Here is a 119,244-nt window from a genome sequence, read left to right as displayed (position 1 = left end):
GTGTTCTCAGCTGGCCAGGTTTTAACAAGCAGCTTTGTAAGTAGCAAAGGGGTCTGGATATGGGGGGAACAGGTGGGCAGTGGCTCTCACTGGGGCTCTGAAAAGCTCTGAAGTTTCAGATGTGTCTCCTTTCTTGTCAGGGCAGTCATGGAGCTCTTTGTTGTGCTGCAGCAGTGTCTCAAGCCTGCTCCGCTCCTCTACAGCAATTTATTGTGATCTCTCACATCTGTTTTTTTTTTTCCCCCTCTTTTCATTAGATTCGGCACAAGACTTCACCAATGAGAAACAAACCATTCCTACACCCCGCATTTCTGTGACACCGCCCCTGGATGAATGCACTGAAGCAATGTCAATGGAAGGCCCTCCCACCAAGGCAGCAACCAGCGGGGGAGCTGGGCAGAGCCAGGAGCCGGACAGCGGGGTGAACAAGGAGAAGCCATGACCCACAGGCAGAGGCTGCTCATCGTCCACCATGACTCCTGCGTGCTCACGGACAGGGAGACCACCAGAGCCCACCCTTGAGCCTGGCCCTCCCCAGCTGGGGAGGAGCCGGGCAATAAAAGCGAGTGCTTGGAACGAGGAGGTGGTTGATGACAGAACGGCGATTCGGGGAGCGGGGGCCGCCCGGCCGAGGGCAGGCCTGCAGGCCGCGCGTTGCCTAGCAACCGTTGCTCGGGCCCAGCGTGAGCGGCAGGGCCGAACGGCGCATGCGTGAGACTGGGACTTGCCAGAGCGCATGCGTACAGTGTGCGGGAAGTGGTGTGCGCATGCGCCTCACAACTATGGCGGACGGAGACCGCGCTGAGGGAGCTCCGGCCGAGAGCGAGGTGGAACCGCTGCGGTTCCAGCGGCTGTGGGGAGAGGGCTACTTCGAGGTGCCGGCGTCTGAGCGGGTGAGGGGCCTGCGCCCGAAGGGGGGCTTCTGAGGAGCGTCGGTTGTGGGGCGGCCCTGCGGGTGGGTGGGCCCTGTGCTGAGGGGACGTGAGGAGCGCCCGCCGCTGCGCCCCGCGTTCTGAACGCGGGTGAGGGAGATGAGGGGGTTTTATAGCAATCAGAACAAAGGTGTGGAATGACTGGAGTCACTCCAGCTCCACCTCCAGAATAACAGGTACTGTAAAGATGTCTTAACAGAGAGGGAAGAGTAGGGAGGATACCATTGCAGGCAGGTCAGATACAGACCATCTCTGATTCTCTGGGCAGCCTGGTCTAGTATTAAAAGGGGAGGTTGGTGGCCCTGCATGTGGCAGGGGAGTTGGAGATTCATGATCCTTGAGGTCCTTCCCAATCCTGGCCATTCTGTGATTCCTGGGATCAGTTGATGGACTGAGCCTCTCTCCTATTCCTACCCCCATACGGATGCCTTTTGGGTAAGGCTCACACACAGAGGCTTCCCTGGGAAACTTTGTAGTCTCTGCAGAGCTTTAAAAATTAGCAGCTTTTGGCCTGGCTCTATTACTCTTAGTTCCTTGTATGTGCTTTGCACTGTTCTTGGTCAACCTCACGTGCTTTGCCTGCAGTTGTTTGTGAATCTGTAATTGTGATAGTTCACAATTGATAGTTGAACACAACCAGACTTGCAGTGCCAGATTGGGCATTGCTCAGAGTGATGCCCTTTATTTTGATTGCTGTCAAGGTTGTAGCACTGTGGGAATGTTGGTGAGAAGCTGCTGAGGGCTGCCCCTGAGAGAGAGCCTTTGGCTGTGATGTGGCTCTTTGCTTCCAGCTGGGGAAATGCCGGAGCGTGAAGGAGTTTGAGAAGCTGAATCGGATCGGAGAGGGCACCTATGGCATAGTGTGTAAGTGTGGTGTTGGCTGGAGCCCGGGTGGAAGGGTGGGCCTGTAGCACATCTGCCCACACCTGGGGGCTGCGGGACCGAGGCTGAGAGGAGTGACACTCAGCAGTGCCTGTGTCCCTTTGGCTAAAGCTTATGCTGAGCATCTGCCCTGTGCTGCTCTTCCAGACCGTGCCCGGGACACTGTGACAGATGAGACTGTGGCACTGAAGAAGGTGCGGATGGACAATGAGAAGGAAGGTACATGAGGAACGGGGACGGCTCCTCGTGGCAGGTGTCAGTGTTCCTGGCCTCCGCCTGAGGCAGTTGTGCAGTGTGGTTCTCACTGCCCTCAGGAATGCCCATCAGCAGCCTGCGGGAGATCACCCTGCTCCTGGAGCTCCAGCATCCCAACATCGTGGAGCTGAAGGAGGTGGTTGTGGGGAACCATCTGGAGAGGTGAGAGCCTCCCTGCCCTCCAGCCTTCAGAGGAGATGCTGCCTCGGTGCTCTCAGGTGCCTTTCGCAGTGCTGAGCAGTGAAACGCCTGTGTCTCCTCTCCAGTATTTTCCTGGTGATGGGCTACTGTGAGCAGGACCTTGCCAGCCTTCTCGAGAACATGCAGACACCTTTTTCAGAGGCTCAGGTAAAGCTTGGGCCAGGCTTTTAGGAATGTCATCCTCGAGAAAGGGCCACAACACTATGGCCACCAGTGTGGATTCCTTGCAGTTTGCAATCCACCTTACGCTGGTAGCTTCAGCAGGGCTGGCTGGTGCTGTTCACGTGCTGGGGGACACTCCTGTCCTCTTTCTTCAGGTGAAATGCATCATCTTGCAAGTCCTCAAGGGTCTGCAGTACCTTCATGAGAGGTACATCATCCACAGGTGAGAGCAACGGGAGAGGCTGGGTGTGTGGTGGGGAGGAGGAATTGCTGGGAGGCAGCCTGATGAGCTCCGTAACTGCGTGTCGGTTGCTCAGCTCACACAACGCTGGGAGCGAGGAGCACTGTGTGGAGAAGCTGTGGGCAGGGGCTTGCAGCAAACCCTTGGCTTTGCTGTGCAGTGTGGGAGCCGGGGTAGGGAAGACAAGGGATGGTGAGATTCACCTCTCTTAGTGATCAGTCAGCAGTGGGGCTCTTTGTCCTCCTGAGTCCCTGGGGAAGTGCATGTACAGGAGAAGCTGTGCCTGGCAGACAGTGCTGACCGCCGCTCGGTGTTCCCCGTAGGGATCTGAAGGTGTCCAACCTGCTCATGACTGACAAAGGCTGTGTGAAGATAGGTGAGCCCCTGGCTGCTGCCTTGTCTCTGGCAATTCAACTGCTGCTGCAGGTGTGCCTGCAGCTCTCCCTCTGCTCCACAAGCAGGCAAAGCATGGAGCTTGCCTCTTTCCTTACCTCGGGTCCGTTTCTTTCTTGCAGCGGATTTTGGTCTGGCACGTACATATGGGATGCCACCACAACCCATGACCCCCAAAGTCGTCACGCTGTGGTGAGTGCAGCGCAGGGTGCTGAGCTGTGCTGGCTCAGGGTGATGTGGAGCACATCTTTGCAGCGCTGCCACTGGGGGCAGGGGGCTTCCTGTGCTGCAGCTAAAGATGGTGCCTTCCCTGCACAGGTACCGAGCACCCGAGCTGCTGCTAGGAGCAATGACACAGACCACCAGCATTGACATGTGGTAAGGGCAGGGGACAGGAGAGGCTGAGGCTGGCTGGGTGGTGCCTGGGGGGTTTGTAGGAGCCAGGACATCGACAGAGGGATTTCTGCTGCCCCCACCAACTCCTGTGTGTCCTCTGCACTGCAGGGCTGTGGGCTGCATCCTTGCTGAGCTGTTGGCTCACAAGCCACTGCTGCCAGGCACCTCTGAGATCCACCAAATAGACCTCATCGTGCAGCTCCTGGGGACACCCAATGAAAACATCTGGCCGGTGAGAGTTATCCCACAGCCCCGCCAGCCCTTCTGGCCCTCCTGCCCAGCCTGATGCCCCCCCTACCCCTTCCCTCAGGGCTTCTCCAAGTTGCCCCTGGTGAGTCAGTACACACTGCGGAAACAGCCTTACAACAACCTCAAGCACAAGTTCCCCTGGCTCTCAGAGGCTGGGCTGCGTCTGCTCAACTTCCTCTTCATGTACGATCCCAAGAAGCGGTAAGAGCCACTGTGTGGGCAGGGCTCGGGGCAGGCCCCTGCCTGCTGATGGGGCTGCCCTCGTGGCAGGGTCAGCTCAGTGCTGTGGGCAGGTGCTGGAGGGGAACTGGGACCATGGAGGAGCGCGGGCAGGATGGGGAGTGGGAGAGCCGGCAGGCTGTGAGGGTGAGGGAAGGTGGCAGCACGTTTGGGCTGGGAGCAGAGCTTGCCACATCTTGTCCTCACAGGGCAACGGCAAAAGACAGCCTGGATAGTTCATACTTCAAGGAAAAGCCCCTGCGTAAGTACATTCCCCACCAGCCAGGGCCGCAGTGCTTGGCCTCTGCTGACCTGTCTCTGTGCCTCCCCAGCCTGTGAGCCAGAGCTCATGCCCACCTTCCCCCACCATCGCAACAAGCGGGCAGCCAGCGCCAGCACAGGGACTGAGAGCCAGGCAAAGCGTGCCAAGCCCTGAGCCCCGTCCAGAAGGAGGAGGTGCAGGGAACTCAAGCAGGGATTGCCGTTGCCAGGGCTGGGCACTGGCTCCTGCCCCGCTGCTGGCCAGGCACACAGCTCTCCATGGCGATGCAGTGCTGGGTGCTGTCACCTCATGGGATGGCTCCTGGCCACGTTGCCCCAGTCCCTCAGCAGTTGCATTTAGGGGCACTGCCTTGGTTACCAATGCCTGTGCTCAGCCCCGTGCAGAGCTTCTCATGCTGGGAACATCCACAGCCTTCCAGCCCAGCAGAGCCCAAGCATTGTATAGTGCTGGCTTCCTTCTGCCCTGGAGTGAGGGGGCAACAGCCTGGAGCTGTGAGCACAGCACGGGGTGGGTTTCAGCCTCCTCCCCTGGGGGTGGGATGGAGGCAGGGACTGAAAGGGGGGGAGATGGGGGTTTGGTACAGAGATGCTGGACGTCTGGCAGGACCAGCTCTGGCCTGTACTGGCTGCGTGGTGCAACCCTGACTCGCTGTCAATAAAAACAGCTGCAAAGGGCAGTGGTGGTGAAAAATTCCCTAGGCCATAGAATCACAGAACGGCTTGGGTTGGAAGGGACCTCAAGTTCCAACCCCCCGCCACAGGAAGGGCCACCAACCTCTACAGCTGTTACCAGACCAGGCTGCCCAGGACCCCATCCAATGTGGTGATGAACAGTGCCAGGGATGGGGCATCCACAGCCTCTCTGGGCAGCTGTTCCAACACCTCTCCACTCTGTAAAGACCTTCCCTGACATCCAACCTAAACCTTCCTTCCTTGACCTTAAAACCATTCCCCCTTGTCCTGTCATTGTCTACCTGGGTAAAAAGTCAATTCCCTTCCTTTTTATAATCCCCTTTTAAATATTGGAAGGCTGCAATAAGGTCTCCTCACATCCTGCTCTTCACGAGGCTGAAGCCCAGCTCCCTCAGCCTGTCTTTGTAGGGGAGGTGGCCCAGCCCTCTGTTCATCTTAGTGGCCTTCCTCTGGACCCTTTTCAACAGCTCCACATCTTTCCTGTACTGGGGGCTCCAGACCTGGACACAGTGCTGCAGATGGGGCCTCACCATGGCAGTGTAGAGAGGGACAATCCCCTCCCTGTCCCTGCTGCCTCTCCTCTTCTGATGGAGCTCAGGAGACCCTCAACCTTCTAAGCTGCATGAGCACCCAGCTGGTTCACGTTCAGTTTTTCATCCACCAGATCCCCCAGGGCCTCCTTCCTCCCTGCCAGGACAAAACCACCGAGTCACAAGGCAGCCACACTTTACTGGGATGCAGCGAGCCACTTACAGCAGGAACCAGAACGGGGCTCAGTCCTCCCAGCTCTCACCTCCCTGGCACTGCCCTGCAGGGCTCGGTAGGAGCACGGGGCTGAGTTCAGTGTTTCTCAGGCAGAGGGACAAGCAGCAGCAGCGTCCCCTCAAGCTGAAGTGCCATGCTAGGGCCGGGTGCTGGTGCCGTCAGCCAGCAGCATGTCCACCTCTGTGCGCTGCAGCCAGAGGCGCTGCTGCCGCTCGCAGCACAGCTCCTGCCCACGGTGCCGGCTGCGGCAAGCCAGCCCGGCCGCGCAGGTACCGGCATGCAGCTGCTGGCAGGTGGTGCAGCAGTAGGCAGGCAGCGTGCCCTGCCGCAGGCACGAGTGCAGCTGGTAGGAGGGAAGCTCGGGGAGTTGCTGCGGGGCAGCAGGGGGCTGAGCCCTGGTGTGGCTGCTTGGTGGGGGCTCCCCGGGAGGCAGCCGTGCAGGGCAGAGCAACGGGGGGCTGCTGCCCACCTCCCTCCGCTCCTGCTGCAGGAAGAAGCGAGAGGAGGAAGGGTCTGGCTTGGGGAGGCCTGGGGAGGAGAGCAGCTCCTGCCTGAGCTCACTGCGTTCATAGGCGTCCCAATTCCTCCCGAGCACGTCCTGTGCGCCCTGCAGCTTGGAGCTCAGCAGCAGGAGATTCGTGTCTCCCTCTCCACCATCCTCAGGACTGTCTGGCCTCTCGAAATACAGATCCTCAGGGCTGTCCGGCACGTCCCCGTAGAACTCCCTGCCATCCTCGCAGCCAGGAGGATGCATCTTTTCCCGCAGCATCTCCACGCAGGCCTCCACATCCCCGGCGACTCGGCGCGCATCCAGCAGCTCCTCGGCACGCGGCAGGCGTGGCTGCAGCCGCAGCAGCACCTCGGCCAGGATCTCGCACTCCAGCCGGCAGGCAAAGAAGCCGCACGCGGCAGCGGTCAGCTCGGTGCCCGGAGGCGGCCGGGACACAGCGAGGCGGCGCTCATCCAACCGCACGTAGCCCAGCCGCCCCAAGCTCCGCAGCAGCTCGGCGTCGGGCAGCGCAGCCCGCAGCACGTGTACGTAGGCTCCTGAGAAGGTCTGGAAGAAGAAGGAAAGCGGGGCTCACTCGAGGCACCTGCGAAGCACCGGCACGCAGCCCCGGCCCGGCACCCACCTGTATGGTGCGGAACTCCTTGCGCCAGGGGAAGAGGTAGAGGTTGAGGGCCGCCCGCTCCAGCAGCTCGAAGGCGGCGGCCAGACCCCGCAGCGACGAGCCCGGCTCGCGGCGGCCCCGCAGCCCCTGGGCCAGGAGAGCGCCGGCGTCGTCCTGCAGGGCCGGCAGCAGCCCCGCCTCGTTCCGCAGCCGCTGCCGCAGCCGTTCCCCGAACGAGGGATCGGGACCGGGACGGGCGCGGCCCCGCTCCAGCCCCCGCCGGTACTCCTGCCGCAGCGCCGGGCCCGCGCACATCCTGCGGTTGCGGCGGGTGAGCGCCCCGGTTCCGGCTCCGGCCCCGCTCCTCCCGCGCCGTCCCCAGGCCTCGTTTCCCGCCCGCTCCCCGCCTGCCGCCGAGCCCCGCGCCGCACACGCGCCTTCTTCCGCTTCCCGCGCCCCGCCCACCACGTGATTCCGCCCGCTCGGAGTCGCGGATCGTTTGGCGCCCCCTGGCGGCCGGGAGGAGCGCAGCACTTGCCGGCAGCTCAGGGCAGGCTCTGCAGGAAGGCCAGCGCGCTCTGCAGCGACGTCAGGCAGTATCCCTCCTCGCCCAGCAGGCACCTGCGGCACGCCGACACACGCGGTGGGCGCGGGGCAGCAGGCGGCCGGCACGCCCCGCTCCCGGCACCTACCCCTCGTGGATGAACTCCTCCAGCGCGGCGCACTCCGACTGCAGCTGGGGCAGCGCGCTGCGCAGCACCGCGTAGGACAGGAGAGGCAGCAGCTCATCCGCCCCGCTGCCACGTGCATCGTCAGGGGTCCCGGCACCGTGGCAACGGGAACATCGGGCACGTCACCGTTTGGCGACGGGGCCAATGGCCCCCATCGCTTTGGCTAAAGGACCGCGGGCCCGCTGCCGTGGTGATGGGGCAATCGGGCTCATCACCTCCATGGTAATGGAACGCTCAGACCCCAGCACCACGGCACTGGGACCAGCGCCCCAACAGCCCGCAGTGAAACCATCAGCCCTGACACCGCGGCAAAAGGGCAATCAAAGGGCAATCAAAGGGCAATCAAACTGCTATGGCACTGGGCACCATTGGCTCCCCCAGCACGGCAACAGAACCATCAGTTCCCCAAAATGGGAACAGCAAACCCTGTGGGGCACCGTTAACGACCACAACAAGGACTGTCAGAGTGCTGCAGCAGGAGCCATCAGCCCCAGCACAACCAGCATCGCTGTCCACCCACAACAGGAACCATCAGGCTGACAGACACCCCCCTGAGAGCCTGTCCAGTGCGAACCAGCAGCACCAGAGCACAGGGACCCACCAGCCCACCTCCCCAGCCCCCTGGCAGCAGGGCTGTCCTCCTCACCCCATACTCACATGGTGCCAGCAGTGGGAGCGCGGCTGTCGCGGGTGCTGCAGTACTCCTCGGCACACTCACAGATGCTGCGCAGGGCTCGCACTGCGGCACAGAGCAGAGCACTCAGGGCCATCCCATGGCACCGCAGCACCCAGCCCATGCCCGCCCCGGCCCCGCACCGATGCAGTCCAGCTTCCTGCGGGGACAAGTCTCCAGGGGGATGAGGCACAACTCGTCGATGGCAGCACCATAGGCCAGGCGGCCGGGCGCAGTGGGGAAGAGCCGAGGGGACAGCCCCAGGTCGGCGGGGCTGGCGTGGCGGTGCCGTTCCATGCTGCGAGCCAGGGCTTCCTCTTGGGGCCGGTGCACGTTCCTATGGGCAAAAGGGTGGTGGGGGCTGGCCATAACAGCAGCTCGCAGCTCAGCAATGGGGCCACGGTACCTGTAGAGGGCCAGCAGCGGGGCCCACAGTGGAGGGAAGAAAGCATCCTCGATACAGGCCAGGCACTGGTCCTTGCCAGCAGCAGTGCTCAACCCCTCAAAGGCCAGCAGGGTCAGGGACAGCAGCCTGTCTGGGAAGGGAGGAGTTACGCAGCTCACCTGGCTGGGCACGGAGAGACCCTGGCCTGCCACATCACCCCTCCTCCCTCCCAGAGCCATGGCCGCCCCTCACCAATGGCATTGTGGATGTCCCGCACGATGCCCTTCAGCTGCTCCTGCAGCGATGCCGCAGGCCTGGGCTTGGCCATGGGCTCTGCTGGGGGCCAATCCTCAGGCGATGCCAGGAACCGCTCCAGGTCCTCAAAGGAGCTCTCCCGGGGAGACCGGGGGTCCCCTTCTGCCCTGGAGGCGTCAGGGCTGCCATCAGCCAGGGTTGCTCCGGAGATGCTGTGCCGCAGCGTGGCTGGGCCGTGCTCAGGCACTGAGAACATGCAGTGCAGGCTGCGGGAGGCTCGGAGCCGCCGGCCTCCTGGCTCTGCAGGCAGCAGCCCTCCTGCATCCAGTGAGAGGAAAGCAAGGCCGGTGGAGGCTGCAGGAGTGGCCTCAGGGTTGCTCTGGCTGACGGCTGGGTACAGCCGAGTGTACACCGCACACTGCAGCTTGCGCAGGAGCTGAGCTATGGGGTGCTCTGGGAAGCTGGAAGCAGAGGGACAGGGGTGAGCAGGGGACAATGGCAAGTGGCTGCGACCCTGCCAGCCCTGCAGTACCTGAGGAGGCAGGAGAAGAGCCCTGTCACCAGTGACAGGTCTGACGGGCTCCTCTTCAGCCTGGCCTTCCACTGCCGTGGCCAGTCCTGGGGGAGTGCTTGCAGCAGGTTAGTGGGGATGTGGGAATAGCCCTTCCTCTCCCTGACTCCCAGCACAGCCCTCTGCATTCATAGCACCCACAGCAGCAGCCTCCAGCACATACTCACGTGGTCCTGTTCATACTCGAGGATGGCAGCATAGAGCTCTCTCTGCTCCTGCTCCTCAGGGGTTAGGGCCACACTGCTGGAGAACCTCCTGCAAGTGCCACAGAGCCAGGTGAGGGGTGTGCAAGGAGCTCGCAGCCTCGCAGTCCCCACTGGGACACCCTGATCCCCTCACCTGTTGGCTGCCTCCTGCAGCCGCAGCCGCCGCTCCTCCATTTTCCTCTGCAGCTGGGCCAGGGCACAGTTAAGGCACTGGAAGAGCCGCAGCAGTGAGCCAGCATCTCACCCAGCACAGCCCTGGGGTGGCTGACGAAGTAACAGCTACAAGCACTGACAGGGTACATGGGGAAGCACAGCTCCCGGGGACCCCCAGAGCAAGGGACACATGGGCAGCTTGGACAGAGCTGGACAAGCAGCATCCAGCCTGTCCACGTGGCTTCAATCTGTACCCCCACATCAGCCAGGAACAGGGCAGGACTCAAAACCAAGTGCGTGTGCTGGATTGGTGCATCCTGGGGCAAGGAACAGGGGCCTGCAGCAGGAAGCCAGGCGCAGCTCTCTTAGTGGAAAGGATACGGTCTCCTCTCGTGCCCTGGCGATCACCAGATTCTCCATCATCTGCCGTTGTAGAGACAGCGTCTGCCAAGCAATGAACGTGGGTGACACCTGCTCAAAGTCCCAGCATACGACCCACCGTACCCAGCTCCCCACTCACCAGCGAGGTTTTCTGCAGGGCCTGGCTGGGGTTGAGCCGTGCCACCCGTGCCTCATAGGCAGCTTTCAGCTTCTGGTTCTGCAGCGATGCCTCCTCCAATGGTGTCAGCTCCCTGCAGGGAATGAGGTGAACACTGCTGTGGCCTTGCATGTGAGCCAGGGATCCTGGCCAGCTGGGACCCTTCCAGGTTGAAGAAGACCTCTGTGATCCCCAAGCCCACCCCAACCCCACCATGCCCATAACCACATCCCTCCGTGCCACATCTCTGCAATTCTGGGACACCCCCAGGGATGGTGACCCAACCACTCCCTGGGCAGCCTGTGCTGATGTATCACCACTCCATTTGAGAAGAAATTTTACCAGATATCCAACCTTAACCTTCTCTGCTGTAAATTAGCATCATAATCTCTTGTCCTTTGGAGGACATCAAGACCAACCATTAACACAGCACTGCCAACTCTATCTATAAGCCACACCCCTAAGCACCACAATTACCTGCTTGTTGCTTGGGAGACGAGCCCAGCCCTGCTCTGCTTTCAGGTCACCGAGGGGAGCACTTAGGTCCCCCCGACCCTCCTTTTCCCACTCCCCATAAGATTTGTGCTCTGGTCCCTTTGCAATTGCTGTCCTTCAGCCCCACTTACTTGCGTGCACTCTGTGCCTCAGCAATCTGCAGCTTCTGGAAGATCTCTGGCGGCAGGAAGGGTGACAGCTTGCCTCCCTCATCAGAGAAAACCCTGCGGTGCCTGGAGATGGGTGCAGGCCCCCCTGGCACGCTTGGTTTTGCCTTGTTTGTTTTTTGCCCTATGGAGGTTGACACGGGTCCATCAGTCCCTGTTAAGGGCTTCAGTCCACCTGGGGGTGGCATTACTCACCCAGTGTGGCTGCCAAGGACTTGACTCTCTCCAGGCACTGCTCTGCCAGCTTCAGCATTTTGGGGGTGTTGGAGCCGAGCCCTTCGCTGTCTTCTGCGATACGAGAGTGTCATGTTGCCCTCCCATGTGTGGGGCAGGGGGGAGGGACCGCGAGGGGGAGGTTACCTGTCAGCGCTGCCTCGTCTTGCAGGGCCTGTGAGATGAGGGTGATGCTCTTCAGGTACTCTACATAGGCTTCCTGCGGCGAAATTAAATAGGAATGAGGCAGGGATGGCCACAAGACCCGGGGGCGGGGGGGTGGGCGGGAGGTGCGGCAAGAGAGCGGGCCCACCCCACAGGGCTGTGATGCTCACCCGCGTCCTCCCCGCGCTGTCCATCTCCAAAGCCCCGCTCGCCGCCCTCATCGCGGTCTGTAGGGCTCGGCCCGGCCCGGCCCCTCCATCCCCAACGCCGCCCGCCGCGGCCATGGCGGCCGGAACGCAGATCTCAGTGGCCGCGCGTTCCCAGGGGGAACTTAAAAAGCGAGGGGATGAAACCGGAAGTGCAGACGGAGAGTGTTTCCGGAGGGACTTTAAAACGGATGGCATGCACCGGAAGTGCAGCTCCGGGTCTTCCGGCCCACAAGGGGGCGCCATAAGAGGCGAGGCGGGGCGCGGCGCGCCGGGCCCGCGGTGAGCGGCGATGAAGCGCGATCGGCGCGGGCGGTTCCTGGCGGCCGCGGGCGGCTCCGCTGCGGCCTCCCCCGAGTCCCGCAGGCGGCCCGCGGCCAGGGGGTCCGCAGAGGGGGAGGCCGGGCCCGAACCGACCGCGGGGTGGGCCCCGGTGGCGGCGGAGGACTCCGCTTGGGCACGGCCCGGGGGGGCGGCGGAGGCAGGTGAGAGCTGGGCGGGCCTCGGCCTTCGGGTGGGGCCAAGGGGCGGTGGGGGCACGGGGACATGAAGGAGGCTGCGAGGCCTCGAGTGGCGCGAGGCACCGATTGCTGCCGTACGTGGGGCCGTAGGGAGCAGAGCTGCAGGCCTTAGCCTCGCTCCGGCCGTGGGGCTCGGAGGGGGGGGGGGGGCGCAGTGGGGAGCAGCGCCCTGAGCGGCCCCATCCCAGGGCGCTGAGCTGCAGGCCGCGGCCTTGATCTGGCTGCCGTCAGTGGCTTAAAGTGAGGGCAGGGATGTAGATGGGGAAGAAAATGTTGGAAACGCGGCAAGAAAAGGCCCTGGGGGTCCCCGCACAGCGCCTGCCATGGGGGAAGCGCACGGTCAGTGCCCTTAGAGCAGAGCTGTGGCGTCGTTCTTTGCTCTGGGGCAGTGGCTGCTCCGTCCCTGGGAGCCTCCTTGGTTCCCTGTGCGTGGCTGTGGGACCGTTAGGGTGTTAGGAACAGTGTGCCGGGCAGGGTGGGATCTGTGAGGCTCCGGCTCACTGAGGGCTGTGGCTGCTGGCTGTTAATACTTTGGAGATAAGCACTAGAGAAGAAAAAGAAGCATTTCAGCTGGAGGACAGTGTTGTGTTGGTGGAAGCTTGTATGTGTGAGAGCCTTGAGAAGACCGGAGTCAGGTCTGGAACAGCCGCCCAGGGGTGCGGGGCAGGGATGTCGTAGGTTTGTGGGTGGTGGTGTGGAGCCCCTGCTCTGCTCTGACTCACAGAGGTCTCGCTCCTCCCAGTTGTCCTGTGTGATGCTGAAGCCAGGACTTTGAAGTCAGCCTTGGCTCAAATCGAGGGATGGGGATGTTGTCTTCCTGTGTGCCGATGCCCTCGGGCCGCAGCTGCCTGCGTGCTCCTGCAGCAGGCACCGTGCAGCTCAATCCGGTCCTTGTCTCGCAGGAATCGGCAGAGCCCTGAGCACCGGATACTGTCGCCTCTGCCACGGGAAGTTCTCCTCCAGGAGCCTGCGCAACGCTTTTGGGAAGGTTCCTGTGATGGGGGAGAATTCGGAGAAGCAGCGCCGCGTGGATCAGGTCTTCTTCACGGACTTCCAGCGGCTGGTCGGGGTGGCGGTGCGCCAGGACCCCGCGCTGCCCCAGTTCGTCTGCAAGAAATGCCACGCTCAGTTCTACAAGTGCCGCAGCGTCCTCAGGACGTTTATTCAGAGGGTGAACGCGTCTCCCACAGGCCACATCAAGTCGAAAGGAAAGTACGTGCAGCTCTGTGCTCCCAGTAATTACTGGGAGCGATGGATGGCTGCGTGTTCAGCACGGCCCCTCTAATGCTACCAGTGCTGTTCTGGCTTTTGCAGGAGCGGTGCGGCCCCGGCCCAGCCTGGCGTGGAAGGAGGTGCCTCCTGTCTGGGTGAGTAGCTGCTCACAGAGCTGCCTCCTCCAGCGGGGAAGGGTCGATTTTCAGGGGTGTTGAGGGCAGGGCGGTTCTGGCGTACAGCGGGAAGCAAAGAGCAGCCTGTAGGGTGCCTCCCTGCCCTGCTGCCACACGCCTCGGTCCGGGCGTGCAGAAGGAATGGGTCTGCAAGCACTGACCCCACGCCTGCTGCTTCTCCCCTTTCAACAGTTGACCTGATCACCTCCAGCCCCCAGTGCCTGCACAGCCTGGTGACGTGGGCACATGCGCACGCAGGGGGCTGCCAGTCGGTGCCGAGCCTGCAGAGCGTGCTGTCCTCTGAGTACTGTGGGATCATCCGTGCCGTCTGGGGCTGCGGGGATGGGCACGACTACATCATGGACACGGATTCTGACTGTAGCACGGTGCTTGTTGACAACGCCTTGGCTGTCAAACGGGAGTGGAACAAGAACGTGGCGCAGCGCTTGACGGACAACGGGGCAGACAATGCCGAGGCTGTTTCTGCTCCCAAAGCCCAGCATGCTCCAGTAAGGACAACTCCTTGTCAGCAGCCCGCGAACAAAGGGACCACATCAGTGCCACTGAAGTTGGAGAACGAGCCAGCGCAGGACAGGGATTCGTCTCATTCTCAGCTGGACAGCACAGCCTTGTTACAGGAGAAAGCCCTGCCCCAGCCCGTGTCACCACTGAGCAGTGCCACAGGTAAGGGATTTCCCTTCTGATCGCCCCCCCAGGACTCTGGGTAAGGCAGAGATCTGCTCAAGGAGCACTGCTGGGCCTGGGTGGCCTGCCGTGGGGACTGGTAGGGTCCTTGAACTGCAGCTCTGAAGTGCTAGTTGTGCAGGGAATCAGCTCTGCTCTTGCAGAGGGAAGGAGGATGTGAAGCTTTGGCTGGCCCAGCTGCCCTGCAGCCAAGCTGGTCTCCTCGCCTCTGTGCATCGTTTTCCTCTCGATGAGGGGGTGAGATGTGGCTGTCCAGCTGGCTGTGTGTACCTGCCAGGACCACGTGGCCCTGCTCTCACCAGTCAAGTGGTGCAGTGGTCCCTGTCTGTTTGCCAGGTGGTTGTTTGGGGTCAATCCCAACCCTGTCTGTGTGTCAGTGTGGGGGGTCTTCCCATCCCACTGCGACTGCAGGGCAGTGTGAGCAGCGTGAGGCGCTTCTGTCTGTGCAGGCAGCCTTGCTCTTGGGCTGCCTTAATACAGGTTTGCTGCTGTATTCTTCTCTCTCTTAAAATTTGGGGCTTACCGCTGACTTTGAGTTACAGAAGTTGGGATCTGTTGAGCTCTGGCAGTCACACAATATGTCTGCTGCTGGAAAGAGAAAAGGTGGTTGTAACTCACTGGGGAATGAGTCTTTTGGTTGCAGAGCAGTAGTGACTGGGAAACCAAAAGGTGCTTGTGGGACCTGCAGGGGCTCCTTGCCTGGGGTGCAGGGAGAATGCTCCCAGAGCTCATGAGGCACTGACTTTGATTTTAAACGATCATTAACTCGTCTTGGAGCGCATCTTTTTTGCAGTATGGGCCACCATGAGTTAAGTCAGTGCCTTCTCACCAGCTGCCTCCGGCTTCTTTTCACTGCTTTCCCTAGTAACGTACCTTGTTCTCTTTCATTCCCTAGGACAGTTGAGTGGGAAGCAGGTTCTGTCTGCAACGTCGGATGAGCGGGTAAAAGACGAGTTCAGTGACCTTTCTGAGGGGTGAGAGAAGAGTGGGTTTAAAACAGCCTTAATGTCTTCTTTGCGAGTATGAAATGAGCGCGGAGAGCTTCTCCGGTCCTCTGAAGGCCCTGGGAGGTGGCACTGAGGGCAGGGAGGCTCCCTCCCACGTGCTGCAGGCGCAGCGTGCGCTGTCTGTGGGCACGGCTGGCTGTGCTGTGCTCTGCCCCGTGCTCTGGGACAGCAGGGCTGTGGCAGGGCAGCGTGGGGCCGTGTGGCTCTGCGTGCTGGTCGTGCCGGTGCTGGTCCCCCTCCGCAGCTGTGAGCGGTCATTGTGGGCTCACAGGCAGGAGCTGCTGCTCTGAGATCGCCCTGTTTTGTGAGCAGGGAGAATAAGGAAGCCCGAGTTGGGATGCAGGCTGCTTAGTGGTTGTTGTGAGCCAAGATTTGGCCGAGCCTTCCAAATCCAGGGACTGCAACTGAGGTGTGTGAACAGCTGCTGGTTAGGTGGAGGTTCAGAGGGGCCAAGTGCAACCTTACTTTGGTGTGTCAGCTGAATCTGTCAGCTGTCATGTTAAAAGCACCACGGGAACCTACTGCTTGTTTCCTGGCTTCAGAATGAATTGCTTCTTGTGTAGCTTGGGATTTAAAAACAAACAGAAAGATGTGGCTGCTCCACATGAGGAAATACTGAACGACCTGTAGCTCAATTAACCTGTGCCAGACATTTATATTACATTCTTGCTCTACAAAATGACTTTTCTTAGTATAGGAAGCTGTTACAACATCAGGCCCTCTCAGAAACAGCCATTTTTGTTCTCCTAAAAGTGGTTCAGTGATTCTTACAGAGATTAGTCCTAAAAGGAACCAGTTCTGCTATTTGCTGTGCTTGGGGGCTGTATCTGTTTTGGGAGATGGTGGGGGAGGAGAACACATGGAGCCTCAGATGCCTCAGTGCTGTTCTACGGGGAAGGTAAATGCTGGGAACGAAGAACATGCTGCTGTGCTGAAGTGTCAGCCGAGTCCTGTTTTGGTAAAGGACATTTTCTCTCTTTCTCAGAGACTTCTTGAGCGATGACGAAATGGAGAAGAGAAACATGCAATCTTCAGACGACTCCTTCGAGCCTTACCCTGAGAAAAAGTGAGGGGCTTTCCCTGCTGTGCAGCACGGTGTGGGCAGCTGGGTGGCTGAGCAGGAGGGCTGGTGCTGCCTCTGCTTCCTGGGGACGGGGTGGGCTCAGCTGGGCAGGCTTTTTCCTGCATGGCCCTGCACTGAATACATCAATGTGGCCTGCTTGCATTTGACAGCACGCTCCTGGTGTTGCCAGGCTCAGCCCCCCGGCCCGGTGTAACATTCAAGGGCAATTAGGTGGGAGATCTGGAATCGACATCAATTATTAAACAAATGTCCTTCTTCCTTCCTGGAGGGTTTCTAGCAAGAAAAGTGACGGCAAAGAAGCGAAGAAGGCAGAAGAGCCCAAAGTAAGGAAGAAGCCAGGGCCAAAACCGGGCTGGAAAAAAAAAATCAAATGTGAAAGGTAATAAGGAGCAGTGTGTGGCTAAGCTGCAGTCCCAGCTCGAGGCCCTCGGCTGACAGCGAGCCTCTGCTTTGCAGGGAGGAGCTGCCCACCATTTACAAGTGTCCTTACCAGGGCTGCACAGCTGTCTACAGGGGGGCAGATGGCATGAAGGTAAGCTCAGGCTTTGTTCCTTCCTCAAAGCTGCCAGCCAGCGGCTCAGCAGCAGTTCTCAGAATGAGTTCTGCTGTGTCCTGTGAAATCCCCTCTGCCGCGCTTGCGCCCAAATCCATCCCTGCTTTTTCACATGAAGCAGTGCTGGTGCACGAGGCTGCCAGGATGGGTGTCCTGCTTATTGTGGGATCCCAATTCTTTTCTCTGGAGGAAACACAGCCCCGCTCTGTGCCCGTCGACCAGCAGTTGGAAGCTCTGTCCTTTCTTTTCAGAAACACATCAAAGAGCATCATGAAGAAGTTCGGGAGAGGCCCTGTCCTCATCCAGGCTGCAACAAGGTGTTCATGATCGACCGGTACCTGCAGCGCCACGTGAAGCTCATTCATACAGGTGCGTCTCCACAGCCTCTCATCACAGAGTTCAGGTGCTACCAGCATGGGGTAATTCCTTCGTACGAGGCTTGTAGGTGCCATAGCAAGGCTGTGGGGGCTGTAGAACTGTCTTCCTGATGTGTAAGTCTGCAGCAAGCCTTCATCTAGGGGACTTGAGGCGGGAGGAGGAATTCAGGCTCCCCTAGGAGCCACGGACAGCTGCTTGTGTGTTTCGTGTGCTAAGAAATGAGCACAGTGGGTGAGTCTTTCCTCATTTCCATTGCAGAGGTACGCAACTATATCTGTGATGAATGTGGGCAGACCTTTAAGCAACGCAAACACCTCTCAGTCCATCAGATGCGGCACTCGGGAGCAAAGCCCCTCCAGTAAGTGTACCTCATCATGCCTTCGTAGCCAAGAAAATGGACAGGAGGAGTCAGGAAGTTGTGCTGAGCTCTTACTGTCCTCAGTGCCGTGTAATTCAGTGACACTTTAAATATTCATCCACTTCCCCACTGTGTGTCTGAGCTCCAGAGCTTCCCTTTGCTGAGCAAGTCTTGCCCCTCCTATGCCTGTTCTTCAGTGCTCAACTGATGAATGCTCAGCTACAAGCAATGAGCCACAGACCTGAGAATGATGATGCTCCTTGGCTTGGGTGGTTCTAGAAGATGCTTTAAGCCAGCTGTTGAAGGCTGCAGTATTCTTCTCTTGCAGCTCCTTCCTCCTATTCAGTGCAGGAAAACATGGGCTTAGTCACTGTGACAAACAGCTCGGGCTCGGGCTGTGGCTCTGAGCTGGGTGCTGAGCCCATGCTTTGCCTTGCAGGTGTGAAATCTGTGGCTTCCAGTGCAGGCAGCGAGCATCACTCAAGTACCACATGACCAAACACAAAGCGGAGACGGAGCTGGAGTTTGCCTGTGACCAGTGTGGGAAACGTTTTGAGAAGGCCCATAACCTTAATGTCCACATGTCTATGGTGCATCCTCTGACCCAGACTCAGGACAAAACCAAGCCCCTGGAGTCAGAGCCCATTCTCCTCTTAAATACATCAGGGACTTCAGAAAGCCAGGCAGTAAAGCCAGAAGTGACTGCACAGCAAGAGCCCACCTGAGGGGGACGGGGAAGCTTTCCCAGTCTGACCCCATAGAAACTATATGGCAGAGTGGAGATTTTTAATCTACGTTTTAGTCTCCAAGGAACTCGATGGAATTAGCTTCAGCTTGCTCAGAAAAAGCTTGTTATGCTGTGATTCTCCATGCTCACGTCTGATTCAGCAGTGTTGTACTAAGTCTGTCTAATCCAAGGGGAGTGGATGTTTGGCAGCACCCCTTTGTTGTCCCCCTTCTCCCTACGCACACAGTTGTAGAAACAAAGTTGGTCCACAGCTGTTCCCAACCTGCACAAGCTGCTGCCTGCTCAGAATTGCCCCCGGGTGGCTGTAAGGGTACGTATGACAGTGGAGCAACTTAAAGCAGGCGTTTTGTTTTGGAAAGAAAAAAAAAATCCTAAAGCAAGTCTAAACTGAAGTTTGTAACCTACTTTTTATTGTAATGAGAGCTTCATGGTTATGCTTGTAATAAATTATTTACAAAGTAATTGGAAAGAAACAGTGCTAGTGGGAAAGGTAGGGTGGTGTCTTTCCCTTCACCTGCAGGCAGCGCATTCTGCTCAGCCTGCTCCCTGCAGCAGTGTCACTGTCACTCAGAACAGGAGCAGCTCTTCATCCACCTCCATGGATGCAGCAGGCCGGGAGAAGTGCTGGAGGGTGGCTCCCACCTCTGGGTCAAGCTTTTCACATGCCTCCAGTAACTGGGGAGAGAGTAAATGGCAACAGCCCTGCTCCTGCTTCCTCCAAGCAAGTTGCAGCTGCACCAGATCGTTTTGCTGCTTCTCAGCAACGTGCAGAAGTAGAAGGGAGAGAGAGGTGCTGTCGCTGACTCAGGCAGAAATAACGGGCTTTGCCAGACAGCACGGTGGAGGGCTGGAATTTCAACACCTGTCACTTAACTATGCTTGCTATTTTACTTAAGACTGAGCATTAAGCAAGCGGTGAGCGCAAGGCTGCATGAAAGAATCATGGTTAATGTTGCTGAGAAAGATGAAGCCTGCAGCTGGGGAGGAGGAGGGCTGAGGCTGTAGCACTGGTTGAACAGCAGGTGTCCTCCACTGCTCCAGTGTTACAGAAAGGTACTGCAGAGCGTGTGATAAGCAGGCAGCACCAGTGCAGTTCGAGTTGGCATGAAAGATACACAGTGAGCAGACAGTCATCTCAGAGTGATAGAAGAGGAAACACTCACTCACCAGGCCTATGTTTCCAAAGCTTTTGGCAGGGCAGCGTGGAATTGCACCAAGGAGGAACTGACGGGCTGTAGAGATCACTTCTAAGGGATCTGCCTGAGGAACTCAGAAGAGACAAGGTAGATCAAAGCCCAGAGCAGTGTCTCTCTCAAGTCTCAGTCCCTACCTCCTGAACTGGAAAAAGAACCATTATGCTGTACCCATGGTCTAGCTACAGGTTGGGCAGGTACCTCCATCACTGCCTACGTTCATCCTAAGGTCCCGTACAAGACAGCAGTGAGGCATCTTAGGTTTCAGGCACCAGCAGGACAGCAACACCTGCAGGGTTCTCTCCACCTCAAGCTGCATGCCTGCAAATGCAGCTCCACAGCATGCCACCACTTTGTACAGGGAAGTGAGAACAAGGATGCTGCAAGCGGCGTTGGGAATGGATCACAGATAGGATTCAGAGTTAGAAGAAATAAAGAGACTGAGCTTCGCCCGTGTGTTCTGCAGGGCCTGGGCCTCTTCCTACCTGCTCAGGCTGGGGCAGGTCTTTCCCTTCCACAAAGAGCTGAAGCAGCTGGATGTAGAGATTGAGCGCCACGTAAAGGAAGAAGTGCTGTCTGGTGAGCAGCTCGTGGTGGAAGCCGGGGGTAAGGCTGTGGGAAATCATGCGTGCACCACCTAGTCAGTGCTGGTTCAGAGGGAAACACACGGGGCAAATACAGCTAGAGCTCCTGCTACCACTCAGAGCTCTCCACTGTGTGCAGGGAAACTTCTAGCAATATATACAGGGATTCTTCAGCAGCAGTCCTGCTGTGATGCACTGTTCTCTCGTGCACGGCTAACAGAAGAGCTCGGCTCATCCCCAGGCCAGCTGCAGTGCCTGTCAGTCACCACCCACATCCTCCCCACAGGCATTCCTTCTGAAACCAGGACATTACCTGTAGAAGGCAACAGGCAAGAGCCGGCTGTGGCGGTCTGAGGCTGCGCAGCGCAGGACAGAGTATTTCCTAGAGCCTGCAACAGGCACAGAAAATCATTAGGCACCTTCATTGGTCCTCTGCTACCTCATGCAGGGCCTGCACAGCTTCTTCCCAGCACACAGTAAACCCTAATGGTGGGTGCAGTGACCCTGGCAGAAGGAAGCTGTTCCTTTTAGGCTTTTCCTACGAGATGAAACAATAATTGAGTTTCGGTCGCTCCTAATTAGCAGCCAAGTCACCATACTGCAGAGTAGAAGCAGCTTTTAATGAAACTCTCTTTTTCTGTGCAGTCCACAAAAGCACCAGAATTCCTCCTTACAAACACGCTCATTAATCAAGGAGATAAAGCATTACTGTCCAGCACCAAACCTCACCCTCTCACCCCTTGCAGGAAGACTCACTCACCTCCTTCTTCTGACAGGAAGAGCAGTGGCCAGGATATGCCCCTCTCTTCCAGGCACTGCAAGATCTCCAGGGCCCATTCCAGAGACGTCTGAAAATCCACACCTTCCTGGGTGTCAGAAAGGACAGTTTGTCTTAGGTTTTAACTGTACCAAAGCAGAAAAGTTTCAGTCAGAGATCGTGCACGTGAAATGCTTTAACAGAGGACATCTGTGAATTTAGCCCAAGCCTTTCTCCTCACCCGGGGGCTGAGTTCCTCCCTGGGCAGTCAGGCACTCTGCAGTGCAGGAGGCTGCATCACCAAACCAAGTCACAGCACTGCTCACTTGAGCATCATTTGCAAAGGCAGAGGAAGCAGCACTGATGAGCAGCCAGCTCGTCACCAGCATGCTTCCCAGCTTTGCTCCACAGAGATACTCAAGTTCTGCATCTACCCCCCCCCGCTCCCCACAGCCAACTTCCCCCCTCTGACCTCTCCAGTGTCAGTTAAGAGGATTTTTGCATCACTCATTTTACTCAGAACAACCTTCCCAATCTGTTTGCTGCAGATATTTCTTTTCTCAGTCACTCTCCTGACTCCCCCAGAGAAAGGCTGGGATCAAATGACTATTTTAAACTTGAATCTGCTCCCTGATCCGACCTGTTAGCTGATTACACAAACGACTGCACTTCAAAATGGAGAAGATGACAAAGGGACAGAAACACACATTGGTAGGCAGGATGTTGCTTAGGGCAGAGAGCTGCTGAAAGAACCTTCTTGTCTTTGCTCTTCTGTTTTACAGCATTAAATCATTTGGAAATCTGTGTTCCTCCTTGCTGCAGAGCCCATCTCCTGTGAAATGCCGTGTGTTTCCAGACTGGGGAAAGGTGTCTTAGAACAAAAGTGAAATGCACAGAAGCCAAGATAGGAGATTCCAGCATGGGAATCATGGGAAGCGTGAAGTATGAACAGGAAACTGAAAGCTGTGAGACTCTCAGGACGAGAAATAAAAGCTACTGTAGTGAAAGGGAAGATAATATCAGACAGGAAAATACATTTTCAATCTGATCTGAACAGAAGGGCTTTCAGCAGGCTGTCTGGGATGTTGCAGATCCTTTCCTTCTGGCAGAGCAAGCTACCAGCTTTTAGAGTACTTGTGCAAAGCATTTTTAGGCAGCAAACCAAGCTGATCAGATCTATTTGGTGTCATGAGAATCCCCCGAGGGCTGAATTTACCTTTGGTGCTATTTTTGCTGAGATTAGATCCATGAGTGAGAAGAACAGCAGAGAAACAAGAAACTGCAAAGAAAAGAGAGTGCAGTTAGTTGTATCTGCGGTGGTGACTCAGAACTTACACTTTCCAGTCAGGAAATAACATTTCATCAAGTGAAACTCAGCATTCCCAGGCTGGACTCAGATGAACTACAAGCACTGCTGCTGTTTTCAGGTGAAGGCAGTTTCAAGAAGACAGTCTGGGACCTGACTTGGTTCATTGCTTCTCGAGGGAAATCCCATAAAAAGTTCAAAGCAAGTAAATCAGACCAAAAAAAAGACAAGTTATTCCAAATACAGGGAAAACTAAGCAAGCTACCACAGATGTAAACCTGGGAGAGAGCTGGTCTGAGTTAACAGCCTGCATGCCACAAGGAGATGCTGTGCAGCTTCCCATCTCAGCAAGTGCGCTGTAATCCTGTCCTGCCACACGTCTCTGCTGCCCTGGATCCCAACCACTCCAATCAAAGTGGTTTTATAACCCAGGGAAGTTAAAGTAATGCTTTTATTTGTGTCACCCCTTGAGTTGTACAACAAAACCTTTTCTGTTACTGTTGCCCTCTGAGAAGGAAGAGAGCAGAGCCAGACAGCAAGCTATGCACACAGCAGGACTGCATGCACACACAGCAGTAAGGCAGGGAAAAGAGCAGAGAAGCATCACTTCAGGTCTTCCCAGTGTCCTCCTCCAATCTTAAGGCAGATTTTTAAGGTCAAAGTTGTCATCGTTTCACCTGTACCAAATGCACGTATCACCTTGGTGAGATCAGCTTCTGATTAATAGTTTTTGGCTCTAGAGCAGTATAAACAATGGTGGATTGGATCCCACAGCAAGAAGAGCTGCTACCACAACTCCTGCCCCAGGGATTAAAACTTCAGAGTAAGTCATAAGGCACAGGCTCTGCATAAACAAGATTTACCTGTGAATTTCTCAATACAGAGACACTCCCCACTCTGAGCTTTGGTCTCTGCAATCTCCTCTAGATAAACACACACCGCTGCCAGGACAGCAGCCCCACTTCCTTCTCAGCAGAAGGCTTCAGGGAATTCCATTTCTGTATCTCTTTACCCCCTCTGCCAAGTTTCCAGAATGAAGATCAACAAGGATTTCTCCTTTGCCAGTGGGAGAAGTGATCCTGGAGAGCTGAACTCCCCTCCTCTGCAGCACTCTCTCTGTTTTTCAGAGCAGCTGTTCAAATAATCTTCAGTGACTTCACAGAGAAGTCAGTATCTGAGTTAGAAGTTTAAACACCTTTACCTGCAGGATAAATATTTAGTTACTGGTAATTTACACTGCGTTCTACCAAAAGCCATCAGCAAGATTTCACAACAGGGTCTAACTGAGAAATGGTGTTCCAGGAAAAGGCATTCTGCTTTCACTTTTGAAGCGTGGAGAACAGCAGACATTTAAAAGGATTCCAGTCTTGCCTGCTCTGTGTCAGTTCCCAGTCTCCTCAGTGCATTTCTCTCTCTTCCACGTGGTGAGTGCTGTTGAACAGTGCAATGCAGGAAGGCAGCAGAAATCCAAGGAGGGCCAGAGAGAGGGAAAACCTGTCCTGAAGAAAGGAAGCTAGGAAACAAAACCAGCATGTCATGGTTTGAGAGAAAGAATCGTAGCTGTAAATGAGGAGGGGATTCAAGGGCTTCAGCAAAGTGCTTCAGTTTGTGATTGGGCCAAAGAAAAAGCATTTTTTCTCCCCAGCTTTCTCCCTGCTGTTGAACACAGTGTGGAGATTGTTCAGAGAAATTAAAAACAAACAGTGAAGCAACAGCCAGTAGCCTCCCAAAATCTCCCTTACCACAGGTTGGGCAGCTAATTAATTACCTCTGTACAATGCTACAGAATCACGTGCTTATTGCCTGCAATAGGGCATCAGAAGATTCTTACATGGGATGTCCAACTCTAGGGAAAAAGCTGCAGGATGCTGAACAGCCAGCAGATTTACCACGGGGGAATGACATGGAGAGGGAAGGAAACAGCTGAGAAGCAATCAGCAATTTCAAGAGATCTGAAATTCACCACATCCAGGAATGAAGGGTGTGACTGATTAACCAAATGACTCAACAGTGTGCTAAGGCCATTCCCAGTTTGTCTAACAAGGATTCTGCCTTCCAGTCTCCTCTAAAAAGATTCCTTTTCCTTATGGTGAAACACTCTGACCCACATTACGCAGAAGGCCAGACTACATGATTATAGTGACCTACTCTGAGTTTGAACTCTACAAAGGAATCTGTTTACAGCTGTCCTACAAGCCTCAACCCACGTTAGCATTTCTTTCTTTCTGCATGCTGAAATCCAGCCTGTCTCAGAGATCAGGCGTCCAGGAAGCCTGTCCATCAGAGCAGGTCTCCTGCCTGCACATCAGTGTTCAGGTCCTCATACACACCCCACTGCTGAGGACTGGCATTCCCTCAGTCTCTCCAGTTCTTCTGGAAGCGGAGCACCAAAGAGTCTCTTCCACTGGGAGCAAAGTACTGGCTCCAACTGTGGCCACCAGAGCTAGGAAGAAAGCCAGAAACCAGCAGTGTTAGCAGCAGCATGCCTAGCAGATGTTTGTAGTAGTGCATGCAAGCTTTCTCAGTCAGGTAGTGAGAGGCAGGTTTTTTCCTCCCCTTAATGTAGAAGCCCACACACATAATACACACACACATAATAAACACAAAGAAGTTTCAATCCTGGAAATGCCAGGTGGGTCATCCATGATGGTTTGTACCATGGGGCCCTGAAGTTTCGCTTGCAGGACCTGAAGGAGCTCAAAATTCAGCTGTTCCACAAACGGGATGGATGTACTTAGAAGATGCAACAAAAGCAACTACCTCCAAGTGCATGAAGGGTAACATGGAGAGGAAAACAAAAAGTGCTTTACAGAATTTGGGGTTGGCATGTACCCTTCTGTCTTCTGTCTTAAACTCTGTTCCTCCATTCCACTTCTGCATGTCCAGAGCTGGGATCAGAGGGTATGCTAAAACACTCTGCATTTTTCCAAAGGCACTAACAATCATCCCTTACTTCACAGTTTACCTTAAATGAAGTCTAAAAGATGCACTTTAAATAGACAAGGAATATACATCTAATGTTAAAAATAAGGACAAAACATGAAGGGTTACCACTGCAGAGAACAGCACAATGGGACACTTGGTTTGGCACGCTGTTAGAACATCGTTGACCCCTTCTGCTGATTCTTCACAGTCCAAGCTGGCATTCAGCAGGCCCTGGGTGAGGACAGATCACAGGATGTCTTTGCTGCTTCGAAGCACCTCCCAAACCCATCTGTTAACTAATCAAAGATAACTGTAGGGGTCAGCGTGGCCCTGCAAAAGAAACACACACCCAACAGCTTCTCTTTGTTCCACCTCCTTTGCTGCACTGTATTAAAATTAGTCTCCACCATTAATTCCTGTTAATTCACTTCACTTCCCTGGACTTCTTTTTGCAGTTCGCACCAGTGATTCTCAACAGAACCGTGCAAGTGGCACATCTCAGTGTTAAGAACAGCATACAGTAAGGAAACTGTTCTGGCTGGCAGGGACAATAGAGCAGAATACCAAAGGCAGCTCTTACCCTGAAGAAGTGTGCAGTGATGCCATAGGAGAGCGCGTACCCCCTGGAACAGATGTTCTTCTGCAGCACAATGAGGAAAGAAAAAGTTTCATTCCTTCCTTTCTGAAACACCATTTTCCTCAAGCAGATTCCAGTAGCACAGAATCACCCTGTGAGACCCCAGCTGTCAGCTCAGGTTACAGAAATCTTTTCTCTCTTAAGCAACATCACTCACTAGATTGAGCTTTGCAGTCCCAGCACATCAGTGGCCCTGCTTGCTGTGCACAGCAGCAGTTTGACTAATGGTCTCAGAATGAGTAGCAGTATCTGGCTGTGCCTCAGGGCTTGAAAATGCTGTCCATCAGGGTGAATAAATAGAAATGCTAGCTATCCTGAGCACGAACAATGCTCTGCAAGACCTCAGAAAGCTACAGAGATGTTTTTGAAGCTGAAATTCCCCCCATTCTGATATACATTAAATTGGCTGCATCTTAACTTCTGTCCTAAGCGCGAGCTGAAGGTCTCTAGCTAGAGCATTGACCAACAAGAAACAATCATCTGGCTAATCACACGTACCAGCTCTGAGTTTACATAATGAAAAAAGTCTTCACAGTCCAGCAGAGTTTTCTTCCCTTTTCGACAAGTCGCGATCAGCGTGGATGCAGGGAGCCCCACCAGAATCCTTGGGCAGGGAAGAGAAAAAACAGAATCAAAGTTGTCACCAAGATCTGAGTCCGTGCTCTCAGAGCACAACTTCCATACCTGGGGCAGTTTGTGAGCATGTCAAACACAACAACCCCAAACATCTGGACAGAACCCATACAAGGAATTTTTACAGTCGCCCGGAGAAGAACCTGCACCTCAGTGAGATCCACAGACCACTTTCAAAGGTGCTATCAAGGCTCAAAAATGGAAATGCATGCTTATCTTGGAGCAGCAATATAGGATGATTAATGCAGGTGGTGGCACTAGGGGTGTTGTTGGCTATAAAGAGAGTCCACAAATATGTGCTGGCCATGGAAATCCAGTCCATCTAAAGGGATAACTTGAGGCCCAAGATGGCACACAGAAGCATTTCAACCATGTGGGTGCTTGGAAATGAGCATCTCTTGCACATTTGCTACCAGGATGCATAGTGTCATTTATTTTCTTGTGCTCTGTGCTCTGAAGGGAGGCTACCCAGCTGCACGAGTACACAACAAAATACACAACACATTTGTTTAAGGCATTCCCAGCCATTCAGGTCTGCATTTACCTTCTGTGCAGCAGCAGCTCCTGCTGCCTCCACAGCTGCTCACCCAGAGCAGAACCATGGTGTCTGTCTTTCAGCCTTCCCTGGAGAATCTCAAACAAGAAGTGTCTCTTGGCATCCAAGCAGCCTGAAAGTGGCCTTCGCCTACATCCCAGCTCGAGTACCATCTCCTAAATAAGGCAGGGCAAGGGGGAAAACAGCGTTTGTCAGGGCTGCACATTAGTTTGCACTCAAACCCTCTATGATTCTCCAAAGTAACACACAGAAATAAATCAGTATCTCTATTTCCATGCCATTGCTCACATCTGAGAACTGAACGTCAGTCTTCTGTACGCTGACATAATAGAAAAATACTAGGCCAAATTCAAGGACACTGATGCCCTTCGAAATCTGAACTCACCTGCAACTTGCAAAGAATATCAGGACTGACTGACCTCAACTGGCCACAGCTACCCAGGTCCAACCTGAAATGAAGAGACACCAGGTAACCGCCCCAGTTCACCCAAAGGAGAACATAATTCAAGTCGTATCAAATGGCTTCACACAAGCGCACAGCTCTGACATTAATGTTCTTTAAGTAAGCTGTAGATGAGACAGCAACTCTCCTCTAACCCTCCTTCCTTATTTTCTAGCTTCAGCTCCTTCCCAAGGGCACTGACGCTTGTCTGGCCAAACAAATACGAATACAAACTCAACTTAAAAGAGACACACAGACTACGGACTCTATCTGTGATTTCAGATCCAGACCTCTGTCACCTAAAGCAAGATTCCTATGCAAAGACCAGTGAGTCACAGAGCCACCTCCCAGCCTTCATTTGCAGCCAGACCTGTAAGAAGGGAATTGCTTCCACCATGGGGAAAATATGCCCCCATGAAGACACAAGCTGACAGCTCCTAGCTTGCCTGGTCATTAGCAGAACCATTGCTCCTGTAGAAATGCAAGTCACGATACAGAATACCTTTGTGAGAAATCCAGAATGCAGTTGATAATGATGCCACATGCCTTTTCCAGGTCTCCATCACAGCCACCAGAAGCAGAAGGTGCTGGAAGATACCACTGATAGATAGCCCAGTAATGGAAGTCCTGCCTGCAGTATTGAAAAGAAGGTAATGAAACTAAATGCTGTAACAGATTGGTTTGGTTTTCCTAACCTTAATGTAAAAGGAAGCTCAGCCACCAAGTTAAGTGCTATACCAGAACACTGCATGACCAGATGTGAACTCTCTCTTGCTGCTGGGAAATTACTTGGAAGGACTGTATATGCAGGCTAAGGGATGTATTGGTGAGCTTCTCAAGTTAAAACACATCTCACCCCAGCGTTGCTTGAGCTTTGTAATTCATTGCTTTAGCCTGCAGTAAACAACAGGCATTTGTGTCCCACAGAATCTTATTTACTTTGTTGTTAATCTCCTAACATTAAATGCTTTCTCCTAATTTGAGTGGGGAAGGATCTTGAAGCAGCCCCCCTTCAAGAGAGCACCTCTGTGGTTACCTTTCTGAAGCAGAAAGAACATCCTTTTCAGGGTGCACCTCTAGCTCCAACAGCAACCACTCTCCGAAAGATAACTGGGGGAAAAAAGCGATTTAGAGATCACAGCCAGACACAATCCAGTACGGATTGAGAGATATTGAACTGGAGGCACGAAGCCAAGGAAGTTCCAGAACAATTTCCTCTGTAGAAAAATCTAAATCGAAGACCTACTAAAACCTACAAAATTGGTTACTTGAAAGCAAGTCTGTAGAGCATCTCAGTGACACACAAGCACAGCCCTCTGAAGTTCAGAATCAGATCACTTTGTAGACAGTACACAGTGGGAAGGGAAGGCTTTTTCTCTACTGTTCCTGATAATTTTCTTATTGATACTGTATACTGCATCAAACCCTGTGGTTTTGCCAGTAAACAACACACAGAATCTTCACTTCCAGTTTTCTATTTCTGCCTTATCATCAGCATCAAAACCTACAAACAGCACTGAGCGCGTGGCCGACCACAAACAACGTCACCCAGCCGTCATCCAGCTCCTCGGGTGCCACGCTGGGATATGCAGCTTTTATCAGCAATAAAGGAACTGCAAAGGGCAGAGCTGAAAAATGAGAATCCCAGTGTGAACTTAAGCCGTGGGACAGATTTATACCTGGAATGCTTTTTCCTTCACAAGCTCTTGAAACCGCGCTTGCTTCCATAAACAGAGGCTGGCTCTTCTGTAGTTTAGAGATGGGCTCATCAGGGAACTCCAGCCAAGATCAGCCTTACCCTCCTTGCTTGTGATTCCCCGAGCTTCCAAGCTTAGCCGTGGCACAACGTGCTGCAACTGAAACAGGCAGAAAAACAACGTGTGTTTCCAAAAGGGCCCCTTTTTGTGTGAAGCTTTTGTGTGAAGCTGCCAAACAAGCAAATGCACAAAATGGCAAGGCGGCGTGCTACCAAGGTGTACTTCCATAGTTTTCTGTGTAAAGTTACAGCTCCACGGGAGTCTGCAGTGAGAAACTGAACTGAAACTGATTTTTCTCGTAAGCAATGTGTTTCTTTTTTCTTTTTACCTTTTTAACAAGACTAGGAGGCACCAAGGCACATAAATCGTCACAAGAAAAGGATGAAAACTTGCACAATAGATAAGATACTGCTGCTGTGCAGAACCTGATTGAGAAAGAGAAAGAATTTGGCTATCAGGTTGGTTCAATCGTATCTTTTCCCAATCACGAAAGTCCAAAGTCAAAGCAAAGACTGAGCGTTAAAAATGGTTTTAACCAACATGTTCAAAACCTGCTTACTTTTGAGACCATTTCTGTTTGTGTGCATCCAAATGCAAATGCAGCCCCAATTTTAGAACCAGCAACTAAGTCGAAGCTTCTGACAGCATCCACTCAGGCCTTTCTTTGGCAAGCATCAGTCAGCACGATGCCACGTCCTGTGGGGCCACCATCAGCCTGTCTGGGCAGCACCTCCATGCAGTGCATACACCCACATATGCTCAGGAAATCCTCCACAGAGAAACAGGAGCTTGGCCAGCATCCTTCCTGTGCCAAACCTAAGCCACTGTGCTGGGAGTGAGGAACACGGGGCAGGTATCAGCTCACCTTGTGCAGAAGGAAAGCGACTCCTCCGTCCTGCACACCAGCAAGCAGCTCCAGAACTCAGAAATGGAAAGGACCTTTTCAGCAACGGGCTGAGAAATCCCAAAGTCTGCTTCTATTTCAGGAATTAAAGATCTGGATTCACATAAGTGGATCATAAGAGCAGCTAGTCCTAAAATATGAGCATCGTTCAGGGAAGGACCCTGCAAGACAAATGGAAATAATGAACTGGAGAAATAGAATCACCATAGAATCACCAAGGTTGGAAATAGATGTGTTCCATTTGTAACAGAACAGCTATCTGCAGAAAAATCTCAATGAATCAAGTAGGGCAACACTGCAAATATCCACTGACCAATTTGCTGCAATTATAACAATTGAGCAGCTGAGAGGCACCAGTTAAAGTAAACATGTTCATATCTCGGAATGAATTACCATACCACAGCAGCACTTCTGCTGGAATACATTCCACTTGCATTCCTGAGAGCAAGCCCAGGCTATTTTTCTGAAATGAGAATCTTTGGATGCCTGAAAGCCAGTGAGGATCCTTCACTGTGCAGTCCAGACAGGTAGATGCCCTGGAAATGGAGCCAGGATACCTTTAGCACTCTATAACCATAGGATTTTGGTCTGGAAAACTAACCTGGTGATAAATAAGCTGGCAGAGCCTCCCCAGGAGGGCAGGTATGAGACTCCTATGTCCACACATCATCTTCACAAACAAGGAGAGACACGGCCCCTGCCTGCAGAAGGTAAAAACCATATCAACATGTTGCTGTTTGTCTTTTTATCCCCAGTAGAGGAAGTGTTTGGTTAGGGGTTCTCTAATGGTTAAGCCCAATGAACGTGAGCTGTACTTGCCCATAAATACAGGATAATTACCATTATTTTTAAAGGCTCAAGGGAAGTGTCATTTCTAGAGCATCTGAACTGAAGACCCCTACAAAGGCACGATCTCAACCAGTACCCTGCCTCAAATAATTGACCATAGGTAATCAAAGAAGGGTTCTGAAACAACATCAAGGAGAGGAGGAAGCTCCCTGGGGCACAGCTGCCTTTTTCAGACAGCTAGAATAAGAGGAGCAGAGGCAGAGCAATGAACAGGAACATAACACAAAAGGAGAGTAAAAGAGAAGTAATATGATTAAGTCCTTTTTAAAAAACAAAGGAAGGGAGGGGCTTCCCTATGGGGCATTCCTGCTTAGCTGATAGCAAACAAACCAACTTCAGAGGATATTGGATGGGAGGATAGGTTTAGAAAAAAAATTCTGGAAAGCTCTTGTTCATCACAGCTCCTTTTCATATAGGCTTTCAAACAGGTTTGCCTGCTCCTGTGTCACCACGGCGAAACAGCATAGAAGAGAGGTAAAGATGCACTGGTTGCCAAAGCATGCTGTGCTGCACAGAAGCAGCCACCCAGCGCAGCACTGGCAGCAGTGGGGATCCCAGGCATTCTGTCAGGACATTCTGTCAGTACACTGGAATTCTCCAGAGCGTTTTTCCACTGAGGTGTTGATTGTAACATTGATAGTCTTCCATCCCATCATGAAGGAGATGGCATTAACAGAGTCCTTCCAAAGCAGGGCAGCAGTGCAGGATGCGTGCCACCCCTCCTCCCTCACATAGGGCACAATCAAACTCAGTCAGTTCCAGGGGGAAGAAGAATTAAGGCAGAGAGAAGGTGTATCATGCTGCTCTTTCTTTGTCCATAGCTCCAATGTCTCATACATTTCATACTAGATATGGCATTAGAGACAAAGGCTGAGGTGCCTGGATCTGCAAGATACTGGATGTGCCAAAAATACACCCCCAAGCACCCTGTCAGCAGACAAGTATTCTTCTCCTGATCTTTAGTGTCAGCCAGCAAGTAATTCCTGGACAGAAGGAAAAAGAATGTGCTTTGTACCTCAGCTTTGAGCTGACAGCACCAACCTCAGCACACAGAATTTGGAGTGTTTGAATGCACCGTGGTGGAGCTGAAGCAGAGGCAAATGCCACTTTTCTGAAGAGATCAGTAACAACCGAGGAGAAACACATTTTATTTACTCTTACACATCAAAGCTCGTTAGTTCTTAGTTCACAGCAACTCAGAATAAAGCAGCTTGCAATTGCCAGGCTAGCACTGTGATATGAACACACAGAAGCCCCTCCTGGCCTCTGGACAAACGCTGGAATTTCACTGTATTAATCAATTTCCATTTTCCTACTTGCATCTTACCTGTCAGGAGGGTTAAAATAGGAAGCAGCAATCAGGTTTTGGCAGAAAGATGTCAGCAGAAGATCAACGACCTGGAATAAGAGACACTGCTATTTCCTCTTTGCCGAGCTGGATAATTAGATCTAATTGTGCTCTGTATGTATTATGTTTCCCCAAGTTTCATAGATCCACTGGCACTAATAGGAGATGGAAAGTTAAGCCCACCACAGCCCAGGAATGATCCCAACATACAGCAAGTATCTAGGCAAGTCTGGTGAAGAAAACCTAGCTCATCACAGGCTTGGTCTAACAGAACATATCTCTGGATCTCTCCACCAGACATCCAATGACTTCCAGGAGGTGAAAACATAGGCACTGTCTTTACAGGGCACTACGAAGCAGACAAAAGGAGAAGTGTATTTCCTGTTTGCTGCAGATAAAGCAGCCTTGCACAAATAGCATCCAGACGTTGTATGCAGGTGTGCACCTACCCAATGTGCCATTTTGCATCTCAGAAGGATGGTACTCACGCTCTGATGACAGGGTTCCAGACTGGGGTCAGAAACATTAACTTGGATTCTGGAATTCAGAGCGGCAGCTTCATTCTCATCACTGTTGTGACCCAATGCACTGGAGAGTCTGTCAGAAATGACTGCAATCTGTGCTGGCACATCTGTGAGAGAGTAACAGGACAAGAGAGGAGGCAGGACAGAGGGCATGAAAGATTTATAACTCTACATGAAACAGAACAAGTGAGACACATATTCTAATTGATCAGAACCCAAAGGATGCTATGAAAAGCTGCAACGAGCAAAAAATATTAGCTTGAACACAGCAATCATCTTCGTTTTAGAAGACAACATTATTTTTTTCCACAGTACTGTTACAAACACACAAAAAAAGGAAAACAGCCTTCAGAAGGGGGGGTTGAGTCAAGGCAAGCTCCAGGAACAGAGCTGCATCACGGCAAAGATGTGTGCAGAGGTGAGCAATCACAAAGATGCAGACCTGAAGTTCCCAACTCAAACATGAAAAATACATATTCATAGCTGGATTACACTGATCTGAAAGACAACGTCTTCAAGCACCAGTGGGAAGTAACCATTGCTGTTGCTTTGGCTATTAGCCATGTTTTACGAATACAGCAGTCAGTTGGGGGTAATTACAACTTGCCTTCTTCCGTACCTTCGTGTTTAGCCTGGTCCACAATCAGCACCCTCAGTGCAGCCAGCTCAGCCTTCAGGTGCTCTGCAGGCTCTTTGGAATGGCTGGATTCCACTTTGGATTCCTCTGAAGAAACAAGAGGGAAGGGCAACTCATCACTCTTATGTTTTTACAGTTCTTACATTATTCTGAGTGCACTGAAATGGTTTATGAAGTGTGTTCAGCAGTCCTGCATGCCTTTTCTGCAAAAGTCATTATTTATGTTTTCCTATAAATTGTAACAGATCCCCCCCCAAAATACTGTCAGCCTGCCACACACGCAGCCTTGTTTTCACATTCAAAGTATGCTACTTGATTAATCATTTAGGAGCTTACGCCTAACTTCAGAACAGAACTCATTTGATAAAGAGAAAAACAACAAAAGATGTCTCCTTTCAGTTTCCATTCCGTTTTCTTTAGCTCTCTGCCCCACATGGAAACATTTGCTGTCCTCTAAAGCCTGGAAGCAGAGTTTCAGAACACAGAAGGAAACGCTGCGATGCAAACATATCACATCATCAGCTTCTCCTTCCCCAGCCCCAACACCACGTCACATCTTCAGGTGTCACACACAACCACGGCGCTTTTCTTTTGTTTAAAAGAAGACAGTGAAAGAAATTCCTTTTCCCACTAGAAACAGAGCCACAACCAACCACCCGATGCAGCCGCTCAGACGGGAGCACGGGGCAGGGATCGCTGAACCAGCATCGTTACAACCTCAGCTGCAAAACGAGGTGCGAGCAGCGCCGTCAGCCCCGTGAGCAAGGATGAGCGGCGGCGAACGGGGCGGCTTTACAGCTGGCTAAGAATGCTCAACGCTGGGTCCGCGCGGGAGCCCCGCAGGCAGACGGGGACGCGGGGGGCAGCAGGGGCAGCAGGGCCGGCAGTGCGGGACGCGGGGCACGGAGCGGGCCGTACCGCTAGGGGTCACTGGCAATACGGCGACCCGCAGCCCGGCGGGATGCTGCCGGTGCCGCACGAAGCGATTCCTCAGCTCTGCCGTTTCCAAGACAACCCCCGCAGGCAGCCCGCCGTACGTCTGCGGTTGAACAGGACTGCTCGGTCACGTCTCAGAGCTACGGCATCTCCAGGAGGCTTCAGACAGCCGAGCACGCAGGGCAGCAGCCCGTCACACAGAACAGCAGCACCGCTAAGCTCCAGGGAGGATCTGGCGTAAGCCTGTGCTGGAGGTGCTGCCCGTTATAAGATGCAAGGGATTGAAAAAGGCGCTTGCTGAATGATAGGGCTGTTCATGAAACACCTGCTGTGCCAGTAATTGGGCTGCAGGGATGGGAGCTGAGATGAGATGGCTCCCACCCGTACGCTGTCACATACAGCCATCCAGGGGGACAACGGTGAGATCGGGCAGCAGCAGTGCCACTGAGGGATGGGCACAGCAGAGAAGCCTGCAAGCTGCAAACATAGCAGTGTGCTGGAATTGGAATCAAATCAGCCAGCTCAGTCCTCATCTGCAGCCTCAGCACCGCGCAGAGCTGCGGACAGACTGCAGAAATCCCACTTGGGCAGGACAGGCAGGGGAATCCACTCAGGCAGCAGCCATTGCGTGCCTCAGTGACAGAGAGCACACACACATTTACACAGAAAGACATAACCAGCAGCCACGTGTTGAACATTTTCCCTTGTGTGAGAGCATCAGCACAAATATTAACAGTTCTGCAAAGCGATTGTAAGGACATTTTTTGCTGTTTTACCTTGTAACATTTTCTCCTTCCTAGCACGACAGGCTTGTATGTATGTGGAGTACAAGTTGGAGGGTATTTTGTCAGCTCTAAAATCATAACAAAAAAAGACATTTAGTATACGACATGATCACATTCAACCTTCATCTTTATTAATTCAAGCATAAGGAACAGCTTTGCTGTGAAGCATAATTAGAGGCTCCAAAGCATCTGAAGCATTTCTTTTAATCATCTGCTGACACGAGGGCCGGAAATGCGTATCCAAGGCTTTGGCTGCATTATGCAAGTGCAACACACACTGCCCCAAAACAATGCTACAGACAGCACACACACACTGATACCTAATTCATATATTGTGGATGTCTGAGATCTGTAGGACTTAGACTCTGTAGGAGTCTAAGTTGTGTGACATGAAGTATTCACACATCTCAGATGGATGGAGATCCAAGTCCAACCTCCAACACCTGCTGGGCAGGCAGAATAACTTTGCAGCTTCTCTTATATCTTTATTTTTAATAAGATTAAACTTTTTTTCTTTTTGTCAAACTGGAATTACAAGGCAGGACTGAATGTTTCATTTGTAGGCAGCATTGTGAACATTCTCCCTCCATGTTAGGTTACAGAGGAATTACTGAGTGTAAAATAAAGCTCTTTCTGCAAGGCAGAAAAGTGCTTTTAAACATCCACACAGGATGGGTTTGAGTTCTGAGAGGGGCTGCCATCTCCTGAGACATGAGCCTGCTTTCTCTGAAGAACAGCTCAAGAAGCATTACCACACACTCAGCTTTCATCCTCCCCTTCTCCCATATCCCCTCCCCAAAGAAAGCAGAGCTCTCCACAGGGGGGCTCGTCTTCCTATTGAAATTTTATGTTCAGCAGCATTCTCCAAAGCTGGCATGAAAATGTGCCTGGCCTGCAGGCAAAGGGCTTGTGGGACTCCTTCCAGATCATGGTTTTAGAGCAGCCGTTGGGCTAATTACAGAACTGAAGACATTTATCCACACAGAAAAGCTATTCCTTCCACATCCTGCAAGCCACAAACAAGTCTGGCCACGCAGCTCTGCCAAAAGGGTTGGCCAACAGACAGCGTTTTGTAAACAAGGTGTAAAGCTTCCAGCCATCTGATGTTCAGAAGCTCAGGACACAACACTGGGGAGCCTCAGTACCTTTTTAAAGAATCTATGAAGGCCATACGTGCATCCGGGGTTTTAGGGAGCTGCAACAGAAAGGCAGGCAGGTTAGGTGCAAGTCACCTCTCCACAAACAGGCTGCTAAGCAGGATCCAGAGAAAGGAAAAAGTACTAACCACACGTGGCCTGAGCAGAGCAGGAAGAAACCAGGAAGTGTAATAGGGCCGCCTGAAAATACTGAGGCAGAAAACAAAATGTGAACAGCCAGAGCTGTGAATTGCCATTTCATCATGTCAAAAATGAAGCTGGTTCCCGCAGACAGAACAGCGTTCATGGTGGCATGAAAAGCCACAAACAAATCAGGTCACCAAATTATTTTTTTTGTTCATTCTAGTAATTGTGGACTTCTCTTGCGGGCGTGCGTACGCCTCTTTATCCTCTGCAGAAATTACTTCAATTTAGATGACTGCTGAGGAAATGAGTAATGTGAAAGAATTTACCAGATCTTCCATTGCTGACTTCCTCATTGTATTGTTATTTTGATTTGGATCTGGCTTTTTTTTCCCCCATTATTATTGAAGATAATTGAGTTGAGAAGCGTTATGATACCTGGCTTCTATCACTGATGTTGGGATCTTCCTTGTGTTTTCAAATATCTGAAGGGCTTTTTCAACGTCACGAAGTGCCTGGCCCTGGGGCTGGCTCACACAAGAAACAAAGGGAGACAGATACTGTGAGAAGTCAGGGATGGTGATAATCTTCCCTGCTTGTTCATTCAGAGTTACTGACAGTTGTCTGTGCTGTGAAGTGACTGAACAAACACAACTGAATAACTACCACTACTTGATAAGCAGTGTAAAACTGCAGGACAGAGAAACCCGGTCCTGGACCATCAGCTTGCCACAAGGCTGTTATATATAACAGCTCTTCTGTGTCAGCCCAGAGGTCCATGCAGCTCTGTACCCAACTCCTGCACTGACAGCAGCAGGTATTCCTGTTCAACACGTTCTTTCTTCAATACTCCTTCACAGGGGTGATACTTTTTCTGTTCCAAATTTTACTGTTCTTCTCTTCCACTCATACACCTGGAGTTAAGACTCGTATTCTTCACTTCCAGCCTCTGCTGCTAGAACTGCACTCCATGCAGGATGACTGTTGTCCCAGATTTCTTTTGTTCAAGCCATGAGACATCTTAACAACCTGTGCCAGTTTCTTACCCACCAAACTGATAAGTTGTTCTACCAGCAGAGCCAACACAGACCCAGATCCTACAGACGTGTGGCTCTGTGTCTCCCAGTCTCAATAACCTCATTTCCTCACACCATACAGCACCATTAGATTATTCTTTTTTTCCTTAAATTCCTACCAACAGAATGAGCCATTATTTTCCACATCCCACCAAACAGGATGGGCAAGGATTAGCCAGCACTTCCCTGCCTTCAAACAGCACATGCTGACTAGGTGGCTGATTTAGCTACTGCTTGGCCACTAACTAGCTGGCTAATTGCTGAGTTCCTCTGCAGTCAGTCTGTCCTCCATGCAGGTCTAATTTTCATGAAATCCAGGGTAAGTTTCCATATTTATGACCTTTAATTCCTCTGTCTTGAGATGGAAAAGATTTAGCAGCATACTCAAACTCAGTAGGAATGGCAGATTGATAACTCATACTTGTACAGAAAAGAAGAGCATAACAGGTGAGAAGATGGTTGGAAAGATCACCAGTACCTGCATGGATTCATGTGTGGAAGACAAGTCTTCGTAGAGCCCCATATCTTCTATAGCAACCTGCATGAGGTTACACAGACACGGGCATTGTCACTGCACAGCTCGTGTTTGGACAGATCTATAAGGATCTCTTTCCAAAGGGACAGTTTTTACTAACCTTGAGGTCAGCCAGTCTGGTTTTAGCCAGAGTGATGTACTCCAAGAGAACAGAGCGATGCTTTGTTGGCACAAAAGGTGGGTACATGATATGGACCTGAAATGTAAAATTCAGAACAAGATTTGCCATTTTTACAGGCAGCAACAGTAAAACTCTAGTTAACTTTTCCTCTCAATTACCTCAAACATCCCCAAAGAAGACATTACTGCTTGTTTTAAGACAGTTTCACAACAACTGACATACAATTCTCCCCCAACAACAAGTAAACTCAAGCACTCAATCTCTTAAATATAACTTCACAGAAGGGATTATCTTCTTCTTGAGGAAATAAAAGCATCTTGCTTATTTCAGGGAGAAAAGGTTTTGCATAGAGCATTGGAAATAATGCAATTGCTACTAACAACAGCAGGAATGTGCTCAAAGGCACACAGCACAGGTATGTTTATTCTGGAGCAGTTCTGTAGCCGTCTTCAGACAACCATTTCTACCAGCAGCTTCTCACCTTTAAGTATGGGGCTACTTCAAAGGGCACTAGCTCTGACAAGAACTCAAAGAGGAAGACCAGAGCTTTCTTACTGCTCCCATGGTGGCTGCTAGCATTCCCAAAGGAGGCCTGGAATAGATAAAGTGACAACAGAGCCTTTCAGTTTGGAAAGAATCAGCATCCGCTGCACTCATCCTTCATAAATCCTACATATCTCTTACAGACATCTACTTTGCATCAACAGAACCTTTCTGCAGAAAAGACTCCAAAGAAAGTTTACAGAAGTCTCTACAGAAGTTTCTTTCTCCAGTTTCCATGTCAAGCTCAAAGTTGTTCTCGTGTGCTACCATAGGAACGCTGAGAGAACTGAGACAAGGCAACACCAAAATGCAGCAAAGGACTGAAATTCATCAGGAAAACATTGTTGGAGGTTTAGTCTGGGCACTACAGGAAAAGTAAGCCAGTCAGCCTATACAAAATATTTCAGAAAGTAAACTGGTTACATCCTGAACACTTTAGAATGTGGAGATTTGCATACCCAGAATACCTATGTGTTTACAACTGAAAGCTAATTACCAATTATCTATAAGGTCAAACACACCAATTACAGCTGCATGCAAACATCCAGGAAATAGGAATGCTTCATGTGCAACAACCCACAAATTATGCAATCATAACACTGTTGGTTATCAAGATACTGAAACGTATCCAAGCTGATGATTATAACAGGATTTACATGTCTGCATTCCTGACAAATAACTAGAGAAGGCAAGATGTACTTGAGAGATGAAAGGAGGGAGGACCAGAGAAAGCCAAATGAATATATTATTTGCAGACACAAAGGGCAATAATAAATATTACATTATTCCTAATACCAATACAATCACTTGTTACTTTGTTGGGTTTTTGTTTCTGTTTGTCTTGGCTTTAAATTCCTGGTGATCGAGTCTGAAACCAGGCTTTTTATTTATTTGTGTGTGTGTGTGTGTGCAGTAAAGCATTCCTTATGCACAGGTTTCTCACATACTTAAAGATTACCAGTCAGGTCTTATTTAGTCTTACCTTAAACCACTCAGAGTAAGGCATGAACACAGCAGGGCCCTCCAGGGCAGCCTGACGGGCTATCAGGAATGCAGTGATCATATTTTCCATATCATAATTCTCAAAGGCCTTTATCAGGAGATGGCTCAGGAGATCTAGAAACATAAAACAGTAACCTCAACCTTTGCTGTATACAATTGAGCTACGGTAGACTAAATGAAGACAAACATCTAATGAAACATCTGCCCCAAAGGATCGTGCATTAGAGACCCGTTTATGTTTTTTCAGTGGTCAAACAATTGGGGATTTCAACTTGCAGGAACTACAGGGAGCCCAGCAGTGACATAATCAGTAAGGCACCCTAACAGCAAAGATAGAAGAATTCAGAAGAATTAAGTAATCACTGCACCACATAATCATAAAAGCAATTATTAAACAGTCATTCTTAGCTGTACACTAAATTAGGGAAGCACCAGGCACTGGTATTCACATCACAGCTGGCACAGAACACCTGAATGGAGAGGGTGAGTTCCTGTGGTTCTTTCCCTTACAGAAATGTCAGAGCAGAAGTTATGAACTTGCTGCTGCACTTGGATGGTTTCCTCATTCAGTACCTGAGGAGCAAGAGGCACGTGCCAGCCTGCAGGCTTGCCAGCACCCACTTACCTTTGAACAACTGCTCAGCCTCAGCCTGACAGACCACCAGTGTGGAAACACAGGACAGGACGTGCTGCCAATTCACTTCATGTGTCTCCAGGACTCGCTGCAGCTGGCAGATCGACTCTTTTGCACTGAATGCCACAAACAGCTGGGAGGGAATGAAAGCAACTCTGTCAAGACTAACATGTGGATGCTCTTGGCACAAGCTCTCTTGCGTGCACCTTTTGCATCAGCTTTGCAGGGCCAGATATTATTCTGGCTTGGAACCAGCAATGGCTAAAACACACAGGTGTCCCCCAGCTCTTTCAGAAGCAATCTCATATTCTGTAATAGCGAAAATTTACATCTTCAGTTATTATCTTTGTACTCATTTGCATTGCTGCACAAACAAAAATTCCAGTCGTACTTTCCCTTCAAGCTTCGTCCTGCTTGCAGCTCCTGGCAGCTGCTTCAGATTCTGCAATGCACTGTTTTTAAATAATCCCATTCCAGATATTTTAATGAATACAAGATCAACACAGTGATGTTCTCTCTGCAAAACCTGGAAGACCTACTTTGCAGTACAAGGTAGTGAGCAGCGAACACGTCCTTGTAAAGCTCCACTCTCTCTGCTTGTGGATGGCATCAGACACTGTACTCAAAAAAAAGGAGCACGTTAATAGTTGTCTCCTCAGCAACAGATTTAAAAAGAATGTCTACGACACAGAACTTCACTACATAAGATTTCCCTTTAGCTTTCACAGCCACAAACACTAAAAGCTAAAGCTACCTGGTGAAACCCTTTCTCTCCCATTCATCTTTGGAATACAAACTACACGAAGATGGACTCTGTCATTTTACTACAGCATTCTCATCTCAGAGCTCTTCTTGGGATCATGCATTCACCAACCAGCATAATGCATGCAGAGAGAATCAGCAAGGAAGCATCTTTTTCCTCAAAGATCTCTTTCAACTGGAAGCCAGCAAGTGACCAGCTCTTCCATACTACCTGTGAGGAGCTCTAGATTGTAGCTTGGAGTGATAATATTTCACCAGAGATTGTGCAGCCCCAAAGTAATTTCTTCCTAAAGACAACTTTACAATTAGCAGTCATGGACAGAAGCCTTCCTGCAGTCATAACTGATCTACCAAAATGAAGTGAATGACAGACACCCAGTGAGCAGAGGAAGGCTATGGTTGGTGCTTCAAGCAAGACCTACAGGGACGCAGGATTTCAGCCCCAAGCTCTCTGCAGTGCCAGCTCTCCCATCCAGTTTCTCCTTTGGCCAAAACTATTCCCAGAGGCCACAGCTCTCCCACGCCTGCTCCACAAAGGCTGTGGCAGATGTTTCTCCCAGCACTTCACGTGAGCTTTTGGCTGAAGCTCTGCCTGGAGCTGCTGATTTTCCACCTTAAAGTTTCCTCCTGAACTACAGCTCTCTGAAGCCCAGAGTCCAGATGAACCTTTCATCTCCTTTGGCACTGTGAGGGTGGGGAAGAACCAGGAGTGAGACAGCATCTCTGCGCTCTGCTCTCCAGGCTGGACTCCACTCAGCCACTGGCTGGGATAGAGCTCCTGACCCACGACAAACCCAGAGACACTTCTGCCCCCCAGTTATTCCTACCTTTCAGCAGTGGGTTGTAGGTAAGAATCTCAGTCAGGGTGTGTCTGAAAAACTGCTGCAAGGAATCCGGATGAACTGCGCTTTTATAGATGGACACATCAAATACATTCAGCCTGCAAATGACAAGAAAACATTCAGAAACGATGCACAGCACTACAGTCAGTCCTCCCTTATTCAGAGCAACAGTGTTTCTTACCAGAACCTCATCGCTTGCAATGTGGAGACATCTTCCTCCTTCTCTTTACCAACAGCATCGAGGACCCCTGGTTCCCCAAAGTAAAAACACAAAAAAGGCAGTGAGAAAAGCAGAAAGATTTGTGACACTACACTAACAGTTAAGGTGACCCCATTAGGGAAACACACCATTCCTCAGCATTAAAATCTTACCAAAATGTCTCAAAAGTAACACTGAGGCTCAAAAACTATTAACATTAACCTTGAACCACTTTAAAAGCATTCCCACGAATGTGCTAATAATTAAGCCATCTAAAAATGGACAGGTATTAATATTTAATTTCCAAACCTAATCCTCACTGTGCAGTGCACACATGAGTGCAAACACTGCAAAGCTGTGCTGGGAGAAGCCTGGAGGCAGAGATTTGCACATTTGTGCCTTGAGACAATGATCTTCACCATCCTCAGCAAACAAAGAGGGCACTGCTGTGAATGCCACACATTTGTGACTGTTTCATGTTGCCTTTCTTCAGCAGCGCTCCTTTAAAGCAAGGCCTGTCCTAGGGTGACCAGTGGAGGTCAAACAGGCAGCAGCTCACACGGCACGTGGTCCAGACTGTAAGACTGCACACCTCAAAGCCCACATGCTGAGATCCCAAACTTCACAGGATGCTGCTGCAGTAATTCTGTTTCTGGTCCCAGCCCACCTTCAAAAGCCTCCTCTTCCAACAGTAAAAACGTTTGCTTCGTTCATTAGGAATTGTTCATTAGGATCATTTCAGTGATGCACTCTGAGAAGGAAATCTACCAAATCGAGGCACCAATACTGGCATCCCTCACGTGCCTTTTGTAGGGCAGTCCACAGGGCTAGCAAGTAACACTGCCTTCCCCTGCAGAGGAATGCTTTCAGGTTAAGCAGGGGCGAATGGAGGAAAGGAGATAAGCTCTACTTATCCTTAGGCACAGGAGTTCAGTGCAGCAAGATCAGTGCTGTGAAGAACAGTGCTTCCAGGCTACTGTCAGCCTCTGCTCCCCCTGTGAGCAGCTTCATTCATCACGAATTATTTTACATAAAGCATCCTCATGTTCTTCAAAGCAGCTGATGAGTTAAGTGAAACTCCTCAAAGATGACCCGACAGCACGCACTAACAAAAGTATTTCATAGAAAACATGTCATGTATTTTCAGATAGACTGCAAGGCAACTGGTGGCAGCGCAGGCTGCAGAAATGTGAAGGTCAAATGAAGAGCAGGTTAGTGCAGACTCCACCCTCCCTGCCAGCAGCCTGCCTTGCTTCCCCCCACATCCCTCTAGTCCTGAGCTTATGAGGGTTATTTTTCAAGTGCCAGCGCTATTAAAGGGTCACCTGAGATGGAACTCATACATATTAAATAATGAAGCACTTCCCTTGCAGCTTTCCCTTTTTAGAACTGCTCGGCAAGGTCTGCAAGGCATCTGTCTACAGGCAGTGCTGTCTGCAAGACACAGGGTGAGGGATCAGGCTGGCAGTACCCACGCAGAGATGCAGGAGGGATGTTTGGGAGCAATCTTTGTGTTGCGTCCTGGCTTTTGGTCATTTTGCAACAGACAAGAAGTGCTCATCTTCGCAACAGCACTGAGCTCGTTGCTGAAGCGTGACAGCAAGGAAAGGGGCAAAGTGATGTCCGTAAAAATAACAGCAGCACACAGTCAGATCAGGCTAACACCGTGGTCTGGAGCCCACGAGGAGCTGTAAGTGAACATTTCTGCAGGCAAAGCAGTGCAGTGGAAACAGCAACCTGCCACGATATCACCAGTGACACACGACACAAAATCCTGTAGTGTGTTCAGTCTTTCTGCATCAGGATCCGCACTGCAAAGGAGGCACTGCCACCCCTGAGCTCTCAGCAGCAGCACAACAGGCACGTTGTGCACGGGACAGCTGAACACTGCCTGTTTGCAGGCTGCGCACGTACATCAGAGGTCTTTGCTCTACATAAAAAAAATGAGGTCTCACAAAACACAAGTTTGCAAATCCAAAATGTGAGACAGCAGAATGGGCTGCTGGCACATAGCTTTGTAAATTCAACGTTTAATTTAACAAGCAGGATAAGTTAACCAACCCTCTGTGCTGCTGACGGTTGGACTGCTTCCAACAGAGCTTGTTGAAAGCCAGCTCAGATATCTTTACCCAATGTTGCAGCTGGGAGGATCAAAAAGAACTAGCATGAGAAACAAGAAGTTATTTGTGGTGATAGAAGAAACTCACTTCACAAAAGTAAAGAGGAAAATGGAGACACACAATGTCAGTGACATAAATGTGTACAGAAAGCATCCCAGAAAGAGAATTTCTTAGAGATTTAGTATTGAGGAAGGAAATTAAGTTAGCAAACAGCAGCAACTGCTAAAAGTTACAAAGCACAAGAACACTTACATGTCAGCATTCTTTGTAAAACAGCATGGCAGATCTGTTCAGAAGGGACAAATTAAGACCATTTAGTGTTGAGAACAGCTGAATTTCATGCAGAAAAGGCAAACTGACCCGACGAAAAGGTTTTGTCTCACTTGATTTAAAGCTCAACATCTACCTCAGGTTCTGGTGTAGAACACATACAGAGAGGCAGAGGGGCAAGCATTTTCCATGCTTACCAGCATTCCATGCCTCATATACAAACGGAAAGGAAAGAGCAGTCAAGGTGAAAAACCAAAGAAGCTAAAAAGTCCTTGACAAGTCACCTTGGAGAAATTCTCCCTAGAAAGGTCTCTGCTCTGGTTTCAGCATCTCCTCCTCACCCACTCCTAACTGGAGCACTGCCCAAAATCTCTTTGTTGCTCTCACTCAGATTGATTTACAGCCAGAAAGGCAGCGCCATACGAGGTATCCACTTCTTTAACCAACCATTTTCATCAGTTTCCTTTTGTCCTTACATGGGGGACCTTCTTCAATTCCAGCTTTCTCCCCAGCTCTGAAGGCTGAAAGCCATTCTGAAGGAACATGATCGCAAAGTCTGCAAATCAAGAAGGAATCCGTGTTACAGCATCCCCACTCATTAAAACCACTTGCTCTTTCCCCTCCCAACGGGACTGCTGTCTGAAAAGCTTCGCTGGCTACACAGCACAGTCAGCAAGACTGCTCAGTGCTTTTCTTTTTTTCTTTCATGGAGTAAAATTACTCCTGGGCAAAAAGAGCTTAGAGCAATCAGTGCCAAGAAGCAAAGGAACTGAAAGGATTATTCAGAACAAGCACTTTGTAGGTCTGTCTCTCTTTTACCACTGCAGAACACGTGTGAGTTTCACCTGCTCAACTGACTGAGCCAAAGGTCTGACCACAGCCCTTCGAGGAAACTGTGCCGTGATTTTTTTCTAAATAAAAACAGAAAGTATGTTTCCAAATAGAAAAAAAAAAAAAAAAGATGGGGGGAAAAAAGTATCAGCTGCTAAATATTTCTCATTAGAGATATTTTGGGCACTTTGCATAAGCATCGTGTTCTTTATCTGATGCGCTGTCACTGCTGGCCCCACACATCTTGCAGCTCTACTTTCTTTTAGTACCGCATGTGAAAGAGATCCAGGAATTCAAACCAAGCATCTCTTAAGGGGAAGAACTCACTAAGAATTAAATGTAGCACCTTTTCTGAAGCAACATCAGAAAACACCCTGCGAGGCCCCATCCTTCAGCTCCCAGCTCCCACCAGCACAGCGTTGGCTGCAGCCAGACCCTCTCCTTGCCTGAGAGAATGCGCCCCACATTCTCTGTGTCCTGGGGGGGCCCCTCTGCCCGCTCACACAGGGCACAAAGGCTGCTGCACAGCCACTCCTCCGCGGCGCGGCCATCCACACTGCTGGGAACAAACAGAAGCACATTCAGTTCAATCCCTTCCACGTTTCCTTGCTTGGTTTTTCATTCTGCTGTCCCCTTGGTCTCAGGAAGGAGACGACCGTGTGAGACTCTGCCCTGTATGTCAGATTGCTGTAAGCTGGTCCAGCAAGAGCTTGAGTTGCCTCCTAAGAAGATTCCCAAACAAACACAAACAATGAAAAGCAATACATGTGAAACCGCGTGTCCGAGTTCCATCATTTTTGAGGTCTTCCAATTTAAAATCTTTTCAGATTTTTCGTTCTGATTTCTAAGTCATTTGCATAAAAATGCTTTCCAAAACATTAAAAAAATCAAACTCTCTTCGGTTTCCTTGAAGTACAGTGAGCGCTGAAAGGTTTCTTTCCTGTCCCATTAACAGACAAGTAAACCAACATCAAAGGCTGCACCAAAGATTGCAGTAATATTCTTTCAATGCCATAAAATAACGACCTGAACTTCAGGAGGAGTAACTGATCCTCCTGGTTAGCTCCATATTGGGAAAAACAAATCAACCCTTAGAATTACCATCCTCTGGAGATGACCTCTGCCACACCTCACTGACACAGTGGTTTTACAGGACAGAAGCAAGACTTCTTGCCAAGAACAGCCCCAATTCTCACTGAGTTTCCAGGCAGATCTCAAGGCACAGCCAGGTGAACCAAAGGGCTGGGTTAGGAACCATCCCCACACGGCCTGGGATTTATCCCTACACTCATCTGGGGCAGTGGAACAAAGAATCAGGTAGAACATTAACTAGAATGGTCTTTAGTGGCAGTTCCCACCCAACCATCCTGTCCCACATCACAAGTGATTCAGCAGCCCTGGAACAAGCAGTCGCCATGCCCTGAACGGTGCTAATTAACACAGAGTAACCTCTCAAACCCCGGCTAACTTCTTAAATCCTGCTAATCTGATCACCTGCAAGCATCTGACTGTATTCTTAGTCCAGAATACTCACGACTAATCCCTGATTACATTTCAATAGGCTTTAAGAGATTTAAATATGTGTGTAAACCTCCAAACCTCCACTCACCTCTCCAGCAGCTCTGCCAGCCCAGTGATGCCATTTGTGTGCAGGTGCCACACGGCCTCCAGCACTGGAAGGTCCTACCAAGAAGGTCACGATTTGGTCACAGCACATAATTCACACTTAATGTTTTGATAACAATGTACTAAAGAAATGGAACCAAATTTCGTTGGTCACCCAGCCTAGGATCTATGGATGTTTAAAAACTAACATATCAATACCAGGTGAGGAAAAGTTGTGTTTGGTTTCTCCTCCCTACAATCACTGAGGGCTAGGCGCATCGTTCTACATTTCCACGTTAAGTCATAAATATGCCAGCCTTCACCCCCTGGCTGAATCCTAATTCTGAATAGACAAAGGAGCAGTGGTATCCCAGAGAACATTTAGAGCCTTGCTCACTCAGAACCAATAACAGATTGGAGAATTACCCCCTAGTTCTCCCCTTGTTAGCTTCTGTGATTCAGTTTTGCTCTCTCAAACCCATTTCCCTAGAGGAGCCTACAGAGATGCTGCAGCTATACAAGACAGGCCTATGGGCACAGGGGAGCAGCAACCACCACCTGAGCTGCTCCTGAACACCAGGCCAGCCATTGCCACAGTCAGCACCAGGCACTGCTTTGGTGTGGATTAAACCTTTTCCACCTCCCTGTAACATCGCCTGCAGCTCCCAACAGAAGAGCATGTCCTGGAGAGCATCCTGTGCCAGCAAAGCTCCAGGTTGCACCAGGCAGGGAAAATGGTGCAGCAGCAGCTTCTGCTCCTTCCAGTCCCAGTACAGAAACTCTGACCCAGAAACAAAATGCTTTCCACTCCTTGCAGGGGAAGTTCTGGGAGCAAAGCAGGCAGCAGCAGCCCTCTGCACTGACTCACAGCTGCTTTTCAGCATGACCCCAGCCTCGCCCAGTACTTCGTTTTCAACAGCTTAATCCTTTACTCTATCAGTCTCACTTATACAGCAGCACTTGATCTCCGTGTCTACCTGGGAACAAGATCTTAATCAGCCCTTAAAACACACGGAATTCTATTTTCAGCCCATGAATGGACATTTGAGACTAGAGAGCACCTTCTTATCCAGATGGGTCAGTCTCCTCACTCTTTCCCACCACAGCAGCAAGCAACCAAATTTGTCTGCTTCACAAAAAGTATTCAGCTCTGCCCAGAGCTCCACTTATCTTCAGAGAACAAACCACCCAAATGAAATGAAGACAACACATTTGTGAAACAATCCGACTTGTTATCAGCCATCCTATTTCTCTCATGCCATTTGCTGCATGAACTCACTCTGGCTTATCACAATTCCCAGATAAATAAAGCAGGGAGCCAGAATGCCAAAAGGCCCACTGAGTGCTACTGGCAAAGCACACAAAGGGCTACTGGGACCATGGGGACCCACAGCCAGCTGGGAGATCCTGCGCTGATCTGGGAACCTGTGCCCAGATGGGCAGTTATTGACATATTTCATTGATAACAGCAGGTCAGTGAAGCTAAGCAGAAAAGAAAATACCCTCCAAAGCTTGTATTAACTGCAGCAACACCCCAGGCAAGCTTAATCCCATGCTGTATCTCCAGATCCTGTGTTTTCCGTGCCTCTCCTAGAACCAGCCATGCTCACTATGTGCAGAAAGTGTTTAAAATCTCAGGGGTGAGCAATGGAAAAAACTGCTGCAGATCACAAAAAGACACCAGAATGAGTGGAATGCAGATGGCAGCATTTCAGTAGTCCAGCTTAGAGTTCTCTCTGTCCTGCACAGGTCAAGAGGGTTAAAAGCACGCTCTCTGATCCCATAGCTGAAATCTAAATGGCAAACATTCCTTTGTGAACTCTCACCTTCATTTTCCAGATTTCCTGACAGAAGTGTGAGCGACTGAACACGTTGTTCTCCAACAAATCCTTGGCTGTTCGAAGCAAGCAAGACAACTTTTCCTGGAATCACCCCAAAAATGAAGCAGACATCATTTCCTTTATAAATAACACATTCTTACAAAAACAATTTGCTGGGTTTTTCTTTCCCCCCGTTTTGTGGTTTTAAAGACTTGAATAGCGAAGAGAATTGCTGATGAAAGGCCCAACCTTTCACCTTAAGGCTGAGTTAGAAGCTGACAGCACTGGCACCTGACAGCTCCTCAGGGGGGACGTGAGCCAGCAGCCATGGCCCAGGTTCTGGGGAGAAGGCCATCACCACTGCAATCTAAGACTGATAAAGATGGAACAACAATAACAGACACCGAGCCACACCAGGGAAGGCTGGAGCACACCAGTGGTGATTGCATCTTGTTGTGGAGAGATGCTCTGGCAACAGCAGGAAAGCTATCAAAAATGAGCAGCTTTCCATAGGGGAGAAGAGTGCCACGTATCAGTGAGCGGATCAGATACATGAATGAGTGATCAGCCTCTTGGCTCCTGCATGCCTGGATCTTTATCAGAACAGAGGGCTTATCAGTCTTTATCAGTCCAGGATTTAAAGTCAAAATCATCAATACTGTTTTCTTGATAAGCAAAATATAAGCTGCTTTGCTTACTCTCTGGTCCAAGTTCAGCAGAGGTGCTTGAGATGGGCTTGCAGAAGACTGGCAGATCTGCTCGATTTTGGTAACAGCATTTTTGGCTGCCAAAACTGCAGCAGGTACACCCAACCTTGAGGCCTGTTCCTGCAGAACAGAGACTTAAAGAAAAAGAAAAGAAAATAAACAGAAACTTGACATCGTGGGAGGAAAAAAAAAAAGATGCAAGCACATGACTGTGAAGAGAAATTCCAGATCAAAACACAGAAAAATCAGATCTTGCCAGGGACGCCATTCACTGGAGAAGTAAGAAACGAGTAGCTGAATGGCAGACCAGGAACAGTGGGAAGAATACAAAATTGGAATTGCATTTAACAGTCAGAAATCTGGTGTGTAAAGAACGATTCCATTCCACCTCATCTCCCATCAATGCTCTGTCACTCACCGATAAGTGATTCTGATGATGACTGCTGGTGCTCTATGCCACCCTCTCCAGCTGGCTTGACTGAACCTTCTACCTGGAAGCAAAACAAAAGCCTAGCAGTCTTACATGTCTTTTACACACACATGCATCGATCTGTTCCTTCTACAGCATATTTAGCAGCTCTGGCGTTCTATGCAGAAGGAGCAATTGAAATGAAATTAAACCATTACATGGCCATGGTAAACCTGAGATTTCAGGCCATCATGCAAGAGGCTGAAGTACAGTTATCTTCATTTTAAGCAGAGAAAAATTGATACAGGTCAAAGTGATTCATCCATAGCTCCCAACAGCTCAGCAGCAGCACCAGGATTCCTGTCTTTCAAGTCTCAGCAGTGCAGCCACAGTGCCACAAATACCTAAAACAACAAAATATTGTTTCCTTTTCTGGTTTGTTTGTTTTTGCTCTTTTTTTTTCTGATACAAAGAGACATTCTGTAGAGGAAAAAGCAATCCTGCTGCTGAGCCATGGGAAGTATTGGAACTGTCCATGCAAAATCAAAAACATTCTGTAGTGTGTGTGGGGAAGAGGCAGAGCACAGCCAAGACAGGATCTTGGCTGAAGTCTGTGCATAGACAAATGACACAGGCTATCCTAATGACAGCCACAGAAGTCAGAAGCGCTTGGTAATTCAGAGAACATCGAATCACCTCTCCAGATTTTGCCCCCCATCTGCACAGAAAGCCAAACCTGGTGACAACAGAGAGGCGCTGGGTTTGCCCTGTCCCAGAGCACGGCCCCAGGATGGCCCTGCCTGCTCCTACCTCCAGCAGGAGCTCGCTCAGCTTCTGGTGACGATCCAAGAGGCGCAGAGCCGCTGCCTGGAGCTCTGCAGTGCTTCCAAAGCTGCTTTTCCGTTTCCTGGCTCTCCCTGCTGAGAAGTTTGGGTTTGTTTAGGAGCCGAGGCTTTGTGCCCCGGCGCCCCCAAAGGACAGCTCTGCTGATGCCGAGGTTTGAGTCCATCGCCCAGCAGCACCGCGGAGCATCGCTGTACAGCACAGGGCCCTCAGCCCACGCCGTTGATGTTGTTGCAGGCCGGCCCTAAGACCCAAACCGACCCCAGTGCTGCATCAAGGACACAGGAGGAGCACCAGGCCTGGGAGCGGGTGCGCGAAGACGGGGCTCTGCGCCGGGGTGAGCACGGGGTGAGCATGGAGCATGGCGCAGGCCCGAGGGGAGGGGAGCTGAGGGCAGAGATGGGACATCCATCCCTCCTTCCATCTCTGCCGTGCTGCAGGGAGCACCGGGAGCACCAGGAACCCCGCACCCACCCACTCCCCGAACCCCGCACCTACCCAGCAGCTCCCGCAGCGCGCTGCCACCCGCACCCGCCATCACGGCGCGCCCGCCAAACCAACCCCCCCGCCATGCGCCGCCATTGGCTGCCGCCGGAAGAGCGCGTCTCCGCCTATTGGCTGAGAGAATAGTGGGCGTGGACCTGTCATCGCTCCGCCATCTTAGGAGTGGCGGGGGGGGGCAGGAGGCCGCCATGTTGGGAAGGGCAAAGTGAGACACGTTGGGGTGTTCCAGAAACGTGGGGATGTGGGACTGAGCGACGTGGTCAGAGGCCATGGGGGAGGTGGGTTGGGCTTAGGCTTGAGGGTCATAGAGATCTTTTCCAGCCTGAACGATTCTGTGATGCTATGGAGGTGGTAGGGGTTTCAGAGGGAGCAGCGTCTCTCAAATGCCTTCCAACAGGAATTTTGGGCTGATTCTTCCTGGGAGGCAGTTGGCACCAGCCAGGATCCAGCACCGCTACAGGCAACGCCAGGACAGCGGCGTGCTCCTGCCCTGCTCCTACCGCACCCGCTGTGCCTGTGACCGTCCCCAGGTGACACGTGCCAGGTGACACAGGGCGGCGGCAGCTCGTTACACGGGGAACAATGAACAACCGCAGGGGATTTCCCACTGGGAGGCCGTTTGCAGACGTTAGGGATGTGTCTGCCCACTGCCATGCTCCGGGACAGGGAAGTCATCCCCCACCATGTGCCAGTCTGAGCAAATCCCTCTGTTATTAACATCACCAGCAGGTTGCTGCCTTGCTGGTTTACCAGCTTGCAGAGAGCAGTGCTTGCTATATTTAATCCCTCCGTGCTCTATCTGGGAGGTATCCTGAGTTAATGCAGTCTGCTCAGGGAATTGGTGTTAATTAAAATATTAATGAAGAAGAATCTAGAAAGGAAATGGAGCTTGAACAGACACTCCACAACTCAATGAGCTGCTCTGTGGGGACTCGATGAGAGGCATTTCAGAGAGCAGCAAATTGGGCAAAGCCATCTCTGCGATGGCCATAGTGGTGAGACCCCCCAGAAGGGTTGCCAGGAGATGCTGTGGGTGTCCCCTCCCTGCAGACACCCAGGGTCCAGCCAGGGGGGCTCTGAGCACTGATGGAGCTGTGGGTGTCCCGGTTCATTGCAGGCAGTGGGGCCAGGTGGCCTTTAGAGCTCACTTCCAACTCAAAGCACTCTGTGGTTCTATGATGTTGGCTTCCTGTGGCTTTGGAATGAATTATTATTGCATAGGACAAAGGACACCTTGAAGAATGTATTACCTGCAAACAAACACTGCCTGCTGCAGGCTTCTGGGCACAGCACTGCCACGGCCCAGCCCTGCCACGCTGCTGCATCACTGCGTGGGGTGCTGGGAAGTGCAGAAATCTGATGCTCCTGCAGCACTTTGCAACCTTCTCCCAACCTGTTCTTTTTTTCTTTTCTTCCCTTCCTCCTCCCCCCCCCCCCCCCCCATTTCTTTCATTTTTAATTAAATTTCCCCTATACACATACACGCTTGGCTCTGTTTGATTTTTTTCCAAGGCAGTAACTTTTAATTATATCTTGATTACACATTAATTACAGTTGTACCCAAAGCAAAGGGCTCTGCACTTTATAATTCAAATGCCCTCCCCTGTGTCCTGCGGGCTGAATTACCACTGCCCCACTGCCCTGCACCAACCCACCGTGCCTTCCTGGCTGTGTGTTGGGCTCAGCACCACTCTGGGCAGCGTGCTCAGCTTTCCTCCCTCTGCTGTTCCAAAGTAGGCTGTAAAGCCAGCTGACAGCAGGGCAAATGTCTCATTCAAATCTCAGCAGTTTGTGTGCAGAAGGTGAGATGGAGACTTGAGCATCTGGGGAGGTTTGGATTGGATATTAGGAGCAGTCGGGCAGTGGCACAGGCTGCCCAGGGAGAGGTGGGGTCACCGGCCCTGGGGGTGTTCAAGGACTGTGGAGATGTGGCACAGAGGGATGTGGTTATGGGCATGGTGGGGTGGGATGGGGTTGGGGTTGGGGATTGTAGAGGTCTTCTCCAACCTGAATGCAATGATTCCATACTGACCTTAGCTGGTGCCTCCACGTCACGCTCCCGTAGAACTTGGGCCCTGTGAAATGCCCCATCTTGGTGCCTTCTGCTGGCCCCAATCCCATACACCAGCGGTGAGCTCCTTCGCAATGGGTGATGTGGGAATGCACAGGGCCACGTGCTGCAGGCACAGAGCCGAGGGATGAACGTGAGGAAACACCTTGCTCACAGCACTCTGTGAGTCCGCAGGGATGGCCCCCAGCCTTCCTGGCTCTGAGAGCCACCAGGGCTGTTGCGTCCTTGTGACCGTTCACCTGGCTCACGGCGCATCCTCAGGCGGGTTGGCCCCGGGAGCTGATAGATTCCTACGCCTCCGGTCAGGGGCTGAACGGTGCAGGTGACAGGAGCCACGCCACATGTCACACACCCTACACCCCGCAGCCTGCACCCCGTCGTGTCCCGCACCCTGCACGCAGCTGCGTGCCTTGCACTGAGCACCACAGCACGCACCCCGCACCCAGCCCGATGTCCCCCACGCCGTGCTCCGTGCCTTCATCCTGCCAGCCCGCGCACTCTCTTCCTAGTCGAGCCGTGCAGAGCCGCGTTGTACCGAGCCGCGCCGTGCCAAACGGAGCCTTAGAGCGCCGAATCGAACCCGCCCGCGCCGCGCCGCGCCGCTCCGTACCCACCGTGCGCCCCCGGTGGCGGTGGGAGGCGGAGCGGGCGGGGCCGGGGCGGGGCGGGCCGAGTTGTGCCGAGCCGAGCGGAGCCGGCCCTCCGCCCCTCCCGCCCCGCCCGCCCGTGCGGCGGCCGCGGCGGAGGTCGGCGGCGGCGGTGCGCGGGGATGGGGCGATGGCGCGGGCGGGCGGCGGGGGCCCGCGGGAGCTGTCCCTGGAGGAGGTGCTGAAGTGCTACGAGCAGCCGCTGAACGAGGAGCAGGCGTGGGCGCTCTGCTTTCAGGGCTGCCGTGCCGCCGCCGCCGCCGCCGCCCCCTCCGCCGCTCCGCTCCGCACCGCCGACATCCGCCTCCGCGGCGACGGCAGCGTAGCGCTTCCACCCCCGCCGCCCGGTAAGGAGCTGGGAGAAGGAGGGGCGGGGCCGGCAGCGGGGGGTACCGCCACCGGTGGGGGGGTGTACCGGCGCCGGGGGTACCGGGTTATCGGAACAGTACCGGGGTACCGGGACCTGCGGGGAGTGCTGCACCGCGCTGCCCACCGGCGCTGCCCGGGTTACCGACGCCGCAGCGGCCCTGGGATTACGGGTGGAGGACACCGGCACCGGGAAGGAAGGACGGGAACTGGAGGAGGAATAGAGAGAGTCGATACCGGAGAGAAAAAGGACGGGAGGCCGTGGGCGTCGGTGTGGGGTCGGCAATGCGGGCAGCGGCAGCGGGGGGGCGGGAAGGCGGGACTGGAAGGCGGGACTGGCAGCGGGGGGGACCGGAGGTGGTGGCAGCGATGGGACCGGCACTGCGGGACCGCGAGGATGGAGCCGGGCGGGGCTGTGCGTGGGGCTGGGGACGGCGGAGCCACGCAGGACAGGCAGGGACGGATGGACGGACGCGCAGGGACACACAGCGGCACGCAGCGGCGGCCGCAGCGCACCCGCACCCACGGGCACAGACCCCGCACCCCCCTCCCTCAGGGGGCATCGCGGGGCAGCCCCGACCCCGACCTTTGCACTCTCGGCCGTGCCTTCCGTGCGGGCGGGCGGTGCTGTCGGGCAGAGCCCGCTGTGTTTATGGTCTGTAATTAGGCACGGCCGGGTGCCAGCAGCAATGAGCAGCCTGAGCCTAATGACAGAGCTCAGCCCACGCCTCGCCCCGCGTGGGGACAGCCCCGACTGGTGCCCGCCGGCTCCTGCGTGCCCCAAAATGGCTCGGGGTGCTCGGGCCGAGCGAGGACGCTGCGGTGTCTCCGACTGCTCAGCGAGGCTGAGATTGCTGCATGTCCCCACGGCTGGCAGCGAGCAGGGTGCTGCGGCGTGCCTGTGTGTCCTTGCTGCTGGCTGTAGCGATGCTCCTGGGAGCAGGGCATAGGGATGTATCCAGGCTCTTTGCTGCTGCAGCGCTTGGGGGCTGTGGGTAGCTCCCAGCACAGCCATGGGTATAGCATGGGTCCCAGCACCAGCACATAGCTCTGCAGCGGCACAGGGCACAGGGTGAACCCACAGGGGGTGTACTCCATGTCCCCATCCCACAGCGTCTCCCACCCGGAAGGAAGCAGCCAGCAGGTGAGTGCTGCACAGCCACCAGCACCGTGGCCTCATTTGGCACCACGGCTACAGGCACTGCTGTTCCCGGTGCATCCTGTCCTGTTGCAGCCATGGCTGCTCCTCTGTCCCTGGTTTGCATCCAGGAAAAGCTTTTCTGCTTCCTCCTCTCAGCTGGATCTGCTGGCTGCTCCACCACCATACGGGATGTGATGCCGGTGCCTGCCTGCAGGGCTCAGGGACTGACATGGCTGCAGGGTCACAGGCTCCTGTAGTCAGTGGGAGGGGGCTGCAATCCTGTTCTGCCTGGCCTCATCCTGCTCAGAGGGTCCCAGATTGGGCTCCTGACTGCAGCCAGCACACAGCCTCAGCTGTCCCTGCCATGGGCTGCTGCATTGATTAGCTAAATGGGGAGATGGGCACAGCGTGTAATGGATGCACAGATGATGGTGGGGTAATGGCCTGCACTCTCCTGGGCCCAGGGCAGTGCTCTGCTCTGCAGCTGCTGCTGGGCAAAGTGGAGCAAGGGGCACCTGGGCACTTCCCTTGGGTCCCATGCGAAAGACACAGTTGCTCGTCATCGTATGGCTGCAGTGCTCCCCTAGAAGGGGCTGAGCTGCCTGAGAGCCTTTGGCCTGAGCTTGTGTGTGTGTGCAGTGCTTGTGTGTGTGTGCAGTGCTTGTGTGTATTGGCGTGGTGCCTGTGTGTGTGCATGGTGCTTGTGTGTGTGCAGTGCTCCAGCTGTGCCACCTCTGCAGTGAAAGGAGCATCAGTATCACTGTCAGCTGAGTGCTGCCCGTCTCTGCACCACATGCAGGGCTGTGCTGTTGGTCCCTGCAAACAACACGGGGCTGTGCCAGCTCAGGATGAGACCGGCTGGGGGTGGGAGTCCTGGCTCGGGTGCAGCAGTCCCAGGGTGGGAGGCACAAAGTGAGGTGAGGCTGACCTCCAGCCTTGGGGCCTCAGTGACTGTACCTTTCTCTCCCCCAGAGCTGCCTCTGCTGCTGACGCCTGCTGCTGAAGCACAGGTATGTGGGGACCCTCATCTCTGAGCTGGATGTCTGCTGGCTGCACATCACGGGGGCCCCTGGGCAGGCAGTGTCATGGCACCACGGCATGGCTATGTGTTCCCCTGTGCATCTCCTCCTGCTCCTCTTGCTGTGAGCCAATGGGGTCCTGGTGTGCTCTGGGTGGTGAGGCCCAGACTCAACGGATGGGGCTCTGCACGCAGATATGGCACGGGCAGTGCCAGGGCTTTTGATGGCACAGCGGTGCCGTTTCCTTGCAGATGGTGCAGTCCTTGGGTTTTGCCATCTACCGGGCGCTGGACTGGGGGCTGGATGAGAACGAGGAGCGGGAGCTGAGCCCACAGCTGGAGCAGCTCATCGACCTGATGACCAACAGTGACTCAGAGGACAGTGGCTGTGGCACGGCCGACGAGGGCTATGGGGGGCAGGAGGAAGAGGAGGAGAGTGGCGAGGGGCCGCTGCGAGCTGTGCGCACTTTCGGGCAGGCCATGCGGTGCTGCGCTGCACGCCTTGCCGATCCCAACGAAGCCCAGGCTCATTACCAGGCCGTGTGCCGGGCGCTCTTTGCTGAAACTGTGGAACTCAAAGCCTTCCTGGCCAAGATCCGCGATGCCAAGGAGGTGAGAAGGTTGCCCGTGTGGGGAGATCCTTGGGATCTTAAAATGCTGCAGTGACCACAGTGGGATAACAGTGTCCCCGTGTCATCACAGATGCTGCAGAAGCTGAAGGAGGATGAGGAGGCAGAGGAGAGGCCGGCAGCAGAGCTGGGCAGCCTGCGCAATACGGACTGGGTACAGCAGCACGGCGCGGCCATGCAGGGGGTTGGGGCTGTGGGAGGGCCAGCTCTGACCCCACACCCCCGGCAGGCCCGGCTGTGGGTGCAGCTGATGCGGGAGCTGCGGCACGGCGTCAAGCTGAAGAAGGTGCAGGAGAAGCAGTTCAACCCACTGCCCACCGAGTACCAGCTGACCCCCTTCGAGATGCTCATGCAGGACATCCGCGCGCGCAACTACAAGCTGCGCAAGGTCATGGTGAGCACAGACAGGTGACCCCACACTGGGATGTGCTGCCATCAACCAGCTGGTGCTGACACTGTTCTCTACCAGGTGGACGGGGACATCCCACCACGAGTGAAGAAGGATGCCCACGAGCTCATCCTGGACTTCATCCGCTCCCGGCCCCCACTCAAGCAGGTGGGTGCTGACCCTGCAGGGTCCCCATGGTCGCAGCCCCTGGGCTGGACTCACTGCGAGCCCTGAGCTGCAGCATCCCGGCTCTGTTTCCTGCAGGCGTCAGAGCGGAGGCTACGGCCACTGCCCCAGAAACAGAGGACACTGCATGAGAAGATCTTGGAGGAGATCAAGCAGGAGAGGAAGCTCCGACCCGTGGAGACATCATACCGGGGTCAGAAAGGTACTGGCATTGCCTCCTCTGCACCATGGTGTCATGGCAGGACCCAGTGCCAAACCCCATCCCCTTCCCAGGGTACAGCTCACTGCCCTGCATCCCGCACGCCTGCTCCAGCCACCTCACCTCCAGCTCCTGCATCGATCTGTCTGTGCCCGAGGCCAGCACAGTGCCAGCACGGCCACGGCCCCGCGTCCTGCTCAAGGCACCCACACTGGCAGAGATGGAGGAGATGAGCATCTCCGAGGTGAAAAAAGGGCTGTGGTGGGGATGCCAGGGGGGCACAGGATAGGGGTGTGTGGGTCACTGGGTGATGCTGTCCGTGCGGTCTTGCAGGAGGAGGACTCACCAAGCACAGAGTCTGTCTCAGGGCTGCCTATGAAGCGGGACCGCTCCTTCTCGGAGCAGGACCTAGCCCAGTTCCAGAGTGAGCTTGGTGGTGGCCACGCAGCACCCAAGGTGCTGGAGTCGCTGGATCCCGAGCCCCGGCCCCGATCAGGTACTCCTGTGCTGCCCCAAGCCCAGTCCTGCGTTGGGATCCCCATCCCCCAAACACTCAGTGTCCCTGCCTTCAGCACAGCCCACCCCATGTCCCGCACACCCTGTCCCCATGTCACCAAGGGTCACTTTGCCGTGCTCTCCAGCCAACACTTGCTGGAGGAGTTGTGTGTGGCAGTGTGTCCTCACTGTGTCCTCCTGGTGTCCCATCATGCAGGCTCTGTTCCCGCCAGCTACCACCCAGTGCCATACGGCCCTGCACCCCGCGCTGCACTGGGCTCAGTGGAGGAGAGGCCGGAGGATGGCTCCAGCACTGCGCCCAGCAGCAGCTCCAAGCACCTCTGGCTGGTGAGTGTGAGACTGGAGCTGCGGGCATGGCCCGGAGTGAGGGCTCACAGTGCAGGATTTGTGGGGTCGGGTCTTGCCACATGTGGGAGTGATGGCTCCTGTCTCCCCCAGGAGTTCAGCCACCCCGTGGAGAGCCTGGCCCTCACGGTGGAGGAGATGATCAACGTGCGTAGGGTGCTGGTCAAGGCCGAGATGGAGAAGTTCCTACAGAGCAAGGAGCTCTACAACAGCCTGAAGAAGGGCAAGGTGGGGACTCAGACTGGGGGGGCTGAGCTGCTCCCATGCCATTTGCACCTGGTGCTCACCCTGCCTGTGCCCACAGGTCTGCTGCTGCTGCCGCACCAAATTTCCCCTCTTCTCCTGGCCTGCAGCCTGTCTCTTCTGCAAGCGGTGAGCACTGTGCCATGCCACGCCATGCTGTGTCGTGCTGTGCTGCACTGTGCCATGCCATGGTGCTGGGGCTGGTGGGAGGGTGCCTCGGTGGTGGCCCTGCTCACCTGCTTCTCCTCGTATCCCCAGGTCTGTCTGCTCCTCCTGCAGCCTGAAGGTAAGGGACCTGCTCAGGTCACTGTCACCAATCCCAGTCCCAGTCCCTGTCTGACCATCTGGACTGTGCTGACCCCGCATGGACCTGGGGTGAAGGGGACGCCCCTGGGTGCTGCCCCTGATGCCCACTGCCCTGACAGATGAAGATGCCTTCCAAGAAGCTGGCTCACATCCCTGTCTACGCACTGGGCTTCGAGAGCCTCCCAGGCTCACTGCTGGCCAAAGCTCTGCCGCTGCGCAAGAGGGAAACCTTCCAGTGAGTCCAGCACCCTACAAGGGTCCCGCATCCTCAAATGTCTTCCTCCCACCCTCCTCCTCCCCACGCCGGGGCTGATGGCACGCACTGCACCCACAGCTCGCTGCCAGGTCCAGGCTGGCGCCGGGTGGAGGAGGAGTTCCCCCACATCTACGCTCAGGGCTCCGTGCTCCGCGACGTCTGCAGCGACTGCACCGGCTTCGTGGCCGACGTCATCTGCTCCAGTCGCCGCAGTGTGGCCGTCCTCAACGCCGCTCCGCGCCGCCCCGCTGCCCCGCGCTCCCTGCGCTGCAGCTCCTGGCACGAGTGAGGGCCCGGCGCCCACCCTGCCCAGATGTACATATATACATAGGATGTATACATACAGCCTCTATATTTATATACCTTACGGACATTATGGACCAGGGGATGCGGAGCTCCGCGGCTCCCAGCTCACATCCCCGTGACGCCCTCCTGTCTCTGCTGCTGATGGGGCGCTGGCACGGCCCCGGAGACAGGGAGGGGGTCTCTCTGGGGCACCCTTTGTCCCCCATCCTCTCGGTCCCATTTCTGTGCCAAGCCCTGCAGGGACTGGGACGCCTTATTGCTCCATGTTGGTGTCACGGCCCTGCAGGTGGCACGGCCCCATGCTGATGTCACGGCCCCTCGGGTGCCACAGTCACACTGTACATAATGACCCCCTGCCAATAAACCATTCTGGGCTGCCCTCCCGGGGCTGTTCCTGCGCTGGATGGAGTCGGGCACAGGGTTGCGCAGGAGGGTGCTCGGGGACAGAGGGGACACCCCAAGTGACCCCGTGGTGGGCTATCTGCCGGGCCCCGCATCACACCGCTGCAATCTTTTTGGCAGTACTGCAGGAACGGGGTGTCCCTGCGATGCTCGCCACCCCATCTCAGGCTGTGCCCCACTGGCACCGTAGGAAAACCCCTCACCAACAGTTCCCATGCCCACCCAACCGCTCAGGGCCCCCGAGCTGCCCCCGTGTCCCGCTGTGCATCCCCCACCTCCGGGTTATGTCCCGCCGTGACCCCGCGCGGGGACCGTGGGAAAACGCGCATCCCCACGCTCCCTCCCCGAGACATATTTCACGCAGCGATAGCACGGGGGCGCGAAATAGGTTCTACCCTGCGGGTACCGCGCCTGCGTCCCTGCCGGCTCAGGAAGGCGCCGTGCGAGGGGACGGGCATCGAAGTTGCGCGTGCGCGCTGGAGCCTCGTGCGCAGGCGCGGTGCGCGGATCAGACTGCGCAGGCGGGAGGGAGGCGGGCCGCGCAGGCGCAGTGCGGCGCGGGGCTCCATGTCGCGGAGGGCCCTGCGGCGGCTGCGGGGCGAGCAGCGGGGCCAGGAGGAGCCGGGCCTGGGCGAGTTGGGCCTGGCCTCCGGCCCCGAGCGAGGCGGGGAGTGGCCGCAGGCAGCTGCCAAAGCCAGGGGTCGCCCCGGTGTCAGCAACCGCTTCGAGCTGGTGAGAGGCGGCGGGGCCTGGGGAGGGTCGTGCTTTAGGGGCGGTGTCAGCGGTGGGGTTGGGGCGTGCGGTGGCAGGGAGGTCCGAAGGGAAGGATAAGTGTGGGGATGGGAGCTGGAGGGGGCTGTGGGGATGGGGAGGGAAAGCTGGTGAGGGACGGAGGCAGCAGGGTGCACGGAGAGGCGCCTGGGGCTGTGTGGCACCCGAGGGTGGCCGGGGTGTCAGTGTTGGAAGCGCAGGGCATGGCGGAGCGGGGGCTGGGTGTGTTGTCAGAGCTGGGAATCATTGCTGCTGCCTTCCCAGTGTGTGCGATCCTGGTGCTGCTGGTCTGGGATCAAATGGGTGCTGAGGGCACACGTGGGTCTCTGGAGGGACAGATCCCAGCCCCTCAGCTCTGGGCCCCTTCGCCAGCCTCAGCTGTTCCCATCTTAACCGTGAGGCTGTGAACGAGGTTGGTTGCAGAGACTCTTCCCAGGGAAGAGTGGAATCCAGATAGGGCTGTGTGATTGATTTATGCTCACTGTGTCGTAGCAGACCTGTAGTCGTGGGTCTGCAACCAGTAAGCAAATGCAAAGACACCCTGGTGCCCAGCAGGCACCGTGCTTTCAATGAGCAATCACCCCCAGCCCATGTTCTGGAGAAAGCAACTGAGAAGCCGAGCCCTTCACTGCTTCTGCAGCGCTTTATCATTTGCAGGTGTGAACAGAACAAGGTTGCACAACCCTGTCCTCGTGGCTGTAGGGAGGGCGTGATGCAGCCGTGTACCTGCTGCTGCAACTTGTTCTTTTGTTTGCACAGATCACCAGTGAAGAACTGGAGGATGACCTGTCATCCAAAGAAGGGCGAGCAGATGCCAGGCTCAAAGAGCACAATGTTGCAGAGGGAAGCAATGAGGAGCCTACACCTGAAGAGGCAGAACACAATGGGCAGAGAGATGGGAAAGGGACAAACCAGCCAGACCAAACGGTAACACAGCTGCAGCTGCCTGGTAGTGACAGCTGCTGCCGTGCAAGGCACAGAAAGTGGTTCAGAAAAAGAGGCTGCTTCTCTGCTCCATTCACTGCACAGTTAATACAGTGCTGTGCTATAGGCAGGCTGGGCTGCTGGGTCAGTGCTCAGCAAGCATTTGTTGTGGAGTGAATGGTGTAAATGCTCCCAACAATATAAGCTGAAAATTGGACTTGCTTCTTTCCTGTTTCGCTTGTATTTGTTGTTGTCATTTTCTGTTAGAGTCCCTTCTCTAATCTGTTCCAGCTCGAAAACATCTCCTTGACATGACAGTTGCAAAAGCATGTGAAGAAATGGGCTTTTTAAGTAACAGCTGGACACTGCAAATGTAGCCCATACAATATTGGTGGTGAAGGTAGGGGCAGTGAAAAGAATTATCCCCTTGGCCTCATCCAGTAGAAGGCAGTATTTGGTGTGGTGGCAGTGTGGCTGGAGGAGGAGGGGCTGCCCTCTGTGTGTGCTTGGGAGTGCTTCAGATACGCAGGGTGAGCTTTGCTCAGTCAGACCTCACGTGAGCAGTGGCTCAGATGTGGCCCTGACCCCAAATTTGCTGTTAAACACAGCAGAACGCACCTGCTGCTGCTCTGTGGATTTCCTGGGTAGAAACATGGGTGCTGTCAGCATGTGTGGAACCAGATTGGAGCTGGGTTCCTGGCTCTGAAATCTGCCTGGGAGTTGTGGAGCTGTTCTTGGGACTCTGTTACTCAGGTGTAGTGCTGTGGAGAGATGGTGATCCTGGAAAAGTGTCGTTAGTTCTGTGTGCCCTGGGGAAGCACCAACACAGACAGCAGCACGCATCTTGGGTTGGGAAATGTTTTGCAGCATGGTGAGCTGAAGCAGCTGCATCTGCAGCAAGATGAGTTTGTATCACATGGTGCTCTCAGGCAGCTGTTGGTTTCTGTTAATTGGTGTGACTGATGAAGCTGTCGTGCTCACTGGAAACACAGAAATGAAGTTTGTTCTAGGAAGTAATGCAGGGATGAAACACTTCTTCCAAACCCTGGCATGTCTGAACTGTTTCTTGCCTGATTTTATGGTCTCAAGCGTAGAAGTGAAAGTAACCTGAGATTCATCCCTCACATTTGCAAACCCTTGGTGCTTTCTTCTATTTTCTCCTTGCATCTCAAGTTTCATTTGCTGACAAGGTGAGTATTGTACAGATGAATATTGGTTTCATTCAAGGGACCTTCTGGTATGCTGATCCCTGTGGCAAATATTCTTCTCCTCGATGGAACGTTCTTTTCCAGCAGTGTCTGGGTTTGCTCTGACAGCTGTTTCATTTCTTTTTGCAGCCTGTGTTGAATAACAAGCCACGAAAGAAAAAAAAGAAAAGGAAAACAAAGAAAACTTCAGCAGGCGAGGCTCTGGTATGTGTGTGTTTGTTGTGAGGGTTGGTGGCTGTGCTGATGTCTGCCTTGGGATGGGATGACAAAGCGATGACACTGGCTTCAGAAAAGATTTTGAAGCCAAAGTGCTCCTCCTTGCACTGTGCTCATTTAAATGTATGAAGTGGCAACAACATTGTGGTCCTTGAAGCAGTGGGACTCCACAGCTCTGCTGCAGGTGGTTTAGAGCTGAAATCCTCACAGCAGCTTTTCCTTTCATCTTTGAGGCTCTGCACAGGAGGGGACTTGCAAAGGTTTTGCATTTTCATGATGCTGACTTTGCCCTACTTAGAGAGCTCTTCCAGCACTGCAGAGCTCTACAGAGCTCACACTGCTGGCAGTGATTCCTGTTACCTTTGCCTGTTTCTCTGTGCTCAGCCATGCTTCTCCTTGTTGTTTGGCATCATAGAGCTAAATGCTGACAAATGTGTGCTCATCCCAAGTGTATTATCAGACATGCATGGCTAAGCGTCCTTCCAGGAGGATGTGCTTCTGTCTCCTTGTGATGAAGGGAATGAGGGGATGGTGATTCTCATTCTCTTAATTGTCCACTCCTAAGTAAGAGTGCTTGAAGAGGAGAAAGAGCTTTATCCCACGTCTGTGTGTTGTGGATAAAACAGACACATGTTTATACTTGAATCTTTCTTTATTATCACTCTGTTATGCTGGGATGCTTTAACTGCATGAGCTAGTTTAGGAAACTGAGTTTAGAAGAGTAGTGTATATAATATAAATGCAGTTCAAGTTGTTTTGTTTTTTTTTCTAAAAGCCAAGAGCCTCAATTTGGGAGAGGTCCTTGGCAATACACAGTGGGCTGCAGCATGCTTTGGTGCTGGGAGGGCTGCCCCAGGTAGGTGTGGGCTGGCAGCCGCCTCCCTGGGAATGCATGTGGGTGCTGAGGGGTCAGTCACCAAGGGAGAAAACCCCTCAGAAAGCCTGCTTCCTCTCCTGCTCTGAGAGTGATGAGCAGAAGGGTGACATCTGCCAGCCCTGAGCTCTGGGGAGGTTTAATCCCCAGAAATAGGCAGTTTGATTTGCAAACTAGAGATAAAGCTGTCAAACTAGAGATAAAGCTGCCTTTGTTCTGTCACTGAAATGCAAAACAATATAAGCTTTTCATGTACTGCATGTATACTGCACACAGTATATTTAGCTGGAAAAGGCAACCTCAGAATGCTGTCTGAGTGTCACGAATGGAATTCCACCTTCTGCCCACGTGCATCCCGAGGAGGATATGAAGGGCCGCATGAGAAATGCGTCACTTGCTGTCTGTGGGCAAAATAGAGGGAAATTGAGGTGAAAGTGCTGTGCAGCTGTTGAATGTGTTCTGCTGGATGTGTTCTTCTGGCTGTTTGAAGAGTGGGAAGTGACCATGCAGTATGTTAAAACTGGATTACAAACGTGCTAGTGTCTAATTTTGTGTTACAACGGTCACAGCAGTAATTCAATGTTTCCGTGGAAAGCAGACAGGGAGGGTTGATTTATTTTACCATTAAAATCAGCCCCCCAACTTTTCATGGTATTTTAGGAAGTTAGGTCATCATACAAGTAAACGAGACAAAGCACAGCTTTGTAGGAGAGGGGAGACCAGAGACCAGGCATGCACATACTTGTGAGCTGTGTTGTGTGGGAAGGACCACTGTGTCCTGCTGGTTTGGGCTCAGAGCACGAGGCCAGCAGCAAGCCTGCCATGCTGGCTTTATTCAGTTGACACACTCGGGCTTGTGATAGTATGAGAAGTGTCCTGTGATGCCTTGAGGAAGGAGGGAGAGCAGCCAGCCTTCTGGGGGCAGTTGGGCAGGGATGGCAAGCACAGGAGTGGGATTCCTGAGGGAAATGCAGGGTGCTGGGTGGAAAGCGAGAAGCCTCGATACATGAGAGTATGTGGGCTCCCAGAGTGGGGCTGAAGCAGGGTGAGCAATGGGGGGGTCTGTGGGGTGAGATTGGAGCGAGCCACAGGGCCTGGAGGCAGCTGGGTGACCTGTGTGCCTCCGTGTCTCATCCTGTAATTACTGCCTTGTCTTTGCACGTGCATGTCTTAAGGAAGATGATGACCTGGAAGACATCGACAGCTTGCTGGAGAAGATTGAGGATACCAATGGACTATCACAAGAGAGCCAGAGTGGAGTAATTGCTGACAGCAAGCCTCTGCTCTACATAGAGCACAGGTAGTGCTCGCTTTCCTTCCTGGCTTTGAGTGTGACAGAAGTACTTGTATGCCAAGGAGGGGAGGTGGGAGCCTACATATGTAAGCTGGCCATAAATCCAGGACCTTATGTGAAAGGGGTTATGGTAGGTGGTTGCACACAGCCCCATCTCTAACTATTGCTCCTAAAGGTGTGCTCAGCTTTAAGCAGCAGTGAGAATTCTTTGCTGTCCCATCTGCTCTGAGTGGCTGACTGGACCAGGATGACCTCCAGAAGTGCCTTCCAGGCTAAAGCTGTTGGTGGCTCTGTGTTGAAAACTGTTGGTCGACTCTGTGCCTCAGTGAATAGAGCTTTGAAGCCAGACTAACCTGGCCAATGTGCCAATATATGCTGCCCTTCAAGGAGGGCTAAGCAGTACCAGCAACTAATTTCACCAGGAATGCCTGTTAGACTGGTCTAACCTTTCCAATGTCTGGCCATCAGCAAAGTGGACTGAGTGCTGGGCATGTCCACCAGCTGAGAAAGCTGTTAGCCTCACTAGACATCTGTAACATCACAGCCTGGATCAGCCAGCTTCTCTGTCCAGCCTGTCTCTGGGTTAGTGTGGATACTGGCAGCTCTTTTTCTTTTCTGGGAAAAAAACAAAAACATTTAAACTTGAAGGACTGAACAGTTTACCACATCAGGATTTGAAACCTCCAAACACACTGCATCAAAGCAATCTAGGCTGGTGGGCTTTTTTTGCTAGTTTAGTTAGTTTTCATTTTAGTAAAGGAAGGGATATTTGCTTGCCGAGATGTTTTAGACTTCAGTGAATTCTCTGGTCAGGTGAACGTTATTCAGAAGCCTTTGAAAAGTGGATAATGTCAGAGTGGGTGTGAGCTGGCAGTGCTGGAGCTCAACCTTCCCACTCCCTCTCTTTGAGCTTTTCTTACTGGATGGTAAAGAGGAAACCCCCCTTAAATGTGCCTCCCTTCTCTGGGCCAAATGTTAGATTAAGAAGACTGTAGGTGTTGCCATGCTTTGATGTAAGATCTTTGTATTAAAAGAATGTATTTTAAGCCTTGCCAGCCTTCATACAGTGGTTAGGGTGCTTGCCCTGGATTGCAGTCCACCACCACTAGACTTGGCAGTGGGTATCTCACGTTTTCCAGATGCAGACACCCCAGGCATGCTTCCCTGAGCTGAGGCTGTCCCTGGGAGCATGCCTGGCCCCAGCTGTCCTGGAGAGGGCAGCAAAAGTATTCCCTAGCTCGCAGTCTTTGGAGCAGAGTACAAGGAGCTGTACACCTGATTGAACAGGCATTTGGATGCCTCCTGCTCTGAGCATTAGCTGTTCTCCTTCTGGTGTGCTGTGTCACACCACTGGGGTGTGTGTGTGTGTGTGTGTGTCAGTTCAGAAGCCTGGCCAGGAATGGTTATGGTACAATACGCCTGGCTTTGTTCAAAAGGAAAAGATTGCAAGATTTTTGTCTGTTTAACTTTTCTTTCTTGTTTCAACATTCTCAGGAACTTGAATCCAGAGAATGAGTTGAAGAGATACTTCGGGGCTCGTGCTGTTCTTGGTGATCAGAGGTTAGTCCAAAATGTGATATTAAACACTTCTGAAGTTTGAGTTGCTGTGTCTGCCCTTGCCTTGGCATTGCTTACTGACTCCTTGGTGCTACACCTGTGCCAGGAGCCCATGGCACCCCAATATGTTCAAGTAGTCTTATTTAGTAGTCAGATTTTGGATCAGAAGAAAATCTTTTGGCTGTGTGTGAGGAAGGTGTAAGGTTCCTTCGGACTTTAGCTAGTAGTTCCTTTTTCTTTTGATGTTTATGTTTTTTCCCTCTCCCATCTACTGTCAAATGCCCTTATAAAATCTTCTTGTTCAGACTCATAGTCTGCTAGGTTCTTAGTCTTGTTCCAGCATTTGTTTCCTGTTAGTATTCCGAGTCTCTGTCTTAGGTGGACCCTGAGTACTTTCCAGGTAATCTCCTGAAGTTGCTCACGTATGCCCAGGTATCAACTGCTGTGTAGTGTAAGATTTCTGTGAGTTATCCACTGCTCTATGATTGATGGTATTCAGAAAATCCTGGGTTTCAGGGGCTGGTTGGTAAATGTGCACATAAGAAAGGTAGGCTCAGGATGGTGGTGGTGGAAAGGGAAGCTGTGAGAGAGTCTGTAGGTGAATTAAACTCTTTCAAGGAGAGATTAAATCAAAAAGTGGCATCTAGCACTCGAGGAAAAAGAAACATCCCTGACTAAGGAGATGTGACTTCCTTACAATTGCCTTGATTTCTGAATTCCTCTTGCTCTGAACCAGTACATCAGTTGCACTTCTGAGTACATCTTAAACCGCATCAGTCAACACTTGAAGGCCCTGCTGGGAGGATATGAGTCAGAGGGATATGGGGCTCTCTTAATTGGGCTTGGGAAGCTTTTTGAAGCAAGAGGCAGCTGAGAGCTTGGCAGGAGTAAAAACAAGGGAAAGAAGCCATTGAAATGCTTGAGACACTGACAAGCCCAAAGAGCAATGGTAAAGCAAGGAAGAGCCAGAGTGCGAAGGTGTGTTGTGTCTCAAAGGCAAGCATGTTAAAGGCAAAACTCTGGGCAAAAGCTCCATGTGGCAGGGCTGCAGCTGGGGAATAAATTGGATCCTTTTCCCTGAATCATCCTTTTTCTGGCTGGTTTTAGATCTCTGCATTCTGTTAGTGCAGGGAAAATGTAACCTGTCATGTTTATTTCCTCAGGCCGAGGCAAAGGCAGCGCCAGTATGTCCGCAGCACGTGGCTGACAGCTCCCAAGAATACCTGGCCACGCTACAGCAAAACAGGTGAGGCTTTCAGTGCTGCTTCAGAATGCCTCTGGCCGATGGTCCCACATCCATGTGGCTGCTCCTGCCAGTCGTGCTTTCCTGGAGCCTCAGTGCACAGAAACTGGAGCTGCTTCCATCAGCGGCCAGGCCCTGGCTTCTGCACTGCCTGATGTGAAAAGGGAATGGCTCCTCAGCTAATGCTGGAGAATACTTCCTTTCTCACCAAGGAGGACTCTTCACATTCTGTCTTAGCATTTGACTTTTTCCCCCCCACCACCCTTTACTGGAGGTAGCAGGTGATGTGTGCTTCCCTTCTTGCAGTAGTCTTACACAACTGTGAGAAAACATCCACAGGGAGAGCAAGCTGTCTGGGCTTCTCAAGTGGGTTTCAGAGATTGGCTTGTGGAAGGAAGTAATGAAATCTTGTGGGAGTTTCTGAAAACACATGTGGTTGTAGAGCCTGCAATGCCTACAAGCTTTCTATATTAGAAGAAAGCAGAGGAGTTTCAGCTGCTTGGGCTCACAGGCTGGCATCAGCAGTGCCCACATCTGTGTGCTCTCTAGGTATTGCCATGCAGCTGGTGGAGACCAGGAGGGGCGTGCAGTATTTCACATTCGAGCACCACCGCGAGTACCAGCAAGTGCAGTTCAAGTTTCTGGATGCTGTGGAGTCCATGGACCCCAACAACATCGTGGTACGTTGTGAAATTGCTCTCACATTCTGAGCACAAGTGGCCTGTAGCGCTGCGAGGCAGCGTTTGCCTTGTAACTGAGACAGGGGGCCAAAGTGGTGCAAATAAGGCCCCATCCCTGGTGGCCCACCCTTGTGGCACTGCTGGAGGATGCCAGGTGGTCCTCTGGCAGAGGAGCCTTCAGGAACTGGCTGTTTTGTGAAGGAATGGGAATAAAGCTCCCTTGTCTCGACTGTTCAGCTGGGAAAGTAAAAAATGTTATACAAATGCATCTTTAAATGGGACTCTAAACCAACAGTTATTCTATTTATAAATTCTTGCATGGTTGGGGGGAAAAAAAGCGTTTTCCTGGTATTGCAGCAAAACAGTCCTTTTGTTGAAAGCTCTTCATGCATGTTCAAGCTCATTAAAGTGTATGGTAACGTTTGTGGATTGCGATGATAAGCAACAGAGAAATTGCTCTGGACCCTGCTGAACCATAACTGAAGTATTTTTGCTCTGAAAACTCTGGCCACGTGAGTGTGGAAACATGCCCCAGAGACATTTCTTAAAGAGGCCACTGTCTCCTAAAGACAAAAGGCCCTTAAAGAGGCCAGAGTGTAGTTCCTTCTGATTTCCCACCCTCTGCTCTCAGCCAGTGCTCTCTAGAGCTCATCAGTTCTTCTTGCTAACTAGGCTGAGGGGTTCACCTTGGAAGTTGCAAGGAAATTCTATCCAGCCAGTTCAGATGTGTTTTCACACGCCGTGCAGAGCAGGGCAGATTTTCCACCATGCATTTTGGTCTTTATCTTTGTTGAATGGCCTGACTGCATTTAAAGACAGACCTACCGCTCTAGCCTCATTTTTCTATGGGAAAACCTAACAGTCCAGGATTTGCTGATGCTCAAAGTGCTTCAGAGCCCCAGCCAATGTACCTGTGACAGCCACAGTGTGTGTAGCCAGAGCGTCTGTCTGCCTTGCTGCTGTGGTTTCAGCATGCAAAACGTGTTTTTCTGGGAGCCCTGCTCAGTGAACGCTCTTCTGCTCTTGCCTGATGGATTAAATGAGTCTTGTTGGTCAAGTTGTGGTGGAATAAAAGCATTTTCCTTTATTGTTATGACCTCAGGTGCTCCACACCTTCCAAAATGAGGGACTGGGAAGGAACTTAAAGAGGGCAAGGAGAGGTGAAACATCATACAGAAGGCACCAAGGCAAAGGCACTGAGCTGGTCAGCCTAGAATGCAAAAGCTTTTAATGTAGTTGGGAATGTTGGCTGCCACCCTGCAGATGTACAACTTCCTGAGCCTCTGTAGCCTGTTCATAATATAAGTAGTGAATGAAGAGTTCTCTGAAGCATGATGATACTTAGGCTTGCATTCAGCAGCCTGGAAGTCCTTTCTTCCTGTCCATTCAGGAGCCAGATTCTGGGATTGTGGTAGGTGTGTGAAAATGTCCTCAGTGCCCAGAAGAAGCAAAAGCCTGATAAAATATTCAGGCTTCTTTAAAAAGGGTTAGGGAATGAAACAAAAATGCAACAGTGCCTTCTGCTATCCTGAATAGTGTGTGCAGTTCTGGGCCCTCCACCTCCAAAAGGACACAGTGGAGTTGGGCATTATTTGGAGGATGGCAGAGATGATCAGTGGCCTGGCATGGCCTTTGTGCTAGAATAGCTTTGTCTGGGATGATGCTGAGTGGGATATGCCCTCAGGTTCAGACCCAGAGGTGAGAGCAGCCCCTTCCTCTCATGTGCTGTGTCAGGGCATTTGTCTTCATGCCAGTCTCACAGAGCTCACCTTGCAGGCAGAGTGCATGAGAGATTGGTGATTGGTGCCATCTCCTGATCGAGCTCATGTTCTTGTGTAGCTGCTGCTTCAGATGAACCCGTACCACGTGGACTCCCTTCTGCAGCTCAGTGATGTCTGCCGGATGCAAGAGGATCAGGAGATGGCCCGTGACCTCGTAGGTGAGAGTGGAGGTGTGGAGTGGATGCTGGCAGAGGTTGTGAGGCTGCAGCGATTCCCTGCAGCGTAACCCACTCTGTGGGCTGGGGAGCAGCAAAGGGAACCTTCCCTCTGGGGCTAGCTGGAGTTGATGAATGCTCACTAAGGAAAACACCGGCCAGAGTACTTGGCAGCACAGCATCCTGGTGTAGGGAACCTGCTTTGGCAGGGGGGTTGGGCTCGATGATCTCTGGAGGTCCCTTCCAACCCCTGTGATTCTGTGCTGCTGGGGACAGGCTTTTGCTGCAGGTACGGCATGGAAAGGGAGAGGAAGGAAGGAAGAGGCACTGCTGTGACTTAGCTCTGTAGACACGTGCACACAGCACTGAGCAAGTCCTTCCTAGAAGTCACAGCTGAACGGTTGCTCTGAATTAGCCATCAAAGGCTTTTGGTTTTGTTTTGTTTTCCTTTCAGCAAAGGAGCAGCAAACCAGAAGGGTTTGGCTCTCTTTGTGACTCTGGCCCTGAGCACTCAGCCTCATGCTGCCTTTCAGACTTCTGACTTTTGCTGGAGGCTTTTGAGTAGAGCTGGACATGCTTGTCTGTGACAAAGCACGTTGCCTTTCACCTTTAAAAGGAATGAAAGGATTGTCTGGACATGATGGAGTGGTGTCACCTGTAGGAAGTCCTTTGCAGGAGGAGACTCAGATGCAGCTGCTACCAAATGCTGCAGTGTGAGGGATAGTCTGAGAAGCCCACCCTGCCCATGGGGAGTGTACATGACCCTCCAGGCCACAGTGACCAGCACACTGTGTGTCAGACTCAGCTTCTCCAAGCATTGCAAGCGAGTAGGAGGCATTCTGGGGGATAGCTGTCCCTCAGACTGCCGTGCTGCAGAGAGGTGAGCTGTTTGGTAACAGGAACACGTGCTTTTTAGCATGATAGGAGGGGCCAGAGATTAAGTGAGGACGGGATCTTTGGCTTCTACATGTGAAAACAGTTGTGGAGGAGGCAGCCGTAGTAGCCTCAATCCCAGATCCCCTCCAGAAGAGTTACTTTGCACAACGACAGTTGATCTAATGCCTGCAGAAAGGAGATTTGATTGCATTGCAATCTGCTGGGACCATGAAGTTGCTTTGCACTTTGCTGAGGTGTGAACAAGCTCATCTCCTCGCCTGTGGCTCATCTCACTCAGCAGTGTCTTCTTGGCCAAGCTGAGCCCCGTGTTGTCAGCGCTGGGTTAGCGTGCTATGCAGGGCTGCTGGTGTGTCCTGATGGTGTCTGTGCTGTCTGCAGAGCGGGCGCTGTACAGCCTGGAGTGCGCCTTCCACCCTGTCTTCAGTCTCACCAGTGGGAGCTGCAGGTTGGACTACCGGCGGCCGGAGAACAGGTAGGCAGCCACCTGCCTCTGTACCAGCCTGAGGGCACCCGTGGCATCATCCCCACGGCCTGCTTTGGGCACACAGACCCAGATTCACCACCCCTGCTGCGTCATCCGTGCTGTGGTGCTGGCAGCTTCAAGGGACCTCGAATGTCCCTTTCTGTCAGAATAGAATTTGCCTGTCTGCAGTCAACAGCGGCCTCCCTTGGTGAGGCAGGAGCAGGCAGTGCCTGAGAGAAGGCTGCCAGCAGCTCTTGTGCTGCCGGGTCACTTGCACTGAGACAGGCTGAGGCTTTTTCTGCCAAGCATCTTCTTTCCCAGGAGATTTCGTATTGGAGCATTAGCTGTTCCTCCCTGTCACATCCCTCATGTACAATTAGTACCCATTAGCCTGAAGCAGCACTTACTTTTGTCCTAAAACTCCTCGTGGTGTGATGAGGTCTGTGTTTGGTCACTCCTGTGCTGTCTGCTCGGCCGCTGTTCCTGGCACTTGCACTCCTCAAGGCCTGGTTGTTTATGTAACACTGATAGTTCTGCAGCTGCAGAGGAAGGTGACTTTATTCTGGGAATTTTCCAGTCAGCTGACCTAAGTAATCTCTCCCAAATTGCTCTACCTGGAGATTGCTCAGGTTTCCAGCACCCGCTGGCTGACAGACCATGCTGCCCGCGACCTCAGTGCTGTGATCTGTATCTCACCCGAGTTCAATGTTCATCTCTCCCCATGCATGTCTCATGTGCTGTGTCACCATCCCTGCGCAGTGCAGGGACAGCAGCAGAGGCATGACCGTGCAGAGCCCTAGCAGGCAGACTTCAGAGATTGCCTTGTTTCTGTTCCTTGTTTCTTGTTTCCTCAGTAGCTGGCTCTGGGGTGTGGGTGTGCGTGCACAAGGGGGTCAGATGTAGAACCAGCTATGGGTTTGTAGTCCTGATGCTTTCACGAAGATATCAAAATTTGAAGAAGGAAAAAAAAAAAAAAAAAGACTGATTTGGGTTCATTTTTAGTCCCTGTTCTTGAATGAGAAACGCTGCTTCTCTCAAATCAGGCTTCTAAAACCTGTTCTCCACACAGGGCTTTCTTCCTGGCTCTGTTCAAACACCTGATGTTCCTGGAGAAGAGGGGCTGTCCCCGGACAGCCCTGGAGTTCTGCAAGCTGATTCTGAGGTAGGTGGCCCTGCTGTGCCCCATCCCTGCAGCCAGAGCCAGGAGCTGTGGTGCTCGTGAGGAAATATGCTTTGAGCAACACACTTGACCCTCATCTGCCCAGGCTGGACAGAGCAGATGGAGCTGTAATACTGTCCCCAGCCTCAGCGAGGGCTTGTCACTCCTTAAGGATGTAGTCCCACAGGTTAGTTTTGAGCTTGTGCTCTTATCTGTACTGCTGCTGTGGAGAGATAGGTGGTTGTTTGGATGGAGGCTTAATAATACGGAGCCTCGCAGTCCCTTTTGGTTACTGAGCTCTGGGCCTGGCTTATAATTACAGCAGAGCCTGCAGTCTCTGCAAAGCTGCTGCACAACAGTGGCTTCAGCCTTCCTCCCATCTGGTGCTGTGGCGGGCCTGTCTCCTCTTTGTAGGGCACAGTGTGGGTGAGACATCGCTGTCCTCCCAGCTGTGCAGGGACGTTTGTATCCCCATTATCTGCACTTGCTGCGTTATGAAATGACTCGGAGTGCTAGTGGGGAAGTCTCATTTGACTCAGAAATTGGGGCAGGCACTTCAGCTTTTGTGACGCTTACTTTTTGATTCTTGTTGTGCTTGCTTCCCTCTGAAGCCTTGATCCAGAGAGTGACCCCTTGTGTGTGCTGCTGCTCATCGATTTCCTGTCCCTCCGAGCCAGAGAGTACGCCTTCCTGACACGCATGTTCCAGGAGTGGGAGGTGAGTTGCCAGCAGCCTTGTGAGGGACGAGGCAGGGCTAGGGGACAGCTTGCCCTGGGGCTGAAGAGCACGGGCCTTCTGTAAGCCCTTACCCCTTTTGGGGACTGTCTCGTGGGCAGGCTGTCAGCTGGAGGTCATTGGAACAACCACGAAGGCTGTCAGTGTTAGTTTCTGTTGTAATCCTGGTATCTTACAATCAATTGTATAAATTGAAGATTGCTTACTCAGACGTGGGGGCACCAAGCCAGTAGCTGGGAAGCCGTACTGAGATTACTGCATAGCATCATTTCTCGGTAATTCTCTCCCTCTGATCCTGCAGAGTCACCGGAATTTGTCCCAGCTCCCCAATTTTGCCTTCTCGGTGCCACTGGCATATTTCTTCCTGAGCCAGCAGGAGGAGCACTCGGAGCTGGAGCTGAGCCAAGCTCGGGAGAGGGCTGCCCGGCTCATCCAGCAGGCGCTGATCATGTTCCCAAGCGGTAAGTCCGTCCCCACCGGTAAGTCCATCCCCGCAGGCTTTGCCGCTTTCTTTGTATGTGAGAACGAACGCTGGATTCCAGGCAGTCAAATGCAGGAGCAGCGTTTTGCCTACGGGTTGCAAATGATGTTGGCCTCTGTCCATGTGTGACGGGAGCCTTGACTCAGAAGGGTGATGCTGCTCAGCCCACTGGCAGAACCCATCGCTGGGGTTCATCCTGCCCAGCTCTGTGGGAAGGGCAGTGAGAGAGCAATGGGGTCAGGCTGGGCACACGCACCAAGAGTCCTCCATGTGCTGGGAAGAGGTCAGCAGCTGTTCTCCCTGCTGCTCACCCTCCTCTCTGAGCGGCTCATGCCCCTTTAGTGGAGAGAGTCATGGGTGTGCAAGCTGGTGGAGAGTGAGAATTGAATTCTTAGAGCAGGAAAACTTTGTACCCTGAGGGTGCCCAGAATAGGCAGTGGGCCTCTCTTGACTTTCTCTCTTAGGCACTGTTGTGCTTTAGGTGTTCTCTCTATGGTTGTCCATCGCTCTTGCTTTTATCCCTGCTGTCCCTGAAGAAAGACACATGCCTCTCCAAGCCCAGAGGGGCACAGAATGCCAGGGAGGATGTGTCTTTAGAGCCCAGAATAAACAGCTTTTGAACAGAGCTTTAGTTTGTGTTGGTTGAAACAGTCTTTTTTGTACAGTATGTCATGGTGACTGACATAAAACCCTTATTTAATTTCAAAGGCTAGCAACACTAAGTGCATAAAGTTGCACCTTATTTAAGTGGCAAAAAAAAAAAAAAGAAAAAGTGTTCTTGTTTATTTACTCTGGGTCTGTTTCCGTCATCCAGAGGCTAAAACACAGCGTATCTTCCAGCTGCAAAGCTGCCCCAGGGGTGGGAGTGTTTCTGCAGCCCTGGCAGTGGTGTCTGCCTGCTCCCATGGCACTTCTGCTGAACACGAGCTGTGTGACTTTCTCCTGCAGTTCTTATGCCGCTGTTGGACCACTGCAGTGTGCAGCCTGATGCCAGGGTCGCCTCCCATTCCTTTTTTGGGCTGAATGCTCAGATAAGGTAAGGCTTGGAGATGTTCTCAGTGAAGAGAAGGAATCGATTTTGCTGGTTGTGGGGCTTTTGCTTGCTCAGGCAGCTAATGGAGTTTAAAAGCTGCAGAGAATATTTACTTTTCTGAGAGGCTCTTAGATGCATTTATAATGGATTCCCATAAAGGCTATCAGATAACTCTCATAGACCTGCTTCACCTTAGTGTGGCTGGGTCAGAAGTTCATCCTGCAGCCTGTTGGTGCGTGCAGTTGGAACGATGTGTGCATGCTTTCAGGGCAGACTGTCTCCTGTGAGTCTGGGTTTCCCTGACATGTGGTCCTCCCAAACACGTGAATGGTCTCCCCCTGAGGTAAAGGCAGAGTAACTTTCATTTCGTGGCTGTGTCTATCCCAGAAATAGAGGCAGAAAAACTGGTGAAGGTAGATGTAGGCAGCAGGGCTGGGAGCCTGTGATTCCTCCCTGCATGTTCTCACACCGAAGCACAGCGTGGAGACGACGAGCCCTTTCCAGGAAGCACAGAGAGCTGCAGGCAAGAGGAGAGTGCGCTGAATAACGCTTGTCTCCTCAGCCAGCCTCCTGCCTTGAACCAGTTGACGTCCCTCTACGTGGGAAGGACTCACTCCCTGTGGAAGGACCCTGCTGTCATGGCTTGGCTGGAGACGAACGTCCACGAGGTCTTACGCATGGTGGATGCCAGGGACCCGCTGGTGGAGGAGTCTGAGCGCAAGTGAGTGCGGCAGGCAGAGGTGATCAGCTCTGTTGCTGGACCTCAGTGCTGACAAACAGGGACACATCAGGCCGGGGGCTTTTCAGGCAAGGGAGGAGCTCTCTGTGATGCTGGGGTTTGCTCAGAGCAGCTAAAAATGTTTTCAAGCTCTGAGAAGTTGAGGAAGGTGGCATTAGTTTTTGTCCTAAACTAAGCTTAGTTTGCTCTGCTGACCTGCAGCGTAAGGAGGTCGGTGAGAGTGAGCTGTTCTGCCCTTCCATTTGAAGGTCAGCAGCTGCCAAGTGACTTTGGCTTTGCCTTCAGCCAGCTCTGTCTGATTCTGCGAGTGACAGCAGAGCCAGGCGTGGAGCTGAGGCTGCACGTAGAGAAGCAGAAATGAAATGCTGGTTGTACTGAGCTGTGCTCCTTGCTAACTGCTGTCCCCCCCTCCCTTCTTTAGGAGGAAAATGCGATACCAGAGTGCACCCAGGAATATCTACCGGCATGTCATCCTTTCAGAGATGAAGGAGGCCACGGCAGCTCTGCCTCTGGTGAGAGGCCCTGATAGGGCACAGATAGCACTGCTGTGTGCAGCGTGGTGGCATTCTAGACCCTGCTACACGTGCAGACATTGGGCGCATCTCAGGCCAGAGCCACCAGAAGGAAACATCCGCATGACCTCGAAGCTTCCACCCAGTGTGCCCAGCTTCCAGGGTGTCCTCGGGATGAGCACACAGTGTTGTGTGGGCAGGCTGGGCTGTGGCTGATGATTTCCCCAAGACTGAGGCCTGCCCAGCTGGTCCGACTGTCTCCGTGCCTGGAGATGCACAGCCTTCACCTTCCCTCTCTTCTTCCTCTCTGCAGGAGGTGACATCGCAGCCTGTGATGGGGTTTGACCCCCTTCCTCCTTTAGACTCCATCATCTCCTACACGAGACCAGAAAGGTACCCTCACCTTGGGCCTGCTGGCACAGCTCTCCTCCCAGTGACGATGCCCTCAGCCTCGGGCTGGGCTGCACACAGGTGCTCTGTGCTGCTGTCCTCCTCCACCTGGGAGGAAGAGCGGCCTTGGCTGGTGGTGCTTGCCGACAGGCAGAGCGTTACAGGCAGGACTGGTCCTGCTGCTTCTGCCTGGGGCTGCTGGTGGCTGTCAGACAGCAGCTAGTCACAGCTGTGGAGGCAAAGGCTGCTGAAGAGCTTGGGTTGCTTCTTAACTGATGTGGTTTGTAGTAAATGAAACCTGGATAAGAAACCCCTATGAATTCCCAAAGGGGGGCAGTGGGGGAGCCCAGCTGGCTCACGGAGGGGGCAGTGCGTTGTGAGACAGCGTGGTTCTCACCAGCTCCTCTGCCCTGTCTTGGCCCAAACAAGCACAGTCAGGTGGAGTAGAAGCTTCCCTTTAAGTGTGGTGTGTGATTTCTGTCTTTCAGAACGAATCATCCATCCAATGAAAGCACTTTATCTCTTTTCTTCCGATCACTGTTGCCAAATTTTAACTTGCAGGTATGTAGCAAACAACAAAGCAGCTGCCTGGCAAATCAGAGCATGTTTTTGCTTTCAGTCCGCAGAAGTTTTTACTGCACAGGGTTTCTGCAAAGGGAGTGGCTCTTGGCATATGCAGTGTGCAAACGTCAGGTTGCAGAGCAGCCTGATGCTTTCTGGCATGTGGCATTGTCTGTGTCTGCCTGCTGCAGCCAGCTCCGAGCCTGGGTGCTGCAGCTCCTCTCTGTTGCAGGGTGACATCAGGCACGACGGAGACGAAGAGGCAGGAGCGGGGCAGGACCTGAACCAGGGGGTGAACCGGCTTATGGCGGCCATGCGGGACATGCTGGCCAACATCCAGTTCCAGGAACCCCCACGAGATGACAATGCTGAAGGCGATGGGGACTGGGACTGAGCTGAGAGCTCACGCCTGCCCCTAACCCTGGGTGATTGCACCCCGCCCCCTGCGCTCCAATAAAGTCCTACAAAGCAGAGGGGCTGGCTGTCGTTTGGGGGAAGAGGCTGCGGCCAGGGGAGGCTGCAGCAGGGGCTGAGCACTGTCTTAAAATGGGAGAGCTAATTACAGCAGCTGTCCCTCGGCAGCTTAGGCCCCTTCTGGCCCCTTACAGATGCATTCGTTGCCTGGTTCCCCCAGCTGCTCTCCTGTGCTTAATCATGGGAGATCTCTTCCTTGTGCTCCTCCTGTCCTTTGTGCCTCCTTCGGGTGAAGGCTCCTTTTCTCCTCCCTGCTGCTGAGTGCGGGGGCAGGGATGGACCAGGCTGCACGGAGCTGCTCTGTTGCTGTCTGGGGGGGGGGGGGGAGTAGCTCGAGTTGTGCTGCAGCCTCTGATGGTGCTTGAAACAGAAAGGATACCCCTCCCCTCTTTTTGCTTTCCTCTCCCTTCCCTTGTTTTGCCACCTTCAAGCAGGGTGCAGTGTGGTGCAGCGCCCAGAATGAGGTCAGCTGCAATAAAGCCCTTAGCTCATCGTTCCTGCTCACAAAGCTTTTCCATTTCTGCTGTGTAACGGTGTACGAGGCTCTAATGCTGAGCCAGGCTGCACTGCCCGGAACAACCACTCCCCCCTGTGCTGCAGCTCAGCTCCCCAGCTGGGGCTGGCTCCGTTCTGCCCTCCTGCATCCATGTGGGAGCCAAGACCCATCCACGCTCGTGCTGTTGGGAGCTGCAGACTCGACATTTTGCAGCTCTGTCCCCAAACCCCTGCTGACAAAGCTGAAATTCGCTACTGAGCCACGTGGGGAAGCTGATGTCTGCTAGGCTGGATTCCTCCTGCTCACGTTTCCCCCTCGGCCTGGGCTGGTCCTGCCTGGGGGGAACGAGAGGCTTTAGGGACGCCGTCTGCCCAGGTGGATGGCGCCGAGCAGGGCTGCTCCATCCAGCTGGGCTGTGCCGCCAGCATTTGGCTGTGGGCGCCTGGCCCTATGAGCTGTGCTGGAGATCAGGGCCAGGCATCGTGCTTGCACGTTTGAGGACATCCCCGTGCTGCAACTTCCAACGTGGCAGTGATGTGTGCTCTTTTGAGCTGGCCTCAACTCTGCGTGCCGCTCTCGTTTGCGGGGTGTAAAGCCATGCCTGGCACAGAGCACACAGCCTGCACACAGCTGCCTTCATCCATGTGGGGCCAGGGGCAACTCTGAGCCCTGGGGAGGCCCCGGCCCCCACGAGAATGGGGTGGAAGCATCCGGTGGAAACAGCCAGTGGATGGAGCCCTGAATGGTTCTTTGGTGGCTGAGCAGCTCCAGGCATCAACCGTGAGCCGAAGGCACATGATGGTCAGATGGGTCCCGCATCCCCAGCCCGCCCAAGCTCCCAGGGGCACCGTGCTGCGTGAGAGACCGCAAATGGCCACAACACGGGACTGCACTCAATTGCTCCTTTGACAATCCCCAGGGGCTGCATCGCAGCCCACAGCACGGCACCCTCCCAGGGACACTTGGGGGAACGTGGCTGTGGCCGCATATGGGCTCTGCCCCCTCACGCTGCCCTTGTTGTGGGGTCCCCAGGGCATGCAAAACCCCATGGTGTGTGGGATCTCCAGTGTGCACGGCCCCAGCGCACCGGGTTCCCAAAGGGTTCAGGGAAACCCCGCTGTGTTGCACGGCCCCCAGATGGCATGCCCAGCCCCGGAGCATGCGGGACCCCAAGGCGCACAGAGACCCCGTTGTGCACAGTGCCCCAACACGGCTCAGCCCCCAGCTACCCGGGCACAGGACGTCATGTGCGTGCCCACCCTTCTCAGGAGGAGGAGCCGAGGGAGCCAGCTTTAAATTAGGACAGAGAAAGGGCCCTTTCTTCCCCATCACCATCGCTGAGCTCCGGATACGCCAGGCAGTGCTGGTGGGGAGGCAGCTGAGACAGCAGAGTCCCTGCGCTGCTGCCCAGTGGGCTCCTGGGTGGGGGACTCCTTCCCCATCCTTGTGTCTGGGGCACAGAGGTGCCCACATCCCTTCTGCCTCGTGGTCGGGCGCTGTGTGAGTGCTGGTGGGGCTGATTGGGAGCACAGCGACTTTGCGGGCGCTGCGGTTGTGCTCAGGGCCACGGCCCCCAGCCAGGGGGTCCCTGGGGCTGAGGCCGGGGCCATGTCGACGCTGGCCCCCCTGCGCCTGCTGCGCGAGCCCTGGAACGCCAGTGAAGGCAACCAGAGCAACGCCACAGCTGGGGCTGGTGGCGCCTGGTGCCAGGGGCTGGACATCCCCAATGAACTCTTCCTGACACTGGGGCTGGTGAGCCTGGTGGAGAACCTGCTGGTGGTGGCCGCCATCCTCAAGAACAGGAATCTGCACTCTCCCATGTACTACTTCATCTGCTGCCTGGCCGTCTCCGACATGCTGGTGAGCGTCAGCAACCTGGCCGAGACGCTCTTCATGCTGCTGATGGAGCACGGCGTGCTGGTGATCCGCGCCAGCATCGTCCGCCACATGGACAACGTCATCGACATGCTCATCTGCAGCTCCGTCGTGTCGTCCCTCTCCTTCCTGGGGGTCATCGCCGTGGACCGCTACATCACCATCTTCTATGCACTGCGCTACCACAGCATCATGACGCTGCAGCGCGCCGTGGTCACCATGGCCAGCGTCTGGCTGGCCAGCACCGTCTCCAGCACCGTCTTCGTCACCTACTACCGCAACAACGCCATCCTGCTCTGCCTCATCAGCTTCTTCCTCTTCATGCTGGTCCTCATGCTGGTGCTCTACATTCACATGTTCGCGCTGGCTCGCCATCACGTGCGCAACATCTCCAGCCAGCAGAAGCAGCCCACCATCTACCGCACCAGCAGTCTGAAGGGAGCCGTCACGCTCACCATCCTGCTGGGAGTCTTCTTCATCTGCTGGGGGCCCTTCTTCTTCCACCTCATCCTCATCGTCACCTGCCCCACCAACCCCTTCTGCACCTGCTTCTTCAGCTATTTCAACCTCTTCCTCATCCTCATCATCTGCAATTCAGTGGTCGATCCCCTGATCTACGCCTTCCGGAGCCAGGAGCTCCGGCGGACGCTGCGGGAGGTGGTGCTGTGCTCCTGGTAAGCGGCGGCACAGACAGGAGGATGGATGGATGGATGGATGGATGGATGGACAGACTGACGGGTGGATGGACAGATGGAAGCACTGTTGGGTTTCCCCTGGGTGGCCCAATGCAGCCGGGGTTGGGCTGCCTGACCTCACGCTCCCAAATAAAGCCTCTTTGCAGTGATGTGTGCCTGGCACCACACGTGGCCGTGGGTGCTGGGTGCGGGGCAGCGCTGAGCACCGGCACCTGGGCGCTTCCCACCAGCCTGCGCCCCACGTTCACCCGCAGACAGATCGCTGCCCGACAGCAGCAATGCAAGCACCGGTTCCGGCACCACTGCCATGGGGGAATCCGGCGGCCCCCGAGGGGCTACACCGGGGGGTGGGGGCTACAGAGCGCGACCACCGGGGGACAAAGGCGGCTCCTTTGGCGAATGCCATTGCCTTTGTTCTACGGCAGCGCACGCTGCGGTCCGCGGGACTCCGGGACACCGCACCCTCCCCCGGTACGGCCCCCCCCCGCGCACAGCCCCCGGTGGGCGTTGGCTCCTTTTTCCCCGGGACACGAAGCGGATCGTGATCCCACCCTAAGCGATGCTCGGGCGGGTCCGGGGGACACCCATCGCCGTGCCGGCACCCAAGCCCCGATGCGGGGTCCCGCAAGCGTATCAGAGTGGGCGGGTCCCCTCCCCTCCCCCACAATGGCTGCAGACACCCCTCCCCCACCTCGCGTCCCCCTCCCCTCTCCGTGTGTCCCCCTGGCCGTGCCCGTGTCCCCAGGGATGCTCCAGCAGCGCGGTGCCGCCGGGTCGGCTCTGGCCGCTGCCGGGGCCGCGCGGTGCAGCGGGGTCGAACCCGGCAGGAGCGCATCGGACCGGGCCGGGTCGGGTCGGGACGGGCGGGGCTGGGCGGGGCGGCGGCGGCGCCGGTGCCGCAGGGGCAGTTGCAGCGCTGCGGCGGAGGCCGATGATTGGCGGCGGAGCGACGGTGACGTCAGCGCCCGGCCCGGTGCGGCGCGGGGCGGCTATAAAGGCGGCGGCGGCGGCGGAACCGCCCCCCGCGCTCCCGGTGCCGCTCCGCTCTCGGTGCCGCTCCGCTCCAGACCCGCTCCGGTCCGGCCGCACCATGAGGGAGATCGTCCACATCCAAGCGGGGCAATGCGGCAACCAGATCGGCGCCAAGGTAACGGCGGGGCGGACAAAGGCCCCCCCCCCCCTTCCCCTTCCCGCATCGCCTCCGTCCCCGCCGCACCGGGAGGACAAAGGGCCCCGCCCCGCTCCTTTGTCCGCCGCCGCCGCCCGCGGGTTCCGGCGCCGCCGTCGCCCTTCAGCACCGCGGACAGCGCCCGCCCTGCGGACGGAGCTGCGGCTGCGGGGTGGGGCTGCGCCCCCCCGGGATGCGGGACCCGCTGCGCCCCCCCGCCCGGTGCGGGATTCACACCCAGCCTGGGGTGGGGAACCCGGGTGCGGCTGCCCCCCCATCCCCCCCTCCTCCTATCCCGGCCTTGGGTTGCGGCTTTACCGGCGCGGGGGTCCGGGGAGGGGGGAGGGGGACGACGACGACGACGACGACACCCGGAGATGCTGACCCCGTGCCCCCGCCCTCTCCCCCCCACCCCCCCAGTTCTGGGAGGTGATCAGCGATGAGCATGGCATAGACCCCAGCGGCAACTACGTGGGCGACTCGGACCTGCAGCTGGAGCGAATCAGCGTCTATTACAATGAGGCCTCCTGTAAGTGGCCCCCCCCCCCCCCCCCCCCCCCCGCATGGACCCCACCACCTCCTGTCCCCACACTCCCTCCCGTGGCCATGGTCTACGCTGGGACAGACGCCTGCCCTCAGTCCTATGGGAACCGATGGTTTTGAGAGCGGGTGGGGAATGCACCCAGCCCCATGGGGATCCTATGCTGTGGGGACGAAAGGGAGGGAAGCGTCAATGCACTGAGCTCTGTGGTACATGAACAGATCCCATGAAGCTCGTTAGAGGTGTTTGGTTTTTTATTGTTGTTGTTTTCTTTTTTTGAGGGGGATAGGGGAACATGAAATAGATGGACCGACCCCATGGGACTCTGTAGTTTGGGGGGTGAGAAGGGGGAAGTGGAAATTGCCACTGAACCCAATGGGAACTCCTTTGTTTAGAGGAGGAGAGGAGACAGTGAAAGGACCCAGCCTCAGAGGTCCCTGTGTTTTGGGGCACGGACGTGCACCCCCTTCCCCGTGGTGGTGTTGGGTGGTGCCTGTTCCCTCTGGCACGCCATGCGGTCTCTCTGCAGCTCACAAGTACGTGCCTCGCGCCATCCTGGTGGATCTGGAGCCGGGCACGATGGACAGCGTGCGCTCGGGTGCCTTCGGGCACCTCTTCCGCCCTGACAACTTCATTTTCGGTAGGTGGCCGCACCCCACACCGGGAGGGGACGCCCCCTGGGGCTGCCTGCGGGCGCATCCTCGCGGCTCCAACCCAACCCCAAATCCTGGCACCGTGCCCTCCGCCCAATGCACCCTTTGTGTGTCCCCATCCCCAGGTCAGAGCGGGGCCGGCAACAACTGGGCCAAGGGGCACTACACGGAGGGGGCCGAGCTGGTGGACTCGGTGCTGGACGTGGTGCGGAAGGAGTGTGAGAACTGCGACTGCCTGCAGGGCTTCCAGCTGACCCACTCCCTGGGTGGGGGCACGGGCTCAGGCATGGGCACGCTGCTGATCAGCAAGGTGCGTGAGGAGTACCCCGACCGCATCATGAACACTTTCAGCGTGGTGCCGTCCCCCAAGGTGTCGGATACGGTGGTGGAACCCTACAACGCCACGCTCTCCATCCATCAACTGGTGGAGAACACAGATGAGACCTACTGCATCGACAATGAGGCGCTGTACGACATCTGCTTCCGCACGCTCAAGTTGGCCACCCCAACCTATGGAGACCTCAACCACCTCGTCTCGGCCACCATGAGCGGCGTCACCACCTCGCTGCGCTTCCCCGGGCAGCTCAATGCTGACCTGCGCAAGCTGGCTGTCAACATGGTGCCCTTCCCACGCCTTCACTTCTTCATGCCTGGCTTCGCCCCGCTGACAGCACGTGGCAGCCAGCAGTACCGTGCCCTCACCGTCCCCGAGCTCACCCAGCAGATGTTTGATGCCAAGAACATGATGGCCGCCTGCGACCCACGCCACGGCCGCTACCTCACCGTGGCCACCGTCTTCCGCGGCCGCATGTCCATGAAGGAGGTGGACGAGCAGATGCTGGCCATCCAGAGCAAGAACAGCTCCTACTTCGTGGAGTGGATCCCCAACAACGTCAAAGTTGCAGTGTGTGACATCCCACCCCGCGGCCTCAAGATGTCCTCCACCTTCATCGGCAACAGCACGGCCATCCAGGAGCTCTTCAAGCGCATCTCGGAGCAGTTCACCGCCATGTTCCGCCGCAAGGCCTTCCTGCATTGGTACACGGGGGAGGGAATGGACGAGATGGAGTTCACCGAGGCAGAGAGCAACATGAACGACCTGGTGTCAGAGTACCAGCAGTACCAGGATGCCACGGCTGAGGAGGAGGGCGAGATGTACGAGGATGATGAAGAGGAGTCGGAGGCACAGGGTGCCAAGTGACGGCCCTGCACTCGCTGCTTTGGGGGGGCCCTGGCCTCACCCCCTGGTGTCTGCTCCCCTCAGCCCCATGTTAGCTCAACCCCTCGTGTGCCCCCTCCCTATGGCCTCCCCCTTTCCCCTTTTTTTGTTTTTTACTGTTTGTGTCTCATATTTTTTTTGAATACTCAATAAATTTATGGCTGTCCGGTTACTCCTGGCTCTGGTTTCTGGTATGGGGGGGAGGGGGCTTATATAGGGAGGGGGAGTGAAGGGACAGCGGGAGGAGGGTGTAATATTTCCTTTTAAACCCATAATGGAAGGGAAATGGGGGACCACGAGATCCCACTGGGGCCATGCCCAAATTCTGCTCACGTAATGCTGAGTGCCACCCCATGCACTGCTGCAAAGCCCCCCCAGGCTGTGCTGTGCCCCCTTCCACGTGGGCTCTGTCCCTGTCTCCTGCCCCAAGCACTCTGCACGGGCCCAGCAGTGTCCCTGGACCATGTAGGGCCGTGTTAGGCTCTAAGGGAGCCAAGGGCACCCCGACACACAGAGCCTGAGCAATACGGGGTTCCCACTCTTTCTATGGGAGATTCCCTGCTCCTCCTTCGGTGCTAAAGCGTCTCCCCTAGTCTCTTTTTGGGGCTGGTGAGGCCCACCACCCTCTGGGCGTGCGGCGGGGGCTGCAGGACCGCGGTGCTGCGCAGACAATGGGCTGCGAGGCGGGGGGGGGCACGGGATCCATGGGACCCGAGGCCGTCCGCAGCCCCACCCAGCGCTGTGCGCTCCGCCGGCCGACAGGGGGCGCTAGAGGGAGAGGCGGGCCGAGCGGTGGGCGTGGCTCGGCGCTGTCCCCGCCCCCTGGCGGCCCGGTGCCGGTGCCGGTGCGGGCGGTGCCCCGGGGTGCCGGTGCCGCGTCCCGCAGGGCGATGGCGTACGACGAGAGGCTGGCGCGGTTCCGGCAGGCGCACCTCAACCCCTTCAACAAGGGCCCGGAGCCTCCCGGTGGTGGTGGTGGCGGCGGCGGCGGCGGCGGGGCGGGCGAGGACGATCCGCTGCCTCCCGGTGCTCCCCCGCTGGATGCGGCCCGGCGGCACGAACCGGGCCACGGAGACGGGGAGGGCTCGGAGCGGCCCATGGACCTGGGCCTGGCGGAGGACCACTTCTCTCGGCCCGTGGTGAGTGGGGGCGGTAGGGCTGGGGGCAGCGGCGGCGCCGGGGGCTGCGGTTCACCTTTCTCCCGTTCTCCTCCCGGTCGCCCCCGCCGCAGGGTCTCATCCTGGCCCCCGACGTGCAGCAGCTGCGCCGCGCCATCGAGGAGTGCCGCCGCGCCATCCTGGCGCTGCCCGAACACTCGGAGCGGCAGAAGGACGCGGTGGTGCGGCTCATCCACCTCCGCCTCAAACTGCAGGAGCTGCAGGTGGGGCTGCTGGGGTCCCGGGGCAGCTCTGAAGGCGGGGTGAACGCCGAGGGTCACGGGGGGGGGTCTGAAGATCCTGCGGGGGTCCTGGGTGGGATGAGTGTCCTTGAGAAGGGCTCTGAAGGACCTGCGGGGAGCCCTAGGGATGCTGGGGGGTGTTCTGGAGAGGGATAAGTGGTGGGGAAGGGTACCGAGGGTCCAGGGAGGGGTTCTGAAGGTCAGGACCTTGAGGGTCCTGAGGAGGGTCTGAGGGAGGGCCTTAGGAGGCTGAGGGTCCTGGGGTGGAGGATGAGAGTGCAAGAGTGTGGATCTGAGCATCCTAGCAGATCTCTGAAGGTCATGGAGGGGACTGTGAGGGTTGAGAGGGGGTTTTGGGGGCAGGGAGCTGGGGGTCCAGGAGGATAGGGACAAGGATCTTTGGGAAGGGATCTGAGAGTCCTGGGGTTGTTCTGATGTTTCAAGGGAAGACCCTGAGGGAATGGGGCTCTGAATGTCTTGGGAGGGAGGTGAGGGTCCTGGGAGGACTCTGAGGGTCCAGAGGGCACCAGAGGGCTGTGTTGACCCCCCCCCCCCTCCCATAGGACCCTGATGAAGAGGAGCCCAACATCCGCGTGGTGCTGGAGCACCGCTTCTACAAGGAGAAGAGCAAGAGCGTCAAGCAGATGTGTGACAAGTGCAGCACCATCATCTGGGGCCTCATCCAGACCTGGTATACCTGTACAGGTGGGTTGGGGGCATTGACACCCCCCCTGCAGTCCCCCCGCAGCCCTGAGCTGACAACCACCTGCCCGCAGGGTGCTACTATCGGTGCCACAGCAAGTGCCTGCCCCTGGTCACCAAGCCCTGCGTCAGGTCCAAGGTGAGCCACCAGGCCGAGTACCAGCTCAGCATCTGCCCTGAGAGCGGGCTGGACAGCCAGGACTACCGCTGTGCCGAGTGCCGGGCCCCCATCGCCCTCAGTAAGGCACCGAGGGCTGTGGCTGTGGGGGAATCTGGGAGGCGTGTGGGGCTGGGGGAAGCTGGAGGCTGGGGCTGGGGGATGTTTTCGGAGTGGTGGTGGCAGTGTGGGTGCTGGTACCGATGTGTGCCTCACTGCAGGGGGGGTGCCCAGCGAGGCCCGACAGTGCGACTACACCGGCCTCTACTACTGCAGCAGCTGTCACTGGAATGACCTGGCTGTCGTCCCCGCCCGCGCCATCCACAACTGGGACTTCGAGCCCCGCAAGGTGCCTGCGGTGCTGGTGGGGGGCACAGGGGACTCAGGGATCACTTGGGAGGCTGTGTCCGCAGGCAGGGGTCCCTGGGGACTGTGTCGCTGGCTGGAAGACACTTGCAAGGCTGTGCCTCTTTGGCTGTGGGGTCTCTCAGAGCCAAATCCGTTGGGCCAGGGGTAGAGGGCTCAAGCTGTGCCCTGTGAGGCCCCGCTGGCCCTGCACGCAGTGTGACAGCAGTGTATGCGCAGGTGTCCCGCTGCAGCATGCGGTACCTGGCGCTGATGGTGTCACGGCCTGTGCTGAAGCTGCGGGAGATCAACCCTCTGCTCTTCAACTACGTGGAGGAGCTGGTGGAGATCCGGGTGAGCGTGGTGTGGCCGCGGGTGGGAGGGTGACACGGGGTAGTGGCAACATGAAGGATAAGCTGGGAGGGTGCCTGAACTGCAGGGCTGGGACTGACCCAGCCTTGTCCTGGCGCCGTCCTCACCCGATGCCCACCCTTATCCTGTCCCATTCCCACAAAACACCTCTCATCCCCGTCCCTGTTTCCATCCTGACCCTGCCACCACCTTCTCCCTGTCTCTCTCCCCACTCCCATCGCATCCCCGGCCCCGGCGCCCCCACAGAAGCTGCGCCAGGACATCCTGCTTATGAAGCCATACTTCATCACCTGCAAGGAGGCAATGGAGGCACGGCTGCTGCTGCAGGTCAGGCCCGGTGGCGGGCAGGGGGGAGGCCCTGGGTATGTGGGCACAGCAGTGACATCTGCCTGCCCGTGCAGCTGCAGGACCGACAGCACTTTGTAGAGAACGACGAGATGTACTCGCTGCAGGACCTCATTGACATCGAGGCTGGGCGCCTGAGCTGCTCCCTAACTGAGATCCACACCCTCTTTGCCAAGCACATCAAGCTGGACTGCGAGGTGAGTGGGGCGGTGCTGCAGGGCAACCTGGGCTGAGATCTGGACTGGAGCCGTAAGGAGGGCACTGGCGAAGACCTGGAGGTCCTTGTCAGCACCCAGGTACCAGGGGCTCGTCTGTTTTTTCTCACCCCAGCGTTGCCAGGCAAAAGGCTTTGTGTGTGAGCTTTGCAAGGAGGGCGATGTGCTTTTCCCCTTTGACAGCCACACCTCAGTGTGCACTGACTGCTCCGCCGTCTTCCACAGGTATGGTGGGTGCCTTGTCTGGAGCCACCTGCATCCCTTTGGGTGCTGCAGGGGGGGAGGGACGGGTGGTTCCAGGACCTTCGTGCTTCCTAGCATTCCCCAGAGCATCCCTTCCCCGCAGGGACTGCTACTACGACAACTCCACCACGTGCCCCAAGTGCGCCCGGCTGAGCCTGCGCAAGCAGTCCCTCTTCCAGGACTCTGTGGCCGAGGCAGAGCCCTAAGCGAGGGCCCGTCTCCACGGCCACCGGGGCCCCGCGATGGACAGATGGCCGCGGAGGCTGCCCTGCAAACTTCACTTCTGCCACTCACGTGGGGCCAGGACTTGTGCTGGGTGGGGGTCCTGCACTTTGCAGCCACGTTGTGTGGGCGAGCGTGCTGGCAGAGCCGGAGGAACGGGCTCTTCCAGGAAGGGCGAGGGTGCCTGGATGGGGCTGAGGTTTCCACGTGCTCCCAAAGGGCTGGGCATGGCGTCTGGGGGAGAACCGGGGCGTCCTACCCTGGTGGGGCTGCCGGCAGCCACCACGTGCAGCCACGTGCTCTGGGTGAACGCTGCCTGGTTGGATGCTGCTGGTCGGGGGGGGGAAGCATCTCTTCTTCCTCCCCTGCATTACGGGACGCATTAGAACACTGAAGGCCGGGGCGGAGGGATGCTGAGGGGGGGTTTAAGGGCAGTGCTGGTGTGTGACACTACGTCAGGGGTGGGGCACGCCACTGCCTCTGCTTTTGCAATTGCTCAGTGCTGCTCGCGGGAGCCCCTACTGCACATGCTGTCCCCCAACACCACTCCTGCAACACTTGCCCGGTCTGTCGCAGCTGCGTCGCCTCTTTGCACAGCGCCAGTCACAACTTTGCCTTGGGGCTGCTCCTGGAAGAAGGGGGGCAGGGCTGAGGGAGCTTTGGTGGGCACTGTGGAAGCAGTGGGATGGGCCCTCATGGATGAGGTCTGGCTCTGCCCCAGTGCCAGCTCCCCTGCATCCCTCCTCCTAGCTTTCCCTATGCTCAGTTCTGCTCCTGCAGAGGCTCCCCACATCCCCCCTCCCTGTAACCTGCTGCTCCTGGCAGCCCCCACCCCATACAGGGGTTGCATCTCCCCTTCCCTGCAGCAATGGACACGGGGCAGAGCAGTGGCCATGGGTTGGTTGGTTTTACCAGTACACACAACTGCTACATGGCGGTGGGCCGTACAGTGCAGACACTGCACAGCTCCTGGTCCTGCCACGCTGGGACCGTGGTGGAAAGGAGGTGGGGGCCGGGTAGTGCAGCCCCCATTGTGCTACAGGGCTGAGGAGGCCAGTTCCCCCTCCCCACTGAGCCACCAGCTTTGGCATTGCTTGGTACCCACGGTCTGAAGCTGCCACCCCGCAGCGCCCGGTCACACAACATGTCCCATAGCGAGTCCTTTGTCCTGCACGGCTTTTCCTGGGGCAGGGAGTGGGGAACGTGGTCAGAAAGAGCTGGGGACAAGGCAAAGCACACATCTCTGCGTGTCCCCGTGTCTGTCCCCACCAGCCGGGGCGGCTCCTACTCCTGCTGAGGCTGCTCCACTGCCAGGAAGGTGTCCAGGGTGCCTGGTTGCAGCTCTGAGTCGCTGAGGTGCTTCTTCTCCCGGCCATGCTCGCGTGCACGGGTCCAGGAGGGGGAGCGCAGGTACCCTGCCCGTGGCATAGCCTGCGGGTGCAGCCCTGTGGGGACAGTCAGCTCAGCCCGTGCCTCCTGGCCACGGCAGAGGAGCGGGGTGCAGGCAGATGTTCACTCACCGCTAGGCGACTCGCTGGCCACGTTCTCCTCGTCAGAATCGGCGAAGACCTCGGCCAGCTCCTGGTCCGACATGTCGGTCAGCTCTGTGAGGTCCAGCAGGTCAAAGTGCACCTCCAGCGAGGACACGCTGCTCAGTGGCTCTGTGGGGAGCAGGACTGCGGGTGGGCAGCTGCCAGAGAGAGCCCCCGGTGCTGAGGTGGGGGCCCCGTGGGATCTGAGAGGGCTGGGTAGTGATCCAGGGAGGGACAAGGGGTTGGGGGGAGGGGGAGGTGACAGTGACTGGCTTGGGGCGGGCAGGGACCGTAGGGGCAAGAGGGGACACAGGGGAAGGCAGCGGGTGTGCAGGGGCTGCACTCACGTCTCCGTTCGGTGACCTGCAGCAGGCTGGCAGTGGGAATGGGGATGCCGCCCTGTTCCTCCGTGGTGGCATCGGTGGTCTCCTCAACTGTCCCAGGGATGGGGGTCCCTGCTGTTCGCTCTGGGGCCAGTGCCTCTTTGCCCAGCTCTGCAGAACCGGCACCTGCTGTGTAGGTGCAGGGCTGGGGCAGCAAAGGCAGCTCCCTTCTGTGGCCCTGATGCCACCACTCTGGGTGCCCCTCCGGTGGAAGGGGCAGCAGCTCCCCAGCCCTGTGCCCCCTGCAGGACAGGCGATGCTTCCTGGGGCAGCTGCCATGGGCCCCATCAGCCCCATTCCCCGCAGCCGGCAGCCCCCCGCCCCTCACAGCCCCTTTGTGTCGGCGAGACAAAAGCACAGCCTGTTCAGAGACCGGAGCCCAGACAAGTGGCGTTTTGTCTCCGGGGAAGAGCTGGCGGGGCTGAGCAGAGGCAGCACGATCTGTGCCTGGGAAGCCCCTCTTCAGGGACAGCCGGAGCTGAGCTGGCACCGAGCAGGGCAAGAGACCCTGTGTGGGGGGGAACGGGGGGGGAAGGGGGGAGGGCAGCACCGGGCACTGTGGCTCCTGGTCCACTTGGTGTCACAGCTGAAGCCAGCTACACACCACTGGGCCCTGCCACCAGGTGAGACGGTGGGTGAGATGGTACGGGGACAGGCTCACAGGGGACAGGGCATCACCTCCTTCCCCCAGGCAGCTGACACTGTGGTGGGCAGGGGACAGAAATCCCGCTGCCCAAAGGCAAACCAGCAGAGGGAAAGAGAAATTACAATGGCGTTTGACAAGGAAGCAGTACGATGCCCATGCAACTGTCCCAACACCATGTCCCAGCCCTGCAAGGTAGGACAGGACACCCATCACTATCACCACCTACCCTCCATCTGGGAAACCAGATCCCCACCCTGCTCTTTGGCCAGGAAGAACCATGCACGTTCCTTTTCCCCAACCTCATCCTCAGGGTGGGTAACCACCATCCAGAGCACGTCCCCCCCTCCATCATCCCATCCCTACTCCCTCCGGCGGAGCCCCCACCCACCGGGGCGCCGGTCCCTGCCGCAGCAATCCCCTCTGGCCCCCGTCTGCATGTCGTCTCCGTGCTGCTCCGCTCGGGCTCACCGGCTGTCTCCTGGCGAGGAGCAGGGCCAGCATCAGGGCTCAGTGCGCTGCTGACTCACGTCAACCGCAGAGTGAGACAGCAGCGGGCTCCGGTCACCCCAGCGGGGGGCTCTGGTCACCCCACCAGGGTCCCCAGCCCACCTCAAAGACCAAGTGAGGTGGGAGGGCATGGCCGGGACTGTCAGCACGGCGGTGGCACAGCCGCGCGCAGGGCACACGCAGGAGGGATGGGCGTGTGCAGGAGACGCACGATGCCACTCGAGCACCACCGCGACGCTACGAACCCCCGGGTGCAGCATTACGGCCACCGCCAATGTCCCCAAGCGTCACACCGCTGCCTGCAGGCAGGTGGCAGCCCCATCTCTCTCACTCCCTGGGGCACATCTCAGCCCTCCTAAACCGCTCAGCGCGGGGGGGGGGGGGCGGTTCAGAAAGGGCAGGGGGGTGAGATGTGCCCCGCTCCACGTCCCCACCTCACAGCCACCTTCATGCTCCCGTTGCGCACGTATGCACCCCCCTCGGACACACCCCCTGCACACACACACACACACACACACACACACACACACACACCCCTTGCACACCTACCCCCCCTCCCACGAAATTCCCCCGTGCCCTGCCCGGCCCGATATCGCGATGACGGCCACCTCACTCCAACCCATACCATCCCCGCTCACCTGCGGTACCGCCCGCTCCCGGAGCCTCCATGGGCCGAGCCGGTGCCGGTGCCGGTGCCGGTGCTGGGCGGGGCGGGGCGGGCCCGGTGCCAGCCCGCAGCCCGCACGCTCCTGCCCGCCGCGGCGGGGGTGGGGCCGGGGGCGGGCTGGGGGCGGAGGCCGGAGCCGGGGGGGGAGCTCGGGGGGGGCTCAGCGGGGCGGGAGGCACCGGGGGTGCGCTGGGGGCCGCGGCGTGGGTAGAGCCGGGGGTGCGGCTGGATGCCGGGGTGCGGGGAGGCCCGCAAGTGGTCCGGGGGTGCAGAGCGGCATCGGAGCCGCGGGACGCGGAGGGCACGAGCCGGGCGCTGTGGGGCCGGGGGCACGGCCCGCTGCGCTGCGGCCCCTCGAGAGCCCCCGGTGGGGATAAGCGGGACAGCACGGGTCGAGAGGTGACGGAGCGGCGCTGCGTGGCTGCGGAACGGCCCGGGACCCCGGGTGGCGGAGGGCCGGGCTCGCGGGAAGGCCGGGCTGGAGCGGGCCCCGCCGCCCGTTGCTAAGGCCGGGCCCCGCGTTGCTAGGGGGCGTGTCTGCTCCCGCGCAACTCTCGCGAGATCTGCCCGAGCGTTGCCTGGGAGACCGCGCAGCTGCCGTCGCCGCCATGGTGAGGGGCCGGGCTGGGCGTGGCGGGGCCGCGGGGGCTTCGGCCCTCAGCCTGGCGGCCGGAGCCGGGCATGGGAGGTCTGGGAACCGGAGCCGGCCTGGGTCGGGTAGTGGGAGCGATGCCCCTGTGGCTCGGTGCTGAGGGAAGCGTTGGTTGCGCTGTGCCTGGGCCTTCCCTCTGTGGGGCGTGCCTTGGGGAGGGGTCCCGGTCTCGGTCCTGATCCCGGTCTTGGGCAGAATGCAGCACCCGTTTCACCCCGCCATGGCAGCAGGTATGCTGTGCAGCCGGGCTGCGGGCATTGTGCAGCACAGCTTCCACTCGAGTGCTCATAACTTTCGTGTTTTCCTCTCTTCTTGCAGGCACCCAAAAAGCAAGCTGGAAAAAAGGGGAAAGGGGGCAAAGCCCCAGCAGCGGTGGATGCTGTGTCCCTGGCAGAGATGAGCAAGGAGCAGGTGAGTGGTTCCCTTGCACCGTGGTGCCTGGCCGAGGCCCCAGGGATGACAGGTGGCAGTGGGATCTGGGGGACAGCAGACGGTGTTCATTTCATTGCTGACATCAGGGCTGGGTGTGTGGCCCCACAAAGGCTGCTCAGAGCTTTCCCTGGACAGAGCGGCCACCTCGTCCTGCCCTGCTTCTGCTGTCCTGTGGCACTCTGCTCTCCTGCCTTGTGCCCTCATCCATTTCCCCTCATCCCATAATCCTGTTCTCTTGTGCTGTCTCCTCCTAAGTGTGGAAATGTTTTGGCAAAGTACCTCTGGTGAGAATATTATTTGATAAGTGCTTTATGTTTTATGGTGTTTTCCTGTAGGAAGTAAGCTGACCAGTTCTATTAGAATCCATGTTTCTCCCTGCATTTTCTGCTTCCATCTGGCTGTTCCCTCCTGTAACTGGAGTTCCTTTACCTTTCTGGTATGAGCAGCCTCTTCTCTGCAGGCTATTGTGCTCAACCCTCTGATCTCTCAGTCTACAGCTCTGTGCTTTGCAGCCTGCTGAACTCTCAACATATCCCAAATAGTGCTGCTTTGGGGGTGGGAGGCTCCCCCAGGGACAGTGAGGACAGGCAGAGGCCATAGCTGCCCAACATGGGCCTGCTGCCCTGGATGTCCTACCAACACAGGAGAAGATGGCACTGTTCTGGGGCACCTTGCTCTGCAGATAAGATCTTGCATGTTTCAGTGTTATTTAGCATCTGAGAATGTGAGATGGAATGCCTGAACCCTGTCTGCTTGTGATAGAAAGAGATCTTGTCACTCTTTTTCGGGGGTCATTTGTCAAATCCTGAGCACTTCCCTCCTTCTATTCTCCCTTTTCTGTCTCAATAAAGACTACCGTGTCCTCCAGCCTTGCAACAGAGCTCACAATTGATATCTCTGGCTCTTTTCAAGGGAGCTGCGCCCCTTCTCCCCCTACATCTCTTATCTTCTTTGCTTTGCAGCTGCAGGAGCACATCACACGTCTCCGGAAGGAGCTGGACCGGGAACGGGAAGAGCGCAACTACTTCCAGCTGGAGCGTGACAAGATTCACACCTTCTGGGAGATCACCCGACGGCAGCTGGAGGAGAAGAAAGCGGAGCTGCGTAACAAGGACAGGGAGATGGAGGAGGCGGAGGAGCGGCACCAAGTGGAGATCAAGGTGGGAGGGTGAGATGTGTGGCCCTTTTCCTTTCCTCGTGCCCTGCGAGAGAGTCAGCAGGTCTGAGGAGACGAGGGAAGGAGACAGGGGGAGCAGCTGGGCTGGGTTCAAGTCAGGAGTGTCTCAGTTCATATCCAGACTCTGGATGTTTTCCTGCTGGCTCTTGCTGATGCCTCTCACCTGTTCTCTGGCTTGTTTTCAGGTTTACAAGCAGAAGGTGAAGCACTTGTTGTATGAACACCAGGAAAACCTGACCGAGCTGAAAGCAGAGGGTACCTTGTCCATGAAACGGGCCCAGAAGGATCACTGGGCTCAGGAGACAGAGCTGCGCAAAGAGATGCGTTCCTTGAAAGTGGACCTGAAGGAGCAAGAGCTGGCCAACGAGGTGGTGGTGAAAAACCTGCGCCTGGTAGGTGTCTGGCAGGGCAGCAGGGACTGGAATCTGCGTGCAAAGTGCCTTTGCTGCAGAGGAAAGTGGTGGGTCCCTGGTGTGCGAGGAGGAGACTGCGTCCTCTGGTGTCTTGGTGAGGGGGGAGTGGGGTTTCCCCCACATGCCAGTGTCAGATGTACTTGAGAGGCACTGGAAAAAGTGCAGGAACAGGGAGGATGGGTTCCTGGGGCAAGTCCTGTGAAAATTCTCCTGCAGGAAGGAGTCAGCCTCATGGCTCAAAGCCACGTGGACAACTGGAGAGCCTAATACACCACTGCTGGCTTAGGTAATAGCCTCTTGCTGTGGTGGCAGCCTTTCCCAGGGAGCAGGAAAGGCTCCCATGGGAATGTGGCTGACCATAGGTTTTATCTGCTTGCTGGGACTGCACCTGACTGCTGGACTCCAGCCCTGTGGCTGGGCATGGCCTGTGTGGGCATCGGAAACTGGAAAACGACTGCTCCTAGCCTGCACTGTGTAGTGATGCAGTCACCTCAGGATTGAGTTGTCTGCCTCTAACATTAAACTTTTCCCTAACAGAAACAAGAGGAGGAGATCACACAGCTATGCAATGACTTCGAGAGACAAGTGAAAGGTCAGAATGTGCTCGAAGCCCCTGTGTCTGCGTGCTAAGGAAGTCTGCTTGGAGCTCCTCTGTGCTGTTAGCCTTCCTGGAGCAGAAAGAGGCCACTTTCCCCCCCCGATTCTTGCTCTCTGTGCTCACAGCTGTTGGGCTGCATGGCTAACAGTGGTGTCCATGCTGAGCTCTCAGCCTGGCTTGAATGTGCTGTGAAAATGGAGCCTGGACAGGCGTCTGTTGTGTGAGCTGCTGGGTGGAGGCAGGGCTCTCCCTGCTGCCAGCCCGTGCTGCTGAGCACAGCTGGCTGGGTGGCTGGAGGAGTCCTTGCAGATCTAAATCCTGGCTCCAGTGCCCTCCTCAGGGGATGCATCAGGTTCTCACGGGCTGCCTTGGAGCGTTTCCATGCCCTGTTTCCAGGATGCTATTTCTGGGCTCTGCTCTCCATGGTCCCAACATAACTGCTCCGTGTGCTGGTGGCAGCTGCTGCGGGGCTATTAATGAGCATCTTGTCCTCAAGCAATGCTGCAGTGGCACGTGTTGGGCTGCTTGCTTGCTAACAGAGCCCAGGTGCATAGGCGTAGGTTCTGTGGGAGGGTCTCACTCAGCCCCCTGTGCACTTCCCCAGAGATGGAGGCCAAGTACAACAAGAAGATGCAAGCGCTGCGGGAGGAGCTTGACTTGCGCCGAAAGACTGAGATCCATGAAGTCGAGGAGAGGAAGAACAGCCAGATCAATGAGCTGATGAAGAACCACGAGAAAGCCTTCCATGACTTCAAGAACTACCACGACGATGTCACCTTCCAAAACCTGGCACTCATCAGCTTGCTGAAGGTACTGCCTGCCTGCTCTTTGACCCCGCTGCTGCAGCCCTGGTGTGTAGTGTCACCAGGGACCTGGTCCAGTAACTTGCTCCAGATCTGACCAGTTCCCTGGTGGAAGTCCTGGCATTTCTGTTTTCCTGGGAGTTGTACACCATTACATGAGCAGAGTTTTTGTGCATAGGGAGATGTGGCTTGCTGGGCCAGCACTGGGAGGGTGTCCTGACCTGAGAAGCTGGGCAGATCCTGCCTCTAGAAGCTAGCAATTGTGTTCCCAAGAACAGGAACAGATGGAGGAGATGAAGAAGAGAGAGACTCACTTGGAAAAGGAGAAGGCAGATGTCCTGCTCCAGAACAAGCAACTGAAGGAACCCCTGCAGCAGGCCCAGGAGCAGGTGTTTGAGCTGCAGAAGAAGTTGGCCCACTACAATAAGGACAAGGAAGCTCTGATGGTGAGCTGCCAGCTCTGCTGAGCCCTTTTGCGTTCTTCTCTGATTCACCGTGGCTGTTTCCTGGCATTGCTCAGCAGTGACCTCTGCCGCTCAGCTAAGAGTTCTTCGGCCAGACTGCTGAGCAAACGCCCTTGAGTCCCTTTCAGCTTAGTTGGGTGTGTGTGGGATCTCAGGCGGGGCTCCAGGACTCTGGCAGCAAGAAAGAAGAGCAGACCCTGCTGCAGAGAGGGGAAGGTGTTGGTGTGGCTGTTGTTTGCGTTCTCTCAACCCCCGTCTTCTGCTGGTTGCTCCCCCATTTGCCTGAACACAGAACACCCATCTCCCAGAGACCTCCATGCTCTTGTAACTGTTGCTTCCTACTTGCAGAATACAAAAGCCCATCTGAAAGTCACCCAGAAGGAACTGAAAGACCTTCAATGGGAGCACGAAGTGCTGGAGCAGCGGTTCAGTAAGGTGAGAACTGCAGGTGGGTCTGGCCATCCTGTTTCTCTCTCCAAACCCTGTCCCCATGCAGAGGTTTAGGCACCAGGACTTAGCAGAGGCTGCCTGTGCTGTGCCTAGCTGAAAGCTTTCCAAATCTCTAATCCAGAGCGGCGCATTAGCTGCTGCTTCCAACAAAGCTTATCACAGTTTTGGCGTCTCCCGTGCTCAGCAGACAGGCTCAGCCTTGTACTTCACTGAGCAATCATGCGTGTGCTGATGGTTCCCTCCTGGCCTGCTGGTGGGAGGCTGTGGCACTGGGTCAGGAGTGGAGCTGCGTAGAGAGGCTCCTGCTACAGCAGGGAGAAATATGGGGACAGTCTTTCCCTCGTTCTGCTAGCGTGTGGATGTCACTTCCTTGCTTGTCGTGCAGCCTCTGCAAGGAATGTTCTGTTGACTGAGTTCTCCCAGACTGAGCCTCTCCCTTACAGCTAACCCAGATAAATTTATTGAGGCAGAACGGAGCTCATTTGCAATTCGTAGAAATCCCCAGGAATATGAACACTGATCTGAGGCCTCGTTAACAATCCATCATTAAGGCAGCAACATATTCAGTGCAGTCAGAAATAGGCTTTGGAGGAGAGATTCTAATTAGGACATTTATTAACTAGCTGTAAGCCAGGGACTCTTGCCAGCTGCAAGGAGGGGAGGAGAGACCCCTGCATGCTGGGGCCCCTCTGTGATCCAAAATAGTGCCTTGGGGCACAGCAGAGAGCAGCTTGGAGTCAGGGCCAGGCTTAGCAAAGCACGGTGTTTCTGCTGCTGTGTGAGGACAGCAAAGGCCCATTTGCTCCCTTCAGGAGCTCAGGAAGGGCGGGGGGAGGCTTGCAGCAAGCCGAGGTATCCCCAAGGGTCCTGAGGATGGTGTGAAGCTGTGCTGTTTTGGAGCAGGTGCAGGCAGAGCGAGATGAGCTCTACCAGAAGTTCACCAAAGCCATTAACGAAGTGCAGCAGAAGACTGGGTTCAAGAACTTGCTCCTGGAACGCAAGCTGAAAGGACTCCTCGATGTCCTGGAGAAAAAGGAGGTGGAGCTCAGTGAGGTCTTTGCAACCTCCAACCTGGATCCAGGCGCCCTCTCCTTGGTCTCACACAAGCTGGAGGTACTGTGCACTGCTGCAAGGGCCCTGTGGAAGCTGTCCTTCCCTCCTCTTGAAGGGCAGAGGCTGCTCTGGTGGTCGCTCTGAGACAAACGCAGACCTTGGAGGTGTGAGCATGGTCCTGAGGTGCATGGGCAGCAGAAGGGCAGAGCCTGGCTGTGTGGCAGGAAACAGTCCCTGTCTTCTCTGCACTGTTGCATACCTGCCTGTATGGCCAGTCCCCAGCCTCAGAACACTGCAGAAAGCACCTCAGCCTGCTCTGCTGTTGGCTGCACCACCGTAGGAAGCTGGGCTGTGATTGTTGTGGCAGTCGTTCCCAGCACACCCATGACTGCGGTGCCGCAGGGCGCTCCGGCTCTCCCTCGAGAGTGGCATGTGGGCGTTTGGCACTGATCTGTAGCTCAGGTGGAGTCTGTTTCAAGGAGAGCGGCCTCAGGCAGCACTGCTCAGGTCTCTGTGCTGACAGCTGGCATGTGGGATTTGGATGTGCTGCCGAGCAGTGGGCTGTATGAAGGGCATGTCTCAGCAACCCCGGCACTCTGTGTGCAGGGAGCCACTGCTGGTGAACCTCAGCCATGCCTCTCTCCTGGCCTCGCTGGCTGCAGAGGCAGCACAGACAGGTTCCCAGTGGCTCTGCAATGTCTGGCATGCTAAAAATATATATGCAGAGAGCGTTGGCGCGGTGCGGCGGCTCAGAGACCCGCATTCCTAGGGCATGCAACAGCAGTAACTGGAGAAGCAGCATTTGCTTCACAGTGGCTTCAGACAGAAGGGATGCAGGTTCCCTGCTCGGCTTGGCCGCTGCTTGCCTTCTGTCCTCCTGCTTGTACTGCTCTGTTCCTGGTCCCCTCGGTGGTGACAGCGATGCTCGTGGAATCCCCCTTGCCATGGAGCTCTAGCGATGAACACAACAACAGCCCCAGGCTTTCAGTCTGTGTGACAAGACGGTGGATTTGTCACCTACAAGCAGGTGCCACAGCAGCAGACTAGGAAACACATTCCTGGGAAGGCGTCGAGGCGTCGCGCTCTCCCCCAGCTGCTGGGGTCCCTGAATTCCTTTGCTCAGCTGCCTCCAATCACCGGCGTCATCGTGGGGAGACTCTCCCTGTAATTCCCCCGGTGCTGTGGTGGCAGGGAGGTGCTGCAGCAGCAGGTGCTGCCATCCGCCCCCCCTTGCAGCGAGGCAGGTGATGCTGATGGCGGGGCTCTGCTGGCGTTCCTGCTCATGGTTTGGGAGGTCCCTGCGCCTTGCCTCTGCCTGGGGCTGGCTGTCCCTGGCAGCGCTGGCTCCAGGGTGATGACTGTCTGCCCGGCCATGTCCCAGCGCAGGCATCTGCTCAGTGTGCTGTGCCACATGCTCTGGCCTGCAGCATGGCCCCAGGCTGATGTGCCCTTGGTGCCAGCGACTCAAGTCTAACACAGCTGTCCCCGCTTGCAGGATGTGCTCAATTCCAAGAATGCCACTATTGAGGACCTGCAATTCCAGCTGGCCCGAGCCTGCAAGGTGAGGAAGGGGCTTGGGTTATGCTGTGTTCCTGGGGCTGGGGGAGCAGAAGGAAGAGCAGAAGCTTTCCCTCCAGGCCTTGATCAGGGGCTGGCTGCTCTGTTTTGTGCCCTGGAATACTGGCTCAGGCTGCAGTTTTCCCCATTCCCTTACTTCCCTGTGAAACAAGGTCTGAGGGGCCTCCACCATTCAGGAGTCTGCACCGTGCCTGTGTCTCGGGCAAGGAGGGGCCAGGCTGGGTTTCAGGATGGCAGCCCAGAGCATGGGGCATTTTTCTTCCAGGCACACAACGACATGCTGCAGACATTGGAGGCAAAGCTGACGTCCTTTGGGATCCCGCTGGACAACCTGGGATTCAAGCCCCTGGAGAGCCCTGTGGTGGGGCAGGCAGTGGGGCAGGGCCCCGCAGGACTTGTGGCGATGCCCACATGACACCATGTAGCACCTGTGGGTGCTCCTGTGCTCCTGGGGCAGGGAGCAGGGCTGTGCCTGCCTCGTGCTCCCAGCATCTGACCCGAAGAAAAGTGAATTTTTTGAGGCTGATGGTGCTGTTTGAGTCCTTTAATGGTATCAGTCAAGTGGTTCCCCTGTGGCACTGGAGCCTTGTCCTAACTGCCCCTGTACGTTGTGTAGGAGTAGGGGCTGATCAGCAGTGGGACGTGCAGCTTCTGGGCTGGGTCAGTGATGGTGAAGACAACCTAGGGGAGAGCAGGGAGGCGGTGGGTGGGTTCAAGTCACGGCCAAAAGCAGCCCCTTCCTCTACCTGTAGCCTGGGCATCCCTGCAAGCAGTGCTGGCAGTGCAGCAGGAGCATGGTTGAGGGTTGTGAGCTCCTGCAAGCATGGACACAGCACCCAGGCCCCTGCAGTTTGTGCTCTGAGCAGAGCTGGCTCCTAGCAGCACCCCAGACCCCATGCTCAGCCCGTGGTACCTCCACGAAGGGGTAGAAGCTGCTGTACCCCAGGCTCTGCCAGTAAGCTGCCGTCTCGAAGCGCAGTTTATAGGTGCCAGCCTCAGCCTGTCCAGGGGGCAGGAGGGGCAAACAGCGTCCATCTGCATCCGTCCACCTGAGAGCAGAAGGAAGCAGAAAGTGGCTGGCTCCAGTAGTTGCCGTTGGTGATGTGGGCAGCAGTCTGCACTGCCTGCTTGCTGCTGACTCTCCTACCTCTGTGCCAGCTCTGTCCACTGTCCCCCTGGCTCCGCCAGCTGTGCCAGGCGCAGAGCGAGGCCGGCAGCAGGCAGCCCTGTGGCCGTGTTCAGCACATGGGTGGTCAGGGAACCGCTCAGCATCTCGGGTTTGTCTGGAGCCTGTGGCACAGGAAGGGAGCAGTGCTGGGCTGTGCCTATGCCATCCATCTCCCCTTAGTACCATGCTGTGCCTACTGGAGCATGGATGTGCCCATGAGCATAGATAGTGGGGGCGGTGAGGAGCCCAGGGTAGGCACTGCCACAGCTGGGCACCCCTCTATCCCTGAGTGGCCCCAGCCCTCTGGCAGTGCCCCATGCATGCCAAGCTGGTGTCTGTGCAGCTGGGTCCCTCCTGGCACTTCTCCCTCCCCACAGGAGGAGGGAGGGGGGGATCTGTGTCCCTGCAGAACACAGGTGCCCACCACCCTCCCACACTGTGAGGCCAGCTGTTGGGGCACAGGGCCGTGCTGCAGCCCAACAGCTGCCTGCATGCTGTGGGCACCGCTGCTACCCCCGGTGTGGGCGTTCTGCTGGGAAGGAGGGCTGCCTGCTGGGCTTCCTGCTCAGCCCCGCGCCTGCATGCTGCTGGCTGTCTGGAAGCAGCCATGTCCCCGTCGCCTTCCCAGCCTGCGCTGATCTGCAGTGTCACTGTGTCACGTGCAGTGGATATTAACCCTGCAAGTGCTCCCGGGCCGCTTGGGGCAGGCAGCCAGTGCAGGGTCAGAGCAACGCACCTGCCCTCTAGGGGATGGGACGGCTGAGAGACACTGACCTGAAGGTGCTGGAGTGGATGGGTGCCTGCTTCCAGCCCAGCACCGGCTGTGGGCCTTGGCTGCTGGCTGAGCTGGGAGTGCTGGAGGCACAACAGCACGTGAGGGCACCCGGTGGCTTACCTGCCTTACCTCCATTCTGCTCTTCCAGCTCCCCACGTCCAATGCCGCCACTCAGAATGCCATCCCCTGCCCCAGCCGCCCTCCCCACGGAGCTGCCGGGCCGAGTGCCGCTATCCCAGCACGCTCCTCCCCGGCTGGGCTGGCCCGTGCAGGCGGCTCTGCACTGGGCAGTGCTCCCAGGTGCCTCCACAGCACCCGGCACTGCGGCCCCAGGGCTGGTGGACCCAAGCCCAGATGAATGTTGGTGTGCCAGAGCAGGGCTGAGCCCCTGGGGTCTCACCTGGACGAGCTGTGCTTGTTCGACCTGCCTGTCTCCTGCAGAGTGCTGAGGTGTGGCTGCCCGCGTGATGGAGCCCAGCTCCCTCCTGGGCCGTGGGGAACAGCCCAGAGCCTCATCCGCACTAGGGCTGCCCACGAGGGGTGCAACTCACCTTGTTGGTCTTCAGGATGTCGTCGGTGCTGGGGGTGTTGGCATCCGTGACCTCAATGACGGCCGTGGCGGTGTTGGACAGGCCCTTGCCCTCCTGGTCCGTGGCCTGGACAATCAGCGTGTAGTTGGGAGTGGTCTGCAAGATGAGGTCACGCCATCAGAGGCCCCGCGTCCCCACAGCGCGTCCCGCTCCCGCCGCCCCTCTGTGTGTGGGCTCTGTGCCTGCCGTGGGGCACGAGGAGAGCGCCCACCTCCCGGTCCAGCCCCGTGCCCAGCACGCTGATGATGCCCTTGGCCGGGTCGATGGTGAACATCTGGGGGTGCGGGCTGGGCGGCTGCTGGCTGACGATGGAGTAGCTGACGATGCCGTTGTCGGTGTTCACCGCGTCGTCCGCGTCCGTGGCGCTCACGGTCATCACGGAGGTGCCTGGGCGGAGCGAAGAGCCGGGCAGACGTCACTCATGGGACGCGGCGCCGCTGCCCCCGGCGCCGCTGCATCCCGGGGCTCCCGGCCCCCCGCCCGCCCGCCGGCCCCCGCACCCGGCTTCGCGTTCTCCTCGATGTAGCCGACGAAGAGCTCCTTGATGAACACGGGCCTGTTGTCGTTCTGGTCCATCACCGTGATGATGATCTCCATGGGGTCCTCCACGGGCTGCCCGCTGGCCGACACGGCGTGGGAGAAGAGCTGCGGGGGCACCGTCAGCCCGCACGGCCCCGCACCGCCCGCCCGCAGCCAATGCAGCCCCCACTCACGGTGTAGCGATCGATCTTCTCCCGGTCCAGCTGCTCGGTCACCTCCAGCCACCCCGTCTCGCGCTCGATGACGAAGATGCCCACGGGCGGGCTGTCCACGCCCTGCCCCGTGATGCTGTAGTACACCTTGGACTCCTTGTCCTTGTTGGATTTGATCTGGCGGCGAGGCGGGGCGGTGAGAGGGGACAGCCAGGGCCGGTGCCCATCCCGGTGACGCTGCGCTCAGCCCGGCCCGGGGCGGCTCAGCCCTCAGCCCCGTACCTGCACCAGCCTCATGGGGTAGGGCCCGCGGTGGTTCTCGAGGCAGCTGATGGGGGGGATGACCCAATCCCTCTTCTGCCTCCGGAGGAAGCCGGAGTCGTGCTTGGGGAAGCTCAGCACATCTGCCTGAACACCAGACACTGCGTCCTGCAGGATGGATGGTGGTTGGGCTGTGCTCCAGCCCTGCTGCTCCTCCCTGCAGCCCTCCACTGCCATGCAGAGGGTCCCACCTGCACGAGGAGGACGAGGAGGATGAAGGCTCGGGGTGACATGGCTCTAGCCCTGCTGGGCGCTCGTTTGAGTGCTGACCCGACACGGCTCTCGTTGTGGACTTTCACCTTGGCAGCGCTTCCCCTGCTCGGCTCACGTGGGCACTGGGCAGCAAAAGGGCCAAGGTGAACCCTCCTCCTTCACTGGGTGCACCGGGGAACGATGTTGCTGAGGAAAGGGTGGGGGTCTCCGTGCCTTCTCTGCGTCTGTCTTTACCGGCCAGAGCCGCTCACTCAGCCCGTGGTTGGGACACAGGCACGGGGCTGCAGGAGCACCACCGCTCGAGGACAACGCTGGGCAGAGACCGACGGGATGGGGTCCAACGCGGCCGAGAGCCGGGTCCTGCCGGTCATACCGACCGCACGCAGCTCCGTGGAAAAGGATCTGGGGGTGCCAGAAACGGGCACTGCCAATGGCACCCTTGGTCCCGGGGCGCTTCTCACGGGGCAGCACGGAAGCACCGGGGGGCGCGCGGCGGCAGCGGGCGGAGCTCCCGGAGATGCGGGGCGGGTGCGGGGCGGGGTCGGGGCGGGGCGGAGCGGGCGGTACCTGCGCGGCCGCGGCCTCACCTGGAGCGGCGCGTTGAAACGGGCGGGTTCGCGGCGCGGCGCTCGGTGGCGGCGGGGCCATGTGCGGGTCGCGCTCCGGGCTCTGCCCGCTCCTTCTCCTGCTGCTGCTCGCCGCCGCCCCGGCTCGGCCGTGCTCCCCCCCGGGGCCGCGCCGCGGATCGCTCCCGGCTCCCGGTAAGCGGTGCCGTCGGGGCGCGGGGAGCATCGTTGGGCCGGAGGTGCCGCCGCGCCGTGCGGGACCGCGCGTGTGGGTAGGGCGGGCTGCCCCAGGAGCGGCGGAGTTCCTCTTGGTGCGATGCGCGGTTCCCATCTTGCCCCCCCACCGCTATGGGGGAAGGGGGCCCGGCGATGCCGTCGGGACGCGGGGCGGGGGCTGCTCGCGCACACCGGGGAGTGGGAGCGGTCCTTTCCTGGCTGCTCTCTGCCCCGAGCGGCGGCCCTCGGCGGGCTTTTGGTGGCTGCATCCCCCGGGCCGTGGGAGGGGGCTGCTGGTGCCGTTCGGGTCCCCTCGTTGCCTCCAGTTCGGCCGTGGGGAGGGGAGAGGCCGGGAGCTCCTGGACGGCATCGGTACCCCTCGGGTCGGTGGTCGGCGGCGGACGGGCGATGGGAGGCGGCTGCCCCGGGGGTCCGTTCTCTGATCCGGGTGGGGAGGGGCAGCGACTCGTCCCGATGCCGGTGGGGCCGCTCACGGTGTTTACTCGTCGGCGTCCCCGGGGAGTGGAGCTGCTCGGGAACCGCGGCCGCAGCCAGTGCTGCCTAATGGCTGCGGAGCACTCAAAGCACTTCGCTGTAAGTGCTCTCTCCGTGCCAGGCCCTGACCTCAGCCCGCTCGGATGCTGCGTGCCGCTGCCCACGGCCCAGCTCCTGCCGGCAGTGGGACTGGCACCAGGGCAGGGCTGGGCTGGGGGTGCAGCCCTGCGGCCGGGGGACACAGTGTCCCAGAACACTGAGGGTACGAGAATGGGGGGTTCTCTCCCCTGAGCTGGTACTGGAGCACAGCTCAGCTCCAAAGGCAGGGCTGGAGGCTGCCCGCGGCACGGAGGCTCGTGTCTCAGCCATGATGTGGTTGCGGCCTTTCCGGCCCCAGCATCTTCCTTATCGCCCACCATAAAGGGCCGCCGGCGCTTCTCTCCAGGCTCCAGCTCCGTATGGGGATGAGGGAACTCTCCAGGGATTTCCCCCCACCCAGAGACCCGCGGGCACAGCTCTCCTCATCCACTCCCATCTCCCCCAGCCCCCGGCAACCTCTCAGCAGTGTGCTCGGAGCAGCTTAGCGCTGCTAATCCCCTAAACCCGCAGCACTGCCGGGCTGGGGGTCGGGGCTGCAGTGTGGCCGCAGGTGTGGGACCCTGCGATGGTGGAGTCGCTGCCCGGGGGGGGTGGGTCGGAGCCGGGAGCCCCGAGGCGGGGACACGCTGAGGTGGGAGGCGCGGGGCAGGGCGCTGCGTGCCCAGGAATTTCCCGTAATCTCCGCAACAAAGCCGAGGCGCGCTCCTGCTGCTGCCCGCCCCCGTGCTGGGAGCGGCCCTGACCTTCCCAAATCCCTCTCCCTGGAGCTGGGCTGCGAGCACGTGGAGCCCTGCGGGCGTTCGGATGGCGTGTGGGCCTGAGGACGGCTCCTGGGGGCTGCGTCCCCTCCCGCCCCCCTGACCCTTTGCCTCTTGCAGCGACCTTAGGACGCGGCGCGGTGCTGGATGACATCGAGGAGCCCCACGTCGGGGCGCTGCCCGTGGCTCCCCGGGATGCCAGCAGCCCGCGGGTCCCCACGCGGAGCAGGCGCTCCCTGCAGGTAACGCTCTCGGCAGCCCCGTCCCCAAACCCCCCGCGTGCGGCCGCTCCATCACTGCTCCCCTTCCTGCAGGAGTTCCCTGATGTCCCTCACGCTCAAACCGCTCTGAGGAGGCAGAAGAGGGATTGGGTGATCCCTCCCATCAAAGTTCCTGAGAATGAGAGGGGCCCCTTCCCCAAAAACTTGGTTCAGGTATGGAGGAGCCCCCGAGGTTTCAGTGATGCTGTGTCTGGGTGGGATTTCAGGGCTGGCCATGGCTGTGCGCACTGAAGGCAGCGGAATGCCGGCCATGGGCACGGATCTGAAACCCAGACTGGGGTACCGTGGCTGAGGGGTGCGTGGGGGGGCTGCTCACCCTGCAGTGGGGAGGCACAGCCCTGCACCGCTGCATCTCCTCCCAGATCAAATCCAACCGGGACCGGGAGGCAAAGATTTTCTACAGCATCACTGGGCAGGGGGCGGATGCTCCCCCCGAGGGCATCTTCACCATTGAGAAGGAGACAGGCTGGATGAAGGTGATGCAGCCGCTGGACCGGGAGCACATCGACAAGTACCATGTGGGTCCCTGCTGCGGGGCGCTGGGTTCACACCAGTGCCGTGCTGTCTCCACACTCACCCCTCTGCCCTGCAGCTCTACTCCCATGCCGTGTCTGAGAATGGCAAACCCGTGGAGGAGCCGATGGAGATCATAGTGACGGTGACGGACCAAAATGACAACAAGCCCCAGTTCACACAGGAGGTGTTCCGAGGCTCTGTGCCCGAAGGCGCGCTGCCAGGTAGGGCTGTGCTGCAGGGAGAAGCTCTGCGTCCTGCAGGATGCATCCTCGGGAATGAGGCTGCCCCGTCCTCCACACCCACCCTGCCCACACAGATCCTCCGTTGTCCCCCAGGCACTTCGGTGATGCAGGTGAACGCCACGGATGCTGACGACGATGTGGAGACCTACAACGGTGTTATCGCCTACTCCATCCTCAGCCAGGAGCCGCGAGAGCCCCATCCCCACATGTTCACCGTCAACCGCGCCACCGGCACCCTCAGCGTCATCGCCAGCGGCCTCGACCGGGAGGTGGGAGCCGTGCCCACAGGGCAGTCCTGGCACTGTGGCTCTGGGTGCTGATGTCTGTCTGTCCATCGCAGCGCGTGCGGGAATACACGCTGACCATGCAGGCGGCCGACCTGGACGGGCAGGGGCTGACCACGACGGCGCTGGCTGTGATTGAGATCACGGATGTCAATGACAACGCCCCTGAATTTGAGCCCAAAATGGTACCGTGGCTGTGACGTGGGCAGGGTGTGCCGGGTGCTGTGGGCTCCGTGCTGACCATTCCTAATCCACAGTATGAGGCAGCTGTGCCAGAGAATGAGGCCGAGCTGGAGGTGGCCCGGTTGGCCACCACGGACCTGGATGAGCCACAGACAGCAGCGTGGCGTGCAGTCTATTCCATCGTGCGTGGCAATGAGGGCGGTGCCTTCACCATCACCACTGACCCTGCCAGCAATGAGGGTGTCCTGCGCACGGCCAAGGTGCGTGTCCCCTGCTTGTCCCTGTACCACAGCCACCAGCCCTGGGTGGTGCTGCCCATCCTGTCACTTCCCACAGGGTCTGGACTACGAGGCCAAGCGGCAGTTCGTGCTCCATGTGGCCGTGGTCAATGAAGCTCCCTTCGCCATCAAGCTGCCCACAGCCACGGCCACAGTGACGGTCGGTGTGGAGGATGTGAACGAGGCGCCCGCCTTTGACCCGCCGCTGCGGCTGGCCCAGGTGCCGGAGGATGTGCCGCTGGGGCAGCCCCTCGCCTCCTATACAGCCCAGGATCCTGACAGAGCCCAGCAGCAGCGCATCAAGTGAGCAGGGCCGGGTTGGGGTCAGAGATGGATCCCTGTTGCCATGCCCCGCAGGACCAACCCGCTGTGCCCACAGGTACGTGATGGGCAGTGACCCCGCGGGCTGGCTGGCTGTGCACCCCGAGAACGGCATCATCACAGCACGGGAGCAGCTGGACCGTGAGTCCCCGTTCACCAAGAACAGCACCTACACGGCCGTGCTGCTGGCTGTAGATGACGGTGAGTGCGGCGGCTGTGAAAGGGGCCCTTGTTCCCACGTTCCCATCAGGCTGCAGTCCCACATGAGGGACATGTGCTGCTGGCGTCACGGGGGCTGCGTCCCGCTCAGCCCCAGGGCAGGGAGTGGTGCCTGTGCTGCCCATAAAGCCTTCTGCCAGCATGGGAGTCCCACTGCAGTGTCCCTTACCGGCCCCACTTCTCCTTGTAGGATTGCCACCTGCCACAGGCACCGGCACGCTGCTCCTCACCCTGCTGGATGTCAATGACCACGGCCCTGAGCCCGAGCCCCGTGACATCGTCATCTGTAACCGCAGCCCCGTGCCCCAGGTGCTGACCATCACCGACCGGGACCTGCCCCCCAACACCGGGCCATTCCGTGCTGAGCTGAGCCATGGTTCTGGGGACAGCTGGGCGGTGGAGGTTGGCAGTGGAGGTAACATGGGGACTCGAGGTGGTGGTGCACCTGGTCCCACATGAGCCAATGTGATGAAATGAAACTTGTCACCTATCCCATGCAGGTGACACCGTTGCCTTGTGGCTGACGGAGCCCCTGGAGCAGAACCTGTACAGCGTCTACCTGCGGCTCTTTGACCGCCAGGGCAAGGACCAGGTCACCGTCATCAGGGCACAAGTGTGCGACTGCCAGGGCCGGGTGGAGAGCTGTGCCCAGAAGCCGCGGGTGGATACCGGTGTGCCCATCGTGCTCGCCGTGCTGGGCGCCGTGCTGGCTCTGCTGCGTGAGTGCCCACCCGCTTTGGGGTGTGGGAGGGACCCAAGGATGCAGCATGGGGATGAAGCACTGATGCAGCTCCTCTCCTGCAGTCGTGTTACTGCTGCTGCTTCTCCTGGTGAGGAGGAGGAAGGTGGTGAAGGAGCCGCTGCTGCTGCCTGAGGACGACACGAGGGACAACATCTTCTACTACGGGGAGGAAGGTGGGGGTGAGGAGGACCAGGTGAGGGCCGGGCCCGAGGTCGTGGGGAGGAGTTGCAGTGCTCCCTGGGCGTCAGCCTCATCCTGCTCCGTCCCCACACAGGACTACGACCTGAGCCAGCTGCACCGCGGCCTGGACGCCCGTCCCGAGGTGATCCGCAATGATGTGGCCCCCCCGCTGATGGCCGCCCCCCAGTACCGGCCCCGGCCCGCCAACCCCGATGAGATCGGAAACTTCATCGACGAGGTGAGCCCCAGCCGGCCGTGCTGCTCTGCTGGGCTGCCCCGCAGCGCTGCCATCCTGTAGGGCTGAGGCCGGGGGGAGCAGTGGGTGAGCCCTTCCTCTGACCCCCCCCCAGAACCTGAAGGCGGCCGACACGGACCCCACGGCCCCCCCCTACGACTCGCTGCTGGTGTTCGACTACGAGGGCGGCGGCTCGGAGGCCACCTCGCTCAGCTCCCTCAACTCCTCCGCCTCCGACCAGGACCAGGACTACGACTACCTCAACGAGTGGGGCAACCGCTTCAAGAAGCTGGCGGAGCTCTATGGCGGCGGGGAGGACGACGAATAGCCCCCACCCCCCCCCCCCCCCAGTGCTGCTGCTGCCCAAAGCCTTACCCTGCCCGTGCCTTGGGGCCATGCTCCCCTCTCCTGCACTCCCTGTGCTGCCCAAAGCAGCCTTGGCTTCCTCCTGTGTGTTTCAACTTTTGTTTTTTTTTTTTTTTTTTTAAAGAAAACATGAATTTAATGTAGTGAGACGGTACTGGTGGGCTGAGCTGGGATCTGTAGAAGTTTTAAAGAAGTTTTAATAAAGGATGTGGCTTTCCTTTTTTTTCTTTTTTAAGATCTTCCTCTCTCCTGTGCTGTGATTCTGGGGAACGTGTGCTCCAGGGGCTCAGAGCCAGACTCTCAGCCGGGCATCCTGGCAGCACGGGCTGGCACAGCCCGATCCCCTGTGTGCCAGGATGGGGAGCACAGGGAGCAGGGCTGCCCGTCCCCGGGGATCTCTGCCTGCTTGGCGCTCAGCAATAAGTGCATTAAACAACTTCACTGCATTAACCAAGCCGGCTGAGCACTGTGCCTAGGGGGAAGCGAGCAGTGCTGCTGCCGCGCCACGGCCGGGGCTCAGCCGCTGTCCCAGCTCGGTAGGAGCAGCCCCGGCGTCCCCTATGCGGACTTTGCTCCCTTGCAGCCGCGGGGGCGGCGGTGGCACCGAGGGGCGCTGCTCATCTCGGGCCGGAAAGGAGCGCCGCAGTTCGCAGAAGGGGCGACAGCTGAAGGAAGGAAGGAAGGGAGGAAGGGGACCGAACCCGCCGCCCTCTCATCCCCCCGTGGGCCTCGTGCCCGTGGAAGGCGCCGTGGGACGGGGCGGGCGGGACGGGGCGGCCCCGGTGAGGCGGAGCGGGGCGGGGAGGGGCTCGGCGGGGCCAACACCTGCGGGCGGGGCGCTCCCACCTGCGCTCGGCGGAGGCAGAGCTCGGCAGCTCCGTCTGCAGCGGTACCGGCCCGGTCCCTGAGCCATGGGGCGGCGGTGGGGTTCCACCGCCCCGCAGCGTTTCCCCGTGTTGGTGCTGCTGCTGCTGCTCCAGGTGCGGGGCTGCCGGGCGGGATGGAGGGGGCAGGAGGGGACAGAAAGGGAAAGGGCTGACGCCTCTCTCGGGCAGGTGTGCGGCTGGCGGTGTGATGAGGCAGCCCCCTGCCAGCCCGGCTTTGCTGCAGAGACCTTCACCTTCAGTGTGCCCCGGGACAGCGTGGCGGCGGGCAAGGAGCTGGGACGAGGTAGGACCCTGCGGGGCAGCTGGGGCTGTGGGTACGGAGCTGTGCGCCCACGAGGTGCGACAGAGCTGTGGTTGTGAGGATGGGTTGGGTGTGCGATGCTGATGGTGGTGAGATACGTGGGGACAAGCTCAGTGCGTGGTACCAAGGGTGGCTGGTACCAAGGACAAAGGTGTTCCTGATGGGACAGGCTCTATGCGTGGCAAGTTGGCATAGAAATATGATTGTGGGGGTGGGCTGGGTGCGTGGCACCGAGGGTAGCCATGGGGAACAAAGCCGTGGCTAAGTGTGCCCTGCGTGGTGTCAGGGCCGGCTGCACTCAGCCCAGTTCAATGCTGGTGGCCGTGGGCACACAGAGCCGTGCCTATGTGTCCCAGCTCCCCGAGCAGCCAGGTGGTGCAGGTGCCGGGGCGAGGGCGCGCGGGGGCAGCGGGTGCCTCTCCCAGCAGCACCGAGGCGGGCGGCGCTGACTCAGGCAGAGCGGGCTTGTTCGGGCCGGCAGGCTGGGTGTGGGGCATGGAGCCCGGCCCTGAGCCTGCACCGAGCACACATCAGCACCGAGCACACATCAGCACTGAGCCCGCATCAGCACCGAGCGCCTGTCCTGGTGCGGAGCCGTGCGTGGGTGCGCAGTGGTTCTTGGAAAGGGTGGCTGAGGAGCTCCAGTGTGAGTTTCGCCCACGCTGGGGAGTATCGGGGCTGGGAGCTGAACCCTGCACTGTACCGAATGCATTCCGTGTTTGAGCTTTCTGTCGGTTAATCATTTACCAATGCTGTGCAGCACGGCAGGCTGTGCCCATTGGGGCAGCGCCTGACACCAGGGTGACGAGCAGCTGCGTGCCAAGCGGCACTTCCCCAGCACACAGCGTCGGCTCCCAGCTGGAAATCCCCAGCTGCTGAGCACCAGGCTTCCCGTCTGGGGCCGGTGACAGAGGACATGTGTGGGAGGAGGGTGTCTGAGTCTGCCCACGCGTGCCAGCGCTGCTGCCGCAATGCCCGGCCCCAGAGCATCGTGCCGTGCCCTCCGTGCCGCGCGGCCCTTGAAAAGCCCCATTTGTGGTACAGCACGGGCAGGCTGATGAGCTGCCCTGTAATTATCCGATGAGCTGAGCACTGTGTTTGCAGTCAGACAGGTCTGGATTGGCCCCGAGTGGCGGTGGGGTGGTGAACATCAGTGGGTGCTCCAGGGGCCGGGTTGGGTGCAGCTCTGGGCTTCCCGGCGGCGCTGCAACTGCCCGGCTGATGAAAGGGCTCAGTGGAGGAAGGAGCAATTTCCTCCATGTTAATGCAGGCTGTAAAAGCTGCACGGCATGATGCTTTCCAGTGGGTGCTGGGGCTGCTGCTGCCCCACACCACAAGGGAAGGATGGACAGCACCTGCCTTGCATCCCTGGGCTGTGTTCAGCCTCACTTACTGCACAAAGGTAGGGGATGGGATGGCAGATCGCAGGAAGGAGCTCTCAAGGAGCCCTCGGCTGTGTGGATATGGCACTTTATGGGAGGAACACAGGTTTGCAGCCAGATGTGACACTCCCCAGTTGCATAGGTCCCGGATCAGCCCTAAATGGGAGAAACCTTGAGAGTCTGAAGTCACGGTGAAACTCGGTGATGTCAGTCCCTGGCGGGACGTGTGGCTCACAGTGTTCTCACAGCACTTTCACCCCGGCTGCTCACAGGCTGACGTGTGCCTCCCCCTGCCACCAGCTTCCGCCCCGGCACAGCCACTTGCACAACCTGTGTGGGGACAGGGAAGAGTCTTGGGATGGTGGCACTTGGCTGTGCCTGTGACTCACCCTGCGCCCAGCCCGGGTGAGACACTTTCCTGTGTCACAGCAGAACGGAGGTAGCTTAGTGTCCCCAGGTCCTAGCCCAGAGTGGAAGGCTCACCTCCCGGCCCCAGCTTTGAGCCAGTAATTCACTGATTTTGGCCAATCGCATTTGATGGTCCAGAAAAGCAGGAGCCCCTGAGCTCGACCCCACGCCCCGCCGAGGCCCCACTGGCTCTGTGCCCTGGGGAGAATGGAACTGGGAGGGGTTGGCTTTCAAGTGTGGAGCTGGAAAAACAGGTTGTGCGCGGCCGGGCGCAGAGGGGGAGAGCGGGAGCTGAGCGGCGGTGCGGGGCCGGGTGCTGAGCACGGTGTGCTCCCTGCACCGCGTCGGTTCGGGGCCGGGTGCTGAGCACGGTGCGCCCCGCCGGCCGGGTGCCAGGTGCCCGCGGGGATGGGGCACCTCCCCACTGCGAGCCCACGGTGCGGGAGCGCCCGGCATGCCCCAGCACAGCCCTGCACAGCCGGCACCACCGGCTGTCCCGGCCTGGCCGGGGGTCCTGCCTGGATTGGCATCGCCCCGCGGGGAGCGGCGCTCGGATGTGAGCGAGCAGCCCCCAGCCCGGCTCTGCCATCACCTCCCCCTTGCTGTTGTCTCTGAATTCCTGGGCTGCCTGCAGGCTGATGTAACACGGGACGCTGGGACAGGTCCCGGCAGTGACGCCCGCCCCTGGGGAGCCCACCTCCGTGCATCTCACCCTGGGCACACTGCTGTGCCGTGGCGGTACCCCGCGTGCTGTACAGCTGTGCAGGAGCCGAGGTTGCGCAGGTCAAGGGGACCCAGGCTGGGTGCTGCTGGCTCAAACAAAACATCCCCAGACAAAGGAACGTTTGTTCTGGCAGCTCCAGCCATGCGGCCATGGCTCATGTGATGCTGATGCTCGCCGCGGAGCTGCGCGGTCCCCCCCCCTCAGGCTGTCCTCAGCCCTGACATGCCGGTCCCTGCTTGAGCAGTGCCAGACCTGCGTGGCCAGTGCTGGAGCTCACACCGTGACCTAGCAGGGTGACACCGGGGTGCCATCTGACCCAAAAGAACCCCAAACGGCAGAGGGGATGGATTCAGCACGGATGCCGGGGCAGCAGGGGTGCTCCAACTGCTGTCACACGCCTTTGGGTGCACCTTCCCCACCGCACAGATTCACGCTCCAGTCGGCTGCTGATGTGGCCGTGAGCCAGCGTATCAGAGCCAGACAAAGCCTTTGTTTTGATTTGAAAAGCAACCGGAGCAGCAGCACAGCACCCTCTCCCACTGCCACAGGCAGGGCAGCAGCGGTGCCATGGGGACACGTGCTGCATGGACACACCATGCCATGTGGCAAGGATGGGTAACGCTGAGGTTGGGTATTAGGAGAAATTTCTTTGGAAGAGCAGTGATGTGTTGGCATCGGCTCCCCGGGGAGTGGTGGAGTCACCATCCCTGGAGGTGTTCAAGGACTGTGGAGATGTGGCACTCAGGGATGCAGTTAATGGTTGTGGTGGGGTGGGTTGAGAATCCCAGTGGTGTTTCCTAACCAGAACAATTCTATGATCGTACAGCGTGCCACACATAGGCTGCACTGCTCACGGTGCAGAGTGAGGGGATGCTCTGTGCCCGGGCTTTCCTGTGCATGCTGGTGTGCATGGGGATGCGCTGTGCACGGTGGGTGCCCACGCTCTCCCTCTGCCTGCAGTGAGCTTTGCAGCCTGCGGCAGCCAGCCATGGGCCGTGTTTGTCCCGGCTGATACACGCTTCAAGGTGAACGTGGATGGCGTCGTCTCAACAAAACGGCCACTGAGGCTCCATGGGAGGGAGATCAGCTTCATCATCTACGCACGGGACGCCACGGGCCAGAGGCACTCAGCCCAGGTGACCGTGGGCAGGCAGAGGAACCACCACCACCACAGCCACCACCTGCAGGTGAAGTGAAATCCCCATAGTCAGTGCAGCCCTTTGGGGCTGAGAGCTGCACGTGCCTCTGGGCTGCAATGTGCTGAGCAGGCACCAGAACCAGCCGCTGCTCCTGCAGGACATGACGCCGGCTGTGCTGAGCTTCCCCAAGCACGACTCCGGCTTCCTCCGGAGGCAGAAGAGGGATTGGGTCATCCCCCCCATCAGCTGCCTCGAGAACCACCGCGGGCCCTACCCCATGAGGCTGGTGCAGGTACGGGGCTGAGGGCTGAGCCGCCCCGGGCCGGGCTGAGCGCAGCGTCACCGGGATGGGCACCGGCCCTGGCTGTCCCCTCTCACCGCCCCGCCTCGCCGCCAGATCAAATCCAACAAGGACAAGGAGTCCAAGGTGTACTACAGCATCACGGGGCAGGGCGCGGACAGCCCGCCCGTGGGCATCTTCGTCATTGAGCGCGAGACGGGGTGGCTGGAGGTGACCGAGCAGCTGGACCGGGAGAAGATCGATCGCTACACCGTGAGTGGGGGCTGCGTTGGCTGCGGGGCGGGCGGGCGGTGCGGGGCCGTGCGGGCTGACGGTGCCCCCGCAGCTCTTCTCCCACGCCGTGTCGGCCAGCGGGCAGCCCGTGGAGGACCCCATGGAGATCATCATCACGGTGATGGACCAGAACGACAACAGGCCCGTGTTCATCAAGGAGCTCTTCGTCGGCTACATCGAGGAGAACGCGAAGCCGGGTGCGGGGGCCGGCGGGCGGGCGGGGGGCCGGGAGCCCCGGGATGCAGTGGTGCCGGGGGCGGCGGCGCCGCGTCCCATGAGTGACGTCTGCCCGGCTCTTCGCTCCGCCCAGGCACCTCCGTGATGACCGTGAGCGCCACGGACGCGGACGACGCAGTGAACACCGACAACGGCATCGTCAGCTACTCCATCGTCAGCCAGCAGCCGCCCAGCCCGCACCCCCAGATGTTCACCATCGACCCGGCCAAGGGCATCATCAGCGTGCTGGGCACGGGGCTGGACCGGGAGGTGGGCGCTCTCCTCGTGCCCCACGGCAGGCACAGAGCCCACACACAGAGGGGCGGCGGGAGCAGGACGCGCTGTGGGGACGCGGGGCCTCTGATGGCGTGACCTCATCTTGCAGACCACTCCCAACTACACGCTGATTGTCCAGGCCACGGACCAGGAGGGCAAGGGCCTGTCCAACACCGCCACGGCCGTCATTGAGGTCACGGATGCCAACGACAACATTCCCATCTTCGACCCTACCATGGTATGTGTTCCCTCACCCTAGCTGGCTCTCACCAGCTGCTGCCCTCCCCAGGCTGCCCACATGTGACCATCCCTGTGCCCTCTCTGCAGTACGAAGGGGTGGTAGAAGAGAACAAGCCGGGTATAGAGGTGGCCAGGCTGACCGTGACGGACCAAGACACACCAGGCTCCCCAGCCTGGCAAGCTGTTTACCACATCAAGAGTGGAGACCAGGATGGTGCCTTCAGCATTATCACCGACCCCAGCACCAACAATGGCATCCTGAAGACAGCCAAGGTGGGTCACCTCACTGTCGATGGCTCCAGTGTGGGCCATGTCCCCACCAGCCCCACTGCCACCTTAACCCCTGTCTCCAACCTGCAGGGCCTGGATTATGAGACCAAGAACCGCTACGACCTGGTGGTGACGGTGGAGAACAAAGTGGCCCTGTCCGTGCCCATCACACTGTCCACCGCCAGCGTCCTGGTGACTGTCTTGGATGTGAATGAGCCCCCTGTCTTTGTGCCCCCTATCAAGAGGGTGGGGGTATTAGAGGACCTACCAGTGGGGCACGAGGTTACATCCTACACAGCCCAAGATCCTGACAGGGACGTGAGGCAGAAAATCACGTAAGTGGGGGCTTGGCTGTCAGAGAGAGAGCATGGGGTGGGCATGAACCCCCCTGACAGCTCCCTCTGCCCAGGTACCGCATGGGCAGCGACCCGGCAGGCTGGCTGACTATTGACTCCGAGAACGGCATCATCACGGCTGCCCAGCCACTGGACCGCGAGTCGGTGCACGCCATCAACAGCACATACAAGGCTATCATCCTGGCTGTGGACAATGGTGAGGCTGTGCCCCCACTGCAGAGCTGGAAGCTCTGGGGATGTGGGCTCTCCACCTCGCTAATGTCCAGCTTTGTAGGGATACCGGATGCCACCGGGACGGGGACACTGCTGCTGCTCCTCCAGGATGTGAATGACAACGGCCCCACACCAGAGCCCCGGTCCTTTGAGATCTGCAACCGGCAGCCTGAGCAACAGATGCTGAGCATTGTTGACAAGGACCTGCCCCCACATACCTACCCCTTCAAGGCAGCACTGGAGCATGGTTCCAGCAACAACTGGACTGTTGCGATAAGGGGCCAAGGTAGGTGCTGCGGGGTGCAGGGCAATGAGGGAACACTGAGCAAGGGCAGATCCCAGCCACTTCTTTCTGTGCTACTCTGAATGACACCAGCACATGCAAGCTTCTGCTGGCTTGCATGAATGGGGAGCTGCCATGGGCCAGAGCCCTGATAGTGTCCTCACACCTGGGGACAGCTCTGAGCCCAATCTCCTCTCTCTTGCACAAGATGAGCTGGCCCTAAGCCTGAAAAAGGAGCTGGAGCCGGGCGAGTACAACATCTTCCTGAAGCTGATGGACAGCCAGGGCAAGGCACAGGTGACGCAGGTCAAAGCCCAGGTGTGTGAGTGTGAAGGGACAGCCAAGAACTGCGAGCGGAGGTCGTACATCGTCGGTGGGCTGGGTGTCCCTGCCATCCTGGGCATCCTGGGGGGCATCCTGGCCCTGCTGAGTGAGTATGGTGTGATGGGGATGTGGACGGCGCTGCTTTCCCCTCGCGGCCCTGATGCCATGCCCTCTGCTCGCAGTTCTGCTGCTGCTGCTGCTGCTCTTTGCCCGGCGACGCAAAGTGGAGAAGGAGCCGCTGCTGCCACCCGAGGATGACATGCGGGACAATGTCTACAATTACGATGAGGAGGGCGGCGGTGAGGAGGACCAGGTGGGACAGGGGTGCCGGGTCACAGCGCTGCCCGTGGGATCCTCGCAGCACTGCCCTATGGCAGATGGTCCTCCAGGGTCCTGCCGTAGCCATGAGGGATGTTTGCCATGCACAGAGCTCTCAATCCCCTGCAAAGCCCCTGGTTCATTCTGCCCCACAGCAGCAGTGCCTACGGCCATCCCTCAAGTGTCACGTTGCTGTCCTCTCATGCTCTCTGCTCCGTCCCCACACAGGACTACGACCTGAGCCAGCTGCACCGCGGCCTGGACGCCCGTCCCGAGGTGATCCGCAATGATGTGGCCCCCCCGCTGATGGCCGCCCCCCAGTACCGGCCCCGGCCCGCCAACCCCGATGAGATCGGAAACTTCATCGACGAGGTGAGCCCCAGCCGGCCGTGCTGCTCTGCTGGGCTGCCCTGCAGCGCTGCCATCCCGTAGGGCTGAGGCCGGGGGGAGCAGTGGGTGAGCCCTTCCTCTGACCCCCCCCCCAGAACCTGAAGGCGGCCGACACGGACCCCACGGCCCCCCCCTACGACTCGCTGCTGGTGTTCGACTACGAGGGCGGCGGCTCGGAGGCCACCTCGCTCAGCTCCCTCAACTCCTCCGCCTCCGACCAGGACCAGGACTACGACTACCTCAACGAGTGGGGCAACCGCTTCAAGAAGCTGGCGGAGCTCTATGGCGGCGGGGAGGACGACGACTAGGCAGACCTCGTCCCCTTGGCTGGCCCGCCGCATGGCTCTTGCCATTTCACCCCCTCGGACATGCACTGGCTCTTGCAGCCAAAGCCCCCTCCAACAGCATTGGATCCGTCACTCGCATCCCTCCCCTTCGGTGCAGGGAAAGCTCAGGGTCACCGGGGCTGGAGGCTTTTGGGGAGCCCACGCTTTTCCTGCCCCCTCAGCCCCACACAGTCCCATTTAGAGCTCCTTGGGAACAGGCTGGTGGCAGGCGCTCCCTGGCCTGGAGGAGCGGTGCTCCTGGGTCGGCTCCCAGTGCCTGAATCCCACAGCCCTCACCGCACGGCTGGTGCTCAGCATCCCTCCCCCTGCAAGGAAAGAGGCCCCCGCTGCTGCCTCTCTCCCTTTGTTACAGAGGAAGGGGTTTCTCCGGCACTCTCCGTAATACCTCGTGCTCCCAACCCTGACGTCACCGCCCCGCTCAGGGTTTGGGATGGCCTTTGTGTGGAGCTGCTCGTGCGTGTGCAGTGCAGGGTGGGTGATCAATCACACAGACCAATGACGTGCCATTCCCTTTGCATCATACACGAGAG

At 56.5% G+C, this 119,244-nt stretch overlaps 14 protein-coding genes across 18 annotated transcripts; 10 read left to right on the top strand and 4 right to left on the bottom strand.

Annotated features, from left to right (window-relative positions):
* Positions 1 to 782: 782 nt before the first annotated feature.
* Positions 783 to 4,366, top strand: CDK10 (cyclin dependent kinase 10; the record flags this gene model as incomplete). 2 transcript variants are annotated; one of them, XM_079541614.1, is made up of 13 exons in its annotated part: positions 783 to 893; positions 1,724 to 1,796; positions 1,962 to 2,033; positions 2,129 to 2,231; positions 2,336 to 2,417; positions 2,588 to 2,655; positions 2,997 to 3,049; positions 3,189 to 3,258; positions 3,385 to 3,444; positions 3,571 to 3,694; positions 3,773 to 3,912; positions 4,140 to 4,192; positions 4,263 to 4,366. In XM_079541614.1, the coding sequence occupies 13 exons, from the start codon at positions 783 to 785 to the stop codon at positions 4,364 to 4,366; spliced, it is 1,113 nt and encodes a 370-aa protein (XP_079397740.1). The 2 variants fall into 2 exon arrangements, with proteins under 2 accessions (XP_079397740.1, XP_079397739.1); XM_079541613.1 differs by having other exon boundaries at positions 2,108 to 2,231.
* Positions 4,367 to 5,806: 1,440 nt separating this feature from the next.
* Positions 5,807 to 7,097, bottom strand: SPATA2L (spermatogenesis associated 2 like; the record flags this gene model as incomplete). The annotated part of the gene is made up of 2 exons (XM_079541443.1): positions 5,807 to 6,727; positions 6,804 to 7,097. The coding sequence occupies 2 exons, from the start codon at positions 7,095 to 7,097 to the stop codon at positions 5,807 to 5,809; spliced, it is 1,215 nt and encodes a 404-aa protein (XP_079397569.1).
* Positions 7,098 to 7,327: 230 nt separating this feature from the next.
* On the bottom strand, positions 7,328 to 11,618 carry VPS9D1 (VPS9 domain containing 1; the record flags this gene model as incomplete). Its single annotated transcript, XM_079541286.1, has 15 exons — positions 7,328 to 7,403; positions 7,475 to 7,579; positions 8,171 to 8,252; positions 8,330 to 8,523; positions 8,593 to 8,722; positions 8,824 to 9,287; positions 9,359 to 9,444; positions 9,565 to 9,652; positions 9,737 to 9,804; positions 10,138 to 10,200; positions 10,277 to 10,388; positions 10,921 to 11,080; positions 11,152 to 11,244; positions 11,317 to 11,389; positions 11,505 to 11,618. 15 exons carry the CDS (start codon positions 11,616 to 11,618, stop codon positions 7,328 to 7,330), a joined length of 1,908 nt encoding a protein of 635 aa, XP_079397412.1.
* A 214-nt stretch (positions 11,619 to 11,832) lies between these two features.
* ZNF276 (zinc finger protein 276) lies at positions 11,833 to 18,259 on the top strand (the record flags this gene model as incomplete). Its single annotated transcript, XM_079541464.1, has 11 exons — positions 11,833 to 12,025; positions 12,964 to 13,273; positions 13,376 to 13,428; positions 13,642 to 14,133; positions 15,050 to 15,128; positions 16,147 to 16,227; positions 16,514 to 16,624; positions 16,702 to 16,777; positions 17,050 to 17,167; positions 17,435 to 17,534; positions 17,974 to 18,259. The coding sequence occupies 11 exons, from the start codon at positions 11,833 to 11,835 to the stop codon at positions 18,257 to 18,259; spliced, it is 1,899 nt and encodes a 632-aa protein (XP_079397590.1).
* A 590-nt stretch (positions 18,260 to 18,849) lies between these two features.
* On the bottom strand, positions 18,850 to 51,192 carry FANCA (FA complementation group A; the record flags this gene model as incomplete). 2 transcript variants are annotated; one of them, XM_079541605.1, is made up of 43 exons in its annotated part: positions 18,850 to 18,957; positions 19,450 to 19,542; positions 19,961 to 20,087; positions 20,373 to 20,448; positions 20,820 to 20,925; positions 22,033 to 22,095; positions 23,494 to 23,635; positions 24,453 to 24,565; positions 25,174 to 25,278; positions 25,628 to 25,687; positions 26,183 to 26,288; positions 26,862 to 27,028; positions 27,259 to 27,322; positions 27,818 to 27,946; positions 28,352 to 28,425; positions 28,995 to 29,171; positions 29,401 to 29,497; positions 29,938 to 30,137; positions 30,578 to 30,677; positions 32,153 to 32,223; positions 32,662 to 32,804; positions 33,317 to 33,421; positions 35,047 to 35,123; positions 36,201 to 36,250; positions 36,341 to 36,401; positions 36,774 to 36,862; positions 37,890 to 37,949; positions 38,047 to 38,142; positions 38,549 to 38,659; positions 39,593 to 39,726; positions 40,238 to 40,379; positions 40,786 to 40,862; positions 41,836 to 41,948; positions 42,032 to 42,098; positions 44,422 to 44,455; positions 44,916 to 44,995; positions 45,717 to 45,826; positions 46,880 to 46,953; positions 48,702 to 48,797; positions 49,394 to 49,536; positions 49,821 to 49,893; positions 50,622 to 50,731; positions 51,153 to 51,192. In XM_079541605.1, 43 exons carry the CDS (start codon positions 51,190 to 51,192, stop codon positions 18,850 to 18,852), a joined length of 4,263 nt encoding a protein of 1,420 aa, XP_079397731.1. The 2 variants fall into 2 exon arrangements, with proteins under 2 accessions (XP_079397731.1, XP_079397732.1); XM_079541606.1 differs by having other exon boundaries at positions 50,622 to 50,728.
* Positions 51,193 to 54,006: 2,814 nt separating this feature from the next.
* SPIRE2 (spire type actin nucleation factor 2) lies at positions 54,007 to 59,758 on the top strand (the record flags this gene model as incomplete). Its single annotated transcript, XM_079541285.1, has 15 exons — positions 54,007 to 54,223; positions 56,356 to 56,393; positions 56,654 to 57,013; positions 57,104 to 57,184; positions 57,260 to 57,424; positions 57,500 to 57,586; positions 57,683 to 57,806; positions 57,878 to 58,047; positions 58,137 to 58,299; positions 58,516 to 58,646; positions 58,758 to 58,892; positions 58,969 to 59,036; positions 59,166 to 59,193; positions 59,333 to 59,448; positions 59,548 to 59,758. 15 exons carry the CDS (start codon positions 54,007 to 54,009, stop codon positions 59,756 to 59,758), a joined length of 2,094 nt encoding a protein of 697 aa, XP_079397411.1.
* Positions 59,759 to 60,744: 986 nt separating this feature from the next.
* TCF25 (TCF25 ribosome quality control complex subunit) lies at positions 60,745 to 78,244 on the top strand (the record flags this gene model as incomplete). Its single annotated transcript, XM_079541460.1, has 18 exons — positions 60,745 to 60,909; positions 61,708 to 61,875; positions 63,210 to 63,284; positions 65,346 to 65,470; positions 66,959 to 67,024; positions 68,185 to 68,267; positions 68,814 to 68,944; positions 70,784 to 70,883; positions 72,156 to 72,249; positions 73,310 to 73,402; positions 74,011 to 74,116; positions 74,436 to 74,595; positions 75,564 to 75,651; positions 76,211 to 76,369; positions 76,809 to 76,899; positions 77,213 to 77,292; positions 77,778 to 77,850; positions 78,083 to 78,244. 18 exons carry the CDS (start codon positions 60,745 to 60,747, stop codon positions 78,242 to 78,244), a joined length of 2,019 nt encoding a protein of 672 aa, XP_079397586.1.
* A 2,184-nt stretch (positions 78,245 to 80,428) lies between these two features.
* MC1R (melanocortin 1 receptor) lies at positions 80,429 to 81,373 on the top strand (the record flags this gene model as incomplete). Its single annotated transcript, XM_079541414.1, has 1 exon — positions 80,429 to 81,373. The coding sequence occupies one exon, from the start codon at positions 80,429 to 80,431 to the stop codon at positions 81,371 to 81,373; it is 945 nt and encodes a 314-aa protein (XP_079397540.1).
* Positions 81,374 to 82,480: 1,107 nt separating this feature from the next.
* On the top strand, positions 82,481 to 84,953 carry TUBB3 (tubulin beta 3 class III; the record flags this gene model as incomplete). Of its 2 annotated transcripts, XM_079541251.1 has the most annotated exons (4): positions 82,481 to 82,537; positions 82,979 to 83,087; positions 83,629 to 83,739; positions 83,878 to 84,953. In XM_079541251.1, 4 exons carry the CDS (start codon positions 82,481 to 82,483, stop codon positions 84,951 to 84,953), a joined length of 1,353 nt encoding a protein of 450 aa, XP_079397377.1. The 2 variants fall into 2 exon arrangements, with proteins under 2 accessions (XP_079397377.1, XP_079397378.1); XM_079541252.1 differs by lacking the exon at positions 82,979 to 83,087 and having other exon boundaries at positions 83,637 to 83,739.
* A 908-nt stretch (positions 84,954 to 85,861) lies between these two features.
* DEF8 (differentially expressed in FDCP 8 homolog) lies at positions 85,862 to 88,955 on the top strand (the record flags this gene model as incomplete). 2 transcript variants are annotated; one of them, XM_079541629.1, is made up of 10 exons in its annotated part: positions 85,862 to 86,110; positions 86,203 to 86,352; positions 86,934 to 87,075; positions 87,147 to 87,311; positions 87,451 to 87,578; positions 87,815 to 87,928; positions 88,193 to 88,273; positions 88,348 to 88,488; positions 88,622 to 88,731; positions 88,853 to 88,955. In XM_079541629.1, the coding sequence occupies 10 exons, from the start codon at positions 85,862 to 85,864 to the stop codon at positions 88,953 to 88,955; spliced, it is 1,383 nt and encodes a 460-aa protein (XP_079397755.1). The 2 variants fall into 2 exon arrangements, with proteins under 2 accessions (XP_079397755.1, XP_079397754.1); XM_079541628.1 differs by having other exon boundaries at positions 88,835 to 88,955.
* Positions 88,956 to 90,255: 1,300 nt separating this feature from the next.
* DBNDD1 (dysbindin domain containing 1) lies at positions 90,256 to 91,969 on the bottom strand (the record flags this gene model as incomplete). Its single annotated transcript, XM_079541667.1, has 4 exons — positions 90,256 to 90,416; positions 90,492 to 90,632; positions 90,851 to 91,012; positions 91,921 to 91,969. 4 exons carry the CDS (start codon positions 91,967 to 91,969, stop codon positions 90,256 to 90,258), a joined length of 513 nt encoding a protein of 170 aa, XP_079397793.1.
* Positions 91,970 to 93,682: 1,713 nt separating this feature from the next.
* DRC4 (dynein regulatory complex subunit 4) lies at positions 93,683 to 100,741 on the top strand (the record flags this gene model as incomplete). The annotated part of the gene is made up of 10 exons (XM_079541463.1): positions 93,683 to 93,769; positions 94,753 to 94,950; positions 95,153 to 95,359; positions 95,918 to 95,972; positions 96,583 to 96,788; positions 97,060 to 97,227; positions 97,594 to 97,680; positions 98,599 to 98,808; positions 100,244 to 100,309; positions 100,592 to 100,741. The coding sequence occupies exons 1-10, from the start codon at positions 93,755 to 93,757 to the stop codon at positions 100,739 to 100,741; spliced, it is 1,362 nt and encodes a 453-aa protein (XP_079397589.1). The 5' UTR covers positions 93,683 to 93,754.
* Positions 100,742 to 104,731: 3,990 nt separating this feature from the next.
* Positions 104,732 to 110,028, top strand: CDH3 (cadherin 3; the record flags this gene model as incomplete). The annotated part of the gene is made up of 15 exons (XM_079541373.1): positions 104,732 to 104,846; positions 106,340 to 106,461; positions 106,534 to 106,653; positions 106,863 to 107,018; positions 107,093 to 107,237; positions 107,352 to 107,527; positions 107,599 to 107,727; positions 107,800 to 107,985; positions 108,062 to 108,306; positions 108,383 to 108,525; positions 108,734 to 108,958; positions 109,044 to 109,262; positions 109,348 to 109,478; positions 109,560 to 109,703; positions 109,816 to 110,028. 15 exons carry the CDS (start codon positions 104,732 to 104,734, stop codon positions 110,026 to 110,028), a joined length of 2,469 nt encoding a protein of 822 aa, XP_079397499.1.
* A 949-nt stretch (positions 110,029 to 110,977) lies between these two features.
* CDH1 (cadherin 1) lies at positions 110,978 to 118,675 on the top strand (the record flags this gene model as incomplete). The annotated part of the gene is made up of 16 exons (XM_079541371.1): positions 110,978 to 111,046; positions 111,122 to 111,236; positions 114,729 to 114,955; positions 115,065 to 115,199; positions 115,305 to 115,460; positions 115,534 to 115,678; positions 115,792 to 115,967; positions 116,083 to 116,211; positions 116,301 to 116,486; positions 116,574 to 116,818; positions 116,893 to 117,035; positions 117,114 to 117,338; positions 117,544 to 117,765; positions 117,842 to 117,972; positions 118,206 to 118,349; positions 118,463 to 118,675. 16 exons carry the CDS (start codon positions 110,978 to 110,980, stop codon positions 118,673 to 118,675), a joined length of 2,661 nt encoding a protein of 886 aa, XP_079397497.1.
* Between the last annotated feature and the right edge of the window lie 569 nt (positions 118,676 to 119,244).

This window comes from Tetrao urogallus, assembly GCF_951394365.1.
Source record: "Tetrao urogallus genome assembly, chromosome: 12".
Classification (NCBI taxonomy): Eukaryota; Metazoa; Chordata; class Aves; order Galliformes; family Phasianidae; genus Tetrao; species Tetrao urogallus.
Note: the sequence above shows the minus strand (reverse complement) of the source record. Positions and strands in the feature narration are given on the sequence as shown.